The 123,894-nt window shown below is 38.6% G+C and overlaps 5 protein-coding genes and 4 long non-coding RNA genes across 9 annotated transcripts; 5 read left to right on the forward strand and 4 right to left on the reverse strand.

The window, feature by feature from the left end:
* Positions 1-1,294: 1,294 nt before the first annotated feature.
* On the reverse strand, positions 1,295-2,127 carry LOC113467395. Its single transcript, XR_003391484.1, has 2 exons — positions 1,991-2,127; positions 1,295-1,581 (listed from the first exon to the last, which is right to left on the reverse strand). It is a non-coding gene; the product is annotated as an uncharacterized LOC113467395 (long non-coding RNA).
* A 6,651-nt stretch (positions 2,128-8,778) lies between these two features.
* LOC113467397 lies at positions 8,779-10,392 on the reverse strand. Its single transcript, XR_003391486.1, has 2 exons — positions 10,157-10,392; positions 8,779-8,897 (listed from the first exon to the last, which is right to left on the reverse strand). It is a non-coding gene; the product is annotated as an uncharacterized LOC113467397 (long non-coding RNA).
* Positions 10,393-20,939: 10,547 nt separating this feature from the next.
* Positions 20,940-21,949, forward strand: LOC103509142 (arrestin domain-containing protein 17-like). The gene is made up of 2 exons (XM_026823539.1): positions 20,940-21,374; positions 21,407-21,949. Exons 1-2 carry the CDS (start codon positions 21,075-21,077, stop codon positions 21,899-21,901), a joined length of 795 nt encoding a protein of 264 aa, XP_026679340.1. The 5' UTR covers positions 20,940-21,074; the 3' UTR covers positions 21,902-21,949.
* Positions 21,950-52,065: 30,116 nt separating this feature from the next.
* On the forward strand, positions 52,066-52,959 carry LOC113467398. The gene is made up of 2 exons (XR_003391487.1): positions 52,066-52,295; positions 52,492-52,959. It is a non-coding gene; the product is annotated as an uncharacterized LOC113467398 (long non-coding RNA).
* Positions 52,686-53,850, reverse strand: LOC108252393 (galactokinase-like). Its single transcript, XM_017444051.2, has 2 exons — positions 53,702-53,850; positions 52,686-53,072 (listed from the first exon to the last, which is right to left on the reverse strand). Exons 1-2 carry the CDS (start codon positions 53,738-53,740, stop codon positions 52,929-52,931), a joined length of 183 nt encoding a protein of 60 aa, XP_017299540.1. The 5' UTR covers positions 53,741-53,850; the 3' UTR covers positions 52,686-52,928.
* A 1,584-nt stretch (positions 53,851-55,434) lies between these two features.
* On the reverse strand, positions 55,435-62,260 carry LOC103509144 (WD repeat-containing protein 46-like). Its single transcript, XM_026823540.1, has 10 exons — positions 62,208-62,260; positions 61,721-62,020; positions 61,105-61,227; positions 60,694-60,822; positions 60,511-60,514; positions 59,563-59,677; positions 58,361-58,617; positions 57,852-57,969; positions 56,142-56,236; positions 55,435-55,614 (listed from the first exon to the last, which is right to left on the reverse strand). Exons 1-10 carry the CDS (start codon positions 62,258-62,260, stop codon positions 55,435-55,437), a joined length of 1,374 nt encoding a protein of 457 aa, XP_026679341.1.
* A 1,074-nt stretch (positions 62,261-63,334) lies between these two features.
* On the forward strand, positions 63,335-69,161 carry LOC103509145 (EF-hand calcium-binding domain-containing protein 1). Its single transcript, XM_008473736.3, has 4 exons — positions 63,335-63,713; positions 66,701-66,833; positions 67,246-67,499; positions 67,965-69,161. The coding sequence occupies exons 1-4, from the start codon at positions 63,448-63,450 to the stop codon at positions 68,188-68,190; spliced, it is 879 nt and encodes a 292-aa protein (XP_008471958.3). The 5' UTR covers positions 63,335-63,447; the 3' UTR covers positions 68,191-69,161.
* Positions 69,162-92,248: 23,087 nt separating this feature from the next.
* On the forward strand, positions 92,249-92,846 carry LOC113467399. The gene is made up of 2 exons (XR_003391488.1): positions 92,249-92,355; positions 92,721-92,846. It is a non-coding gene; the product is annotated as an uncharacterized LOC113467399 (long non-coding RNA).
* Positions 92,847-97,963: 5,117 nt separating this feature from the next.
* LOC103509147 (epidermal retinol dehydrogenase 2-like) lies at positions 97,964-112,194 on the forward strand. Its single transcript, XM_008473737.2, has 5 exons — positions 97,964-97,987; positions 99,082-99,236; positions 105,320-105,497; positions 108,752-108,774; positions 111,784-112,194. Exons 1-5 carry the CDS (start codon positions 97,964-97,966, stop codon positions 111,851-111,853), a joined length of 450 nt encoding a protein of 149 aa, XP_008471959.1. The 3' UTR covers positions 111,854-112,194.
* The last annotated feature ends 11,700 nt before the right edge of the window (positions 112,195-123,894 follow it).

Below are 123,894 nucleotides of genomic sequence, written 5' to 3' on the forward strand. Positions count from 1 at the left end.
TGTCAGTGAGTTGTATTTGTCATTTTGTGGTTTGCCAGTGAGTGATATTTGTCATTTTGAGGTTTGTCAGTGAGTTGTATTCATCATTTTGAGGTTTGTCTGTCAGTTGCATTTGTCATTTTTAGGTTTGTGAGTTCTATTTGTCATTTTGAGGTTTATCTGTCAGTTGTTTTTGTCATTTTGTCGTCAGTTAGTGATATTTGTGTTTTTGTGGTTTGTCAGTCATTAGTCTTTCTCATTTTGTGGTTTGTCTGTCAGTTGTATTTGTCATTTTGAAGTTTGTCTGTGAGTTGTTTTTGTTATTTTTTGGTGTGTCAGTGAGTTGTATTTGTCATTTTGTGGTTTGCCAGTGAGTGATATTTGTCATTTTGAGGTTTGTCAGTGAGTTGTATTCATCATTTTGAGGTTTGTCTGTCAGTTGCATTTGTCATTTTTAGGTTTGTGAGTTCTATTTGTCATTTTGAGGTTTATCTGTCAGTTGTTTTTGTCATTTTGTCGTCAGTTAGTGATATTTGTGTTTTTGTGGTTTGTCAGTCATTAGTCTTTCTCATTTTGTGGTTTGTCTGTCAGTTGTATTTGTCATTTTGAAGTTTGTCTGTGAGTTGTTTTTGTTATTTTTTGGTGTGTCAGTGAGTTGTATTTGTCATTTTGTGGTTTTTCAGGCGTTGTATTTTTCATTTTGTGGTTTTTCAGTGAGTGATATTTGTCATTTTGAGGTTTGTCAGTGAGTTGTGTATTCATCATTTTTATGTTCGTCTGTCAGTTGTATTTGTTAGTTTGAGGTTTGTCAGAGTTGTATTTGTCATTTTGTTGTCAGTGAGTGATATTTGTCTTTTTGTGGTTTGTGAACATCTTGAACGAACATAAATGAACGTTATCATCTTGATCGTCATGTCGTGGACGGCTCTTCTCTTTCTAACCTTATCAAATCTCTTTTTTTCTGTAAATTGTAATTCTCCTTTACTTTAATTCTATTTTTACCTATGTACTAGTTACTAGTATAAGTAGTGTGTACAGAATGTAAGTAGTGTGTACAGAGTATAAGTAGTGAGACCAAAGTGTAAGTAGTGTGTACAGCTGCACAGAGTATAAGTAGTGAGTACAGAGTGTAAGTAGTATGTACAGATGTAAGTATTAAGTTTAGACTGTCTGTAAATTGTAATTCTCCTTTACTTTAATTCTATTTTCACCTATGTACTAGTGTAAGTAGTGTGTACAGAATGTAAGTAGAGTGTACAGAGTATAAGTAGTGTGTACAGCTGCACAGAGTATAAGTAGTGAGTACAGAGTGTAAGTAGTATGTACAGATGTAAGTATTAAGTTTAGACTGTAAGTATTGCTTAATACTTATTGAGTGGCAATAGAGTGTACAGAGTGTAAGAGACATGTATAGAGATGTATGTACAGATGTAAGTATTAAGTTTAGACTGTATTACTTAATACTTATAGAGTGACAATAGAGTGTACAGAGTGTAAGAGACATGTATAGAGTATAAGCAGTGTGTACAGAGTGTAATCAGTGTGTAATGTGTGTAGTAAGTAGTACATAGGTACACACTACTAACTTATAGGTACACACTACTTTTTTTAATTTAAACAGGTATGGACATACCTGTTGTATGGATATACCAACTTTAATATTGTATGGACATACCAACATAGGACATAAAATGTCCTATGCTGGTAGTATAAACAAGGTATATTCTATTCTATTCTATTCTATTCCATACTTACACTAGTACATAGGTAAAAATAGAATTAAAGTAAAGGAGAATTACAATTTACAGAATAGGTAGGTTCACTGTTGTTCACTGAAGTAATCCCTAGCGATTTCCATGTTTAAATCCGTTGGCTTGGAGGTTAACCTGTGAGCACTAGGTTGCGGGTTCGATTTCCGCCCGGGGCGGATTCTATCCTCAACAGATAAGGTTATTCCGATACGGCCGGCTCTCTCCTATCTTGTTTTTCTTCTGTACTAGCTGAATTCTACTTTTTTTTTTAATTTAAACAGGTCTTGAATATTGTTCCATAAAATGTAATGTTATAAACATTACATTTTATGGACATACCAACATAGGACATAAAATGTCCTATGCTGGTAGTATAAACAAGGTATATTCTATTCTATTCTATTCTATTCCATACTTACACTAGTACATAGGTAAAAATAGAATTAAAGTAAAGGAGAATTACAATTTACAGATAAAAGAGATTTGATAAGGTTAGAATGAGAAGTGTGTAGTAAGTATTAAGTATAGAGTGGCAATAGAGTGTACAAAGTGTAAGAGACATGTATAGAGTATAAGCAGTGTGTACAGAGTGTAACCAGTGTAGGTTCTTCTTGTACTTTTTCTTGTAACTTGTCTGTTCTTTGTCCTTGTTCTGTCCTGTCTGTTATTTGTCCTTGTTCTGTTATGTCTTGTCTGTTATTTGTCTATGTTATGTCACGTCAATAGTTTCTGCCACTGCTCCTGCTCTGTGCTCCCCTTATTGTCGGTTTTTTGTGCACGAGTCAAAGGACCGGCATGACGAGGAGAAGTGAAGGAGCAGGAAGGCGTTTACATTCAGCTCCGAATCATTTGCGTTGCTTTTTCTTGTAACCTGTCTGTTATTTGTCCTTGTTCTGTCCTGTCTGTTATTTGTCCTTGTTCTGTTATGTCTTGTCTGTTATTTGTCTATGTTATGTCACGTCAATAGTTTGTATTAAGTATAGAGTGGCAATAGAGTGTACAGAGTGTAAGAGACATGTATAGAGTATAAGCAGTGTGTACAGAGTGTATCCAGTGTAGGTGGTACTTCTTGTACTTTTTCTTGTAACTTGTGTAAATTTTTTCCTATGCAAGAAAAATAAAACTACAACTCAAGTTGTGAACCTGTTAATAATAATAATTTTGTGGTTTGTCTGTCAGTTGTATTTGTCATTTTTAAGTTTGCCTGTGAGTTGTATTTGTCATTTTGTGGTTTGTCAGTGAGTTGTATTTGTCATTTTGTGGTTCGTGTGTGAGTTGATTCATCATTTTGAGGTTTGTCTGTCAGTTGTATTTGTCGCTTTTAGTTTTGTAAGTGGGTTGTATTTGTCGTTTTGAGGTTTTTCTGTCAGTAGCATTTGTCAATTTTTAGTTTCTCAGTGAGTGATATTTGTCATTTTGTGGTTTGCCTGTCAGTTGTATTTGTCATTTTGAGGTTTGTCAGAGTCGTATTCGTCTTTTTGTGGTTTGTCAGTGAGTTTTATAAATGTTTGAGGTTTGTCTGTCAGTTGTATTTGTCTTTTTGTGGTTTGTTAGTCATTTCTTTGTCATTTTGTGGTTTGTCAGTGAGTGATATTTTAACCAGTGTAGGTACTTCTTGGACTTTTTCTTGTAAATTTTTACCTATGCAAGAAAAATAAAACTACAACTCAAGTTGTGAACCTGTTAATAATAATAATTTTGTGGTTTGTCTGTCAATTGTATTTGTCATTTTTAAGTTTGCCTGTGAGTTGTATTTGTCATTTTGTGGTTTGTCAGTGAGTTGTATTTGTCATTTTGTGGTTCGTGTGTGAGTTGATTCATCATTTTGAGGTTTGTCTGTCAGTTGTATTTGTCGCTTTTAGTTTTGTAAGTGGGTTGTATTTGTCGTTTTGAGGTTTTTCTGTCAGTAGCATTTGTCAATTTTTAGTTTCTCAGTGAGTGATATTTGTCATTTTGTGGTTTGCCTGTCAGTTGTATCATTTTGTGGTTTGTCAGTGAGTGATATTTGTCATTTTGAGGTTTGTCCGTCATTAGTCTTTGTCAGCTTGTGGACGTCTGACAGTTTTATTTGTAGTTTAGCGGTTTGTCTTTTAGTTGTGTTCGTCATTTTGAGGTTTGTCAGTGAGTTTTATTCGTCATTTTGTGTTTGGTCTATTCGTCATTTTTTTGGTTTGTCTGATTGTATTTGTCATTTTGTGATTTGTCTGTCATTTGAATTTGTCGTTTTGAAGTTTGTCAGTGTGTTTGGTCTATTCGTCATTTTGAGGTTTGTCTGTCAGTTAAATTCGTCATTTTTTCGGTTTCTCTGATTGTATTTGTCATTTTGTGATTTGTCTGTCATTTGAATTTGCCGTTTTGAAGTTTGTCAGTGAGTTGTATTTGTCATTTTGAGGTTTTTCTGTGAGTATTAGGTATGTGTCATTTTGTGTTTTGTCTGTCATTTGTATTTTTCATTTTGTGATTTGTCTGTCATTTGTATTTGTCATTTTTAGGTTTGTCATTGAGTTGTATTTGCCATTTTGTGGTTTTTCTGTGAGTTGTATTCGTCATTTTGAGGTTTGTCTGTCAGTTGTATTTGTCATTTTTAGGTTTGGCAGAGTTGTATTCGTCATGATGTGGTTTGTCAGTGAGTTGTATTTGTCATTTTGAAGTTCGTCCGTCATTAGTCTTTGTCATTTTGTGTTTTATCTGTCAGTTGTATTTGTCATTTTGAGGTCTGTCAGAGTTGTATTCGTTATTTTCTGGTTTGTCTGCCAGTTTTATTTGTTTTGAGGTTTGTCAGTAAGTTGTATTTGTCATTTTGTGTTTTGTCAGTGAGTTTTTTTTTTCGTCATTTTGAGGTGTGTTAGTGAGTTGTATTCATCATTTTGGGGTTTGTCAGTGAGTTGTATTTGTCATTTTTAGGTTTGTCGGTCAGTTGTATATGTCATTTTTTGGTTTGTCTGTCAGTTGTATTTGTCATTTTGAGGTTTGTCAGAGTTGTGTATTCGTCATGATGTGGTTTGTCAGTGAGTGATATTTGTTTTTTTTTTGTTTTTTTTTTTTTTGTGGTTTGTCCGTCATTAGTCTTTGTCATTTTGTGTTTTATCTGTCAGTTGTATTTGTCATTTTGAGGTCTGTCAGAGTTGTATTCGTTATTTTCTGGTTTGTCTGCCAGTTTTATTTGTAGTTTACTGGTTTGTCGGTTAGTTGTATTCGTCATTTTGAGGTTTGTCAGTAAGTTGTATTTGTCATTTTGTGTTTTGTCAGTGAGTTTTTTTTTTTTTTTTGTCATTTTGAGGTGTGTTAGTGAGTTGTATTCATCATTTTGGGGTTTGTCAGTGAGTTGTATTTGTCATTTTTAGGTTTGTCGGTCAGTTGTATATGTCATTTTTTGGTTTGTCTGTCAGTTGTATTTGTCATTTTGAGGTTTGTCAGAGTTGTGTATTCGTCATGATGTGGTTTGTCAGTGAGTGATATTTGTTTTTTTTTTTTGTGGTTTGTCCGTCATTAGTCTTTGTCATTTTGTGGTTAGTCAGTCAGTTGTATTTGTGATTTTGTGGTTTGTCTGTCAGTTGTATTTGTCATTTTGAGGTTTGTTTGTGAGTTGTATTTTTCATTTTGAGGGTTGTCTGTCAGTTGTATTTGTCATTTTGAGTTTTGTCTGTGAGTAGTATTTGTCATTTTGGGGTTTGTCTGTGAGTTGTATTTGTCATTTTGGGGTTTGTCAGTGAGTTGTATTCGTCATTTTGTGGTTTGTCAGTGAGTTGCATTTGTCATTTTGAGATTGAATTTTTGACCTTTTAAATTTACTTTTTCGGAATCAATGACCTCAATTTTGGATTTTTCACAACTTTTTACGTAGGAATTGACCTTTTATTCAACCAGACAGAGCCATAACCCACAGAAAAAAGCCCATCATTTTTTAAGTTACCTTCTACCTTCTTGAAGTAGAACCTAAAGACGTACGTATATTCCTCACGAGCATCTGCATCGAGTGCCTCTAGAAGGACTTTCACTTTCAAGTCTCCTTTCACTTTGTACCCATTTCTAATTTCTTTCTTCATCGACAGAACCTGATGGCCTCTTCAGAACCAACGGGTCTGGTTGGGCGGAAGAGTGATTGGGCGCCAATGGCGTTAAGGTGGATTTTCACCAACGCGACCTCTGTCGCGCGACGTGACCAGTTTTCACTTGCAACATTTGTCGCGCGACGTGACCTGTTAAAAATTAAAGCACTCCCCGACAAAATCGCGCGACATATGTCGCGCGAATGTCGCGCGACGTGACCTGTTTTCACTTGCAATTAAAAAATATTTTAATTTATTTTTTTTTTTAAGCTGTGTATTCAACGTGATATAGGGTGATCATTTTGAGGTTTGTCAGTGATTTATATTTGTCATTTTGAGGTTCGTCAGTGATTTGCATTTGTCATTTTGTGGTTTGTCAGTGAGTTGTATTTGTCATTTTGTGGTTTGTCAGTGAGTTGTCTTTGTCATTTTGTGGTTTTCAGTGAGCTATATTTGTCATTTTAAGGTTATCAGTCATTTCTGGATTATCAGTCATTGTTTTTTTTTTTTGTATGTCAGTTCATAGAAAGTCAGTCATTGGTTCTTTTTGTCAGTTCATGGATTGTCAGTCATTGTTTTGTTTATAAGTTCGTGGATGGTTGTCATTGTTTTATTTGTTAGTTCATGGATTGATTGTCAGTCATTGTTTTGTTTATAAGTTCGTGGATGGTCTGTCATTCTTTTATTTGTTAGTTCGTGGATTGTCAGTTATTGGTTTGTTTGTCAGTTCATGGATTGTCAGTCATTGTTTTATTTGTTTGTCAGTTCATAGAAAGTCAGTCATTGTTTTATTTGTTAATTCGTGGATGGTCTCTCATTGTTTTATTTGTTAGTTCGTGGATTGTCAGTCATTGTTTTGTTTATAAGTTCGTGGATGGTCTGTCATTATTTTATTCGTTAGTTCATGGATTATCTATCTATCAGTCATTGTTTTGTTTATATGTTTTGTCTGTTATTTGTCCTTGTACTGTCCTGTCTATTATTTGTCCTTGTTCTTTCATGTCTTGGATTGTCAGTCATTGTTTTGTTTATAAGTTCGTGGATGGTCTGTCATTGTTTTATTCGTTAGTTCATGGATTATCAGTCATTATTTTGTTTATATGTTTTGTCTGTTATTTGTCCTTGTACTGTTCTGTCTATTATTTGTCCTTGTTCTTTCATGTCTTGTCTGTTATTGGTCCTTGTTCTGTCTTGTCTGTCCTTGTTCTGTCATATCTTGTCTGTTATTTTTCTTTATTCTGTTATGTTTTGTCTGTTATTTGTCCTTGTTCTGTCATGTCTTATCTGTTATTTGTCCTTGTTCTGTCATATTTTGTCTGCTTTTGTCCTTGTTCTCTCCTGTTTGTTATTTGTCTTTGTTCTGTCATGTCTTGTTTGTTATTTGTCCGTTTTCTGTCTTGTCTTGTCTTTTATTTGTACTTTTTCTGTCCTGTCTGTTATTTATCCTTGTTCTGTCCTTCTTTTATTTGTACTTTTTCTGTCCTGTCTGTTATTTGTCCTTGTTCTGTCCTGTCTGTTATTTGACCTTGTTATGCCATGTTTTTTTTTGTCCTTGTTCTGTCATGTTTTGTCTGTTATTTGTCCTTGTTCTGCCCTGTCTGTTATTTGTCCTTGTTCTATTATGTCTTGTTGTTATTTGTCTATGTTATGTCACGTCAATAGTTTGTCCTTTTTTTCTGTTATTTGCTTTTGTTCTGTCACGTAATGTTCTGTCATGTTTTGTCTGTTATTTGTCCTTGTTCTGTCCTGTCTGTTATTTGTCCTTGTTCTGTTATGTCTTGTTGTTATTTGTCTATGTTATGTCACGTCAATAGTTTGTCCTTTTTTTCTGTTATTTGCTTTTGTTCTGTCACGTAATGGTTTGTCATGTTTTGTCTGTTATTTGTCTTTGTTATGTAACGTCATAGTTTGTCATAGTTTTTGTTATTTGTCCGTGTTATGTCACTTCATAATTTGTCATATTTTGTCTGTTATTTGTCTTTGTTATGTCACTTCATAGTTTGTCATGTTTTGTCTGTTATTTGTCTTTGTTCTATCATGTCATAGTTTTTCTGTTACCTATTTGTTTGTGTTCTGTCACTTCATAGTCTCTCATGTTTTGTCTGTTAATTGTCTTTGTGGCTGGCCAATAAATATTTTGAAATGTCTTTTTATACGTAAGTAAAAGTAGAAACACGTCATGTGAGCTCTAGAAACACGTCTTGGTGAGTCAGAGAGATGTGGTTTCGAAAGAAGTTCTCCCATAATATAGCAGGTGATTTCGTTCACAATAGCGTGGGCTCACGTCATTTGAGCTCACGTGACGTGAGGGCGGTGTAGCTATCGTTAACGCAACCACCTATACTATATTATGGTAGAACTTTGAACCACTCTCTTTCAGACTCCCCATGAGTTCACGTGACGTATTTCTAACTTTAAAAAAGTTGAAGACCCCTGGTTTAGTCGCCCGCCGCTTGATCTGTCCTTTTAACAGGGAGTAGGTACATCTGGTGATGGTAATAAAAATTCAGTGAGTGTTTGGTATAAAGTAAAAGTCAAAATGTAAAGTTCGTCTTTATTGATTTTGGTTCAAAGTCTTGAAATAAGTTACAGTCGAAAAGTAGTTTTAAAAAAAAATTAAAATTCTATTAAAATTAAAGCACTCCCACTCATAAGGAATAAACTAAAATGAAGAGTCGCGCGACACGTTCCCACTGGCATTGCTACGCGACATTCCTTTGATCCGGACCGACTTTCATCGGATAGAAGTCGCATGGTCGCACGACTTTTTTTCGTGTCGCGCAACAGGTTTCCACTATGCGACTTTTGTCGCGCGGCAAAGGTCGCGTTGGTGAAAACCCACCTTTACACGGGATATATTTAGATACTTACCTTACCAACCAAATACCAAATACGAAGTACTTATCTTATAGTTCTTATCACTTATCAGATAACTGAAGTTGAGTGTTCAATCACTGGATGGGTGACCGTCCGGGCATTGTATTCATTCGTTTATGTTAGCTAGGATGAGAGTGCTGGGTCTTCTTTTGCATGGGGCATTAGAGACGCGTCTTCATTTGGTTTTCGGCTGGTAGGTCCATAACCAAAATCCTTCAATCTTCTTCGTAACTGAAGATACCTGTTTTCCTTTCGAAAACGGAACCAATTTTGATGGCGCGCTTGGGTTTCCTATGGTTTAGTACAGGCGCGCTATCACGCCAAAAGAGTTGAAACAAGCTTGAGAAAAGGAGAAATTCCGAAAAGAAAATACAACTTGGGTAGGTCTAGTAGTTAGAGGTGGTACGTAGAAGGCATTTTGGGTATACCAAAAAAAAAAAAAAAAACTGATTACACAAAAGTCAACTGATTGGCCATAAGGAGTGCGAAAATTAGCTGACTGACCATGCATAAGGTAATATGCAAAACGGCGGTTTACATCGTTTGGCGAAAGAAAATTTCGGAAAAGTCGTACCATTTTCCAGTAGTACAGGAAAAACCACTTTCGGGATCATAAAACTCAACTGATTGGCAATAAGAATACGAAAATTAGCTGACTGATCATAAGGCAATATGCAAAACAGCGGTTTACATCGTTTGGTGAAAGAAATTTTCGGAAAAGTCGTACCATTTTCCAGTAGTACAAGAATCGTACTCCTTATTGCCAATCAGTTGAGTTTTATGATCCCGAAAGTGGTTTTTCCTGTACTACTGGAAAATGGTACGACTTTTCTGAAATTTTCTTTCGCCAAACGATGTAAACCGCCGTTTTGCATATTGCCTTATGGTCAGTCAGCTAATTTTCGCAATCCTTATGGCTTCGCCAAACGATTTAAACCGCCGTTTTGCATATTACCTTATGCATGGTCAGTCAGCTAATTTTCGCACTCCTTATGGCCAATCAGTTGAATTTTGTGTAATCAGTTTTTTAGGTATACCCGGCATTTTTAAGTCAGAGGTAGGTAAGTACCTAAGGCCCAAGTCTACAAGTTCATGTTAAAATAGTTTTTAACCCCTGAGAATGCCCGAAGAATGCTCGAAGAAGTCTCCGAAGTCAACAATCAGTCCAAAATGAACCTGTCACCTGTAGAACTCACTTTTTCATTAGTATTAAAGTTGATAAAAAAAATCATGGATCCATGAATCACCTGTTTTGAATTTTGCCCCAAAATCTCATACCGAAACAAATAGGTAGGTACCTATAGGTATTATCTACCTACTCTTCCTACAATCCTACCATTCTTTGCCTACTAAAAAAATAGAAAGTAATTAAGAAACTTTTATACGATACAAGACCACTAAATATAAAGCCTAGCGTGCCTTCAGTAAAGTGGTGAAGTAGTGATAACGAAAGTCTTATCAGTAGATAGTGAAATTGTACACAGTACATACAAGTCTTACCAGGGCTGATCTTAGAGGACCATCAGGGAGCAAGGGAAAGGGCTGTCAGTATTTTCTGCGTCAGTGAATATTGATAAAACGTCCTTCGCGGACAGGTGGACACGGACATGAAGCACGCTGAATGCATCCGGGCTTCTTTCATGTCCAATATGAATTTAGGATACGGATAATTTCAAATTCATTTTTATGTTTTTGGTGTTTTTTTTTTTGTTTGTTTGTTTTTTTTTTTTTTTTTTTTTTTTTTTTTTTTTTTTTGGGTGTATTTTATTTTATTAGCTGGCTATACAAGTATAAGAAAATGGCGGCTTATGCACAATTGCACATACCTACATGTATGATTTTCTTAGCTGTTTGATCGCTTCAAAGTCTTCGCTCTCTCAAGTATCTGCCCAAACAGCCCCATCTTATAAAATCAGCCCTGATATTCAATAAACAACCAAAGTAGTATAGAAAACATATCCATTCTTTGCCTACTAAAAAAATAGATAGTAATTAAGAAACTTTTACGAGTCAAGACCACTAAATATAAAGCCTAGCGTGCCTTCAGTAAAGTGGTGAAGTAGTGATAACGAAAGTCTTATCAGTAGATAGTGAAATTGTACACAGTACATACAAGTCTTACCAGGGCTGATCTTAGAGGACCATCAGGGAGCAAGGGAAAGGGCTGTCAGTATTTTCTGCGTCAGTGAACATTGATCGTCCTCCTTCGTATTAGACAGGTGGACACGGACATGAAGCACGCTGATCAGAATGCATCAGAGAAAGTCCGGGCTTCTTTCATGTCCAATATGAATTTAGGATACGGATAATTTCAAATTCATTTTTTTTTGTTTTTTTTTTGTTTTTGGTGTTTTTGGTGTTTTTTTTTTTTTTTTTTTTTTTTTTTTTTTTTTTTTTGTGTTAAACGACAATGTACTATCGGGTATTGACTATACATCACTACCAGTACCTAGGTATAGATATGTATGTAATTATGTTATAGCTATAGTAATTAACTTCCTCAGTGCATTTCTCTTTCACTGAGACTATCTCAGATATAATATATGTACATGAAGGTACTATACATAGATCTCGTATAGGTAGATACCTCCATATTAGATATACGGAGGTACATATAGTTTGGTATTAGATGGCTAGATAGCTATACTTGTTATTTCTTTAAATCGGTAGGTAGCCAACTCACACCTCACCTCTTATTTTGAGCTTTTAGTCTCTTTGGCTGAATGGTCAAGAGCACTGACTCAACCTGAAGTTGCTGGGTTGGAATCCCGGCGAGGGCGGACATTTTCTGACCATGTATCTCTCGTTTAATTTTATGAATTTTGTAATTTAAATAGAATTTATTTTATGAACAAAAACTTCGGAAAATCAAAATTCCAAGTCGTTCAAAAGTTTGGTGGCACTTTTGTGTCATGCCGTAAATAAATTGACTTGGACTCCGAACCACCAACCTCCACATCCGCAGTCCGTCATGCCAACCACCACACCACTGAGGTTAATTTACTACAGCTGTTTCATTATGTCTCGTGAGTTTAATGAAAGCGGTAATAACTAATTGATTCGTCTACCGGCACCTGATAATTAATCGATACGCGCCATATCGATAAAATTTAATGATCGATAAGATCCAAGTCGTAAATGCAACCCAGGTTCATCTTGGTAGTGAAAGTTGAATTTAGAAAGGGAAATAAATTTCGTATGCATGATGAACTGTGGATAACGTATGCGAGTACGTAAATAAATACCCTTACCCTTGCTGAGCTAAAGAAATAGCAAAGGTTGAGTGCGAAGGGACCACTCGTAAAAATTTTGTAGCTAAAACCAAATGTAAGCCCAAAGCAATCACCCTAGACTGATTGAGAGACTGACGAAAAACGCCCACCCCGTCTGTACACAGGAAAAGGCGAGGAAGAAGAAGAAGGAGAAGAAGAAGAAGAAGAAGAAGAAGAAGAAGAAGAAGAAGAAGGAGAAGAAGAAGAAGAAGAACTCCCTTATCAAGTTAGTGGAGATGTCAATCTCACCACACGGCAACTCCCTTATGATGGTAGTGGAGATGTCAATCTCACCACACAACAACTCCCTTATGATGGTAGTGGAGATGTTAAATTCACCTAAAGGTTTATAGTGGAGATGTCAAATTTACCAAAAATCAACTACCTTAAGATACCTATTAGTGGAATTAACAAATTCACCTAGGTCCTAGAGATACCTACATATATCCAGATGATATTGGTGGAGATGTCAAAAGCACCTCAAGTATAATCTCCAATAATCTCCATTCTTAACGTTAATTAACACCTACTAATCTCCATGATGTGCTCATGCTCCTTCACTCGAGAAAGGCGTAAAGGGAAACGTTTGGACAAAAATAATTGCATTAATATCCAAATTAATTTCTTACGTCATCGGCAGAGAAATCAATTCAATCAATTTGATTTGATTCTACATTTTGAATGTAACGTAACACCCTTCTAAAAGATCTTAGCAGTTATAGAGTGACGTTTAAGTCTCTATCAAACTAAATCAACGTAGGTACATGAAATAGACGATACGCGAATTGTAGGTAGGTACCTTCTTTTTATGACTATTGTAATAATAAAGGAAGGACGGACTAAAAAGGAGCTTTTCTAAAAGAAAGGAATGTCGCCGATGTCACGAGATAAATGTAAATGTACATAAATGCAATTTCTTTGTGTTATTATGTCACAACTTTGGTGCCCACTGCAGCATTGTAGGATTTTTCCCAATACATATCTCAATAATCCTAACAACCAATGTTTACCTACCATGCTGGCACTGCTATGCGCATTTACATGTCATAGCTACTCATTTTCCTCACGAGGCTGAGTGGGCCCCGCAACAGCCAGTCACGGGATCAGCGCATTTACATGTCATAGCTACTCATTTTCCTCACGAGGCTGAGTGGGCCCCGCAACAGCCAGTCACGGGATCAATCAACATTTACATGTCATAGCTACTCATTTTCCTCACGAGGCTGAGTGGGCCCCGCAACAGCCAGTCACGGAATCAATCATTTGCTTACATGTCATAGCTACTCATTTTCCTCACGAGGCTGAGTGGGCCCCGCAACAGCCAGTCACGGGAGCAATCATTTGCATGTATATCTCAATAATCCTAACAACCAATGTTTACCTACCATGCTGGCACCGGTCGCTATGCGCATTTACATGTCATAGCTGTCCTCACGAGGCTGAGTGGGCCCCGCAACAGCCAGTCACGGGATCAATCATTTGCATGATACAAATTTCTTGACCCCGCAGGGAATCGAACCCGGGTCCGCTGAGTGGGCCCCACAACAGCCAGTCACGGGATCAATCATTTGCATGATACAAATTTCTTGACCCCGCCGGGAATCGAACCCGGGTCTCCCGCGCGTGCAACGCGAGCACAGGTGACCCCTAACCAGGGAGCTGACCCATCGTCATAATCTGCAGAAGACTACTTAAGCTGGCATTGCTGCAAATGCCTTGATATCCTCTATTGTCACGAGATAAATGTTGCAAGTGAAAACAGGTCACGTCGCGCGACAGAGGTCGCGTTGGTGAAAACGCACCTTAAGATTCGCTTTCGATAATCAAACCCCTATACTTTTCAAACGAAAATTTCTATCCTTTTAAACTTCAAAACACCTCAATAGAGCAGTTCAGAGTTCAGCAGTTGCGCTTACTTGGGTGACGTTTCTAAGTCACGACTCTTTGAACTTTTTTCATTAGAACGGCAAATAAATATTGAATTTTTGACCTTTTAAATTTACTTTTTTCGGAGTCAATGACCTCCGTTTTGGATTTTTCACAACTTTTTACACAGGAATCGACTTTTTATTCAACCAGACAGAGCCATAACCCACAGAAAAAAGTCCATCATTTTTTAAGTTACCTTCTACCTTCTTGAAGTAGAACCTAAAGAAGTGCCTATATTCCTCACGAGCATCTGCATCGAGTGCCTCTAGAAGGACTTTCACTTTCAACTCTCCTTTCACTTTGTACCCATTTCTAATTTCTTTCTTCATCGACAGAACCTGATGGCCTCTTCAGAACCAACGGGTCTGGCTGGGCGGAAGAGTGATTGGGCGCCAATGGCGTTAAGGTGGATTTTCACCAACGCGACCTCTGTCGCGCGACGTGACCTGTTTTCACTTGCAACATTTGTCGCGCGACGTGACCTGTTATGGAAAATTTTGTTTAGCCAAAACCAGTTGGCCTCAAAGCGATCACTCTAAACCTGATTGAGAGGCCGACGACAAACGCCGACCCCATCTGAACATGGGAAAAGGCGAAGAAGAAGAAGAAGAAGAAGAAGAAGAAGAAGAAGAAGAAGAAGAAGTTAAAATAGGAAGAATACCTACACGGAGGTATACATATAATATTAAATTGATGCGTATATCTCTATTGAATTGTTGATGGATATTCGGTGTGATTCTAAATTGATTATTTCTTGTCTACCTACCTACTGGACCGACTGACTATTTTCACTACTTATATATACCTAGGTAGATAGATATACATAGATATGTAGATAGATATACATATAGGTAGCGTCTGTAAGAAGAGAGAGTCGAATCAATCGCATCATCTTCGAATAAGAAAGAGAATTTCCCCGATGTTCAGTAGGTACCTATAACTGACTACTTGATGACTTATGGAAGTCGGTAGGTATCAGGGCCGTATACAGGTTGTTATCGAGGAGGGGGGGCAAGCGTCCAAAAACGGTGATGTACCGGGGAGGTCAGGGCCGGATTACCCATAAGGCAGAATGGCAGACTGCCACGGGCCCCACGCTTTGAGAGTATGTGTACCTATATTTATGTACCTACAGTGTCTAGGTACGTAGGTGTATATTTAAATTACGGTGAGGAAATAGAAGTACCTGGAACGTATTCTTCTCTCCCCACGAACGTGACCTGCCATATCTCGTCCTCCTCCCCGGGCGTACGGTTGAATATCGCATCGGCCGTACGGTTGACTATCGTATCGGTCATAGGATTATTGACTATCGTATCGGTCCATTCGTTCTTAGCCTCCCCGAGAAACTCAATCACTAGCGCCTTCACTTTCTTAGGTTTGTCGTGAAGATTCAGGATGACTCTGCCCGATACAATTTGACCGGCGTAGTATGTACTGGAAGGGCTATCAAACTCAATATGGAATTCTTTCATTGTGGTTTAATACCTTGATAATTAACTTTCCTTGGACTAATTACACCTGTCTGTGATCGGACCAGATTAAAATCCAAGGAAGAAATTTGAGCTTTCGTAACACAAAACCAATTTAAAAATGTCGAAATTAGAGTGTTGAACTACAATCTCTGGCTATTCTTCAAAGTTCAATGATGATTATTGGCTATTAATGATGATTATTTGCTAAAGTTGAGTGTTCAATCACTGGATGGGTGACCGTCCGGGCATTGTATTCATTCGTTTATGTTAGCTGGGATGAGAGTGCTGGGTCTTCTTTTGCATAGGGCATTAGAGACGCGTCTTCATTTGGTTTTCGGCTGGTAGGTCCATAACCAAAATCCTTCAATCTTCTTCGTAACTGAAGATACCTGAATTCACCAAGAGTTATGTCAATTTTGAGCTGTTAATGTGTGTCATATCTATTCTGTCTAAATTTCGAGTTTGAATTTTGATTTTTTTCTCATTTTAGAAATGAAATCTTTGCAGGAAAAAAATAATTGAAATTTTGGCCTGGTTGAAATATTTAAAATTTGGATGCATTTTAATAAACCGGCTTCTTTTATTCTGGCATGTTAGCCAAGAGAAAAAATAGCAAGAAAGATTATTTTATATTTTGGCCTGATTGAAATATTTAAAATTTGGATGCATTTTAATAAACCGGCTTCTTTTATTCTGGCATGTTAGCCAAGAGAAAAAATAGCAAGAAAGATCTAACCATATAAAAACTCGCGATTCAATGCCGATACCGGCAAAATTGGTCACCCATCCAGACACACACCACACTCAACAGAGCCGAACTTCAGTGTTTCTATACTTTCTATCCACCCTGACAAAACCGCTGGCTTTTACCTATCCTTCCATACCTCGGAATTCAAGGCAGTCAAATTCTTTTAAATCTCCAGCCTAGTATAAGCGTTAGGTCGCGGGTTTGATTGCCGCGCGGAGCGCATCCTAAAAGGCTTAACTCGGAACGGCTGGCTTTCTCCTATCCTGTCTTCTCTCTTCACTTTACACAACGATCCTTCTATCAAACTTCGTCGAAAAAGAAATATAAGATAAGGAAAGTAAAAAGTGTTACCAAGTTTAGGGAAGGAAGAAGCGAAGGTGTTAATATTCAAGTTAGTAGGTACTTATTAAGTACCTAGGTAGATGTTGATACTTTCACTACGAGAAGCCAATGAACTCCCCGACTTGTCACGAACTTGTAAATACGTCTCCCCGACTTGTCACGAACTTGTAAATACGTCTCCCCGTCTTATCACGAACTTGTAAATACGTCTCCCCGTCTTATCACGAACTTGTAAATACGTCTCCCCGACTTATCACGAACTTGTAAATACGTCTCCCTGACTTATCACGAACTTGTAAATACGTCTCCCTGACTTATCACGAACTTGTAAATACGTCTCCCCGACTTATCACGAACTTGTAAATATCTACGTAGAGTTTAAGTACCTACCTATACATTGGAGGTCGATACGATAAGATAAGATGCTTGGAGATCGAGTGCAACATCTAGTTAATAAAGGAAAAGAAGAGACAACCTAGAACGCACCGCAGCCAAAAGGTGTTTATGGACGGTGTATTTCTCGAATATTTTCTCAAAAATGCTGCAAGTTCAGTGCACTGAGGTATGTAAATCCCAGTCAAATCAGAGAAACTCCCAGTCGTTCACAATTTTTCCCTTTTTTCGAGGGAAATTTCTGAGATGGTCGATAGTATGCCTCGATTTGTGGGATACGAGGGATATTTTGGGGATTTTCTAATTGGAAATTTAAGATCTTATGAACGCACACCAATGTGGGATTTTTCCCTTGATTATGGGATTTATTGTTAGTTTTCATCGAAAATTTTAAATGATTCAACGGATTTTCCCTGTTGTCAATCTACAATTTTTTGCTACAAATTAGTCAATTATTACTAAAATTACTTACAATCGGCTTGATTTTTGCGATGGTTATTGCATTTCACTTGGAGTTTGACTAATAAACTTCACTTTGTATTACACTGAATTGCTGAAAACTTCTTAATTAATTTGATTTGAACAAAAATAACTGAGAATTTGAAACTCTCCTCATGTGAAAAATAGAGGGAGAAACCAGTATAGCCTATAGGTATTCTTTCTTCTTTTTCTTCGCCTTTTCCCGTATACAGACGGGGTCGGCGTTTTTCGTCACTCCTCAATCAACTCTAAGGTGATCGCTTTTGGGCTGACATTTGGTTTTGGCTACAAAATTTTACGAGGCGATGCCCTTCGCACTCAACCTTTGCTATTTGGTATAAGAAAATGGCGGCTTATGCACAATTGCACATACATGTATGATTTTCTTAGCTGTTTGATCGCTTCAATGTCTTCGCGCTCTCTCAAGTATCTGCCCAAACAGCCCCATCTTATAAAATCAGCCCTGATATTCAATAAACAACCAAAGTAGTATAGAAAACATACTCACAAATACAAATTAACATTAACAAAGTTGTAAAAACAACCAACACTTTCATTTCAAATTCGTCTCGAGTTTTCTGCTCCAGAGGTCGCGGGTTCGAGTCTCGAACTGGAGAAAATTTTGATCGGGAAAACTGTCGATTTGAAATTCTGGTTCCAACACAGCTGAAACAGAGAGAAAGAAGAGGGAATTAGTTGGGACCGAAAATAAATTTTGTGAAAACCTTCGGTAAAACAAGAAAACTATTTGAGGTTTGATGGAGGGAACCTTAACTGCTAAGGTCTTGTTGTCCTGAAAGTCAAAAGAGAAGGAAGACGGGATAGGAGAAAGTCAGCCGTTCCGAAAAATACATATTTGTTTGGGATAAAATCCGCGCTGGGCGGGAATCGAACCCGCGACCTAGCGAACCATATTTGGGACGTAGGACGTATGAGTGTGCGCACTGCTAAAACCTCTGTGGTTAGGTTTGTCTTACACTGGAAGCGTAGATACGCGACTTTTCACTTTTAGTAGCTCGTAGTCGCCTGTCGCCTGAAAAACCAAACCTATAGGTACCTACCTATTATGCGACAACCATGTGATTCATACAAAGATCTCACCATTGTTAATTGTCATGTAATCGGGTTGTTTATTCACATGATTGATTAGTCGCCTGTCGCCTGAAAAACCAAACCTATAGGTACCTATTACCTATTATGCGACAACCATGTGATTCATACAAAGATCTCACCATTGTTAATTGTCATGTAATCGGGTTGTTTATTCACATGATTGATGATTGACTTTACCACAGTATTATCTATTATTGAATACTTATAATAGTGTTATCCATTTCTGCTCTCACTAACTCTTTGCTTGTTCTAACTCGAGTTGTTTTGGACATGATTGAATAGGTTTTCACCGGAGATTGACATCCACAGAGTGATGTAAGATACCTACTTAGTGAGATGCAAATTCGCGGTGTTGCACTTAGATGAAATATTATCTATTATTGAATACTTATAGTGTTATCCATTTCTGCTCTCACTAACTCTTTGGTTGTTCTAACTCGAGTTGTTTTGGACATGATTGACTAGGTTTTCACCGGAGATTGACATCCACAGAGTGATGTAAGATACCTACTTAGTGAGATGCAAATTCGCGGTGTTGCACTTAGATGAATTACATAGGTACCTATCTCTCGGTGTAATGTGGCAAAGTATAGCTATAGGTAAAGCCTCTGTGAGGTAGGTATCTCGTATCTGGTGTTGCACTTTAAGGTAGGTATCTCTCAGTGTGGCAAAGAGTACCTAGGTATAGTATGAGGTGGGTACCTACCTGGTGTACACGAGATTTAGGTACCTAGGTAAGTAGATTATGTAAATTGTGCCAATTATCAGTGCAGGAGGGTTACTATACTTTATAATACTAACCGTTACTACTTTTTTTTTTTTTATGAGTGTTCCACCGCCGTTTTTATTTCGTAGCAATGGAACAACTGCTACATTAGACGCTTGTGGCCTGTGTCGTAGCATGCCCATCTTGTATCTCTCGGTGTAATGTGGCAAAGTATAGCTATATAGGTAAAGCCTCTGTAAGGTAGGTATCTCGTATCTGGTGTTGCACTTAGATGAATTAAGGTAGGTATCTCTCAGTGTGGCAAAGAGTACCTAGGTATAGTATATGAGGTGGGTACCTCACGGATATGAGGGCTAATTAGGTACAGGGTATCTCTCGGTGTAATGTGGCAAAGTATAGCTACTTATAGGTAAAGCCTCTGTGAGGTAGGTATCTCGTATCTGGTGTTGCACTTAGAAGAATTAAGGTAGGTATCTCTCAGTGTGGCAAAGAGTACCTAGGTATAGTATGAGGTTGGTACCTATACCTGGTGTACACGAGATTTAGGTAGGTAAGTATAGATTATGTAAATTGTGCCAATTATCAGTGGAGGAGGGTTACTATACTTTATAATACTAACCGTTACTACTAATGCCGTAGGGTGGGGAATCGCGTGCTGCGGGGTTCCCAGCTCCGCTCAGGCTAGGTGAGGTTAAATGGAGGAGACGGGTAGCTTGTCGCCGAATGGTGGGTTAAACCCCGCGTCACGAGAAGACCTGAGTTGTTAAAAGTGACGCTATACCCCTATAGTCCTATACCTTCAAAGTACTCTCAACCTCTCGTAATTTTGTAATATCTCTAGTAGCGCGGTCAAAGTTTCTTGACTTGTCGGGGCGGAGCGCTACCGCGCACCTTAAAATCTGTGGACCGACGTCGTTTGGAAGACTGGAATCCAAAACGTACCCAATAGGTACCTTACACAATCATTAGTAATGTCATTGTTTCCAAGTAATGATGATGAAAAATCAGAAAATCCGGAATTCCAATAATCCGGAATAATGACATTACTAATGATTGTGTAAGGTACCTAATACCTATAATACCTAGGTACGATCAAAAGATTATGGAGAGAGAAAAAAAAAAGTTTAAAGCGTGGACATTTTTCAGGAGATGTCAATCATAGTGGGACGCTCCTTGAGATTCTATCCTTAGAGAACCATGTCACACCTCTGAGGTAAACAATGAGGTAAGAGCTATTCGCGTATTATGTTCTGGTACACTTTTTATGCTAATCTAAAAACCATTACTGTGTAGACATTACCTATAGGTAATACCGTGTTACCTATTATAGATAGGTGTTACCTACACAATAGGTATGGATAAGACGATGATAGATGGCAGACCAATGGACCAAGTTATACTTCCGTGTTTTTTATTACCTAGGTATACCTACCTAATGTACGTAAATTGTGTCCGAAATCTTAAGCATGAAGAGTACCTACTGAGTAGGTAATACAGCTTATTTACATAGGTACTTACCTATGTAGTAGTACTTACTCTCTCTTCATTAGGGTGATAGGTTTTGTACCTATCAAGCCTGTAGGCGAGCGCGAACGTCAAGAGGTAAATGCGAAGTGCCGAGCCATCCGGACACGAAATACAGTTTCATGGTTTTCCGGGATTGAAAATCGATTACCCAAACAAACAAAGACGAACAAAGAGGGAATTGTAACTACTGAGATCTTATCGTACCGAAATCGAAGAGAGAAGAAAGACTGGATAGGAGAAAACCAGCCGTTGCGAGAACGAACCTTATCCGACCGATCCGATAGTCAACCGTACGGCCGATGCGATATTCAACCGTACGCCCGGGGCGGAGGACGAGATATGGCAGGTCACGTTCGTGGGGAGAGAAGAATACTTAAGGTTTAAATATAATTTGTTCGGGGGCGGAGCGGAGATGGAGATCCCCCAGGGTTCTCACGTGTATCCATTCTCCTACACCTTGCCTCCCACCATCCCCTCTTCATTTGACGGAGAACATGGGCGTGTCCGATACAAGGTCACCGCTAGGCTGGATCGCCCGTGGAAGTTCGATAAAACTACCGAGGCCGTGTTCTCTGTGGTCACCCCGTATGATTTGAACACGGATATGAGGGCCAAGGAACCGATCAACCAGAATGTGAGCAAGAACTTCCGCTTTCTGTGGCGTCAATCAGGCCCCCTAACGTTGTCCGTATCTGCACCATTCTCCGGCTTTGTACCTGGTCAAACCATACCCTGTATGATTTGAACACGGATATGAGGGCCAAGGAACCGATCAACCAGAATGTGAGCAAGACCTTCCGCTTTCTGTGGCGTCAATCAGGCCCCCTAACGTTGTCCGTATCTGCACCATTCTCCGGCTTTGTACCTGGTCAAACCATACCCATCAGTATTGATGTTGAGAATGGGAGCAACATTGCTGTGGATGATGTTGTTATAAAACTCACTAAGTACATGACATGGAAAGTGACAGAGCCGGACTCTAGTGAGAAAAATGATAAGTTAGACTTGGTGTCTGAACACTTAGGTGGTGTTGTCATCAACTCAGACGAACATTGGAACCATCAACTCGTGATACCTGTGTTCCCCTATGTCAATCTCAACAACTGTCACATTATCCTACAAGAGTTCAAACTAAGCGTGACTGCTAAGGTGAGCGGTGTTCACAAGGACCTGGTGGTGAAAGTTCCCATCGTCATGGGCTCCGTCCCAATAGCCGAACTGTCCTCGATGAAATTCTAGCCCCCTGCACCTGTGCCTGCGCCATAACCCATGCCCCCTGGACCACAACCCCACAGACTTGGTGTCTGAACAGTTAGGTGGTGTTGTCATCAACTCAGACGAACATTGGAACCATCAACTCGTGGTACCTCTGTTCCCCTATGTCAATCTCAACAACTGCCACATTATCCTACAAGAGTTCAAACTAAGCGTGACTGCTAAGGTGAGCGGTGTTCACAAGGACCTCGTGGTGAAAGTTCCCATCGTCATGGGCTCCATCCCAATAGCCGAACTGTCCTCGATGAAATTCTAGCCCCCTGCACCTGTGCCTGCGCCATAACCCATGCCCCCTGGACCACAACCCCACAACTGACACCATGTAACATCTAGTTAATAAAGAGAAGAAGAAGAAGAAGAAGAAGAAGAAGAAGAAGAAGAAGAAGAAGAAGAAGAAGAGAAGAAGTAGAATTGTAGAAAGGGGAGGAGAAGAAGAAGAAGAAGAAGAAGAAAAATTGTCGCCATTTGGCATTTGGAAAGAGGAAGAGAAAGAAAGGAAGAAAAAGAGAGAGGGATAACTTACCATTTTCCTTCAATGTCAAAAGTCAGCAGATTTCCTAAGATGGTAAAAATCTCAGTCCGTTAGGAAGTTGGGTGTAGAGAAGAAGTAGAATTGTAGAAAGGGGAGGAGAAGAAGAAGAAGAAAAATTGCCATTTGGCATTTGGAAAGAGGAAGAGGAAGAAAAAGAGAGAGAGATAACTTACCATTTTCCTTCAATGTCAAAAGTCAGCAGATTTCCTAAGATGGTAAAAATCTCAGTCCGTTAGGAAGTTGGGTGTAGAATTTTTCTGTCCAAAAAGTCCAAGTTGTGTCCAAAGGTAGGTAGGTATATTTATGTCAAGATGGCTCGGCTGTTAAGCTGTGTGAAACAGCTTTAACAGCCATTAATTATTTGAAGTCAATATTTAAGGGTATTTGAGTGAAATTTCGAGTGTAAGGCCGCCATACACGCCCTACATGGACGCTACGCCACTGGCTGTGTCCACACATAGTCCATCTACATCGATCGACGGCTGTCGACTATATGTGTGGACACAGCTCTAGGCCGATTGGTCAAAATAGGTCTTCTATCCGTCCGTCAGTGGTATGTGGTTGTTCCAAGTGTAGTTTCCAGTAACATATGCAGTTAGGTATTGTCTACAATAAGTAATAAGTAGTTTTTATTTGTACAAACGTTACCACTGCCGTAGGGTGGGGAATCGCGTGCTGCTGGGTTCCGAGCTCCGCTCAGGCTGGGTGAGGTTAAATTGAGGAGACGGGTAGCTAGTCGCCGAATGGTGGGTTGAACCCCCCCGTCACGAGAAGACCTGAGTTGTTAAAAGTGACGCTATATACCCCTATACCTTCAAAGTACTCTCGACCTCTCGTAATTTTGTAATCTGTGGACCGACGTCGATTGGAAAACTGGAATCCAAAACGTACCTAATAGGTACCTTACACAATCATTAGTGATGTCATTATTTCCAAGTAATGATGATGAAAAGTCAGAAAATCCCGAATTCCATCATTAGTAATGACATTACTAATGATCATGTAAGGATTGTAAGGTACCTATTACACAATCATTAGTAATGTCATTATTTCCAACTAATGATGATGAAAAATCAGAAAATCCGGAATTCCATCATTAATAATGGCATTACTAATGATCATGCGTAAGGTACCTTACACAATCATTAGTAATGTCATTATTTCCAAGTAATGATGATGAAAAATCAGAAAATCCGGAATTCCATCATTATTCATTAGTAATGATAATGACATTACTAATGATTGTGTAAGGTACCTAATACCTAGGTACGATCAAAAGATTTTGGAGAGAGAGAGAAAAAAAAAAGTTCAAAGCGTGGACATTTTTCAGGAGGTGTCAATCATAGTGGGACGCTCCTTGAGATTCTATCCTTAGAGAACCATGTCACACCTCTGAGGTAAACAATGAGGTAAGAGCTATTCGCGTATTATGTTCTGGTACACTTTTTATGCTAATCTAAAAACCATTACTGTGTAGACATTACCTATAGGTAATACCGTGTTACCTATTATAGATAGGTGTTACCTACACAATAGGTATGGATAAGACGATGATAGATGGCTGACCAATGGACCAAGCCACTTCCGTGTTTTTTATTACCTAGGTATACCTACCTACCTAATGTACGTAAATTGTGTCCAAAATCTTAAGCATGAAGAGTACTGAGTAGGTAATACAGCTTATTTACATAGGTACCTACCTATGTACTAGTACCTACCTACTCTCTCTTCATTAGGGTGATAGGTTTTGTACCTATCAAACATGTAGGCGAGCGCGGACGTCAAGAGGTAAATGCGAAGTGCCGCGAGCCATCCGGACACGAAATAGAGTTTCATGGTTTTTCGGCATTTAAAATCGATTACCCAAACAAACAAAGAGGGAACTGTATTAACTGCTGAGATCTTAACGAAAACGAAGAGAGAAGGAATACAGGATAGGAGAAAGCCAGCTGTTCCGAGAACGAACATTATGCCATCAGGATAAAATCCGCCCCGGGCGGGAATCGAACCCGCGGCTTAGCGCTTACAAGGCAGACGCGCTACCAACTAAGCTAACTAGGCTGGCTATTTCTTTGTTCGAATTTTACCGAAGAAAAAATTCTGTTTGCCAGTCAATTCTTGACGCTAAAATTTTTCAAAGGAAATTCTGAGGAAAATGAACACCTCTGTTTGACTGTTTGTTACCGCGACAATATAAGGGTTGATTAAGCAGAACATTTGGCAACATCCTAACCAGAAGATTTGGCAACATCCTATATACCGGTGACAAAATCTGGCACAGATTTCCCCCTAGATGTCACCATCAGATTACTTCTGAGGACCTAATTATCCGTGGACCAAATTGAACCAATTATCTCCGTGTTAAGCATTATTATCTATTGAGCATAGGTTAGTGAGCAATGAGCATAGCTATTGAGCATAACGACGGTAAATTACGCTCGGTTTCACAGCTCGATGGTTAAGTTAACCAGGGTGTTTAACTTCTAGATATCTAGGTAGGTAAGTAATCTATAGCAAATTGATGACAAAATATTGAGGATAAAATTCCATACCTCGCCTGGGAGCGAACCCGCGCCCTCCGATTTACCAAGCGAGCGTTTTGACCTCTACACCACCGAGGTAGGTTAAGGTACCTACGTATGTTAGGTATAAGTAGGAAGACATCTGTGTCCAAACATAGTCGACACCGCGTCGATCGATCGATGTTCAATCGACGAGGTGAATCTATGTACATATGTTGTCCAGGCAGTGTACGGTTTCAGTCGACGGTCGATCGACGGCGTCGACTATGTGTGGACACATCAGCTTAATAAATATACTGTGTTAAATTAGGAAGAATCAGTCTGACTGGAGGGACTATATACAGAGAGTAGATCAGCGTCTAGCTAGGGGACTATAAACAGGGAGAAGACTAGCCCAAATTTCCTCACGCTATATCAATAGCGAAGGTTGAGTGCGAAGGGCATCCCGCTTGGAAAATTTTGTTTAGCCAAAACCAGTTGGCCTCAAAGCGATCACTCTAAACCTGATTGAGAGGCCGACGACAAACGCCGACCCCATCTGAACATGGGAAAAGGCGAAGAAGAAGAAGAAGAAGAAGAAGAAGAAGAAGAAGAAGAAGAAGAAGTTAAAATAGGAAGAATACCTACACGGAGGTATACATATAATATTAAATTGATGCGTATATCTCTATTGAATTGTTGATGGATATTCGGTGTGATTCTAAATTGATTATTTCTTGTCTACCTACCTACTGGACCGACTGACTATTTTCACTACTTATATATACCTAGGTAGATAGATATACATAGATATGTAGATAGATATACATATAGGTAGCGTCTGTAAGAAGAGAGAGTCGAATCAATCGCATCATCTTCGAATAAGAAAGAGAATTTCCCCGATGTTCAGTAGGTACCTATAACTGACTACTTGATGACTTATGGAAGTCGGTAGGTATCAGGGCCGTATACAGGTTGTTATCGAGGAGGGGGGGCAAGCGTCCAAAAACGGTGATGTACCGGGGAGGTCAGGGCCGGATTACCCATAAGGCAGAATGGCAGACTGCCACGGGCCCCACGCTTTGAGGACTTACACTAGATATTATGGGTTACAAAAAAAAAAAAAAAAAAAAAAACCAGCGCCGGCGCCCCCTACCCTATTTCAAGGTTAGTTTAGGTAGGCATATAGAAGTGTTTTTCTAGTAGTAGGGAGGGGGTAGGTCCTGGGGCCCCGCGGGGGGCTAATCCGGCCCTGGGGGAGGTAAATTTTCGGGTTCCACCCCGTCTCTCACAAAGTCATGACCTGAACGGATATGGAAATTGAACTTCAGTCAGTTTTTTCCCTCCTGAAAAGTTCTCAAAAAGTTGATAAGAATTTTTTCTTTTCTTAAACGACAATGTACTCTCAGGTATTGACTATACATCACTACCAGTACCTAGGTATAGATATGTAATTATGTTATGGCTATAGTAATTAACTTCCTCAGTGCATTTCTCTTTCACTGAGACTATCTGAGATATAATATATATGTATATGAAGGTACTATACATAGATCTCGTATAGGTAGATACCTCCATATTAGATATACGGAGGTACATAGTTTGGTATTAGATGGTTAGATAGCTATACTTGTTATTTCTTTAAATCGGTAGGTAGTAGGTAGCCAACTCACACCTCACCTCTTATTTTGAGCTTTTAGTCTCTTTGGCTGAATGGTCAAGAGCACTGACTTCGAATCCCGGCCAGGGCGGACATTTTCTGACCATGTATCTCGTTTAATTTTATGAATTTTACAATTAAAATTTAAATAGAATTTATTTTATGAACAAAAACTTCGGAAAATCAAAATTCCAAGTCGTTCAAAAGTTACAACGGGTTTGCCAGGACTTTCGTGTCATGCCGTAAATAAGTTGACTTGGACTCCGAACCACCAACCTCCACATCCGCAGTCCGTCATGCCAACCACTACACCACTGAGGTTAATTTACTACAGTTGTTTCATTATGTCTCGTGAGTTTAATGAAAGCGGTACTAACTAATTGATTCGTCTACGGCACCTGATAATTAATCGATACTCGCCATATCGATAAAATTTAATGATCGATAAGATCCAAGTCGTAAATGCAACCCAGGTTCATCGTGGTAGTGAAAGTTGAATTTAGAAAGGGAAATAAATTTCGTATGTATGATGATGAACTGTGGATAACGTATGCGAGTACCTACGTATAAATAAATACCCTTACCCTTGCTGAGCTAAAGAAATAGCAAAAGTTGAGTGCGAAGGGAATGCCATAGGCATTAACCCCACCCTTGATCAAACTTTATTTTGTACTTATATGTACATTATGTTACCATTTGTAAATATTTATTCTGTAAATAAAGTTTGATCTAATCGTTTAATAAGGGACCACTCGTAAAAATTTTGTAGCTAAAACCAAATGTAAGCCCAAAGCAATCACCCTAGACTGATTGAGATTGAGAGGCTGACGAAAAACGCCCACCCCGTCTGTACACAGGAAAAGGCGAAGAAGAAGAAGAAGAAGAAGAAGAAGAAGAAGAAGAAGAAGAAGAAGAAGAAGAAGAAGAAGAAGAAGAAAAACTCCCTTATCAAATTAGTGGAGATGTCAATCTCACCACACAACTCCCTTATGATGTTAAATATGGAGATGTTAAATTCACCTAAAGGTTTATAAATATAATATAATAATATAATATAACTCTTTATTGTAATAAATAATGACAAAATTACAATAGGGCGTGATTAGGTATTGCCTAAGGCAATCTCTGCCATCAAACCCTTTATAGTGGTTTATAGTGGAGACGACAAGTTCACCTAAAATCAACAACTATCTTATGATACCTGTTAGTGGAGATGACAAATTCACCTAGAGGTAATTCCAGGTGATATTAGTGGAGGTGTCACATTCACCTAAATGCAATCTTCAATCATCTCCATTCTTAACGTTAATTAACACCTACTAATCTACATGATGTGCTAATGCGCCTTCACTCGAGAAAGGCGTAAAAGGAAACGTTTGGACAAAAATAATTGCATTAATATCCAAACTACCTAATTAATTTCTTACGTCATCGGCAGAGAAATCAATTCAATCAATTTGATTTGATTCTACATTTTGAATGTAACGTAACACCCGTTCTAAAAGATCTTAGCATCAGTTATAGAGTGACGTTTAAGTCTCTATCAAACTAAATCAACGTAGGTACATGAAATAGACGATACGCGAATTGTAGGTACCTACATACATACCTACCTTGAATGGCTAGATTATTTAAGAATAGACCTATCAACACAGCAAGTCAGAAAAAGGATCGATTTTTTTTCATTTATATCATCAGATTTATCTGCCAATTTATTTATCGGTCTGTCAATACGCCCATTTTAATCAATCAAAACAAATTGATTGAGCAAACTTCAAGATGAAATCAACCTAATTCTTCATCAAACCATACCTAACAACCTACCAGAAACCTATTTAACCAGAAGCCTATTTGAACCTAATATAAGAAGCCTATTTGAACCTAATGTTAGAAGCCTAGATGTAATCCTATTTCTCAGCTATCATTAAAACATCGCTTGATTAAACAATTACTGCAACGCCTCTGCAGATTCTTAATCAATGGTTAGTGGTTAGGTAAGAAAAACAGGTAGGTAAGTAAATCTAATAGATTGGTAAGCCCTATTTAGGGGGGCCCATTTAGGGACCCCTAAATGTAGTAATATACTACAAATCCTTCCTTCGCCCTTTGCCCGTGTTCAGACGGGGTCGGCGTTTTTCGTCAGCCTCTCAATCAGTCCTGGGGTGATTCCAATGGGCCGACATTCTGTTTTGGTTACAAAAAAATTACGAGTGGATGCCGTTCACACTCAACCTTTGCTACTGCTTTAGCAAAGGAAATTTTCAGGCTAATATCCTAAAGTCCCCCAGCCAAACTATAGTGATACTAATGGCGGATTTCACCAATGACTGAATGAGAGATTTCACTTATGGGAGAATTTTTAATGATCTAAAAAGAAGTTTTTAATGATCTAAAAATGAGTTCCTAGTTACCCAAAAAGGAGGAGTTTTTAAAAACTCCTGATTGGATCTTTAAAAGCTCCTTTTTGGATCATTGAAAATTCTCCCATTAGTGAAATCTCTGATTAAGTCATTGGTGAAACCCTCCATAATACTCGTAAATATCTGCCTAAATTTTGAAGTAGGTATCACCCCAAATAACTCACTGTTTGGATTCTTGACCCCCCCCCCCTCCTAAATCCTAGCTACGAGCCTGATTGGAACCTATAATATAATTTCCCACTGATTGATACTGGGTTAATTCGGTTGAAGAACTAAGAAGTGTTAAGAATAGCAATTACCTAAATAGGTTATGAAGAGTGAAAACCGAAGATTAGTGCAGATCACTATTAGGTAAATGGAGCAAATCGGTTTTGTTTTTCCCCCAAATTAATCATTCGGTATTTAGTCACTGACCATGCGGTTTGTTCGATTTTTGGCGAATTAGGACAATACAACAAACTGATTGAGGCCATACAAAATTAAATGTTATTTTATTTATTTTTGATACAATTTAGCAACAAGGCCATTTGCAGAGAGTCTAAAGAAGTTTGAGGAAATTGTTTCTTTTCAAGAAACGCATGAGGATGTCAATAGAAGAAGGGTCATCTTTGAGGATATCGGACATGGAAAGGTTGGTGAATGAGCTCGGGCGGAATCGCATATTCTGGCAGAACAACAGGATGTGTTCTACTGTAAGGGGAGCGTCGCACTTTTCACAAAATTTAAATGTGATACACCTACCATAATAAGGAACTGTAACAACCTAACAACGAAGGACTCAGGTATAGTCTCGAAAGGGAGGACACGATAGGAGAAAGCCAGCGCCAGCGTTCCGAGAACGAACTTGATCTGTTTCATTAAAATCCAGAAGGAGCCCTTCCGCCCAACCACTCCGCTCAACAAAACATGAAACGTGACCACAGTCACGGCTTCTTGGTTCGAAACTTTCTTTGGGTCACGGGCAGGTTTGTATATCTGTGATAATGATGCAAAATACTGGTTCACCTCTCGGCCAAGTCTTATTTGTTCTGAATTCTTCGTTGGTATCAGTCCGAAATCGATATTTTTTTTTTCTGTTGTTGAAGAAAGGTGTTGTGCCTCTGGCAAAAACCGGACAGAAAACCTCTCTCAACCTAGAAACGTCCAAAGCGTTACAGATGGTATCAAATGCGGGAGCACCTGGTTTATAACAATTGGCACTCTGGTGGTTTAAGTGTTGGGTGTTTGGTATCATTTATTTGAAAGATTCTTTCTTCGTTTATCTGAAAGAGACTTTCTTCATTTACACTAACGAGCCTTTCTCAATTTATTCGAAAGAGTCTTCCTAAAGAGATATAGATATGAGAGATGGAACTGTAGCAAGGGAGGTCTTATCGTCCCCAAATGGAAGAGAGGATTGGATAGGCGGAATCCAGCCTTTTTAGCGGCGAACCTTACTTAGGATAAAGTTCACCCCATGAGGGAATCGGCTGGCAGTGAGAAACTACATTTGTGACAAAACTTACCTATAGCATGGTTTTTTCACAATTTTATTAAAATCACAAGAGTTCAGGTATAACCTCCTTATAGGAAATTAACCACTGGAAAATACACCTTTTCGTGTCCGAGATAATATTATTACTTACATGCCTGACTCTTTCCTATTCAGAGGTAATATCCGTATGATAAGATAGGAAAGGCACCTATCTCACATTGTTGGAAGGATTGGGGAACCTCTATATTAAAGTGAGCTATAGGGAGAATTTGGGATTTTCTGTACTTTTGGGAGGAGGTTATTTATTGATCTTCTCCATCATCTACCTATCTTTTATGAAGAAAGTCAAGATCCAGAAGAAGTCTCAATCACCTAATACCTTAGTAACTGTTGTATACAAAGAAAGTACAGCAGAATAAAGGTCAGATAAACGTACAATGTAGTTCAGCAACTAGCAAGAGATCTGTTTAGGATTAATTTCGGCCCGGGCAGGTGTTCAGCTGACGGGCAAAATATCTTACAGGTTCACACCTCTGAGTAGTTGGGTGGAAGAGCTCCTTCAAGAGAACCCTGCCACTTAAGTACCTAAAAGAAATAAAAAGAAAGACACAAAATGAAGAAGACAGACGGACGGACAAACACAAGGAAAACGAAGAAGACAATCACGAAAGAGAAAAAAAAAAAAAAAAAAAAAAAAAAAAAGAACGAACTTTATCTGTTTTGGATTAATTTTGGCCCGGGCAGGCGTTCAACTGACGGGCAAAATATCTTACAGGTTCACACCTCTGAGTGGTTGGGTGGAAGAGCTCCTTCAGGAGAACTCTGCCACTTAAGTACCTAAAAGAAATAAAAAGAAGACAGACGGACGGACAAACACAAGGAAAACGAAGAATTCAGACGGACGGACAAACACAAGGAAAACGAAGAAGACAGACGAACGGACAAACACAAGGAAAACGAAGAAGACAGACGAACGGACAAACACAAGGAAAACGAAGAAGACAATCACGACAACGCGAAAACAAAGGAGAAGGGAAAAAATCGCGTTCCGTAATTTTTCCTCATCTTCCACCTCAATGCTGTCACAACCGGTTCCTGTATCGGGTGCAAACGTTTTTAACAACCAGTTTCACCGGAGCTAACCAGAGCGTTAAATCGATGTCCTCTCTCACTTTCTACCAATGACGAGATTTTCGCGTGGAGGTAGGTAGGTACCTATACCAATCGAGGTAGTATACCAAGTTAGGAAATAGAAAGTGACGGGCCACTTTTCTGACACCATTCTTATTCTTGGTAATTTTCTTGGTTGGTACCTATTCTTATCGATTGTTCAGCTGATTTCCAGGCGAAGAAAATGACGCATGCAATGTGCAATCGAGCATTACGTGTGATCAGATGATTTATTCTGCCTACAGCTGAAGCTGCTAGAACAACAGCAATATCAGATGATTTATAAATTCCACGGAAATGGAAATGGTCTCATTGTTCTTCTTCTTCTTCCTTCTTTCTTTCTTTCTTTCTTTAATCTTTTCTTTCTTCTTCTGCTTTCTTTCTTTCTTCTCTCTTTAATCTTTTCTTTCTTCTTCTTCTCCATTATCACTTTCCACTGTCTATTAGTAGCTAATCTCTATGTATGCTTCTTTCTTTCTTTAATCTTTTCTTTTTTCTTCTTCTGCTTTCTTTCTTTCTTTCTTCTCTCTTTAATCTTTTCATTCTTCTTCTTCTCCATTATCACTTTCCACTGTCTATTAGTAGCTAATCTCTATATGTATGTGTACCTATATTTATGTACCTACAGTGTCTAGGTACGTAGGTGTATATTTAAATTACGGTGAGGAAATAGAAGTACCTGGCCTACCTACTTTCATACCATACTAATCCATACTATCTACCATAGAAATTAGAAACACGTGAAATACATAATGAAGAGAATGAACTAAGAAGGCCAAGAACCAATCTTTCAAGTCGACCTTGGCACTACTTATAGCAGAAGAAGAAGAAGAAGAAGAAGAAGAAGAAGAAGAAGAAGAAGAAGAAGAAGAAGAAGAAGAAACAGGACCAAGAACAAGAAGTTTAAAAAACGCATGATGAAAGAGAGAGAGAGAGAGAGAGAGATGAAATCTGGTTTTTTGGTCTCCAGCGGAATAATTAGATCGACTCAAATAATAAAAAAAGTGGTTTGGAACTAGAAAACAGAAGAAGAAAAAGAAAAAAAGAAGAAGAAGAATGAGAATTAATTGGAGCGAGACAATGGAGCCATTTTGTATGGTTTGGAAAGATGGAAAGAAATTCGAGGTTGTCGAAATTCACGACATGTTGCTGCTGAAAATGGACGAACAAAATGTGCAAGAACAGGCAGCATTGTACCCACCCAGGTGGGAGTTCAACACTGAGGGACAAAATGAAAAGAAAAAGAAGAAGAAGGCGGAGGAGAAGAAGACAAAATGGATAGCTCATGGCTGAAAGACATAGGTAACAAAATTAAACGAAATCTGGGTTTGATGGGATCAACAAATACCGAAAAGTCAAAAACACATCCTAAACGGGTCGAAGGCGTTAAGCAGAATCTATACTGAATAAACAAAGTGTTACCACTCCAAAGTGTTACCACTCCAAAGTGTTACCCCTCCAAAGTGTTACCACTCCAAAGTGTTACCACTCCAAAGTGTTACCCCTCCAAAGTGTTACCACTCCAATGTGTTACCACTCCAAAGTGTTACCACTCCAAAGTGTTACCACTCCAAACTGTTACCACTCCAAAGTGTTACCACTTTGGAGGGGATTGTCTCAGGATTGAGTTCAATCCGAGATTGATTTGTCTATTAAGTAAGTAGAAGCTCAACCCGTCCTTTGGGGCTGACTAGCCCCTACACCTAAGCCTCAGTTTGGGCTTTTTGTGTGTGGTCTATTAAGTACCTAGGTAGGTAGGCATAGGGAAATCCTAGTTTCATCTCAATCCCGAGTTGGTAAACTCCAGCATAACAATAATATCACAACCCATAACCGGGTAAACCTCAATCACCCGTTCTCTTACAAACCATACCCATCTATTCTTAACTTCAGAGTCTCTACTCACTACAGAACTGTTCTTTCCAAATTACATCCGTTAACCAGAACCCAACGTAGTATGTCCGTCGGTTAGCCAATTTATGAGGTACCAAATCATTACCAGCACATTTTACACAGCCGAAAAATATTTCGGCAGGACCTAGCAATTAGTTACGAACGCATTACTGTGCCAAAAATTGGCACAGATATTCTGATGGAGGTAGAGTGATCGGTGTAGATAGAAACCGCTGACTAATATCACACGGAAAACCTCATCATCATTGTAGAGTAGGCTAAATACAGCTATTACACACTGTTGTAACAATTATCCGACTGGAAAAATTAATATAAACTGATTGAAGCTTTTTTGAAGATGTTTGATAGAGGGAACCGTAACTGCCAAGGTCTTATCGTCCCGAAAGCGAATAGGATGGCAGGATAGGAAACAAGCTGGGTCCGTCCCTCCGGGAATTTTTCAGCCCGTAGTTTATTCGATCGTGATTAGAGAAAATCAGTACCTATGTACCTACCTAATTTGTTTAATATTCAGTTTATTATCATTCTTGATTTGATTTTTTGATTTTACTTTCACGTAATGATTTAAAATCAAGACTAGAGCCCGTTCTCCCTTTATTCCCAATAAAATGTTTAAGTCACCCATCCATTTATTGGCCTTCCTCGGCGTAGCTTAACATAGGTAACGCTAAAACCGGTCTTAAATGATCGACTGAAATGTTATCTAAAACTTTCTCGCTTTGAGTTCATAGGTCATCGCGACAAATTTCGAGATCAGAGCTCATTTGTGTGAAAAAAATGTGGAAAAAATCCCGCAAAAACCAGTTTTTTTGGTTTTTTGGCTTTAGGACAAAATTTGCACCACCATTTTCGTGATCCTCGTAAAAAGGCCTTTAATTTGATATATAGGTCGACTATGTTTGGATAAGTCCTTCTATGGGGACAGACAGACAGACAGACACCGAAGCGAATACAATAGTCCGTCCCTTATACCTTTTTATTACTATTGTAATAATAAAGGAAGGACGGACTAAAAACTACAAGATCGCATTTTAACATTTTATACAGAAGTTCAATTACCACCCGGGGACTACGCATCTCAGGCTCAGGCCAGCGTTCAAATTCACGCTTGACCCATCCTGAGCCATGTGACCCATTCGTGTGACCCACTACTCTGCAATCAGCTGATCTGATCCATGGCGCCTTGCTCCGAACCAAATGGAGGTTACATTATAGTCCTTCTTTCTTCTTCCATTTCTTCTTCATCTTCTCTTCTTAGTCTTCTTCCTCTTCCATTTCTTTTTCTTATTCTTCTTTTTTTTCTTCTCCTTTTGATAAACTACTTTCCCTATCGTCCTCACCAATCTTCTTTCTTCCTTGGTGCTTCCTCTTAGCTGTGAAGCAACGTAAAAAATATCAATCAAAAAGTGTTCCAACTACTCTTGTGCATTTGATCCCTCCACTAAAATCAATAGGAAAGGTCCCATGATCTGAGCGCACGGCAGAGCGCTACGCCAAGTTCCATAGTAAGCACGCCTGTGTATCTTTACGCGAACCGATGCGGTAGGTTTTTCTCACCTTCATAGATCGGATTCCTCTAAAGATAAACTTTTGAAATTCAGAGCACATACATATTTAGGTGAGGTATTAATATTATCCAACAGTATCATGTAATTCAAGGAAGTGTAAAGAAAGGTAATGAATTCCTTGGTTTAGTTTAATCAATATTGATATGATTAATCCAAACCTAAACCGAAGATATAGGTAGGTAGATATATTAATTGCTTGTCAGTGGTTAGGACGCCTCGCCTGGAAGTTAGGAGGGCACGTGTTTAATCCCAGCCACACTCTGGACCTTTATTATAGCAGTTACAGTTCCCTCTGTCAAAACCCCTTAAAAAAAATCTTTCATTTATTGAACAACCCTAGTAGTCAATACATAAGTATGTATAGTTTGGTTAGCACCTTGGATTTTAGAGTGTTATCGTTGTTAGTGAGTTTGCCATCTCCACTAATATTATAAGGAAGTTGTGGGTATTGATTTTTGGTGAACTTGTCACATCCACTAATATCAAATATCATTATCGTTTGGTGAATTTGTCATCTCCACCAATATCAAAAGGGAGTTATTGGTCGGTGAATTTGTCATCTCCACTAGCATGATTCATCGCAAGAGTTCGTAACATCATAAATCTCTGAAATAAATAAACTAACAATAACAGCTAAAGAAAGCAAACAAAGAAAGAAAATGAAGAAAGTCTTACCAGTCCAGAATGACAGGAACAAAAGAGAGAAAAGAAGAAGAAGAGGAAGAAGAAGAAGAAGAAGAAGAAGAAGAAGAAGAAGAAGAAGAAGAAGAAGAAGAAGAAGAAGAAGAAGAAGAAGAGCTCCAGTGAACTAAATGTTTCTCTTTAAAAGAAAGGAAGAAAGAAAGAAAGAAAGAGAGAGAGAGAGAGAGAGAGAGAGAGAGAGAGAGAGAGAGAGAGAGAGAGAGAGGAAAACGTGACCACAGTCAACGGCTTCTTGGTTCGAACTTTCTTGTGGTCACGGGCAGGTTTGTATATCTGTGATAAAGTGATGCAAAATACTGGTTCACCTCTCGGCCAAGTCTTATTTGTTCTGAATTCTTCGTTGGTATCAGTCCGAAATCGATATTTTTTTTTTCTGTTGTTGAAGAAAGGTGTTGTGCCTCTGGCAAAAACCGGACAGAAAACCTCTCTCAACCTAGAAACGTCCAAAGCGTTACAGATGGTATCAAATGCGGGAGCACCTGGTTTATAACAATTGGCACTCTGGTGGTTTAAGTGTTGGGTGTTTGGTATCATTTATTTGAAAGATTCTTTCTTCGTTTATCTGAAAGAGACTTTCTTCATTTACACTAACGAGCCTTTCTCAATTTATTCGAAAGAGTCTTCCTAAAGAGATATAGATATGAGAGATGGAACTGTAGCAAGGGAGGTCTTATCGTCCCCAAATGGAAGAGAGGATTGGATAGGCGGAATCCAGCCTTTTTAGCGGCGAACCTTACTTAGGATAAAGTTCACCCCATGAGGGAATCGGCTGGCAGTGAGAAACTACATTTGTGACAAAACTTACCTATAGCATGGTTTTTTCACAATTTTATTAAAATCACAAGAGTTCAGGTATAACCTCCTTATAGGAAATTAACCACTGGAAAATACACCTTTTCGTGTCCGAGATAATATTATTACTTACATGCCTGACTCTTTCCTATTCAGAGGTAATATCCGTATGATAAGATAGGAAAGGCACCTATCTCACATTGTTGGAAGGATTGGGGAACCTCTATATTAAAGTGAGCTATAGGGAGAATTTGGGATTTTCTGTACTTTTGGGAGGAGGTTATTTATTGATCTTCTCCATCATCTACCTATCTTTTATGAAGAAAGTCAAGATCCAGAAGAAGTCTCAATCACCTAATACCTTAGTAACTGTTGTATACAAAGAAAGTACAGCAGAATAAAGGTCAGATAAACGTACAATGTAGTTCAGCAACTAGCAAGACCTGAGCAATAAGCTGTTAGGGTGCGTCTACAATACACTCCAGAGAGCAATAATTCAGCTATTCTTAATGTTCATACACAGTCTCAACCTTTGCATTCTAGTCTAGGACAAGAAACTTCGATCCAATGGAATGAATTAGCCAATGACCAAGTCTCAGGACGGACAGGAACAAACTTTGGGCGCCTGTTTGAAGAACCAAGAGTCATTTTAAACAGACCTTTTAGATGAATAGCTAGCGTTCACAGATAGTCGACAGCCTCGAGAGTGAACAAAATACAAAAACAGAACATTTTTCCAATCTAGTTTTTTTTTCCAGTGGCTGTTGGTTCACAGCTCTTAGTAATGTGAAAGCAAACACACTTACGAAATTTCGTGTAAAACTTTTATAGTCATTTCAATGTAATTTCGACTTAACCGAATTATTAAACACAACATAGATATGTTGGTACTTACCCATTTTTGAAATCTATGTACATCACTTCCCGCAAATCCCGTACAGGATCCTGGGTCCGCCGTTCGCTACTGCGATCTCTTCCTTTGCAGCTTCTCATTATGCTTCATGGTCGTAATGGCCGACACCGAGCCGAACAGAATCTTCGCCGTCACCTGGACCCGTCTAGGGGGCGTGGTCATGCCAGACGAGCTGTGATTAAGACACAGTGCGAGAGGGAGATAGAGAGAGAGACACAGTGCGAGAGAGAGAGAGTGCGAGAGAGAGAGAGAGGAGAGAGAGAGAGAGAGAGAGAGGTAGAAACCTGAATGACTATAACTTGGTATTGACTATTATAGGGTACCGAAGTACCATTTATATACGTATTTTACGCTGAGGTGACACATGCTCTGTATAGGCATGGCTTAGGCTAAACACAGAGTGAAGTAGGCATCGAGCATCGAACACCGTGGTACTTAGTAGGTACCACGAGGTACTTATAGCTTAGTAGGTACCACGAGGTACTTAGTAGGTACCTATAGTACCTCACTGCTGGAGCATAAACGATCAACCCAAATATCCCAAAATATTTAGGTAGGTATCCATATATAGAGTCAAAATTTTCTAATAGATAATCAATCTAATAGCTATTTTAGACATTATGATTTTTGTATAGGCCATCATAGCATAGGCCTAATTTTGCATAGGCTTTCTATATTTTATATTAGGTATGTATTTTATTCAACTCAAAATCCAAAGAAATAGGTCGTAGAAATCTATAACTTCGATAATTTTTGCTTGTAAAATTGCACGAAAAACGTTGATAATTCCGCATATTGGTCTCGACTTCTCGACATCGACGGTTTAGTCTGGTCACAAGACTGTTTAGTCTCGTCACAAGAGAGTTCTATCTCGACATGGATTGGTGGAAACCACCCGAGACTCCTATGGAATGGGAAGATATTCCAGAACCAATGGACTGGGAGGATATACCCCCCCAACCTCTCACCCCAACGTGGGGAGAGGTTGTCCCTTCGTCCCCGCCTTCAAACTTTTCTAACCAATCAAATCTCGCCATGCAACCGAACGCGTGGAAGGCGGGGCCAATATCTTCCCAGAATGTTCATTGGGGAACTCTACCTTCAGCGAACCAATCAAATGTCTCCAACCAAGGAAACCTCTCTAACCAATCAAATCTCTCCAAACAAACGAATATGTGGTGGGCGGGAACTAATTTCTCCCATCTTGGTCCTTGGGAAAGTCTCCGTTCATCGGCAGAATCAAATCTTCACAACCAAGCGAACGTATCCAACCACTTGAATTTCTTCAACCAATCAAATCTCTCGAATCAAGCGAACAAATGGGCGGGGCCTATTCCCTCCCAGACTGTTCATTGGGAGACACTTCCATCGGTCGTCCAATCAAATCTCTCGCAATCCAACACCTCTCTAGTATCCAACCGATCAGATGGCTTCAGGCGAGGTTTCAAATGAAACTTGAAATAAAAATTAATCGTGGATAATATTTTTAATTCTCTAAAGTGGTTTAACTGCTAATGGCCGGGTCCACAAAATTAGTTTAAAGTCTGTTTAAGTTAAACTCTTGAATTAAGTCATCCGATTGACTGAAATATTTGAATTTGTTTGAAATCAACCATCAATCATATAATGCTCAAGCCAAAAGATAAACGGGGTTTAAACTGACTTTGTGGTCCCGACCCCCAGCCATAAGGTCTCTTCATCCCGAAATCAAACTTAGAAGGAGAGAATGAACCTCATTTGTTTAGGATAAAATTCGACCTGGGCGGAAATCGAACCCGCGTTTTAGCGCTTACAAGGCACCAAGGCAGACGCGCTAGCGCGCTACCTTCCAAGTTAACAATTCTGGTGCTCTTACTCCGAAGAGATTGGACTGTTGAGTACCACAGCATCACCTAAAACGTTTGACCTACTAACTTGGTACCAGAACCCATTTTAAACTCATTGGGTACCTACCATTTTTTTTTTTGTTCAATTCTTTCGCTTTTTTATTCAAGCTATGTACTTATACTTACCTACCTATTGATATCAGGGCCTTGAATAGCGTAGGAGGAAGGGGGCCCCTGGGGCCTATTTCTTAAAAAGATAGAGATATAGGTATGTTTTTTTTTTCTTTTTTCCTTTTGCAGGGATTTGTTAGGGGGAACTGTAACTGCTATGGTCTTATCCTCCCGAAATCGAAGAACGAAGGAAGACAGGATAGGAGAAAGCCAGCCGTTCCGAGAACGAACATTATCACATCAGGATGAAATCCGCACCGGGCGGTAATCGGACCCGCGGCCTAGCGCTTACATAATGCATCAGACTCGCTAACAACCAAGCTTACTAGGTTGACTTTGTGAGCTTTTTTAAAGTCAACTATTTGTCAACCCTGTATATTTGAAGCTCTCATTGTTGACATCCTGTATAAAGCTCGCCAAAGTTGTTCGGGTGATTCACCTGATAGCTTTCGTGATGAACTGATATCAGATATACCAAAGCTGTAGACCTGGTACCTGGACTGATATACAGTAGAACCTCGATTATATCAACTAATTGGGACCGAGAGTAGTTGATATTATCGCGGTTCTGTAGGTATAAAAGTTGATACCTACCTATATAAATACCGTATAAAACAATGAAAATAGGGCCAAATTTTGGTGGTACAAAAGAACAAAATAGGGAAGAAATACCCTTTTATTTTTCAATTGAAATAAAACAAACTAAGAAACAAACAAAACACACATCTTCGATATTGTTTTCTTCGTCATTTTTTTTTTTTTTTTTTTTTTTTTTTTTTTTTTTAAGAACTGATATACCTATTACCAAAGCTGTAGACCTGGAACCTGGACTGATATACAGTAGAACCTCGATTATATCAACTAATTGGGACCGAGGGTAGTTGATATTATCGCGGTTCTGTATAAAAGTTGATAACTATATAAATTCCGTATAAAACAATGAAAATAGGGCCAAATTTTGGTGGTACAAAAGAACAAAATAGGGAAGAAATACCTTTTTATTACTTTCTATTACCTACTACAGTATAGCGAGCTATACTATAGTTTAAAACAAACTAAGAAAAAAACAAACTAAGAAACAAACAAACTAAGAAACAAACAAAAAACACATCTTCGATATTGTTTTCTTCGTCATTAGTCTCATTTTTTGAACACTTTCGATGATCTCTTCCTCTGATAGAGTAGGATTTCCTTGAAAGATAGGAAAAACCCCGATTTTTGGAGTTGAAATAATCGAGGTTCTACTGTACCTACCTATAGCTGTAGACCTGGTACCTGGAGTTGATGCAGTTCACAGTCACGGACCACTATAAGAACTTTCACAAAAGTTTTAAATCTCTTGCGACTTTACTTTCTGTGGTCTCCGCTTTTTAGAAACTAGCGTTTGACCCGTCCGTCCTTTCTTGTAGCGCGGCGTAAGAGGCATGACTTTGAAGCGCCGCCATTTTGAATCAGGATGGAATGATCGATGTGAATAGAAAACAGGAAGAAAAACGCCAGCCTAGTTAGCTTGATGGGTATAGCCTGTCTGCCTTGTAAGTCCTCGCGGTCGATTCCCGCCCGGGGCGGATTTTATCATTGTAATGATTTAAAATCAAGACTAGAGCCCGTTCTCCCTTTATTCCCAATATAAGGTTTAAGTCACCCATCCATTTATTCACAACCCATAACCGGGTAAACCTCAATCACCCGTTCTCTTACAAACCATACCCATCTATTCTTAACTTCAGAGTCTCTACTCACTACAGAACTGTTCTTTCCAAATTACATCCGTTAACCAGAACCCAACGTAGTATGTCCGTCGGTTAGCCAATTTATGAGGTACCAAATCATTACCAGCACATTTTACACAGCCGAAAAATATTTCGGCAGGACCTAGCAATTAGTTACGAACGCATTACTGTGCCAAAAATTGGCACAGATATTCTGATGGAGGTAGACTGAATAAACAAAGTGTTACCACTCCAAAGTGTTACCACTCCAAAGTGTTACCACTCCAAAGTGTTACCACTCGAAAGTCGAAAGTGTTAACACTCCAAAGTTTTACCACTCCAAAGTGTTACCACTCTTAAGTGTTACTACTTTGGAGGGGGATTGTCTCAGGATTGAGTTCAATCCGAGATTGATTTGTCTATTAGATAAGTAGAAGCTCAACCCGTCCTTTGGGGCTGACTAGCCCCTACACCTAAGCCTCAGTTTGGGCTTTTTGTGTGTGGTCTGTTAAATAGGTAGGTCTATATTAAGTAGGTAGGTAGGCATAGGGAAATCCTAGTTTCATCTCAATCCCGAGTTGGTAAACTCCAGCATAACAATAATATCACAACCCAAAACCACACTCCAAAGTGTTACCACTCCAAAGTGTTACCATTTTGGAGGGGGATTGTCTCAGGATTGAGTTCAATCCGAGATTGATTTGTGTATTAAGTAGGTAGGCATAGGGAAATCCTAGTTTCATCTCAATCCCGAGTTGGTAAACTCCAGCATAACAATAATATCACAACCCAAAACCGGGTACACCTCAATCACCCGTTCTCTTACAAACCATACCCATCTATTCTTAACTTCAGAGTCTCTACAGAACTGTTCTTTCCAAATTACATCCGTTAACCAGAACCCAACAACGTGGTATGTCCGTCGGTTAGGCAAATTATGTGGTATCATTACCAGCATATTTTACACTGCCGAAAAATATTTCGGCAGGACCTAGCAATTAGTTACGAACGCATTACTGTGCCAAAAATTGGCACAGATATTCTGATGGAGGTAGAGTGATCGGTGTAGATAGAAACCGCTGACTAATATCACACGGAAAACCTCATCATGTGGTATGTCCGTCGGTTAGCCAATTTATGAGGTACCAAATCATTACCAGCACATTTTACACTGCCGAAAAATATTTCGGCAGGACCTAGCAATTAGTTACGAACGCATTACTGTGTCAAAAATTGGCACAGATATTCTGATGGAGGTAGAGTGATCGGTGTAGATAGAAACCGCTGACTAATATCACACGGAAAACCTCATCATCATTGTAGAGTAGGCTAAATACAGCTATTACACACTGTTGTAACAATTATCCGACTGGAAAAATTAATATAAACTGATTGAAGCTTTTTTGAAGATGTTTGATAGAGGGAACCGTAACTGCCAAGGTCTTATCGTCCCGAAAGCGAATAGGATGGCAGGATAGGAAACAAGCTGGGTCCGTCCCTCCGGGAATTTTTCAGCCCGTAGTTTATTCGATCGTGATTAGAGAAAATCAGTACCTATGTACCTATGGTCGTAATGGCCGACACCGAGCCGAACAGAATCTTCGCCGTCACCTGGACCCGTCTAGGGGGCGTGGTCATGCCAGACGAGCTGTGATTGGTGCTCGCGGTGTTGATGGAGGAGGAGCTAGAGCCGTAGCAGGCCGTGTTGGAGCACTTGGTGGAGCCGCCATTGTTGTTCAGATCCGTCACCGAGGTTGGCGAACCGTCAGGCATTGCAGACGAGACGCGTCGGGTCGACAAGCCGGGAGGGGAGGGCTGTAACCGAAAGAGGGGGTGGGGCTTTAAAACCTGCGAGAGGCGTGGACACAGAGGGGCGAAGGATTTAAGTTACCCAACCAAACAGTAGGCGAACCACCACGGCGTAAGTTGGAGGCGGTCGGAGAAAAGGTCGGTAAACTTTCACAAATGAGCAGTGGCCTGTGTTATTATAGGGTTAGGTTAAACACAAAAAGGAGCTTTCCTTTTCATTGTCGTGGCTTCTGAATAATTAACAAAAGGTCTTCAGCGGCGGACGAAGCCCATTTCGTGGCGGATAGTTCGCTTTCTCGTAGCTCAAGCCTTCAACCAGGAGTTCCCAACATGAGCCGATAAGCTCAAGAACCACTTCAAGAAATTTTCAACTCTAATAGTGGTGTGATATTAGTAACCCTCTAACCCTGTGACCAAAGATATCGGTCATCTAGAAAAACCTGAAGTTAATGTTGTAGTGGATGTTCCTCATACAAAACTCATCCCTACTTAGATATTGTTTGTTCTCGGAACGGCTGGCTTTCTTCTATCCTGTCTACCTTCTCTCTTCGATTTCGGGACGATAAGACCTAAACAGTTACAGTCCCCCCTGTCAAACATCTAAAAATCTAAAAAAAAAAAAAATCTGACCTGTTATTGTACAGGTCAGGTCAGTTGGGGTAAATTTGGCCCTAGAAATAAACCAAACTCACCTTGATTAATCTCCTGTGTATTGGACGAACTTTTCATTCAAAAAGTTGTGAAAATTTACAATCACTGGATTTATTAAACTGATAGCACAATCAAGACAGCACGAAATTGTTAGCACAAGAAAAAACTTTCAGTAAACTTTAATAAAAAAACACGAAGAGACTTTCTATTTTTTTGTGATGTAGTGACTGGCTTGTAAATGATTTTAAATGAAAAATATACACTAATTTAGTATGTAGGTAGATATGTATTATTTGTGAGTATAAAAACGAGAGTTAATTTGATAAAAATTGTAAAATAAATTAAATTGACGTCAAAAAATTAGAATGTAGACAGTAAATTGATTTAAAAAATAAATAAACAAATGATTATAATATATAAATAAATAGTTTAATTAAATAAATATTAAAAATAATAAATAAATATGGGTTAAATAAAGGGTATAAAATACGAAGAAGAAAAAATTTTGGTCAACCTTTGACGGGAAAATGGTCGTCAAGTCCGCAAGTGCAAATAGAGAAAGTATTCCAATTCCATGATTCCGCACGAGAAAACCGTCGAAAAAAATTGAAAATTTCGAAAGTCAAAGAAATCTTCGATGTTGCCTGGTCGACGTCCAAACGGCAAATGCCGGTCTGCTCTGAACTGACTGGGTGAAGAGGTAGAGAAGGAAAGTGGCCTGGAATCACGGAGGTACTTGGTTCGAATTTCAGGAGAAATGTAAAAGTAAATACCATGCGGTGGCTTGGTACGGTCGAACCGGGATGTGAGGGGAACCAGGAGAGAAATCGATTTATTTTTCCCAAAAAATCTCGATAAGAGTATGCACTGTTTTAGGCGAAAGAGAGAGAGAGAGAGAAAGAGAGGGAGAGAGAGAGCAAGAGAGAGGCAGAAACCTGAACTACTAGCGCACTAAAGGCGAAGAGAGACGGAATACAGGATAGGGGAAATCCAGAGAACGAGCCTTATCTGTTTAGGATAAAATTAGCCCCGGGTGGGAATCGAACCCACTACCTAGAGCTTACAAGACAGAAAAATTCGGAAAATGGTAACTTTGGACAAAGAAAAAATCGTGCAGTGTGAGCATGAACAGGCTGTTACTAGACTCTCTTCTCTAATCCACGTTTGACTGTACAACTCGATACCTCGTGTTCTTGTGTCGAGGCAAGATAAAGAAACAACAGTTGACTGATAAGAGATTCTGTGTAAAAGGTGAAGGCTAGACCTGTAGTTCTACTTCATTGATGAAGTATGTCTCAGTATATTAAGAACACAATTCTTACCTCACTCCTCACTGTCTCAGGTGTTGATTTTGCAAGGAACAGGTATTTCAGGTACAAAGCATAATGCTATTAGCTATTTTTTCTTTTTCTTGGAAAGAGCTAGCTTTTAAATTTTTAAAAATCGGAACATTCGGAACTCAAAAAAAGCTTTTTGCAAATTTTCCCCATGTGTTTACTTTTTTGAATATTTCGCGGGATTCACCTTACACAGAGAAAAAATTATGCACATGACCTGTGCACAGAGAAGAAAAATTATGCACATGAACTTTGCACAGAGAAGAAAAGTTATGCACAAGGTCGGGTTTACACGATCTGTGAATCGGCAAGTTTTCCACAAGGCGAGACAAAAATAAATCCATTTCTCGTTTCGTAAACTTTGAAACGCCAAAGTTTCTAGGTAGACGAGACAAGAAATTTGCTTGTCTCGTCGTCCTACTCACCTAAATCACTAGACAAAAACTTTGTAGGTAGGTACTTAAACCTATAAAGTTTTCGGTAGGTAGGTACTTAAAAACCTAAATAATATTTTAGGATCTACCTGTACCTATTCTATACCTACCTACCTCTTCAATCTTATCTACAGAGAGTAGGTACCTAATAATAATAGTGCTTATTTATACTGCTCGCATAGGACTGAAAAGTACCTTTACTCCAGCAGTAGGCTACTATGTACTGTTACTGTGGTCAAATTCTCAAATTATATTGAGGATAAAACAATAAAACTCCATACCTCGGCTGGAATTGAACCCACGCCCTCCTGTTTACCAGGCGAGCACCTTGACCACTACACCACCGAGGAAGAGTAGCTAGGTAGGTTTTTTTTCTAGGTTTGATAGAGGGAACTGTAACTGCCAAGGTCTTATCGGAAAGTGAGGAGAGAAGAAAGACAGGATAGGAAAAAGCCAGCCGCGAGAACGAACCATATCCTCCCAAGAAAAAATCTGCCCTGGGCGGGAATCGAACCCGTGACCTAGCGTTTACAAGGCTGACGCGCTACCCTCCAAACTAACCAGGCTGGCGAGTAGGTACCTACCTACATACCTACCTACATACCTACCTCCATACCTACCTACCTACATACCTACCTATGTAGGTATGTAGGTAGGTAGGTACCTATGTAGGTATGTAGGTAGGTACCTACCTTAGTTTTCCTACCTTCCTAATACCTATCGTACCTACTCATCAACAACTCATCTTCACCTCTCTACAGCCAGCCTAGTTAGCTTAGTTGGTAGTGCGTCTGCCTTGTAAGCGCGGCTTATATACTGGGTGGACACTGACAGAGTTCTGCCTGTATAGGTACAGGATGGTATAGATGTTTCTAAGATCGGAATGGGGTACCCTGTTTTTTGGGATGGTAAAAATGTGTTCAACTTGTCTACCTAGTTGTTTTCAGTGAAAACCGTTTAAAGATTTATGGTCAAGAAAGAAAAAAAAATACAGCTAAACAAAGGAAAACTCATTGGGTTAAAAGTTAGAACTGATTTTGTAGTTTGTTCTTTCATTTAGCCAGCCTAGTTAGCTTAGTTGGTAGTGCGTCTGCCTTGTAAGCGCTAGGCCGCGGGTTCGATTCCCGCCAGGGGCAGATTTTATCCTGATGGGATAATGTTCGTTCTCGGAACGGCTGGCTTTCTCCTATCCTGTCTTCCTTCTCTCTGATCGCATTTTAACATTTTATACAGAAGTTCAATTACCACCCGGGGACTACGCATCTCAGGCTCAGGCCAGCGTTCAAATTCACGCTTGACCCATCCTGAGCCATGTGACCCATTCGTGTGACCCACTACTCTGCAATCAGACCCACTATACTGTGTTTAAAGGTAGAAACACACTACCATCACGGCTCATGTGACGTGAGGTCAGTATGTCTATCATGAACGAAATCACCTACAATATTATGGGAGAACTTTGAACCACATCTTTCTGACTCTCCTTGAGCTCACGTGACGTGATAATAGTGTGTTTCTACCTTAACACCCATATTTATGAACAAAATGCTGGCTCTTAAGTTCGTGCTAAGCATACCTAGTCTCAAGGCATTTGATTGGTCAATTTTGACTTGAGACTGATCTAAGAACGATCATTCTTGTTCATAAATACGAGTGTAAATCTCACTGGTAAGATCGGTCATTAAAATCCAGAAGGAGCCCTTCCGCCCAACCACTCCGCTCAACAAAACATGAAACGTGACCACAGTCACGGCTTCTTGGTTCGAAACTTTCTTTGGGTCACGGGCAGGTTTGTATATCTGTGATAATGATGCAAAATACTGGTTCACCTCTCGGCCAAGTCTTATTTGTTCTGAATTCTTCGTTGGTATCAGTCCGAAATCGATATTTTTTTTTTCTGTTGTTGAAGAAAGGTGTTGTGCCTCTGGCAAAAACCGGACAGAAAACCTCTCTCAACCTAGAAACGTCCAAAGCGTTACAGATGGTATCAAATGCGGGAGCACCTGGTTTATAACAATTGGCACTCTGGTGGTTTAAGTGTTGGGTGTATGGTTTGGAAAGATGGAAAGAAATTCGAGGTTGCCGAAATACAGGACATGTTGCTGCCTGAAAATGGACGAACAAAATGTGCAAGAACATCAGGCAACATTGTACCCACCCAGGTGGGAGTTCAACACTGAGGGGCAAAATGAAAAGAAAAAGAAGAAGGAGGAGAAGAAGACAAAATGGATAGCTCATGGCTGAAAGACATAGGTAACAAAATTAAACGAAATCTGGGTTTGATGTGATCAACCAATACCGAAAAGTCAAAACACACATCCTAAACGAGTCGAAGGCGTTAAGCAGAATCTACTGAATAAACAAAGTGTTACCACTCCAAAGTGTTACCACTCCAAAGTGTTAACACTCCAAAGTGTTACCACTCCAAAGTGTTACCACTCCAAAGTGTTACCACTCCAAAGTGTTACCACTCCAAAGTGTTACCACTCCAAAGTGTTATCACTCCAAAGTGTTACCACTCCAAAGTGTTACCACTCCAAAGTGTTACCACTCCAAAGTGTTACCACTCCAAAGTGTTACCACTCCAAGGCTTACTGACCTAATTGCGGGCGTAGGTACCTGTAATGGTAATGAGTCCAAAAATATTCACTATTTAGGTACATTAGGTATTCACTATTTAGGTAGGTACATTAGGTATTCACTATTATTATTATTCACAATTATTAGATATTCACTATTTAGTTATTACTAGTGGTTGACCCGTCCTTTGTACGGGACCACCACACACACACCACCACCGCCACCACCACCACACCCACACCCACAAACCCATCACACACACCACACATCCATCACACACACACACACACACACACACAAACACACACACAAACACACACACACACACACACACACACACACACACACACACACACACACACACACACCCATATCCACGCACACGCATCACACACCCATCACACCACACACCCATCACACCACACATCCATCACACACCCATCACACCACACTGGTACTGTGATACATAAAACTGCTAAGGTCTTTAGTGACGCGGATTTCACCCTCTTCTTCCTAAACCACGCAGTGATCCAGGGAACAAGCGGCTTGCTTTCCTGTCCTCCTTAGTAGAGTTCCCTCTATGAATCATCTCCCTCCCTCTCTCTCTCTCTTTCTCTCTCTCTCTCTCTCTCTCTTTCTCTCTCTTTCAAATAAAATTAATCTAAATACCTACCTATTCAATTTATTTCTAGACGTATCCGAATTTATTACCCAGTCTGTATGGTATAGTTTAGGAAGGACTAGGTATATAGGTACCTACCCAGGCTCTTTATCTATGCGTCTATCTTGGCCTGATCTAAATAGATCTAAAGAAGGTATACCTATTGAATCTATTCTATAGGTACCTGTAGATATGTACCTACCTATAATCTACATACCTAGTTCTATTGTACATTGCCCAAAATGTAGGTAGGTACCTTCCTTCCTTACCTATTCAGTAAACTCGAACTTAAATATATCCAACTGTGAAGTAAGTACTTAGGTACCTTTCTGTGCTATAGTCTGACTGTTTTAGGTTGAAAATTTTTGAGATTGATGATTCATCAAAAGACAAAGCAGCGTTCTCACAATTACTACGTTATAGATTTTTTTTTTTTGTTTTTTAAGAGATTTGACAGAGGTAACTGTACCAACTATAGATAGGGTAGGAGAAAGGCACCAGTTCCGAGAACGAACCTTACAATACGTATGTATCTGTTCTGGTCGGTTTTAGATAAAGTTCGAACAGAACCCCTGACTTGGAGCTTACAAGCAAAAACTCACGAGGCTGGCTTTGATCAGTTCTCAGTTCAGTACTGTTGGAACCTCGTTTTAACAATAAAGTCCTACCTCTCTTCGTCATTAGTCTGATTATTTGAACACTTTCGATGATCTGTTCCTCTGATAGAGTAGGATTTCCTTGAAAGACAGGGGAAAACCCCGATTTTTGGAGTTGATATAATCGAGGTTGATATAATCGAGGTTCTACTGTATCTACCTATAGCTGTAGACCTGGTACCTGGAGTTGATGCAGTTCACAGTCACGGACCACTATAAGAACTTTCACAAAAGTTTTAAATCTCTTGCGACTTTACTTTCTGTGGTCTCTGCTTTTTAGAAACTAGCGTTTGACCCGTCCGTCCTTTCTTGCAGCGCGGCGTAAGAGGCATGACTTTGAAGCGCCGCCATTTTGAATCAGGATGGAATGATCGCGATGTGAATAGAAAACAGGAAGAAAAACGCCAGCCTAGTTAGCTTGAAGGGTAGCCCGTCTTCCTTGTAAGTCCTCGCGGTCGATTCCCGCCCGGGGCGGATTTTATCCTGAACGGATAAGGTTCGTTCTCTGAACGGCTAGCTTTCTCTTATCCTGTCTTCCTTCTCTCTTCGCTTTCGGGACGATAAGACCTCAGAAGTTACAGTTCCCTCTAGTAAACCTCTTAAAAAAAAAGTCTTTCCTTTAGAGGTTTGAATTGGGGGGACGGTAACTTCTAAGGTCTTATCGTCCCGAAAGCGAAGAGAGGACAGGATAGGAGAAAGCCGGTCGTTCCGAGAACGAACCTTACCTATATTTGTTTAGGATAAAGTTCTCCCCGGGCGGGGATCAAACCTACGACTTACTTACTTACTTACAAGACAGGCGCGCTACCCTCCAAGCTAACTAAATTGGCCGAAAAAATTCGACTCTGCCGCGATTCGTTTAGAAAAGTAGAAGCATAAGTAGTGCTTTGCTTTATTTTTCGCCAGCCTAGTTAGCTTAGTTGGTAGTGCGTCTGCCTTGTAAGCACTAGGCCGCGGGTTCGATTCCCGCCCGGGGCGGATTTTATCCTGATGGGATAATGTTCGTTCTCGGAACGGCTGGCTTTCTCCTATCCTGTCTTCCTTCTCTCTCCGATTTCGGGACGATAAGACCCTAGAGTTACAGTTCCCTCTGTCAAACCTCTTAAAAAAAAAGCCATAGCAGTAATTACAGTTCCCTCTGTCAAACCTCTTAAAAAAAAATCGTTTAGAAAAGTAGAAGCATAAGTAGTGCTTTGCTTTATTTAGACGGTCAGCTTAGAACAGGTACCAGCTTAGAAAAGTACGATGGGTAATGAAAGTCGTGTACTGTACACACCAGATATTTTTTTATTTTGTTGTGATATTTGAAATTCGTAAAACTTTCATTGATCCTTGATATCTTGAACTTGTACAAATCAGTGACGAAGATGCGGAGGACACTGAAACTAAGCAACGGCGAGCAGGGATGGGTGACTTTCCAAGTTCCGTGAAGCTGGCGCAAAATTAGGAAGCTGGTTTGAAACCAGCTCCTCAAATGTCCTCACGAGATCACCTCTTTATTGGTAACTTCTAATACTTATACATACTTAGTTAGGTACATTGAAGTTTCTTCTTTTCCTTCCACTTTGCCAACATCCCAATTTTTAATCTAATCTCACAAGAAGACTTTTGTGGATATCTCAACATTACTAAGTGCCTCTTTTGCAATCAATTTCCACATTTCAATAATCTTTTCACACTGGTAATGTCGCCACTGGTCGCTACTCGATTAAAGTAGCTACTCAACTGTCCTCACGAGGCTGAGTGCACCCCGAACTCCAAGCGCAGAGCCGAAAAAAACCTCGGCTCCGCCGGGAATCGAACCCGGGCCTCCTGCGTGCAAGCCTAGTGTGATACCCACTCGGTCACGGAGGTTGCCTAGTTTTCGTTAATCCACGTCTGTATTGGTGCATTCAGAGGATAGTAAGATTCAGATATCTGCCTATCCAACTAAATAGCTCTACTATACAGGGTGTCCCGCGAACGACTGTACAACGCTTGAGGGTTGATGTAGGACCTAAAGGGCTACCAGAAAAAGCTATCTGGACAGATCCGATTTTCAACAGGGGCGGAGTTATGAAGGATTTTCTGTTTTTCAACATTTTTCATACCTTGTCCCCTTAAAACGCCTTTATCTCTTGAACCAATAAAGATAATAAAAAACTGATTGCACCATTGAAAAGAACACAAAATTTACTAAAAGATAAGATTCCCTGTTTTGGTAAAACCCTCCCTCAAACACAACCAAAAGCTTGAGAAAAAGATTTTTTTGTATCTCTTTAAAAACTACCATTTTTTCAACTCGATTTTTCTTCAAGTTTCCACTGAAACCCATTGAATTTCTCCTGATAGAAAAGTACCCCCTTTTGCCCTCTTTAATTCCATTATCTTGAATTTTCTAAGAAACCATTATTCACGGAGATATTAACGATACAAAGGGAGAATCCGTCAATTTCCTACGTTACTATGAAACCCTGTCCACCTGTTTCTTTCTATCGCCGCGCCGAATTTTCCTCCAAAAACAACACGAACAACAAAACAAACAACAACAACACACCAACAACAAAACAAAACAACAACAACAGCAACGACGACAAAATCTTATCTTTTAGTAAATTTTGTGTTCTTTTCAAAGGTTTTCAAGAGACTTAGATTCTAGCCTAGAAATGAAACAAAAGCATATCTATGATAACTAACTTCAATAAAAAACTAAATCGGTGGCACATTTTATTAACAGTAAATTTTTCAAAGGTTACAAGTAACAACATTAGTACGTAAATAATTAAGACTAACTGAAAGGCAGTTCCCTATTTTGTTCATAATACCTACCTCGGTGGTGTAGTGGTCAACGCGCTCGCCTGGTAAACAGGAGGGCGTGGGTTCAATCCCAGCCGAGGTATGGAATTCCTACCTCGGTGGTGTAGTGGTCAAGGCGCTCGCCTGGTAAACAGGAGGGCGTGGGTTCAATCCCAGCCGAGGTATGGAATACCTACCTCGGTGGTGTAGTGGTCAAGGCGCTACCTACCTCGGTGGTGTAGTGGTCAAGGCGCTACCCTGGTAAACAGGAGGGCGTGGGTTCAATCCCAGCCGAGGTATGGAATTTTATCCTCAATATAATTTGAGAATTTGACCACAATAATAGTAGTAGCCTACTGCTGGAGTAAAGGGACTTTACAGTCCTATGTGAGCAGTATAAATTAGCACTATTATTATTATAATAAATGTAAAAAAGTCAAATTATGAAATAAGTTGTCACACATAATTGTCCTCCCTCGATTAATTACTCTTCGTTAAATTTAATGACTTGAACTGGACTCAAACCAGTAACCTCCAGATCCAACTCCACCACACTAACCAATATAGGATGGTAAAGAAAAGCATGCATCCGCCCAGTCAATTTTTCTTCTTTCAAGCCTTTTCCTATTTAAATAGGGTCGGCGTTCCTCATCAGTCTCTTCCAGGCAGCCCTCAAAATCAAAAACTAAAAAACGGGAACTTATCAGGGCCCCCAGTAAGTGCAGAGGGGGCCTTAATAATGATATTGGGGCCAATCTTCCAAAGATACGTGGGTAGCGCCCTGGTAAGCATCAGATACGAAGAAAGTAGGGGTGGGGTTGCTAACACAATGGGCCTTCACTTTAGCTATGATGTCGTTCACATGATCAGTGTGTACCTGAAACAAATAGAACACCCGGTATGTTAATTGATAGAATATACCTTGTTTATACTACCTGCATAGGAGTAAAAAGTCACTTTACTCTCGCAGTCTGAACAAGGTCTTATACGATATTTCATTGGTTCTTCTTCTTCGCCTTTTCCCGTGTTCAGACGGGGTCGGCGTTTTTCGTCAGCCTCTCAATCAGCCCTGGGGTGATTGCTTTGGGCTGTCATTTGGTTTTGGCTACAAAATGTTTTTGTTTTACGAGTGGATGCCCTTCGCACTCAATGGAAATTTCAGACAGGTATCCTCTATGTAAGTTTAGTCCCCCAGCCAGACTAAGCTGGTCTACTCTCTGCTTTAAGTCTCCAAGTCAGGCTCTTGAGGCTGAGTGGGCCCCGCAACAGCCAGTCACGGATTCAATCATTTACCTACATGATACAAATGTTTGACCCCGCCAGGAATTGAACCCAGCGTCTCCGGCGTGCAAGGCGAGCGCAGTGACCACTACGCCATGGGAGCTGATAATAAGTAATATGTTATTAATCGTAGGCTGAGTTCATGTTCTCTTGGCAAATATGTCCGTGGCTTTAGGCATCCAATGACTTTTTTTTTCTTCCTCTTCTTAAATTTAGTGGACTTACCAGGGCAATCGCACATCCACCAAACCCACCACCAGTCATTCTACATCCCAATACTCCTGGTAGTGATTGAGCACAGTGGGCAATGTCATCTAACTCCTTGCATGATACCTCGTAGTCATCTCTGAAACATTTTAAAATAAGAAGTCTCTTAACATTTTTCAACCGTTTAATAGGGACCAAGATTAAAAAAAAAAAAAAAAAAAAAAAATAAAGTGTTAGCGAGCTATCACCGCAGGCTTTTATAATATTTGACGGGGAATTCAGCTTGTTAATGTGTATTTTCACCATTTTCCTTTCGAAAACGGAAAAGATTCCCCCTCTTCAAGATGGTTTCCAATGGTTTAGTACAGGCGCAATGTTCCTTTGTTGTGTATTCTATGTATATCCTTTGAAAAAATAAAACGTCCATACGATAAATAAATAAAAGTACAGGCGCTACCACGCCAGAAGAGGAGAAATGAGCATACAGACGCTAATACACCAAAAGAGGGGAACTGAACTTCAGAAGAGGGAAAATCGTGTCAGTTTCCAAAGAAGAAAACCACGATTTTTACTTACCATTGAAAATGCTGACCACTCCTTTGACATAGTTGGCCCATTTGGGTGCTCCAGGGGTCAGTTTTTGCACCTTGGGGATGTCGAAACTAATGTCCGTCGGTTTGTCTGCCCTCGCGCTGTCAGAATGAAGGTGAATCTGGTTGGAGTTGTTCCTGCTGCCCAGGAGTACTGTCACCACTGGGAGACACTGGAAGCGAAAGGGGATATGAAGTGAAAGGTCATTTAATAGAACGAAGTGAATTGAAAGTTTTAACCCAACTCGGAGCCCTTATTAGAGAGGACAAGATAGGAGAAAGTCAGCCGTTCCGAGAGAACGTACCTTATCTGTTTAGGATATCGGGCAGGAATCTAAATGCAGACGCGCTGGAAGGTCCAAGCTAACTAGGCTAGCAATGTCCTCTCTAAAATCCGCCCCGGGCGGGAATCGAACCCGCAGCCTAGCACTTACAAGGCAGACGCGCTACCCTCCAAGCTAACTAACTAGCCCTAGCCATCTATAAGGTAAGAAATTTGACGGAAAATTCGAGGACCAAGTTTAAGTCAGAAAATTATCAGTAACCCAGTATGTGGTTTAGGAACGAAATCTTATCAGTGGAAAGCTTATAAATAAGTACCTGTTTATGATATTTTGACCTATTGATAAGAGAGTTATCAATTCACCAAGTACCTAAATAGGGTACTTATATTTATATACTTACCGACCGGTTTTAGCGTCACCTATGTTAAGCTACGCCGAGAAAGGCCAATAAATGGATGGGTGACTTAAACATTATATTGAAATAAAGGGAGAACGCGTCTCTATGTTAAGCTACGCCGAGCAAGGCCAATAAATGGATGGGTGACTTAAACATTATATTGGAAATAAAGGGAGAACGGGCTCTAGTCTGTACGCCGAGCAAGGCCAATAAATGGATGGGTGACTTGAACATTATATTGGGAATAAAGGGAGAACGGGCTCTAGTCGTCCCATCTGTTTGTTTCAGCTACCACAATGAATACCCCAGTCCCCATTCAGCACACTCAGAAACCCCTCAGTTTCAATCCTCGCCTCACGGGTAAGTACATAAATATTGATTTTCCTTAACCAAGATCGAAAAATTCCCGGAGGGACGGGCCCCGCTTGTTTAATAGGTACTGCTCACTAAAATATTTTAATGGTCTCGGACTACTCGGAATCAAAACACTAACCTAAAGATCTGAAGTTCATTGAACCACCAAGGTTTGAAATGAAATTGAAGGGCAAATCCAGGATTACTTACCAGTAATTTGTTCCTAGCCTCTATCTTCTCCTTAAGAGTTGGCACATGTACTTCTGTGATGACTTGAGGATCCAGTGAGATCATTTCCGGTTGAATCTGTGAAGAGAAAATGGCAAAGGAGTAGAATAATCAAAGCTGATTTTACTTCACAACCTGTAAAACTAAGAAGGTTCTTAATATAGGGGGTACAATGAAAATGATCTAAACTGGACGGAATAGAACACAAGCATGTTTGAAATATACTAAAAAAATAACGTGTTTTGGCACAATAGATGTGTTTGGTTAGGTGGAAGAGCTCACTGTGTGAGAATCCTGCCATAAAGCCTTACAAAAGCGTAATAAAATTGTTGTGTACAATAAACTAAAATGTATTGAATAAAGATCATTCTGATAGCAGTACTGCTATTGCATTTACCATTTGTGAAAGGGAAAAAATCAGCCTTTATATATTTTTTTTTTTTTAAGGTTTTAAAAGATGAGTGTTCCACCGCCGTTTTTATTTCGTAGCAATGAAACAACTGCTACATTAGACGCATGTGGCCTGTGTCGTAGCATGCCCATCCCATAGTATGCCTTCCATCAGATGTGAGAAGAAATAAATGGAATCTATTTTTAGATCTTACCTTCTCCAGTAGGGCTTTAACTTCAGCCTCTTTCCTCTGTTTCTTAGTTTGGAACGGATTGGCCTCCAGAGCGTCATAGTTGGGCTCACCAGAACCTGAAAAATATTACCATTTTTAAACCAAGTATATTATCGAAGAATAAGAAGACAGTGAATACGTATACAGGAAAACTATGCCAGTAGTATTTTACTAACATAAGCGGGTAATTATTCAGAAGCCACAAAATTGAAAAGAAAGTAAAGAAGCTCCTTTTTGCTTTAACCTAACCCTTTATGGTCACTGCTCATTTGTGTTTCTCTCTCAAGAGTGAGGATGCCATAGGTGATAATTTTCATGTAGACTATTTACACAACAAAAGAGAATACACCATTCTACATCAATTTCTGCTATGTACCTTTAACCTTTTGCGGACAGATTCATGTGTCACATGAAATCATGGTTCCGCCATTATGGTAGGAGAAATATAACTTAAATCTGGCGCCCTTTAGGGTTCAGCTTTTTTTTTGCAAAATTCCCTATATTTTTATTTTTAAGGTAAAGATAAGAAATCTTAAAAATAATGCTTGAGACCTGAGGCAATTACTCAATTTTAAGTAACTTACTGCATCTTTTCTTGAGACACAGACGATATAGGATTTAGTACATTCCAGACTACGTATTAGGTAGGTACATGCATTTTTTACTGTAGACCTATTTTTTCCATAATTTAAAACTTAACAACCCCAGAAAGCGTCAAAAAAATTGACGCCAACAGTTCTACAGACAACAGGTATAGGTTAAGCTAAAAGTTATGTTATAGGTGCCTTTACGTGTGAGATTGTCACCCTACGTTTTATTTACGAGTAGCTACGTGTTGTCTAGAAAGCTTTAATAGTGTTAGCATGACTTTTTTTTTACTGTCTATTTTCTAACAACATAATATTTTAAAGACTTCATTTTATTTTGTAGATTTTTTTGAACAAGGCTACAATTTTTCTCCTTTTTTTACCTCCCAAAAGACTCATTCCCGCTTTAGACCTGGTGAAGTTACCTTATATTTTTCACACTTTTAAACCTTCTCGACTTTTACTGCTATGATTTACTTGAGGGTTAGTGAGTCCCTTCGGAAGCAGACCCATTTCAGCAGGTAGGGTGTCCATTCTTTAGCCACGTTACCCCATTTCAGCAGGTAGGCTTTCCAGTGTCCATTATTGGTCCACGTTATCTCTAGTTAATTGGACTACGTGGTCCAAGTCAGTCTGAAGAAATAGAGCTCACTACCAAATAGTAGGCAGGACTTGGAAACTTAATATTAGGTTTAACTGTGAATAGTTCACTTCAAGTTGTGTGTAATTTAGCTAAGAGTACCTACTTATCACATTGCTTTCATTTAGTAAAATATTAAAGTTTTTTTTTCATTTTTTTTTTTTTTTTTTTTTTTTTTTATTTTTTTTATCACAACAAAAGAGGGAAAACGAGCTTCAGAAGAAGGGACATGTGGAAAAGAAAATACGGCTTCTGTAGCCATTTTAGTTGGCTCGTCCTGAACCGCAGTCCACCATCACATCATGAGGACTTGTAGTTTTTCTATCGCAGCAGATTGAACCGCGGTCAACCATCGCATCGTGAAGACTTGTGGTTTTTCTATCAAACCAGACTGAACCCTTTGGAAAAATCTCAGCTCGATTTTCAAGATCATTATGTCTCACCTCCTTTATCGTTTGGTTTTACTTCGGAATCTATCCAGGACACTCTTGGGCTTCTCAACATCTACATTCTTATCTGTAGCTCCTGTCAAACTCTTCACTATCTCTTTTACACCGAGAGCTTTGGTAGACTGGATGAAATCCTGGAAAAGAAAAAGGAGATTATGAATTACTAGTGGTTGACCCGTCCTTTGTACGGGACCACCACACACATACAAATACACCCTCCCACACACACCACACCCATCACACACATAAGTCAACTTTTCATTATTATTTAAATCCCACGTGCTACTGGCTATTTCTAAATGAACTTGACCTTGTAAAGGTGTGTCCACACATCGTCGATGGCCGTCGATCGATGTGACTCTATTGTGAATCGACGTAGGCCGGTCGACTATGTTTGGACACACCTTAAGGATATTTCAGGAGTTTGATGACAACATAAAGTCTGATAGGACGTCATTATTTGTCGAAAGAGTTGTCCTGAAAAAAAAAAGAGGAGGAGAAGTAGAAGCAGAAAAATGTTCTCACCTCTACAATGTTGCCTCGCGACGTTGCCAGCAGTCCCCGCTGACTGAACGCCAGATTATTGATAGGGGTTCTAGTACGAAACGTGTTGAGCGGCCCCTCTAGATTCCTAACATCCCATATCCTCAGCTGTGAGTCTCCTGCACTGGTCGCCATGTAGGTACCGGTATGATTAACAGCCACTGATTGGATACCTGCCTTGTGACATAGGAGTGAGGCTAGAGGCTTCTGTACAGTGGGGGACCACATGGTTACTGTGCCTGTAAGGAGGGGAAATAGATAGTTGGGTTCAATAATAAATTTTCATCAAAATCCCTTGTAAAATTAGTAAATCCCTTGTAAAATTAGTAACTTTTCAATGGCTGGAAGTTGTTGAATTGGGACTGTTTCTAAACCTAGGAAAAAACATGTGTTTGAAGGTGTATGAATTAACATTCTGGACCCCTAGATATTGCATTTCTTTAGGATTATTTTAAAAAATATCTAGAGTTCTAGACTCTTTTGTTTATAATTTGAAATGTACCTACGTTCCATTTCGAGAGAAAAAGAAAGGAAGAAGAAGAAGAAGAAGAAGAAAAAAAAAAAAAAAAAAAAAAAAAAAAAACTAATGTAGGTATACATATTTATTAGATAAGGTAAAAATTACTTGAAAATATACTTGTCATGTTCTGTGATCCCAAGGGGGACGTAGGGCCTCAACAAACTCGATTTTGTGCCAATGAAAGGTCAAATAAAATTGTATCTTTTATTCCCGCCACTAGACGGTCTGTCACACAGTTTGAGCGTGAATGGTGGGCATTATAGCGTGGGTTGAGATAATTTTGAGACCATTAAGTTAAAGTTGGTGTCTCAAAGTTACCTAAACGTTTACTTGAAAATATACTTGTCATGTTCTGTGATCCCAAGGGGGACGTAAGGCCTCAACAAAAGCTCGTCAACGAACTCGATTTTGTGACAATGAAAGGTCAAATAAAATGGTATCTTTTATTCCCGCCACTAGACCGTCTGTCACACAGTCTGAGCGTGAATGGTGGGCATTATAGCGTGGGTTGAGATAATTTTGAGACCATTAAGTTAAAGTTGGTGTCTCAAAGTTACCTAAACGTAACCAACCTAATTGGCTGGATTAAGACTCTGTGGTCTGTGTCGTAGCATGCTGTTCCCGTAGTATGTTCCTCATAAAATGAGATATAATATTATATTACTTACTTTCTTAGCTGTCTCTCTGACGATCTTCTTGACTTTAGCTCTCTGTACTGATCCTCCTGCTTTGTTGGCTTTCCTTCTGGGCTCGAAATTAATCTCAGGTGGCTTTAGGAACTGAAACAAAGACGATATGACAAAAGAATCCTTGAAAAAAGACGAAATTTTTCAAAGAGGTTTGATAGAGGGAATTATAACTGCTAAGGAAAACGAAGAGAGAAGGAAAACAGGATAGAAAGACAGCTATTCCGAGAACGAACTTTATCTGTTTCGGATAAAATCCGCCTCGGGCGGGAACCAAACCCGTGACCTAGCGCTTACAAGGCAGACGTGCTACCCTCCAAGGTAACCAGGCTGGATTAAGTGACATTTTAACTGTGTTCTAAAAAGTTCAATTTTCTTCACAAAGATTTTTAGTCCGTCCTTCCTTTACTATTACAATAGTAATAAAAAGGTATAAGGGACGGACTATTGTATTCGCTTCGGTGTCTGTCAGTAGCCTACGGGAGCGTATGCCGTGACATCAAAGTTCACGATTTACCGGCATTTTTTTAATGGATTTATCTCGGGATCTAGAAGTCGTAGAAGAAAAAGAAAAATTCCGTTGGTCCTCATTTTTCCTGCTTATGACTTTGAAACATCAACCAAGTAAGCGCAACTGATCTATTGAAATGGATTTGAAATTTCGAGTGAGTGAGAAATAGAAGAACGTAAAATTGCATCACAGCACCAAATAAAGAGGAAAAAGCTCCACCTATGAGTCCAGAAATGTTCCAACTACAAGATCAGTACCTACAGAGAAGTGGAGGAAAAATAAGGAGTCTTCCAGAATAACTTGAGGGAAAACAAAAGCAATGCAAGTAGTTCAATTCTGTAGTTGTAAGTACATTTTTTTTCACACCCTTGGGATATGGGATAGTCATGGTACTGAAGTATCTTTACTTCTATACCATGCTGTTGGAAGAATTGGGCATCCATATAAACAACAATATCTTAGCTTAGCTCCTTCCATGTTGGTACAGAAACAATATCTGGGATCTTTCTTGTCATAGATATGAATAACAAATACTACAGAACCTACTATTGAACAGAATCTCATTATACCTACCATCACCATCAATAGGTCCACTTACTTGATATCATACACCTCCTCCATGACATTCATTTCACATGCCAGTGTCTTCCGAACCCAATCAAACGCAGCCACATGTCCTCTCTTTCCTCCTAGGAGAAGATGTCGCCCGTTCTTTGTGTAGTTCATCCTGGAAAAATAAATAAAACGAAAATTCAAGTCCCAGTATTGCTAAGGTATTGATTTTGAAACGAAGGAGACTGATTTGAATCTCAGCAACAGTGACAAAAAAAAAAAAAAATGCTTAATAAAAAAGTAAAAAAAATTCTTTGCAATTCGTAAATAAAAAAACATCACAACAAAAGAACATTCTTTCTTGGGTCCATCCAAGTTGGAAAAAAAAGATCATTTCTAGCTGTAGGCCTATGGGCAAACATTAAAGGTACCCTAAATATAGTACCTACAAAATTACCTGTAAATCCCAAACTGAAGATCCAGATCAAACTGTTTGGTCATAGCAGTAATATCTACATTCTTAGCAATGTCATGCTGTGAGTATTGACAAGTCCGCTCATTATCATCGGCCTCAATAAATCTGGAAAACAAAAACACAATTATTATAAGAAGTAGAGCAGCAGAATAGGTAACTTATGAACAAAAAATAAAATAATTATTATTTTTTTTTTTCTCACCAATCATTTTATTTTATATTTACTTAGTTTGGATACTGATATTTTTGCTGGGGAAAAGTCTTTACAACTTGACATGGAAATCCAACTTATATTTGAAATCTCAAGATTCAAGATTGACTCACTTTGAATCAATACATAAATTTAACTTACCCTGCTCTTTCAGTGAGTAAAATTTCTGTTTTTGTCGAGAACTCTGCAGTCCATTGTCTCTTCTGTTCTTTAGCTTCCAATGTGAAATGTGAATGGATCAAGTTCTTATAATATAAGATTTAGTTTGGGTACTGATATTTTTGCTGGGGAAAAGTCTTTACAACATGACATGGAAATTTAACTTATGTTTAAAATCTCAAGATTCAAGATTGACTCACTTTGAATCAATATAAAAATTGAACTTACCCTGCTCTTTCAGTGAGTAAAATTTCTGTTTTTGTCGAGAACTCTGCAGTCCATTGTCTCTTCTGTTCTTTAGCTTCCAATTTCTTCTTATCAATTTTTGATTTGATTTTACTTGGAACAAAGCCCTCACCCCTGTTGTATTTGAGAAACTTTTCCTCGTCAACTGCATCAGCATCAGATTTGCCTCTCTTCGGAGCACGAATGTCAATCTGTTCTGGTCCATCAGCAAATGTTTCAGTTCTCTTTTTCCTTTCAAATTTATCGGGAAATCTAATAACTTTGGCTTCAGTCTTTACAATGCTGGATGTACCTATATGAAGCCCCCTACCTAATACCTACTCCTACTTTGATAGGTAGGTTTATCTGTTTCGTGTGATAACTTTAGTAGGGTAGGGATCTATGTAGGTAGAAGGTAGTAGACCTAGGTTGTCTGATACTACCTACAGCCTACAGTAACGCACCCATTACTACCTACCTACCTACTTACAGGTAGGTACGAGCTATACAGCCTATAACAACGCACTTGCGTGTCTCTAACATCTTGGCCTGGTGCTACCAGGTAAAATATGTAAATCAAAAAAGAAAAAAAAAAAAAAAATATAGGATAAGAAAAGTAAAAAAAAGAGGTTTGCTAGGGAGAATAAAAGTGAAGAGAGAAGGAGGACAGGATAGAAGAAAGCCAGCCGTTCTGAGAGCGAAACTCATCTGTTTAGGATAAAGTCCGCTGAGGGCGGGAGCGGGAATCAAAACCACTACCCACCGCTTACAAGGCAGACGCGCTACCCTCAAAGCTGACAGAACTAGGCTGGCTTTTTTCTCGTTCGTTTCTGTATTTGGGTCCAATCATGTTCCATTTCCCCCTATTATAGACTAATAATAAATTAATATCACCAAGTGTTGTGCCTTTTTCTCGGTTCCCTTATTAATCAGACGGCACAAAAGCGTTGTGCTGTGTATCAGTCAACATAAAATGGTGGGGTGCACATCATTTCAAGATATACACCATGTTTTATACCTTTCTGTTAACAGACACAGCGGCCGAAGTGAGGGGAAGACAAAATCACGAACCAGGAGGAGAGAGGGAAAAAGAGAAACTTCGTCAAAAAAGGAGAAAAGGGGAGAGAGAGGAAAGTAGGATAAAAGGAAAGCGGTGAAGAGGGAGGAAGAAGAAGGATTAGGAGTAGAAGGAAAAGAAAAAGAAGGGGAAGAAGAAGAAGAAGAAGAAGAAGAGGAGGAAGAAAAAGGAGAAGAAGAAGAAGAAGAAGAAGAAGAAGAAGAAGAAGAAGAAGAAGAAGAAGAAGAAGAAGAAGAAGAAAAAAAAAAACTTCATCAAGGAGGAGAGCAGAGGAGAAATCCCAATACAAGGAAAACGCGCGGTAAAGAAAAGAGAGGGGAAGGTAGATCACGATCAAAGGCGGTCGAGGGGAACAAAGGAGAACAGGGGAAAGAGGAAAAAAGGAAAGCGGTGAAGAGGGAGGAGAAAGAGGAAGATTAAGAGGAAGAAGAAGAAAAAGGAAAAGAAGGGGAAGAAGAAGAGGAGGAAGAAAAAGGAGGAGAAAAAAAAACTTCATCAAGGAGGAGAACAGAGGAGAAATCCCAATACAAGGAAAACGCGCGGTAAAGAAAAGAGAGGGGAAGGTAGATCACGATCAAAGGCGGTCGAGGGGAACAACCAGCGGAAGAGGGGGACAACAAGCGACGAAAGGGGAAGGGGAAACGCCATCACCATGGAAAAGCAACCGAGGGGAAGCCAGCATCGGAATGGCACTGCGCTGTTCAAGACCGTCTCCCTGTTTGTGTCGCGAGGGCGCCGCATTTCTGACCGTCGTGAAGCGAGCGATCCGAAGCAGAAGAAGAAGAAAGCTGGCGGTGGTGCCAGTATGGACGGTGAGGGCAGAGTGGCAGTGTCCAGCATGGCAACAGCGCTGGCGAATTCCAACAAGGCCAACGTTAAGATGATCGAATCGTTGAGAAAACAATCGCATTTCAACAGGTGGGTGACGGATTTTAGCTAAATCAGCTTTTTTTTTGCAAAATTCCCTATTATATTTATTTTTAAGGTAAAGATAAGGAATCTTAAAAATAATGCTTGAGACCTGAGGCAATTACTCACTTTTAAGTAACTTACTGCATCTTTTCTTGAGACACAGACGGTATAGGATTTAGTACACTCCTGACTACGTAGGTACATGCATTTTTTTTACTGTGGACCTATTTTTTCAGTAATATAAAACTTAACACCCCCAGAAATTTAAGATTTGCTAGAGGGATCTGTAACTGCCAAGGTCTTATCGTCCCGAGAAGAGAGAAGGAACATGGGATAGGAGAAAGCCAGCCGTTCCTAGAACGAATCTTATCCCTTCAGGATAAAATCCGCCCCGGGCGGAAATCGAACCCTCGACCTATCACTTACAGACGCGCTACCAACCAAGCTAACTAGGCTAGTGCGACCTTGTTTGAGGTGCAGGAATAAACGGTATTCATCTCATTAATCTTTTTTTGTTTTTTTTTTTTTTTTTTTTTTTTTTTTTTTTTTAAAGATGAGTGTTTCCCCCCCGTTTTTTTTTCGTAGCGATGAAACAACTGCTACATTGGACGCTTGTGGCCTGTGTCGTAGCATGCCCATCCCGTAGTATGCCTCTCATCAGATGGGCGAGAAGAGACACAATACTTCCCATTTAGGTGCTGGGTCAACACGAGAACACCAGAAAGTAACCCGTTGACATATTTGCAATCGAAAAACGAGTACAAATTCAAGTTCACTTCAAGTTGTGTGTAATTTAGCTAGAGTATTACTTATCACATTGCTTTCATTTAGTAAAATATTAAAGTTTCTTTTCATTTTATTTTTTTATCATCGTTTGATACACCCATGTCATACACAATTAGGTACATAATTATGTAGCAGTATAGGTGTCAATATCAATTTAATTTTCCATTAGTTTTGACATGATAAAAAATATCAGCTAAAGTTCAATTTTACCTTGAACTTGCCAATTCTCGTTTCGAAATGATTTTCGAAACTAGATATTTTTCTTGCTGTCTTGTCTCACGTGGTTACTACCATTGTAGGTAGGTATTATTAGCGCGGTAAAATATTATGTAGGTAGGTAGTATAGGTATGAAGGACCAAGGTAATAGACTCCTATTACGTTTTAGGCAAAGATTTTTTGATACCTATTTAGTAAATAGGTATTTCGTGATAAAAAAAAAAAAAAAAAAAAAAAAAAAGGGGCGGGGGGGGGGGGGGGGGGGGGGGGGGGGAGGAAAAAAAAAAAAAAAAAAAAAAAATGGCACGTGATCGGTAGGTATTGGGCGGGAGAGCAGGAAGAGAAAAAACATTTTGACACGAAACCAATCAAAATTTGAGCAATTTTCTAACTTTCGGTGCCTTAAATATTATGTAGGCATGACAAAGGTAAATGTTTTGTTACCTATAGTTATCGAGAGTCGTTGTACGTAAACAAGTAATAAAAATACATTAGTTTCCTTCTTATAGGATATAAAAGATAAGGCAAGTAAAAAAGAGGGAAAAAATCTAAACCGAAAAGGTCACATTACAGGAGAACCAAACTTTCGTAGTACCTTAATAGTATCACTATCTACCGTAGTGCATTAAGTATCAAGATATTTAAATTTCGAATTGCATGTAATAAAGCAATAACAATAAAATACGTAAACCTACGATGCAATTTATGCATCTGATATCCTGGCCCACGAAATGAACCTCATTTTGAGTGACATTGAGTGCAGTTTTTAAATTTCAAAGTCCCATTTTCGTGTGCAATTTAGTCTATGAGCAAAGTTTAAACATTAACCAATGCATACTGTCTACCTATACGGTATTAGACTTTCGGAAAGTACCTATCTACCCATAATAAAAAAGTTTCTAATGAATGTCTTTAAAACATGAAAACTTGGGAAACTCATGGAAAAAAAATTTCGTCTCTTTTAAAACCTCGTGCAAGTTTGTCTTCTTCGATGTCCATGTCTTGGGATTATGCCGAAATATATTTAATCGAAATTAATATAGGAGAGAAAATTTCTGTAATGAAACTCTGTAAGAACCTAGTTCTTTATACCCAACGAAAAAGCTACTAAAGCTCGCCCGGATCTTCGAGCTCAGTCAGGAATCTGCTTGACTCCGAATACACAAAAAGCCCACTCTGAGACTTACACTCGTATTTATGAACAAGAATGATCGTTCTTAGATCAGTCTCAAGTCAAAATGAAATATATTTAATCGAAATTAATATACATAGGAGAAAAAATTTCTGTAATGAAACTCTTTAAGTAAGAACCTAGTTCTTTATACCCAACAAAAAAGCTACTAAAGCTCGCCCGGATCTTCGAGCTCAGTCAGGAATCTGCTTGGCTCCGAATACACAAAAAGCCCACTCTGAGACTTACACTCGTATTTATGAACAAGAATGATCGTTCTTAGATCAGTCTCAAGTCAAAATTGACCAATCAAATGCCTTGAGATTATGCTTAGCACGAACTTAAGAGCCAGCATTTTGTTCATAAATAGGGGTGTTAGGTGTAGGGGCAAACATCCTTAAGGTCGGGTTAAGCTAAAACGAATCTAGTATTTCTGTGATTGTCATATAACAGGGATGTTCAACTTTCGCCTAGCTGGGTCGCATGTCGTTCGCGGCCACTGAGAGCGCCCCAGAGTTTCCTGAAAATTTTCTTTTTCAGTAGGTATGTATATATCTACCTAATATGAGTATGAAGAGGCATCTGGTAAAGTAGTATAGAGGTATTTACCCTCATTTTTCTTCCACTAAAAACAAAACAAACTTTTATCATGTCTGCAATTACTGCAGTACAACCTAATTTCTTCCTTTTTTCGCTATTTGCCATAATCTTTATTTTTGTTTAAGTATTATTATGTTTGTCTGGTATAATGCAGATAGGCCCCTATAGATATTTTAACTTCTTCCATTAGATGTTTCAACTTCTTCCACTTTCCTTCAGGCAAGAAGTGGAGACCCTCTGCAAGATATTCAAGAAGCTGCTGAACTCCTCTAGTAATGCTGGAGTTCCCATCAGTACTTCTACTCCAGTAGTTGTACAGGTGTCAGGATTACCTCCCAGTAATGTTACAGAGGTGAGTAATGACTGGTTTACACCGGCCAGTGGGCAGTTTAGCAACTTCCCTTGTATAAAGACCACTGGCGTGGCATCCAGTAACATTCCCGTCGAGTTAGTCGAGCAGAATCGATTGGATTTATAGTTCGACAAAAGTGCCTGAGAGGCTGTGGGCACCCCATATTCCAAGAACAGAACCAGAAAAACTTTGACTCTGCCGAAAATCGAATTCGGGACCTCCGCTCCGGTTTGCTTGAGGTGTGTCTAAGCATAGTCGACCGGCCTTCGATCGACGAGGAGGAACCATGTTATCGACGCAGTGTGGACAGTTCAGTCGACATCGCTCGATGTTGATCGACGGCCGTTCGACTATGTGTTGCCACACTTTTAGAGCGTAGAGATACAAAGGTTTCTCACCGTTCTCATTTCAGGGTCTAGATCGTGTGGTGTTCCGAGAACTCCTCCACAACACCTTCGACTTGGTCACCGAAGAGATCCTCATGGAGCGAATCTTCTGCGCTTTCGACCGCCTCTGCGATGGTGTCATTCATTTGGACGAGTGGGTGCTTGGTCTGTCCTGTTTCCTTAGGGGCACGAATGAAGAGCTCATCAAATTTACGTTCCTTATTTACGATTTGAACAACGACGGGTTCATTACGCGGGAGGAGATGTTTCAACTGCTCAGGTATAGCAGAAATCAGTCTTACAACAGGCTAGATTTGAATGTTGGAACACTGTGTGTAGTGCAGGGACCAGTTTGTTATGACTTGTGACACTCAACAGTAATTTAGTAGAGTCTACCTACAGTGATTTGGTAGAGTTGTTGTTGTTGTTGTTGTTGTAGCAGCAGGGGCCTCCTCAATATGCATCCCCAGTTCCGTCAGTCTCTTCAGTGAGAGACAGATTTTTCAGAGTCTACAGTAATTTGGAAGAATCAACATTCATGGTGACAGTGCAGTATCGGAGCACGGAAGAGTGTCTTCTGACCAACACTCAGAGTCTCAAGACCTGACAACTTACTTACCTTCCTAACTAAAAACTACACTGTATTTTATTCCATCAATTTCATTCAATCATAAAGATCCTTTGCTCCACAGGAATATTCAGCTACATCATCAAATCATCGTCTTTGACATTCCTTGCTCCACAGGAACAGTCTCATCAGTCATCCGCAAGACGAGGACCCAGACGAAGGTGTGCGGGATCTGGTGGAGTTGGCACTCCGCAAAATGGACTACGACAAAGATGGCAAGATTTCCTTCCAGGATTTCCAGCAGTCTGTGACGGACGAGCCTCTCCTTCTGGAAGCGTTTGGTCAGTGTCTTCCTTCGGACGCTGCGAGGCAGAGCTTCCTGTCGACGCTGCAAGCTTGCTAGACACTGGCGTCAAGAACATCCTGTTGCAGCGTCCACACTAAGGTCGAATGTCATCAAATGAAATTGGTCCACACTATAGTCCTTTTTTCCCTTGATTCCACCAAAAACCTGTGATCTTACCTTCTTATGTGGGATTTAGGCGATGTCGATCGACAGTGTGGAACCGGTTTAAACCGCCCGGGTCTTTAGGCCGGTCACATATACGCTCCGACCATTCAGTCTGTCAGACCGCAACAAACGGACGATCTGACGGACATAGACAGGCGGAGCGTAAGTGCCCGGGGTTTTAGCTTTTATGTTTCGTCGTTTCTGATAAGTGATAAGTAAAGGAGTATGGGTTTGGCTTCACAAGGTAGATTCTCCGGTGCATTGTGGTGATGATAGTTTTGTCCTGATAATAGTACATAAATAGATAGATATTTATCTATTATATTTTAGTATCCATCTACTGATCTAGTCTCTAGTCATATCGTCGGCCTGGAAACAAAAGATCTTTTTTTCACAATGTTTTTAGAAGCCACAAAAAGGCTGAATCTTTTACGAATTGCTGACTTAATAGCGAGTTTTTGCAACCAAACGATTTAACGTTATTTGACAAAAACTCGTTTCTGCGCATGTATAAATACAAGTTTTCGTCAAATAACGTTAAAGAGTTCAGTTAACGGGACGCTGATTTTGGTTGCAAAAACTCGCTATTAACTGATTTAACGCCAACGTTATGGAGGAGAAAATCGAGAAATAGGGTCTTTCAACTGTATCAAAACATTCAAGATCCTCAGAAAATCGTAATCAGAATCTTTAGTTCCCGGTCCGACGATATTCATTCTACTGAGTTGATGTTTAGTCTTCCAAAGCATGAACTTTACACTAGATGAATACATTGAGAAATCAGCCTGTGCAGGTTTGTTTACCATTTTGTTATGTTTTTATATCTCGTTATAAAACTTGAGGAGCTTAATGGAGCAGTTGCAGTTGGGTAAAAATTATGAATAAAAGGTCGATTCCTACGTAAAAAGTTGTGAAAAATCCAAATCAAAAGTCAAAACTCCGAAAAAGTGACTTTAAAAGGTCGAAAATTCAATTTTTAATTGCCGTTCTAATTAAAAAGTTCTAACGCCAGCGTTATGGGGGAGAAAATCGAGAAATAGGGTCTTTCAACTGTATCAAAACATTCAAGATCCTCAGAAAATCGTAATCAGAATCTTTAGTTCCCGGTCCGACGATATTCATTCTACTGAGTTGATGTTTAGTCTTCCAAAGCATGAACTTTACACTAGATGAATACATTGAGAAATCAGCCTGTGCAGGTTTGTTTACCATTTTGTTATGTTTTTATATCTCGTTATAAAACTTGAGGAGCTTAATGGAGCAGTTGCAGTTGGGTAAAAATTATGAATAAAAGGTCGATTCCTACGTAAAAAGTTGTGAAAAATCCAAATCAAAAGTCAAAACTCCGAAAAAGTGACTTTAAAAGGTCGAAAATTCAATTTTTAATTGCCGTTCTAATTAAAAAGTTCAAAGAGTTGTGACGTCAGACTTAACGTCAAAATGCGCAGAAACGCTTACGCACAAACAAACGAAGCGGGAGTCGTGAATTATGACGTCATCGCCTACGGGAGCATATGCCGTGACGTCAAACTTTACGATTTACCGGTATTATTTAAATCGATTTATCTCGGTATCTAGAAGTCGTAGAAGAAAAAGAAAAATTCCGTTGGTCCTCATTTTTCCTGCTCTATGACTTTGAAACATCACACAAGTAAGCGCAACTGATCTATTCAGTAATCATACGAAATTTCTCTTTAGACTAGTTTGGACTGGCAGTGTGTGTGGTAGGGGGCCATTGTCCAAACAACTATTGAGAAATTTCGTATGATGACTGAATTGAAAGTCACATATTAATCGAATACAACTATATTCACCCATACGACTTTCATGTTTATTTACAAATACAAAATATGTACCGTATCCGTGTGTATGTCCAATTGTACAGAAAACCTCCCTATGTATATGAAATCACCCTCATTATTCTATTTTTTGAATACATGAATTATATATTCCCAAATCGAATATGAAACATTTGTCTCTATTTATTTCACTTTTAGAGAGATTCGAACCTGTAATTTTTCATGACTATTTGCGTGATGAGTGTGCTGCATTAGCTGGCCTCGCCTATAATGGTGTGACTATTGAACCAGTTGTTCGTGAGGCTGGTCCTAATGGAGGTGCTTTGATAACTGATATCAAAGTCAATGTTATTTGGGAATCTGGAAAGGCTACGTTTTTTGATAATCGCGTAATCAACGCTGACGCTCCTTCCTACGAATCCCAAGAGTGGACAACTACTTCTAAAGCTCATGCCACGGAGAAACATACTAAATATGACAGGGCGGTTGAAGATATTCGGGGCTCTTTTTCTCCACTTATTTGTTCGGTTGATGGTGCGTTACATCTTGAGTTCACATCCTTCCTGAAAAGAATAGCCTCAACACTAAGTGTAAAATGGAATAAGTGCATCAGCCAGTTATCAGGGTGGATAAAAACTAAGGTCCAAATAGCGATTATACGGGCAGTGTCCCTGAGGCTGCGAGGGACCCGGTACAAGGCCAGAAGTTCGAACTTGGAAGATGGAGCAGGGGTTCCCTAGTGTGATGTTTTCTGGAAATGTTTTTTTTTTTTTATGAAAAATAAAATCCCTTTCCTTTTTTACTCTCACAGATAAAAGGACAGACGAGTTGATATATTTCGACCATTACTATGGCCATCATCAGAACAACTAAATAAAAAATTACAAAAATTTGAAAATTCGCGCTAAGACGACACAATCGCGTCTTGGGATTATGCCGAAATATATTTAATCGAAATTAATATAGGAGAGAAAATTTCTGTAATGAAACTCTGTAAGAACCTAGTTCTTTATACCCAACGAAAAAGCTACTAAAGCTCGCCCGGATCTTCGAGCTCAGTCAGGAATCTGCTTGACTCCGAATACACAAAAAGCCCACTCTGAGACTTACACTCGTATTTATGAACAAGAATGATCGTTCTTAGATCAGTCTCAAGTCAAAATTGACCAATCAAATGCCTTGAGATTATGCTTAGCACGAACTTAAGAGCCAGCATTTTGTTCATAAATAGGGGTGTTAGGTGTAGGGGCAAACATCCTTAAGGTCGGGTTAAGCTAAAACGAATCTAGTATTTCTGTGATTGTCATAGAACAGGGATGTTCAACTTTCACCTAGCTGGGTCGCATGTCGTTCGCGGCCACTGAGAGCGCCCCAGAGTTTCCTGAAAATTTTCTTTTTCGGTATGTACCTATATCTGCCTAATATGAGTATGAAGAGGCATCTAGTAAGGTAGTAGAGGTATTTACCCTCATTTTTCTTCCACTAAAAACAAAACAAACTCTTATCATGTCTGCAATTACTGCAGTACAATCTAATTTCTTCCTGTTTTCGCTATTTGCCGTATTATTATGTTTGTCTAGTATAATGTAGATAGGCCCCTATAGATATTCTAACTTCTTCCATTAGATGTTTCAACTTCTTCCACTTTCCTTCAGGCAAGAAGTGGAGACCCTCTGCAAGATATTCAAGAAGCTGCTGATTACTACTTTGAAACTCTTCAGCAAAGTTGTATTTTACTCGATTTTATTTCGTCTTCATGTTCTTGACTCATCTGATCTCCAACAGATCTCGTATTGAGGTAGTTCTTGCACGATACTTGGATAGTATCCACTGGATTCTGGTCCACTTTACCTACTAACCTGTAACCGGGGGCAGTGTGTGTGTCAAATACACGGGTTTACTACGGATGGGCTAGAGTCGCTAGAGATCGTATTGTGAACTGACCATTGCAATATAGACTATCTAAAGAACTAGCAGTATAGACTATCCCCCCAAAAAATACCACTTCGTGGCATAAAAAAGACCCCGCCAAGTCGTTCCTCCCAAAATAAATCAAGTGCCACAAAAAATACATAACCATGTCATTTGAGACCAGTTGCTGGTATGTTAGTGTCTCAAAATTAAACTTGTCTGGCCGGTGCTAGCAGTCTATGCTGGTAGTATAAACTTCTAATCTATGTATTTGTCTTAAAATTACCCCAACCCACCCTATAAAGGTATAGGTACCTGTTTTTGCAAATCCATATAAATATGTATATACACTCGGAAAATGTACCTGATGGGATAAAGAATTCGCCCTCAGAATGTGAATTCTATAATATTTATGTTGTAGCAGTGTAGCATGTAGCTGTAGCTAGATAAATACTAGGTAGTTGGGTAGTGCGTACCAATACTTACCTATTAAGGTCTTATAATTCATAGAGAAGGTACCTGTATTATATCCAGTACCTATCTAAACCTAATGAATGATGACTGGTATTTAGATGTAGATATTATCTTCCAATGCTACATGGAGGTGAAATAGATAATTATGAAACTTGTACATTAAGCTTCAAGTAGGTTGTACAAATGTACAGTAATACAACATACATACCTGATTGAAATTTGAAAAGTATAATTTTCCAAGGATGAGATAATTTTTCTAATCACTATAATAGTCATGTAATGATCGGATGAATAATGCAATAGCTGTAGCCTCTGTACTTCTGTAGAGATACCTATAACTATAAAGTAGTTCGTATAGGTGACGATTTCTTGCGAGAAAAATTGAGTAAGTCAGCCTATTATACTTATGTAGTTATCTTGGATTTCATTCCCGCCTGAACCTTATCCCATCGATTACGAATTTTATCCTGAAGAGAAAAGGTTGTTTCTTGGGGCCATCCTAGTTAGCTCGGACGGTAGTGCGTCTACCGTGTAAGCTCTAGGTCGCGGGTTCGATTCTCATGAAGATATGGCGAACTTTATCTTAAACAAATAAGGTTGTTTCGTCTTATCGTCCTTCCTTGGGGATTTATCTAGAGTTCCCTCTAAAAGTTATTACTTTGCCGAAAAACCTCTACTGTGGCGCTCTTTTCATAAAAACTTTGCTCATTTCTTACAAATCAATATTACTAATTTACGATCCCTGTTTTGTGCCAAGTGTTCCGTGTTACCCTATGTTCCCCCATCAGAATCATTATAATGCCAAACGTACAGAGTGGATAACTGATCGCTGCCATCAATAGAACATAATGTTCTGCATAGATTGTGCATATAAATCAAGATAAAATATTATTAAAAACAAGATAGTATAGGGTGGGTTGGGGTAATTTTGGGACATGTGCAATTTTTGAGACACTAATACATTTATTGGTCTCAAATAACATGCATTGGACTACAAAAGCAGTAGGTACATCTGCAGTCCATACATACCCATGTCATTTGAGACCAGTTGTTGGTATGTTAGTGTCTCAAAATTAAACTTGTCTGGCTGGTTCTAGCAGTCTATGCTGGTAGTATAAACTTCTAATCTATTTGTCTTAAAATTACCCCAACCCACCCTATAAAGGTATACCTATTTTTGCAAATCCATATAAATATGTATATACCTATACACTCGGAAAATGTACCTGATGGGATAAAGAATTCGCCCTCAGAATGTGAATTCTATAATGTTTATGTTGATATGTAGCTAGATAAATACCAGGTAGTTGGGTAGTGCGTACCAATACTTACCTATTAAGTTCTTATAACTCATAGAGAAGGTACCTGTATTATATCCAGTACCTATCTAAACCTAATAAATGATGACTGGTATTTAGATGTAGATATTATCTTCCATACCTAACAGAGGAGGTATAAAACTAGGTAGGTATGTACCTAGATACCTATCTGAACCTATAATAGAGAGGGAACGCCAAGTATTTTTTCTACAGCAAGAATTCACTAGGAAGAGACTTCAGCATAATTATCTTGGCACTCACGATTACTTTATAGTTAGAAACCAAGATATAAGAACAATAAAATTACAAGATAGGTCAGGTATAATATGCAAGAACTTAATAAATTATTTCATTAATTTTCTACTTATTTCTATTACAAATGGTCAATTGGAGTTCCATTCAACGATTTCAACGTGAGTTACATGGGGGTTTATTTTTAAAATCATGCCATTTTGTTTTAAATTGCATAAATGGTGGTATTATTTTTAGATTTTTACAGCCAGGTCTGCGATCTCATATTAAACCATGGTCAAGCGAGCTTAACATCAGTGTTCTTTATGATCACTTGATCATTAACCGGTAAGTAACAGGTGTTATGTAGGTAGTAGGTTTTTTTTAAGAGGTTTGATAGAGGGAACTGTAACTGCTTAAGTCTTATCGTATGCCGTGACGTCAAAGTTCACGATATACCGGTATTTTTTAAATTGATTTATCTCGGGATCTAGAAGTCGTAGAAGAAAAAGAAAAATTCCGTTGGTCCTCATTTTTCCTGCTCTATGACTTTGAAACATCACCCAAGCGCGACTATCTATAACACATGTACCAAGTTTTTGCTGAAAAAATCTTCACTGCATGCTATGTAGGGTTTCCAGACGTCCGGGTTTTCCCGGACATGTCCGGGTTTTTACATGTTTGTCCGGCGTCCGGGGGGATTTTTGAAAATTTTAGGTACTCTAGGTAGGTATGTACCTAGATACCTATCTGAACCTATAATAGAGAGGGAACGCCAAGTATTTTTTCTACAGCAAGAATTATAAGGCAAGAATTCATTCACTAGGAAGAGACATCAGCATAATTATCTTGGCACTCACGATTACTTTATAGTTAGAAACCAAGATATAAGAACAATAAAATTACAAGATAGGTCAGGTAGATCCAGATAACATGACCCTTACAATTCCCTCCTCTGACAACCAACTAACTTACTTGGACAAAACAACCAACATCCGGTACTTAGGAGTATTAAATTTATTGATCACCACCTCAAATGGACAGTACACACTCAAACTTTGACTAAGAAAATGCGCTACCTCATGCATATATTCAACAACCTGAGGAGAGTTTGTAGTAATAAAATTCTTAGAATGATATACCACTCTTTTGCTCAATCTCTCCTACAGTATTGCATAATTATGTGCATGGGGTGGTGCATATGACAATACTTTGAACCCACTAAGACGGACACAGAACATACTACTTAGAATTATTTTAAAGAAAGACAGACTGTTTCATACCAACACACTATAGTCAGCTCCCATGGCGTAGTGGTCACTGCGCTCGCCTTGCACGCGGGAGACCCGGGTTCGATTCCCGGCGGGGTCAAGAAATTGAATATGCAAGAACTTAATTTTTTCATTAATTTTCTACTTATTTCTATTACAAATGGTCAATTGGAGTTCCAGTCAACGTGAGTTACATGGGGGTTTATTTTTAAAATCATGCCATTTTGAATCAAGGATGCAAAATGGTGGTATTATTTTTAGATTTTTACAGCCAGGTCTGCGATCTCATATTAAACCATGGTCAAGCGAGCTTAACATCAGTGTTCTTCCGGGCGGTTTAAACCGGTTCCACACTGTCGATCGACATCGCCTAAATCCCACATAAGAAGGTAAGATCACAGGTTTTTGGTGGAATCAAGGGAAAAAAGGACTATAGTGTGGACCAATTTCATTTGATGACATTCGACCTTAGTGTGGACGATGCAGTAGGATGTTCTTGACGCCAGTGTCTAGCAAGCTTGCAGCGTCGACAGGAAGCTCTGCCTCGCAGCGTCCGAAGGAAGACACTGACCAAACGCTTCCAGAAGGAGAGGCTCGTCCGTCACAGACTGCTGGAAATCCTGGAAGGAAATCTTGCCATCTTTGTCGTAGTCCATTTTGCGGAGTGCCAACTCCACCAGATCCCGCACACCTTCGTCTGGGTCCTCGTCTTGCGGATGACTGATGAGACTGTTCCTGTGGAGCAAGGAATGTCAAAGACGATGATTTGATGATGAAGCTGAATATTCCTGTGGAGCAAAGGATCTTTATGATTGGTTGAAATTGATGGAATAAAAATACACTGTAGTTTTTAGTTAGGAAGGTAAGTAAGTTGTCAGGTCTTAAGACTCTGAGTGTTGGTCAGAAGACACTCTTCCGTGCGTTGAAATTGATGGAATAAAATACACTGTAGTTTTTAGTTAGGAAGGTAAGTAAGTTGTCAGGTCTTAAGACTCTGAGTGTTGGTCAGAAGACACTCTTCCGTGCTTTTACATAGGGATAGTTGTATCGATATCGTTGGAATACATAAATATTTACATAGGGATACATAAATAAATACATAAGGTTAGGTATACGTAGATTTATTACCTTAGCATATAGGTAGGTTCATAGTTCATATAGGTAGCAGATACCTACGTAGATGACCATCTTTATGGAATGAATCATACCTAGATAGGTACCTACCTAATATACATAGATACCTACAATCTGCCTAGGTACCAAATTGTTGTTTTTTATGATTAAGAATTTTATTTTCTGATGATGCCGGAATATTCTAGATTTTTTATGTACATGTACAAGTACATAGGTAACATGTACATGTACATAGGTATTATGTACATGTACATAGGTACCTACCTACCTATTTAAGGCATCGAATGGTAAAATGTAAAAATACAAGAATATATTTTTGATCTCAGAAGAACGTAATACGCTCAGTAATTCCTACCTACCTATTTAGGTATTGAATGGTAAAATGTAAAAATACAAGAATATTTTTGATCTCAGAAGAACGTAGTCCAGCCTAGTTAGCTTAGTCTTAGTTGGTAGTGCGTCTGCCTTGTAAGCGCTAGGCCGCGGGTTCGATTCCCGCCCGGGGCGGATTTTAGGAATGATAGTGTTAGGTAGTACACAACAAGATCATTCATAAATGATCAACTTTTTGTGTGTTATTGGGTTTAGTATAGGGTTAGGAAACATATAAAAAGGACTTCTTAATTATTTGAGCAAAATTAAGAAAACAAGGGAACGTTTCTGTCCCATGTTAAAAAAAAAAAAATCCCTCAACCTTTTGAAAAATAAACAAAAAAGACCCAGTACGCAAATCGGACATCTTTTTTTTCATTTAGTACGCAGTTCGTTCTCGGAACGGCTGGCTTTCCTCCTATCCTATCTTACTTCTCTCTTCGATTTCGGGACGATAAGACCATAGCATCAGTTACAGTTCCCTCTGTCAAATGGTCGAATCTCTTTAAAAAAAAAGAAGAACGTAGTACGCTCAGTAAAATCCTTAGCTCTGACGTCTTTACCAATCTGGTGGGAAAACGAATGAGAATTAGAGTTATGTAGGTACCTATTAGGTATATCTTAGCATATTATACCCACAGTAGATACCTAGGTACCTATACCTATGTACCTACCTACCCAGGTACATAAGGGAACGTTTCTGTCCCATGTTAAAAAAAAAAAATCCCTCAACCTTTTGAAAAATAAACAAAAAAGACCCAGTACGCAAATCGGACATCTTTTTTTTCATTTTAGTACGCAACTAGAAGGTTAAAATTGAAATAGTACGCAAGTAACCTACAGCTTTCATAATCATTCAGGGGTATATAACTACATATTTACAGCCATATTTATGCATATATTTACACAACTGTGGTTTTTAGTTGCAGCTTTTACAATGGCAGGCTTGGACGAGTCATGTCTACCTTTTGAAAAATGTACAAAACATTTCGTTTTTTAACAGATTTATTTAGAGTTCCCTCTGTTCCCTCTAAAAGTTGTTACTTTGCCGAAAAACCTCTACTGTGGCGTGGCGCTCTTTTCATAAAAACTTTGTTCATTTCTTACAAATCAATATTACTAATTTACGATCTTTAATTCTGTGCCAAGTGTTCCGTGTTGCCCTATGTTCCCTCATCAAGATCATTATAATTCCAAACAGCCAGAGTGGATAGCAGCTGATCGCTGCCAGCAATAGAACATAATGTTCTGCATTGATTGTGCATATAAATCAAGATAAAATATTATTAAAAACAAGATAGTATAGGGTCGGTTGGGGTAATTTTGGGACATGTGCAATTTTTGAGACACTAATACATTTATTGGTCTCAAATAACATGCATTGGACTACAGAAGCAGTTGATTTGGATTTTTCACAACTTTTTACGTAGGAATCGACCTTTTATTCATAATTTTTACCCAACTGCAACTGCTCCATTCATAATTCCCTTCATGGATTGTTCTTTTCTGCTTATTGCTGCCCAAATGTCAATGGGCCTCGAATCTACATCTCACCTTTCTTAAACAATGGCTTGGAGAGTTTACTCCGCAGGTCGAAATCCCTAGGTACATAAATAAATATAATGAAATTCTGAAAATTCCATTTACCTACTTTAGAATTTCAAGGTTCAATGGTTGAGATTGCCTTTGGCATTGACTTCGCGCTCTGATTGGTATTATTGTCAGAAATAAAGAGTCTTATTATTATTGGTATTGTTATCAATATATATCAGTTCGGATGCTATTTCCTGGAATTGCTATTTATATCCTAGAAAAGGAAACTTTTCTAGGATTTTCCTTATTTTCGCATTTGAATGACCTTGAACTTTTATTTAAAATTTTCTGGTTCCGGACTGCAAGGTAAGAATAAGAAGGGAACAAATGATCAAAATACAGTCAAACCTGTCCAACTCTGAATCCAAAAGACCGGCGAATTTTTCCCGCTTACAATTACAAATGAAGGGGCCAGGATTCCCCGCTCCCCCCGTTTATGCAGGTTTCTCAACTAGACAGCAGGTTCGGCTGTATAATACCCAAAATTCAAAGTTCAAAAAAAAAAAAAAAAAAAAAAAAAAAAAAAAAAACTAATTGCTCACCAATTTTATTAGGACCTACCCGATGTTATTATTATTTTTTTTTTTCGACTCCGGTGGACAATGGTCGACCTCTACTACCTACAACATCTGCATGCACCTTAAACCACCACTCCATACCATCAATGTTGTAGCTACACCAGCTAGAAGAAAGTCTGCTCAGTCCACTGTAGGTGTAGGTTTGTCGCTCAGATCCATTCGAGTATTCAGATCGACTAGGTAGTATTCAGTCTTCATATTCAGATCGATCCAAGTATTCTTGCCCGACAGTTCAGGAGAGATCTCTTCTCGCGAGTTATACCGATCGCGGTTCCTACCTTGCCATTCACCTGAGCGTAAAATAAGGCTTGAAGTGAAGTGTTTTTTAGTCTGCGTTGATCTTTCTCCGTTTCTAGACGCGATTCGAAAAAGTTTCTCTCTCTAAAAAAAAAAAAAAAAAAAAAAATTTCACTTGTTGATAGAGGAAACTGTAACTGCTTAAGTCTTATCGTATGCCGTGACGTCAAAGTTCACGATATACCGGTATTTTTTAAATCGATTTATCTCGGTATCTAGAAGTCGTATAGAAGAAAAAGAAAAATTCCGTTGGTCCTCATTTTTCCTGCAATGAAATTGATGGAATAAAATACAGTGTAGTTTTTAGTTAGGAAGGTAAGTAAGTTGTCAGGTCTTGAGACTCTGAGTGTTGGTCAGAAGACACTCTTCCGTGCTCCGATACTGCACTGTCACCATGAATGTTGATTCTTCCAAATTACTGTAGACTCTGAAAAATCCGTCTCTCACTGAAGAGACTGACGGAACTGGGGATGCATATTGAGGAGGCCCCTGCTGCTACAACAACAACAACAACTCTACCAAATCACTGTAGGTAGACTCTACTAAATTACTGTTGAGTGTCACAAGTCATAACAAACTGGTCCCGCATCACCCAAGTAAGCGCAACTGATCTATAACACATGTACCGAGTTTTTGCTAAAAAATCTTCACTGCATGCTATGGTTTCATAATTTTCTACTAGAAGTTATCTGTCTATCTGAATACTCGTACCTATCAATGTAAATGTAGGTATCTATTTGAGTGTATACTTCTACCTACTTATTACCTTCCTATTTATGTTCAAGTTCTTCTAAGTACCTGCTTATTACCTACATGGTACAATATTTGACAACAAGAAGTCTAGGTACCGAGGTACCTACAACGTAAACCGTAGGTAGATAATATGCAGTTGAGATCTCGGATTTACAAGTTGAACTCTTCATCCAAGCAAAACTTTCACAAAACCATTAGATATTCAAAATCTCTAATCCTCAACGTACTGCGAGATACAAGACTATCTTACTGTGATGGGTATACAAATACAATACTAATACATTGGTGTCTAGAGAGGAATGTCCCGAAACAATCAATAGAATTTATTGACGGACTGCCCAAAGTTTGGGTTGCCAAAGCGACACGGCATACTTTTCAGACGTGAAGAGAGCTAGCTCTCAACCCGTAAGTACTGAGTGCGAATCCCAGCCGGGGTGGAAATTTTCTGATCAAACTTTTCTGTTCCCGGATTGAAATAAGAATACCTTGAAGTACAAAATGCGAAAGCGATTCCAAGCAAAAACCTTTTTAACTTTTTTTTTTCCCATGAAAAATGTAATAGGTAATCCAGAGGGGGATTGGTTAATTACGAGGAAAAAGAGGAAAGTAAGAATGGACTTTAAACTCGAAACTTGATCAGATAAAGCAAAATTTTAGGTACTTACCTTGAAGTACAAAATGCGAAAGCGATTCCAAGCAAAAACCTTTTTAACTTATTTTTTTCCATTAAAAAATAAATGTAATAGGTAATTCAGAGGGGGATTGGTTAATTACGAGGAAAAAGAGGAAAGTAAGAATGGACTTGAAACTCGAAACTCGATCAGATAATGCAAAATTTTAAGGGTACAAGTAGGTACAACCATGTTCAATGTTGAAAAAACAACTTTCGACTTACACAGTTCACAGAACTTACCTTGGAAACTACGACAAAAGTTTGATTATCCAATGTTCTTTTACAGAGAAATGAGCACAAACTGATCCCAAAGGAAACACAGGTAAATATTCACTCTGTTATCAAAAGGTCTACAGGAAAGCCGTAAAGTAGGGAAGCGCTTTTTTCGTATTAAGAATTGCTAGTTTTTTTTTCCAAGTGAAACTTTTTTTTGTTTTTTTTTTTTTTTTTTTTTTTTAAGAAAAATTTTTTCGAATCGCGTCTAAAAACGGTGAATTTCCTCTATCAAACCTCTTAAAAAAAACCTACTACCTACATAACACCTGTTACTTACCGGTTAATGATCAAGTGATCATAAAGAACACTGATGTTAAGCTCGCTTGACCATGGTTTAATATGAGATCGCAGACCTGGCTGTAAAAATCTAAAAATAATACCACCATTTTGCATCCTTGATTCAAAATGGCATGATTTTAAAAATAAACCCCCATGTAACTCACGTTGACTGGAACTCCAATTGACCATTTGTAATAGAAATAAGTAGAAAATTAATGAAAAAATTAAGTTCTTGCATATTCTACCTGACCTATCTTGTAATTTTATTGTTCTTATATCTTGGTTTCTAACTATAAAGTAATCGTGAGTGCCAAGATAATTATGCTGAAGTCTCTTCCTAGTGAATTCTTGCTGTAGAAAAAATACTTGGCGTTCCCTCTCTATTATAGGTTCAGATAGGTATCTAGGTACATACCTACCTAGAGTACCTATAGTTTTATACCTCCTCTGTTAGGTATGGAAGATAATATCTACATCTAAATACCAGTCATCATTCATTAGGTTTAGATAGGTACTGGATATAATACAGGTACCTTCTCTATGAAGTATAAGAACTTAATAGGTAAGTATTGGTACGCACTACCCAACTACCTAGTATTTATCTAGCTACATAATTATCAACATAAATATTATAGAATTCACATTCTGAGGGCGAATTCTTTATCACATCAGGTACATTTTCCGAGTGTCTATACATATTTATATGGATTTGCAAAAATAGGTATACCTTTATAGGGTGGGTTTGGGGTAATTTTAAGACAAATAGATTAGAAGTTTATACTACCAGCATAGACTGCTAGAACCAGCCAGACAAGTTCAATTTTGAGACACCAACATACCAGCAACTGGTCTCAAATGACATGGTTATTTATGGACTGCGGATGTACCTACTGCTTCTGTAGTCCAATGCATGTTATTTGAGACCAATAAATGTATTAGTGTCTCAAAAATTGCACAAAAGTTTTTATATCTCGTTATAAAACTTGAGGAGCTTAATTGAGACGCTCTTGAAGGCAAACCACTCTAGCCACGTGAGCTAAATCTCAATATCATTGGAACACATAAATTATATTGGAACGCTCTTGAAGGCAAACCACTCTAGCCACGTGAGCTAAATCTCAATATCATTGGAACACATAAATTATATTGGAATACATAATTATTTACATAGGGATAGTTGTATCAATATCGTTGGAATACATAATTATTTACATAGGGATAGTTGTATCAATATCGTTGGAATACATAAATATTTACATAGGGATACATAAATAAATACATAGGGTTAGGTATACATAGATGTATTACCTTAGCATATAGATAGGTTCATAGTTCATATAGGTAGCAGATACCTACATAGATGACCATCCTTATGGAATGAATCATACCTAGATACCTACCTAATATACATAGATACATACAATCTACCTAGGTACCAAATTGTTGTTTTTTTTTATGATCAAATATATACATAGGGTTAGGTATACATAGATTTATTACCTTAGCATATAGGTAAGTTCATAGTTCATATAGGTAGCAGATACCTACGTAGATGACCATCTTTATGGAATGAATCATACATAGATACCTACAATCTACCTAGGTACCAAAATGTTGTTTTTTATGATTAAGAATTTTATTTTCTGATGATGCCGGAATATTCTAGATTTTTTATTTTACCTACCTATGTACATGTACATATTAGGTACCTACCTATTTAAGGCATCGAATGGTAAAATGTAAAAATACACGAATATTTTTGATCTCAGAAGAACGTAATACGCTCAGTAATTCTTACCTACCTATGTACAAGTAGGTACATAACTACCTAATTAGGTATTGAATGGTAAAATGTAAAAATATAAGAATATTTTTGATTAAGAACGTAGTCCAGCCTAGTTAGCTTAGTTGGTAGTGCGTCTGCCCTGTAAGCGCTAGGCCGCGAGTTCGATTCCCGCCCGGGGCGGATTTTATCCTGTAGGTAGTAAATATTTCGTGATTTAAAAAAAAAATGGCACGTGATCGGTAGGTATATTGGACGGGAGAGCAGGAAGAGAAAAAACATTTTGACACGAAACCAATCAAAATTTGAGCAATTTTCTAACTTTTGGTGCCTTAAATATTATGTATAGGCATGACAAAGGTAAATATTTTGTTATAGTTATCGAGAGTCGTTGTACGTAAACAAGTAATAAAAATACATTATAGTTTCCTTCTTATAGGATATAGGATGATATAAAAGCTAGATAAGGCAAGTAAAAAAGAGGGAAAAAAATCTAAACCGAAAAGGTCACATTACAGGAGAACCAAACTTTCGTAGTACCTTAATAGTATCACTATCTACCGTAGTGCATTAAGTATCAAGATATTTAAATTTCGAATTGCATGTAATAAAGCAATAACAATAAAATACGTAAACTTACGATGCACTGTAACTGCCAGGGTCTTATCGTCCCGAAAGTGAAAAGAGAAGAAAGACAGGACAGGAAAAAGCCAGCCGCGAGAACGAACCATATCCTTCCAAGAAAAAATCCACCCTGGGCGGGAATCGAACCCGTGACCTAGCGTTTACAAGGCTGACGCGCTACCCTCCAAACTATCCAGGCTGGCGAGTACCTACCTACATACCTACCTACCTACCTACGTACCTACATACCTACCTACATACCTATTCACAAGTTTAGTTTTCCTACCTTCCTAATATCGTACCTACTCATCAACAACTCATCTTCACCTCTCTACAGCCAGCCTAGTTAGCTTAGTTGGTAGTGCGTCTGCCTTGTAAGCGCGTACCTATAATGTTCGTTCTCGGAACGGCTGGCTTTCTCCTATCCTGTCTTCCTTCTCTCTTCGATTTCGGGACGATAAGACCCCACAGTTCCCTATGTCAAATCTCTTAAAAAAGAAGAAGAACGTAGTACGCTCAGTAAAATCCTTAGCTCTGACGTCTTTACCAATCTGGTGGGAAAACGAATGAGAATTAGAGTTATGTATTACGATGCAATGTATGCATCTGATATTCTGGCCCACGAAATGAACCTCATTTTGAGTGACATTGAATGCAGTTTTAAAATTTCAAAGTCCCATTTTCGTGTGCAATTTAGTCTATGAGCAAAGTTTAAACATTAACCAATGCATACTGTCTACCTATACGGTATCAGGTACATAAACATAAATAAATATAATGAAATTCTGAAAATTCCATTTACTTTAGAATTTCAAGGTTCAATGGTTGAGATTGCCTTTGGCATTGACTTCGCGCTTTGATTGTAATTATTGTCAGAAATAAAGAGTCTTATTATTTTTTTATTTTTATTTATTTATTTTCTTGTACACAGAACAAAATAATGCATAGTACAACGTTCTAGAATATAAAATATAAAATTATTATTGGTATTGTTATCAATATATATCAGTTCGGATGCTATTTCCTAGAATTGCCATTTATATCCTAGAAAAGGAAACTTTTCTAGGATTTTCCTCATTTTCGCATTTGAATGACCTTGAACTTTTATTTAAAATTTTCTGGTTCCGGACTGCAAGGTAAGAATAAGAAGGGAACAAATGATCAGTTGGAAAATCTGCTGGTACCTATATGTATACCTACGTTTATCTCGTTACCTGTGTCATCTTGTTGTTGTAGCGGCTTTAGCTATTCGATCGCTTTTTTTGGTTTGTTGGAAAATCTGCTGGTACGTTTATCTCGTTACCTGTGTCATCTTGTTGTTGTAGCGGCTTTAGCTATTTCTGAAAGGTGATGACAAAATAGAGGAATTATCTCTTTTTTATCCCGTGTCATAGCTGCTTACATCAGCTGTATCTATCTATCATAGTCAGAGATGTGCAAAATGCTTTTGAAAACCAATTTGAAATGCAAAATGTAAAATGCCTCTAGAAAACCAATTTGAAATGTAAAAGCAAGAAATCGTCACCTATACGAACTACTTTATAGTTATAGTTATCTCTACAGAAGTGCAGAGGCTACCAGCTATTGCATTATTCATCCGATCATTACATGACTATTATAGTGATTAGAAAAATTATTTCATCCTTGGAAAATTATACTTTTCAATTAGGTATGTATGTTGTATTACTGTACATTTGTACAACCTACTACTTGAAGCTTAATGTACAAGTTACATAAGTAATTATCTATTTCACCTCCATGTAGCATTTATTTATGGTCATTTGTAGATTACTATGAGTACTATTGCTCATCTATGTGATACTACTATACAGAGGCTACAGCTATTGCATTATTCATCCGATCATTACATGACTATTATAGTGATTAGAAAAATTATTTCATCCTTGGAAAATTAGACTTTTCAATCAGGTATGTATGTTGTATTACTGTACATTTGTACAACCTACTTGAAGCTTAATGTACAAGTTACATAATTATCTATTTCACCTCCATGTAGCATTTATTTATGGTCATTTGTAGATTACTATGAGTACTATTGCTCATCTATGTGATACTACTGCGCATATATAGGTACATATTACTGTGCGTATGATTGCCCATCTAATGAGGTAGGTACACTCCTGCCCATTTTAATATGTATTGGTAGGTCTTACAACTGGTCATCTTTGATAGGTCTAGGTAAAGAAAAATAGACGGTCGATTTCGACCGCTTTTTTGGTTTGTTGGAAAATCTGCTGGTACGTTTATCTCGTTACCTGTGTCATCTTGTTGTTGTAGCGGCTTTAGCTATTTCTGAAATGTTATTTACTGAAATTAAGTGAGAAAAATATAGAAAAATTAAGCAGCAAGTCCAGGAAGTCAATGAAATTGGGCCCAATAAGACCAATTACAGCCAGCCTAGTTAGCTTAGTTGGTAGTGCGTCCGCCTTGTAAGCGCTAGGCCGCGGGTTCGATTCCCGCCCGGGGCGGATTTTATCCTGATGGGATAATGTTCGTTCTCGGAACGGCTGGCTTTCTCCTATCCTGTCTTCCTTCTCTCTTCGATTTCGGGACGATAAGACTATAGTAGTTACAGTTCCCTCTGTCAAACCTACGGCTGGCTTTCTCCTATCCTGTCTTCCTTCTCTCTTCGATTTCGGGACGATAAGACCATAGCAGTTACAGTTCCCCCTGGCTTTCTCCTATCCTGTCTTCCTTCTCTCTTCGATTTCGGGACGATAAGACCATAGCAGTTACAGTTCCCTCTGTGTTCCTATCCTGTCTTCCTTCTCTCTTCGATTTCGGGACGATAAGACCATAGCAGTTACAGTTCCCTCTGTCGGCAGGCTTTCTCCTATCCTGTCTTCCTTCTCTCTTCGATTTCGGGACGATAATCGCTTTCTCCTATCCTGTCTTCCTTCTCTCTTCGATTTCGGGACGATAAGACCATAGCAGTTACAGTTCCCTCTGTCAACTTTCTTCCACCTGGCTTCCTTCTCTCTTCGATTTCGGGACGATAAGACCATAGCAGTTACAGTTCCCTCTGTCAAACCTCTTTAACCTGGCTTCCTTCTCTCTTCGATTTCGGGACGATAAGACCATAGCAGTTACAGTTCCCTCTGTCAAACCTCTTTAAAATGGTTCGATTCCCGCCCGGGGCGGATTTTATCCTGATGGGATAATGTTCGTTCTCGGAACGGCTGGCTTTCTCCTATCCCTCTCTTCCTTCTCTCTTCGATTTCGGGACGATAAGACCATAGCAGTTACAGTTCCCTCTGTTAAACCTCTTTAAAAAAATTCCTTCTCTCTTGATTTTGGGACGATAAGACCATAGCAGTTACAGTTCCCTCTGTCAAACCTCTTAACAAAAAAATACATGTGTTTTTTTTTTTTATCCTGATGGGATAATGTTCGTTCTCGGAACGGCTGGCTTTCTCCTATCCTGTCTTCCTTCTCTCTTCGATTTCAGTAGCAGTTACATTTCCCTCTGTCAAATCTTTTTTTTTATTTAAAAAAAAAGACCAATTACATAACCTTAGGCTAAAATTCTTCTACTGACCACTGAGAAAACTATAGCCAGAAAACTGACAAGTGATTTTTCACTAAATTTAGTGAATTTTGGCAAATCTAGTGATTTGAGGTCAAAATCTAGTGTTTTTTGAAAGAAATGTAATTTCATTGCAAAATTGCTCTTAAAGCTGAAAAAATAGACTATTTTTTTTTCTTCCAGAAATTCTAGTGATTTTTGAAAGAAATGTAATTTCATTGCAAACTTGCTCTTAAAGCTGAAAAAATAGACTATTTTTTTTTTTCCAGAAACCTACAATTTGCCCCTTCAAATTAGTCGCGTATGCAATATGCACTGCTTAAAATTTAGTGAAAGCTATTAGTTGCCTTCACACATTTTTGAAAGAAATGTAATTTCATTGCAAAATTGCTCTTAAAGCTGAAAAAATAGACTTTTTTTAGAAACCTACAATTTGCCCCTTCTGCCTTCACACATTTTTTTTCCCAAAACCAGCGGCGATAGCACCTTTAGGTCGTGGTTATGTACCGGGTTGAGATAGGTAAACAAACTGTAGAAACAATATCTTCTCTCACCTAGTACTGTCTCAGCTCAACCCGGCAACCCGGCACATAACCACAACCTGAAAGCACCATGACATTATTATTGAAAAATATGACATTATTATTGAAACATTATTATAATAAAGGAAGGACGTACTAAAAATTAAGCAGCAAGTCCAGGAAGTCAATGAAACTGGGCCCAATAAGACCAATTACATAACTTTAGGCTAAAATTCTTCTACTGACCACTGAGAAAACTATAGCCAAAATGTACTGACAAGTGATTTTTCACTAAATTTAGTGATTGTTGGCAAATCTAGTGATTTGAGGTCAAAATCTAGTGATTTTTGAAAGAAATGTAATTTCATTGCAAAATTACTCCTAAAGCTGAAAAAATAGACTTTTTTTTCAGAAACCTACAATTTGCCCCTTCAAATTAGTCGCATATGCAATATGCACTGCTTAAAATTTAGTGAAAGCGCTATAGTTGCCTTCACTCTGTCAAGTATGACCTAAACCATGTCAGTGCAGTACGTTCTAGTCCTATGTTACCTAGTTCAGTCAAAAGTAAGTTGTGGTCTACGGATTCATACGCTTTACGTATATCTAAAAATGCTGAAATTATTTTCTTATTTTTATCTAAATTTTCATGCAAAAAAGATGTTAATTCGATTAGGGCATCTTCAGTCCCAATTCCTTTAGTAAACCCAAATTGTTGTTTACTTATAATGTTATTGTCCGAAAGAAATTTATCCAGTCTATTATGAACAACCTTTTCTAATATTTTACCAACATTTGATAGTATAGCTATTGGTCTGTAATTTTGCATATTTGTTTTGCTTCATTTTTTAAACACAGGAACAACAATAGCTATTTTGAAAATATCTGGGAAAATACCACTTATCAAGCTTAGGTTAAAGATATGCGTTAAAGGGTTTATGATATAGTGAGATATCTTTTTTAAGGTTTGTACTTCTATTTCATCATGTCCTGCTGAACAATCGTTTCTTAGTTTCATGATGATTTTATTTACATAGTAGACTGCGCGAAACAGTATTCCTCCTGAAAACGAACCTTTGGGAGTATCAATCTATCAAATTGTGACTTTCCATCACGACTGATAACAAGAATATTATTTTATGTAAACTTTTCAGATATCAGACATCTTATACAAACAGTTCTGATAAATAACAAATAATGTTTTAGTGATAACCTAATTTCCTATTAAGTCCGAGGTCAGGAGGAAATAAATAAGTATTACCTATGTAGGTAGGCACTTAGGTATTAGCCTAATAACAGAAATAACTAATAACTAACCTACCTAACAACTCTAGGTAAAAACCCTACATCGCGGTGGTGCTTCATCATTTTATTGATATTATCATAAAAAAAAGAAACATCTCCAGAAAACATCACACTAGGGAACCCCTGCTCCATCTTCCAAGTTCAAACTTCTGGCCTTGTACCGGGTCCCTCGCAGCTTCATTACACCTTGTTTTTGAGATGTTAAGCTGTGTTGACCAAGTCTGTGTGCACAGCTTTAAACTCTGGATATAAAGTTGATTTAGATATTTCAGGACCGCAAAACAGTTTTGTTACAAAGTCAACCAGTAAATCAACTGCAAAACAGGTACCTCTAATCTCTAATCCTTGATAAATAAGTAAATTTGTTAATTCATTTGTCAAGCTGTAGTGTGATCCCGGACTTTCTGTTCTCATTTTTGCCATTATTAATTGTTAATCAGGCGAGGCAGCATTAAAGTTAAAGTTCATGTGACTTACCTTACCCAAATACCCATCTCCTAAAAAATTCTTCAAACTTCTTGTATGGAGGATTCGATTCCCGGATCAAATCACAGCAAGAGGTCTGATCTTTACATAATCTTCTCTCTGAAGTGAATCAGTGAAATGTTGTCATCTGCAAACCTCGATGGCCTAGACCAGCCATTCTTAACCTATGGTCCGCGGACCATTAGTGGTCCGCGAGAAGGTTTCAGGTGGTCCGCGAGAGATGGGTAAAAGGAGTGGTCGTATATCTTTTTTAAAATATAGAAGATGCCCCTAAAAAGAAAAAAAAATTATCTCATTCCGTAAAAATAAAAATACGAACGCTTTTATTAACTGCATAGTTATCAAACTAAAAACATAAACGAAACTCAAACTGTTGGTCGAGAGCGGAACATTTCTCTCCGCAGTCTCTTCTTCCTGTGTATTTCTTATGGAACTCATCCATTTAGTGGTCTTGCTCGGACATTTTTATATATTAGACTATACATACCTATACATACATTATCTCAAGTGGTCCGCGAGATTTTTGGTTTTTCAATAGTGGTCCGCCATTTGTAAAAGGTTAAGAACCCCTGGCCTAGACCTTCTTTACTGAATCTCTAGATTCTCTACAGAGTCTACATCTCCTGCTAGTTCTTGAGATAGTCTATACTGCTAGTTCTTAGATAGTCTATGTCTATATTGCAATGGTCAGTTCACAATACGATCTCCAGCCCATCAGTAGTAAACCCGTGTATTTGACACAAACACTGCCCCCGGTTACAGGTTAGTAGGTAAAGTGGACCAGAATCCAGTGGATACTATCCAAGTATCCACTATCGTGCAAGAACTACCTCAATACGAGATCTGTTGGAGATCAGATGAGTCAAGAACGTGAAGACGAAATAAAATCGAGTAAAATACAACTTTGCTGAAGATTTTTAAAATAGTATATTCTAATAGTGAATCCTCAATGAATGAAATGCCGCTGTTATCTAGCAGACCAGCAGACTACGGAAAATTGATTTTGCCTGATTTTACTTTCTTTTGAAGAGGTTTGATAGAGGGAACTGTAACTGCTAAAGTCTTATCGTCCTGTTGTGTCCACACATAGTCGACCGACATCGATCGATGTCGACTGAACCGTCCACACTGACTCGACAACCGACAACATAGATTCACCTCGTTGATCGATGCGATGGCCGGTTGACTATGAGTGGACACAGCTTGTCCTTGTATCACTAACGTCAAAAGGCCTTTGGGAAACTCATCTAATATCTATTCGCCACAAAATAATTGTTACCAGGTAGGTAACAATTAGTAACAGTGTTACCTATCATTGTGGCCGGTTTTTCTCTGGGTACTCTCGTTACTGTCATTAATACTACAGAGAAACCTGCCTGTGGATTTATGGTTCCTACTGCCTGTGGATTTATGGTTCCTACTGCCTAGAGCCCCAGGTATAACTTTATAGTTTTATAGAAAGAGGTGTTGTTGTTGTTACTTCCAGTGACGAAATTCCAAGTCAGGCACTTTTCTTTCAAGAAAATACTTTTTATTCTGTTTCGGTCAGAGAGAACTTTTCTTGCCATCTGCCTACTTTTGGCCTTCGCAGGTATATCTGTGCAAGTATCTCCTGTAAATCATGGATAATTCGGTAGCTTATCTAAGTGGGCCGAGGTCCGTGTACGACCTAATCCCGTAACTACCTACACCACTGCATTCCTCAATGGTTATGATTTCATTCCAACAAATTGAAGACGATTAAAATCAAATTATTCAAACGATGCGCGATGAGTTATAATAATAATCAATCTTCCTATAAATACATACTCGTAGCTAACTAACTAAACCGGAAAAATGTGTACCTACTGATGAATTTAATCACTTTATGGGTTTGTTGGTACCTATATCGGTGTGTAAATTAATGACAAAGCAATATTATATTATTGTCTACAACTTTGAGAAGCACCTTAGTCGTAATAGGTAGCTATTATAGATAAGAGAAAACAATGGTCGGCCTCTACTACCTACTACATCTATGTACATGCACCTTAAACCACCACTCCATACCATCAATGTTGTAGCTACACCAGCTAGAAGAAAGTCTGCTGTCTGCTCAGTCCACTGTAGGTTTGTCGCTCAGATCCATTCGAGTATTCAGATCGACTAGGTAGTATTCAGTCTTCTATATTCAGATCGATCCAAGTATTCTTGCCCGACGGTTCAGGAGAGATCTCTTCTCGCGAGTTATACTGATCGCGGTTCCTACCTTGCCATTCACCTGAGCGTAAAATAAGGCTTGAAGCTTGAAGTGAAGAGTGAAGTGTTTTTTAGTCTGCGTTGATCTTTCACCGTTTCTAGACGCGATTCGAAAAAGTTTCTCTTCTATCTATCATAGTAGACTGCGCGAATCAGTATTCCTCCTGGAAACGAACCTTTGGGAGTATCAATCTATCAACGTGTGACTTTCCATCACGACTGATAACAAGAATATTAAATAAAAAAATTTTTTTATGTAAACTTTTCAGACATCAGACATCTTATACAAACAGTTCTGATAAATAACATATAATATTTTAGTGATAACCTAATTTCCTATTGAGTCCGAGGTCAAGAGGAAACAAATAAGTATTACCTATGTAGGTAGGCACTTAGGTAGCCTAATAACAGAAATAACTAATAACTAACCTACCTAACAACTCTAGGTAAAAACCCTACATCGCGGTGGTGCTTCATCATTTTATTGTGTGTGTATATGGGGGGAGGGGGGGCATTATTTCGCCTGACCTAGCGCAACGCGAAATATGTTAGTATCGATTTGCGTCCCCTACAGACTTGGCAAACAAAGTAACGTGAGTTTTTCAGGATTTTTACGCATTTTTTGCTTTCTATTTTTTGACGAATTTTCACAATTAACCCGGAATAGTGTGATTTGTGGCTTTCTCTTGTAGTTTTTCTGTTAATAGTTGTTTTGTAGTTTTTCGGTGTTATGTGTGAGTCTTTCCATTCAGCCTGGTTTTTAGTTTGCTCTCGGGTCAGTCCGTTTTCAGACAGATTTTATTTAGGTTTTTTTGCTGCAGCTGCAGCATCTTTAGAAAAAAAATAGTTCTATTCCTCTCATATAGTCCTTCATACTGCACTCCGCACACAGGAATTTCGTCAGAAAAACCCCCATTTCAATGTAATGGCCTCTAATGCCTTTGTTTTTTCATTGCAGATTTGAATGCTGACAGCCACTTATCAGAGGGGGATCGACAGCCATGGCACCCAGCGCAGAACACGTCACAGCAACTCAAGTCCTGAACAATAATAACAACAATCATGACAAGCAAGAGAAACAGCACAACCGAAACAGGAGTCGAGCAGTTGTGTTCAGGTGAGAATTATTACGTAGCGATGAAACGTCTCACATGGGACTTCAAGGGTCTGTGTCGTAGCATTCCTCATCCCGTAGTATGTCTCTCTTCAGATGGGCGATAAGACAGACCATATTACCGATTAGGCTGCTGGGTCAAGACGAGAACACCAGAAAGTGAAGGCAGAAACTAGAAACACACTGATAGTATATAGTTCATCCAGATCAATGTGACAGCAATGAGTCATCAACCCAAAATGAAGGAACCAATCAGATTGCAGGAAATCCTTACATTAGCTGCTGGGTCAAGACGAGAACACCGAATACCAGAAAGTAAAGTTAGAAACTAGAAACACACTGATAGTACCTATAATTTATTGTGTTTCTTCACGTGAGTAGTGTGTTTCTACCTTTAGCCCTTGAAATATTTACAATCTAAATCTATAAATAGGTGCAAAATTTACCCCAAGACTAACGAACAATATTATTTAGGACAAATATAAGTACGAGAACATGTTAATGCAAATTGGGTACATAAGGCCAGAAACACATGTACAAATGTCAAGTTAACCTTGCAAGTACATGTGTCCAGAACAGGTACCTAAGGTGGATATCGCCTTACCTGACTTTGTTTCACTGTCGGAGGAAGCACTGTGCAATATAGCTTCCCCTCTTAGAGATTCTCTATTATTGCACATGTGACATGTTTGGCAACAATGCCTATTTTTTGCTGTCACATTGATTTGGACACACTATAGTGTGTTTCTTCACGTGAGTAGTGTGTTTCTACCTTTAGCCCTTGAAATATTTACAATCTAAATCTATAAATAGGTGCAAAATTTACCCATGATTCTTTGGCCTGACATTTGGTTTTGGCTATAAACAATTACGAGTGGAACTCAACCATTGCTTTTTCTTTAGCAAGGGGAATTTCAGGCTCCTAACTGTTTTAAGTGCCCCAGCCAGACTAAGCTGGTCTACTCCCTGTTTCAATTAAAGTTCTCCAGCTAGACTACGTACTTTTACATAGAGATGACATATTATGTATAGGTACTTAATGGAAATCCAATCAATCAAAAAGAGAGATATAACTAATAAATTGATTATGTTTTTAAAAATGCAATGTCTAGTAGGTATAGGTATAGGCACTATAAATAAAATATTTTCTTGTCAAAAATTAATGATAGCAAATTTGTTAAATTGAATAATGATGATAATGCAACTACCGGGTCCTCAGTTCCTGGCTGCCAAAATAAATTAATCAACTGCATGTAAGATATTACCTATGGGTCCTTGGAATCGCAGCAAATATTTACGATCGTCATTAATTAGATGGTGTTATTATCAAGGTACTAGGTAGGTATGTACTCGTGGAACTATAGGACCTGGGGCTGTCTGGTAAGTCTGGTTACACTTTCAGTCGACAGCCGACATCGACGGACGGCCAGTTTCATTGATACATTAGAACTTTTAAGCAAAGAGAGAAGGAATACATACAGGATCGAATAAAGCCAGCCTTTCCGAGAACGAATCTTTTCTATTAAGGATTAGGATGAAATCCAATCCCCTCTTCAAATAATTTGTAATAATTATTTGAGAATGGTAAAGATTTGACCACTTAATAATATGTAGATCTCTCAGTGTTAGTTGGTGGTACTTTTCATAATTGCCTCGGTGCCGAAGTGGTCAGCACATTTCTACGTCATTGCCCGGGCTCATTTCTCGGTTAGTCACCTCCCAGACATTCTTTAGGTAAATGAACGCATCTTATAGGTACCTAAATAAACCCACCTTTAACCACAACCGCAATGACTGTCACTCTGTCTGAGACTGAGAAAACGAGACAAAAATTACCCTAAGAAAGTTCCAAGCTTAGAGAGTAAATTTATTATTTGAGGAAGCAATCAGTACCTACGATATACGAGTAGGTATTGAGATGCACCTATTAGGTAGGTAGATAAATTACCTACATATTTAGGTAGATAGATACCTAGGTAGAGATATCTAACGAGAAATACACCTAGGTAGATAGGTTACACCTAAATCTAAAGTGAATAGAATCAAAAGCAGACGAAGGGGCTTGGTTCATGATTGGTTTACCATTAGGCCTAATATACTTTGTACAGTTTCATGGTAATATTATGCTTATCCAGCTTATCCATTTTTGGACATTTTTTATATACATTTTTTGGACATTTTTCATATACATTTTTTAAACATTTTTCATATACCTACATTTTTTGGACATTTTTCGTATAGGTAGGGTACCTACGTTTTTTGACATTTTTCATGCACATTTTTTTTGACGATCTTCTGGGCTTACACAGCCCAAAGTGCCTTGCATCGTGATACTTTAATAACTTTAAGTTTAGGTGATGGACTACTTTATTAATCAGGGAATTACCTATTTACTATAAGTATTTGTCTTTGTGAATTTGATTGGCTCTGTTATATCAACGGTACAATCATTTGTATTTCAAGTACACCTTATCACACCACACTGGTCCATTTCTTATCTTTGATTATTACCTTTCTCCTTTGAAATTCACATACCTACTCCCTACTCCCAACTTACACAACATTAATATAAAACATCTAGTAACCCCGCGAAGCCCCCGGGAGCGCGCAGCGCGACCGTAAACAAGGGAGCGCGAAGCGCGACGAAGTGGTCAAAAAGCTCGTTTTTTAGTCGAATAGAAATATGAGATGCTAAGAAGTCGGTAGGTGCTTAACGAGAATTCATTGAAGATGATATTGGGCAATGCAGTTCTCCATGTAAAGAACTTCATCTCTTCTGCTAAGGTCTTATCGTCCCGCAGCTGAAAACTGGTTTTGATCCAAGTCTAGATTATAAATAAATAAATAGAGGTTTTATTTATAAATAAATATCTATCTACTGATAACTTTGTTCTAGAATCTTGTGGTCACCAGAATGATCAATATCGGCAGGTTATAGGTACATTGTATGTACCTATGTCTTTCACAATCACAATTTTTTCAATGATTTATTTATCACCTTTTTTACCGATAATTTTTTGTACTCAATCATTGGGACGGTCGAACATCATGAAGTACTCTTTGCCAAATGGGCTTTAAAAGCTCATTTCATGGGACATCATATTGAAAAGTATGCTGTAGAAAAAGACTGCCTAAAGACACCCTAAACCTGAGCGCAAGCGCCCTTTAGGTAGTGTCAATGGTTTCATTTTTAATTTTAATTTATTTATTTGACGGGTCACAAAACCCAGTAATACAAAATTACATCAACAAGAACACAAAAAGAACAAGTAACAAAAATTCATAAAGTATCAACTTTTACTTTGTATGACTTACCCTCGAAGGCATCAGGTCTTCAAGTCCATAGTGAAGTGTTTGTTGACCTTTGAGCATGCTCGAAGAAAATGCCCGAACAGTCTTCGAGAATCCTCAGACATTAACAAACATTTCAACACGGACCTGTGGATCACGGTTTCAGGCCTTGTTGGCATTCATCGGGTCCGATATTGCTTGCACTTCCGATAATTTAATTTAACTGGAGCCGGAGGTAATAAAACAATCCGTCCCAGGTCCCAGGTTCGAGTCGTCTTCTATTTTGTGCTTTGGGCCATCGAACCCTGAGCCCCGTTGCGCATTGAAAGTGTACTCGTATTAAACGACTTTTAGTCGCTCGTATTCACTTGACTAAACCTATTAAACGACTTTTAGTCGCTCGTAGTCACTTGACTAACCCAATTAAACGACTTTTAGTCGCTCGTAGTCACTTGACTAAACCTATCTCTATTAAACGACTTTTAGTCGCTCGTAGTCACTTGACTAAACCTATCTCTATCATATAGGTTTGGAGAATCTCTATCATATAGGTTTGGATTTGGACTTTCAGGTTTTCGTCGCACATTGAGTCTATAGAAAGTCTCTCATCATTTTCAAAGGTTTTTGATTTTTCAGGCGACAACGCACTGCTAAAAGCCGTGCGACCACGTTTCTAATATGCGTCGGGCCTGAATCCTCAGAGCACAAACTCGTCAGTTCATCATACTGGACAGAGACTTCCGTCATCATGCCAGGTATCGGCATTCAGCACAATCAGAACTTAATGTCATTATCACCAAAACGAGAATATTAAGGTGCAATTTAACACAAGTCATGTGCGACCCATATTTCATATCTCCGATTCGTTGTGTTCCTATTGTTGTTGTTGTTGTTGTTGTTGTTGTTGTTACTGTTTTTGTTGTTGTTGTTCCTATTGTTGTGGTCTTCAAGATCATTACCGAATCGTTAGTTTGGCCTGGCTCTATGCGTACTCGGTTGAATATGGAATCACTCAATCACCGTCTTCGAAGCCCGGTACAGACGACAAGTCTCCCAAATTTTCGTCTTCAAATGTGGTAGTTTCAACAGATGGTTTTCCAACCTAGTCTTTCGACGGCTAGTCGGGTATGTACGCTGTATTTGGACAAGTTTTAGTTCTAAACGAGTGAAATTTGTGCAAATATCGCGTACACATGCTCTGTCGGAAGACCAAAGCCCTATTTTTCTTTCCCAAATTATTTTCCTCTTTGGATATGGTGTGAATTTTTCCACTTTGGGTTAATTGCGCGATCACATTGGCCTGCCACGGGACGCTTATGTATTTCAAATGGTTATCTGAGAGATTGGCCTCCGATTGAAATTTTGCCGTTTGTTTGATGAAAAAATTTCAAGAATTAAAGCGTTAGTCTCTCATTGAAGGGAGAAGTTTTCATACTGTGGATAAACACCATAGAATATGCTTTGGCAGCCAAGGTGTTGAAGTTGTTTCGTTTTTGAAAGGAAAATACAGCTCAAGTTGGGACACATGAAGGCTTGTGTACCGGGTTTTAAAGTCGTAAGATTTCAATTTCTCATCCATCTCCCAAGGGGTTATGGAATGTGCTACCTGTCATATTCCCCAAGCATGGTGTTTTGTAACGTGGATATTGTCATCGGATTCACGTAATCTTTAATCTATGTATTAGTACCTACACCTTCCTTCAGGTGTAGGAATTCCAGTCATTTCTCACTTTTGAAACAGTAGTCAAACGTTTTACTTGAAAGTGTTCCTTTAGGTTTAGGAGTTAGGATTGAGCATGAATATCGAGTGGGCCAAAGAGGTTCATTTGGATTTAGACTTGTTGATGTTTTTGGAGTAAATCCGAAATAGCTTCAACTTACAACTTCAGCACCACTTTCATTACTTCAAGGTACAATTGCTTCAACTTGGGAGCAAGTTTTATACTTTTTATTCTGTTTCGGTCAGAGAGAACTTTTCTTGCCATCTGCCTACTTTTGGCCTTCGCAGGTATATCTGTGCAAGTATCTCCTGTAAATCATGGATAATTCGGTAGCTTATCTAAGTGGGCCGAGGTCCGTGTACGACCTAATCCCGTAACTACCTACACCACTGCATTCCTCAATGGTTATGATTTCATTCCAACAAATTGAAGACGATTAAAATCAAATTATTCAAACGATGCGCGATGAGATGATCATAAAAAATATCTAATTATTTATAATAATAATCAATCTTCCTATAAATACATACTCGTAGCTAACTAACTAAACCGGAAAAATGTGTACCTACTGATGAATTTAATCACTTTATGGGTTTGTTGGTACCTATATTGGTGTGTAAATTAATGACAAAGCAATATTATATTATTGTCTACAACTTTGAGAAGCACCTTAGTCGTAATAGGTAGCTATTATAGATAAGAGAAAAATAGAAAGTAAACATATGATAATAAAAATACCTAGCCAGCCTAGTTAGCTTAGTTGGTAGTGCGTCTGCCTTGTAAGCGGTAGGCCACGGGTTCGATTCCCGCCCGGGGCGGATTTTATCCTGATGGGATAATGTTCGTTCTCGGAACAGCTGGCTTTCTCCTATACTGTCTTCCTTCTCTCTTCGATTTCGGGACGATAAGACCATAGCAGTTACAGTTCCCTCTGTCAAACCTCTATAACCCGTTGAAATATTCTAATCTAACTTGAGTAAACCATCATATAGGTTAATGATTTTGTCTTGGAACACCGATGGATCACTAAAGCAACGTTGCGAGTTTTTGGTATCTGTATGGGTGACCTTCTGGGCAATCGTCGAGACCATTTTGAAAATATCAGTTCTGTTACTAAATTCCCTCTATCCCTTCTGTTTTTCATTGCTGATCCAATCTGATCATTCTAGACATTAACTAACAATCCATTTCAGTTGACAGGGGCCGGCAACGGGATTGGCAGAGAGTTGGCCAAGCAGTTTGTTCAACATAAAGTCACTCTGGTGTGTTGGGACATTGATGAGAAGGGAAACAATGAGACCAAGCAGATGCTCGAGGAGCAAGGATACAAGAACATTCACACCTACAAGTAAGTCACTTTAAGATGGTTTCTATTTGAATGGCTAAAGTAGACTACACATCAGACGGACCGCGTCCGTCGGACCAAATATGAAACACCTATCTCTAGAGACGAATCAGAACAGACTGATGGTAGTGATGGTCCGGCGGACGGGGTCCGTGTAATGTGTAGTCCTTCCAAATTTTGTTTTGGTCCGCTGGACCACGGCGGACCAGACCAATTTGGTCCGGTCCGTCTTGAACCCACGCCCTCCTGTTTGCCAGGTGAGTGCTTTGACCACAATGCTACCAACGACCGGGATGATTATTTGCTATAATACCTAATACTTTGTACTCATATGTACCCAATGGCATCCACTAGGTATGCCAGGCTATGTACCTCATACTCTGCTGCGATCTTCAGAATGTACCTATGGGTGACTGCGAGATTGACCTAGAAATGAGACCGAGGTACGTAAACTACAAGAGAAACAGACGAAGTATAGTAAGCGTGGACCTCGCGGTCTTTTCGCCCTCTTTCCAACGATATAGATAACTCAGAAAGTCAATTTTTGGACTTAGTCCGCTCTGCCTTTTACCCATTCATTTTGTATTCTCAGCTTGTATTCTCAGCTAAATTTGATCCCGCGCCCTCCTGTTTGCCAGGTGAGTGCTTTGACCACCATGCTACCGAAGCTCGGGACAAGGATGATTATTATCTATAATACAACCCAATACTTTGTACTCATTATGTACCCAATGGCATCCACTAGGTATGCCAGGCTATGTACCTCATACTCTGCGATCTTCAGAATACCTAGGTGACTGCGAGATTGACCTAGAAATGAGACCGAGGTACGTAAACTACAAGAGAAACAGACGAAGTATAGTAAGCGTGGACCTCGCGGTGATATGAGAGGGAGAAATCTTTCTCTTCTTCTTCTTCTTCTTCTTCTTCTCCTTTTCCCATGTTCAGATGGGGTCGGCGTTTGTCGTCGGCCTCTCAACCAGCTTTAGAGTGATCGCTTTGAGGCCAACTGGTTTTGGCTAAAACAAAATTTTCCGAGTGGGATGCCCTTCGCCGCATTATCTCGCCTGACCTAGCGCAACGCGAAATATGTTAGTATCGATTTGCGTCCCCTACAGACTTGGCAAACAAAGTAACGTGACTTTTTCAGGATTTTTACGCATTTTTTGCTTTCTATTTTTGACGAATTTTCACAATTGACCCGGAATAGTGTGATTTGTGGCTTTCTTTTGTAGTTTTTCTGTTATGGTTGTTTTGTAGTTTACGTGTGAGTCTTTCCATTCAGCTCGGTTTTGAGTTTGCTGTCGGGTCAGTCCCTTTCCACGCAGATTTTGTTTAGGTATTTTGTTGCGGCTGCAACATCTTAAGAAAATAGTTCCGTTATTCAGAGCTCTTGCTCCATTAGGAGTTCCGATGGGCTACACTGAGAAAAAAACTAGGGTGCCGGAAGCCCAATCGGGTGACTGGGTTCCGGCACTCTAATATTGAACTCTATATCGGGAAACTCGACACTATAATATAGCATTCCAAAAACCTAAATATCAGATGGGGTCGGCGTTTGTTGTCGGCCTCTCAACCAGCTTTAGAGTGATCGCTTTGAGGCCAACTGGTTTTGGCTAAAACAAAATTTTCCGAGTGGGAAGCATTCCAAAAACCTAAATCAGGGGAAGTAACCCAATAATAGAGTTATACCACCCTAAAGTTCACCATTTTTTTCCTCAATGTATCATTGTCATTATCAGTTCCATTATTCCTCTAATCCCCTTGTTATTTCATTGTAGATTTGAATGCTGACAGCCACTTATCAGAGGGGGATCGACAGCCATGGCACCCAGCGCAGAACACGTCACAGCAACTCAAGTCCTGAACTGATCTACTCTCTGTTTATAGTCCCTCAGCCAGACAACAGACTAATCCCTCAGCCAGACTCGAGGGAGAAGAGGAAGAAATCTTTCTAATGTACAAAAAAAAAACATCTTATTTAAGTAGGTAGGTAGGTACCTACTTAGCTAGAGGTAGGGAAAGGTACGTAGGTAGGTATAATAGGTACATAGCTAGAATCTGCATTTCTTTATACAGTCCCTCAGCCAGACTCGAGGAAGAAATCTTTCTAATGTACACACAAAAAAAAACATCTTATTTAAGTAGGTAGGTACCTACTTAGCTAGAGGTAGGGAAAGGTACGTAGGTAGGTATAATAGGTACATAGCTAGAATCTGCATTTCTTTATACCATAGAAACGACATTCTTCTTTTTCTTCTTCCTCGCCTTTTCCCGTGTTCAAACAGGGTCAGCATTTTTCGTCGGGCTCTCAATCAGCCCAAGGGTGATTCTTTGGCCTGACATTTGGTTTTGGCTATAAAAAATTACGAGTGGAACCCAACCATTGCTTTTTCTTTGCAAGGGAAATTTCAGGCTCCTAACTGTTTCAAGTGCCCCAGCCAGACCAAGTTGGTCTACTCCCTGTTTCAATTAAAGTTCTCCAGCCAGACTACGTACTTTTACATAGAGATAACATTATTATGTATAGGTACTTAATGGAAATCCAATCAATCAAAAAGAGAGAACTAATAAATTAATTACCTATGTTTTTAAAAATGCAATGTCTAGGTAGGTATAGGTATAGGCACTATAAATAAAATATATTTTCGTGTCAAAAATTAATGATAGCAAATTTGTTAAATTGAAATCACTCTAATCAGTTTGTCAGTATTCTGATCCGCTGGTTATCTTAAGCTTTTGTAAAGAGGTTCGATAGAGGGAACTGTAACTGCTAAGGTCTTATCGTCCCGAAATCGAAGAGAGAAGGAAGACAGAAAAGAGGTCCCAGAACGAACCTTATCCGTTCAGGATGAAATCCACCCAGGGCGGGAATCGAACCGCGGCCTAGCGCTTACAAGGCAGACGTGCTACCAACCAAGCTAACTAGTCTGGCAAAGAATCCGTGTTTTGGAGAAAAAAATTTCCGTAGAGAGGAAGGTAACCAGTGCTTTCCTAGTTTGCATGAAGAACATACACCACTGGTTTCATGGGTTATTTTGATATTTGTTAGCCCTGTACCTACGTCACTGATGTGTATTACCCTCGTATACTTACCATGTACAATTTTATGTTCATCTGGAGGACGTGCATGGTGGATAATTAGATTTTTGTGTTAAAACTTTGACCAATTAATTTGTCATGTCAATGCGTAGGTATTGTAAATTTTTGTAGCAGGTAACACCTAACCTACTAACTGATATCTCGTCTTCGTGATGAGAGATGGTCCAAATTTCAGCAATAAAAGACGGTAAGATAAATTAAAGCTAAAGCTAGCCAGCCTAGTTAGCTTAGTTGGTAGCGCGTCTGCCTTGTAAGCGCTAGGCCGCGGGTTCGATTCCCGCCCGGGGCGGATTTTATCCTGATGGGATAATGTTCGTTCTCGGAACGGCTGGCTTTCTCCTATCCTGTCTTCCTTCTCTCTCCGATTTCGGGACGATAAGACCCTAGAGTTACAGTTCCCTCTGTCAAACCTCTTAAAAAAAAAAAAAAAAAAAAAAAAAAAAAAGAATCTTGTCCGTATTTAGGAAACCATATAGGTGGGCATGTGGGTTAAGGTTTCGTTAGTGCCGTGGGATGAGGTTTTCAAAAGGGGAAGTTGTAAAATAAACCTGATCAGCTGATCACTCTTAGCAGTTTGTCAGTATTCTGATCCGCTGGTTATCTTAAGCTTTTGTGAAGAGGTTCGATAGAGGGAACTGTAACTGCTAAAGTCTTATCGTCCCGAAATCGAAGAGAGAAGGAAGACAGGAAAGAGGTCCCAGAACGAACCTTATCCGTTCAGGATGAAATCCACCCAGGGCGGGAATCGAAACCGCGGCCTAGCGCTTACAAGGCAGACGTGCTACCAACCAAGCTAACTAGGCTGGCAAAGAATCCGTGTTTTGGAGAAGAAAATCTCCGTATCTCCGGATTACCTACATATTTTTTACATAATTTTTACACGAATGAACAATATAGTAATTTTTTGGTAGGTGTACCTCTAGTAGGTATTTGAAGCATGGGTCATTTCATTTGTTGCAATAGAGTACCTAGTTACCTACCTACCTAATGAAATCCGAGTAGGTACCTATAGTGTACTCTAATGTATGAATTTATCTAATAAATGATTAATTAAATAAAAACGAAGGTTAAATTCAGGTTTTTATTTTGATTAATTCAGAATTTACTGTGTTCGTAAATACCACAAAAAATCTCAAGGCTAAATCCTGTCAAATTTTGTCAATGAACTTTCGTTGCAGATACCTCTCTAAAATTTGCAATAAATTTCAGAAGTTATAATGTCATTTTTTTGCTGCAATTTTTTTAAGGTATCGGAGAATCAATTTGGTAAAAAAAAAAAATGTTTTGAATGTTTTGATACTAAAACTAAAAATCTGGTGTGAACATCACACGACTTTCTATTACACTTGCGGAATACGTATTTGAAAAAATAAATAAAATGAAAATTTTTCTAAGTCCCGAGCCTGAGCCGCCTACGGCGGCCGATTTTTGGTCGAAAATATCCTATCTTAAAATACTCCTCGTGTAATGAGGGATCATTAAAAAGTGTCCAAAAATTGAACTTTTTTTTGAAAATTTTTCCAAGTCCAAAATCGACCGCCTACGGCGGTGCTGCAATTTTTTTAAGGTATCGGAGAATCAATTTGGTAAAAAAAAATGTTTTGATACTAAAACTAAAAATGATTTTGGGTTACGTAAATATATGTTTTACATAAATATACAATATACGTAAAACATAACACGTAAACGTACTCACCCAAAATCATTTTTAGTGTTTTAATTGTTTTACCAAGTGTGTGTACCAACAAATAAGTTAATACAAACTTATTCCTTTGATTGTTTTGATCTTTTTTTTTACCTCAATGTTTACTTTCACATTTTCCTTTTACATAATATTATCCTTGCAGGTCTTGATGGCCAACTACTTTTTTGCGTTTCTCAATGTTTACTTTCACATTTTCCTTTTACATAATATTATCCTTGCAGGTCTTGATGGCCAACTACTTTTTTGCGTTTTTTTCTTCTTCTTTATTATTATTTTTGTTATGGCTAGTTATGGATAGGTGTTCTTTATTACAAAATACGTAGGTTGAGTGTATTTACTTTATTGTTGAGACTTTTTTCTCCAAGTGGTCGTATTTTAGGTACATGCTTATTTTTACGTCCTATCAAAGAATTTTGGTGGATAGGTACCTATATAGGTATTAATCCATTGTTTTCTGTTTACCATCCACCTCATTGGTGTAGTCATTAGTGGTTAGCTCGGAGGATTTGGGATCTGGAGGTTATTGGTTCGAGACCAAGACAGTCAAGTTATTCAGCTAAATGTAAAGGAACAACATTTCGTAGATTCGTTTAAGCTACCCATCTTTGGGACTGTTTGCCCACAGCTTCTGTGGGCAAATTCAGGGTGACTTTTTACTTTCCTTATCCTACAGGAAGGAAAGTATTGTTGTATTTGTGTATAGAGTCAAGCGAACTAGGTTAACATGTAGGTACATACCAAAAAAAAAAAAAAAAAAAAAAAAAAAATTGGGGGTATCACAGTATCCATCTTTGGGACTGTTTGCCCACAGCTTCTGTGGGCAAATTCAGGGTGGACTTTTTACTTTCCTTATCCTACAGGAAGGAAAGTATTGTTGTATTTGTGTATAGAGTCAAGCGAACTAGGTAATCGTTCATTCATGCTTAACACAGTTAACATGTAGGTACATATCAAAATAAAATTAAAAAAAAAATATTTATTATCGCTCGTCTCTTCGACTTGTAATGCCGCCACTGGTCGCTCTCGATTGTCCTCATGAGGCTGAGTGCACCCCGAATTCCAAGCATAGAGCCGAAAAAAACCTCGGTCCCGCCGGGAATCGAACCCGGACCTCCTGCGTGCAAGCCTAGTGTGATACCCACTCGGCCACGGAGGTTGCTTGTAGGTACATATTTTCGTTATCTTTCTATGTATGTAAAAGCTTGTATAAGTGCATGAGCAATGCCTTCAGGTTTATTGAAAAAAAAACAAAACAAACATAAAACATTTCCATTTCCAGGCTGGATGTCAGTAATCGAGAAGAGGTCCTACGAGTGGCTGACAAAGTGAGGAAAGAAGTAGGAGAAGTTACCATCCTAGTAAACAACGCTGGTATCATGCCATGCAAACCACTCAATGAGCAAAAACCAGATGTCATCCGCAAGACTTTTGATGTCAATGTACTGGCTCATTTCTGGGTAAGTTACCATAGTGGTTAGCGTGGTGGACTTTGGATCCGGAGGTTGGTGGTTCGGATCCCGACCAAGTCGAAATTTCGCACAGTGTATTTCGAAGTAATCTTCTTCTTCTCCGCCTTTTCCCGTGTACAGACGGGGTCGGCGTTTTTCGTCAGCCTCTCAATCAGCCCTATCAGGGTGATTGCTTTGAGCTGACATTTGGTTTTGATTTCTGAGTAAGTAACCTCAGTGGTTAACGTGGTGGAGTTTGGATCCGAAAGTTAGTGGTTTGCATCCAGACCAAGTCAGAATTTAGTACATTTTGACGTCAATGTATAGGTACTGGCTCATTTCTGGGTAAGTAACCTGAGTGGTTAGCGTGGTGGGCTTTGGATCTGGAGGTTAGTGGTTCGAATCCAGACCAAGTCAAAATTTATAACATTTCTACGTTATTGCCCTGGCTCATTTCTCGGTTAGTCACCTCCCAGACATTCTTTAGGTAAATGAACCCACCTTAACCACAACTACATCGACTGTCACTCGGTCTGACAGAAAACGAGACAAAATTTTAATTACCTACCCTACGAATGTTCCAAGCTTAGAAAGTAAATTCATTATTTGAGGAAGCAATCAGTACCTACAATATATACGAGTGTATTGAGATACACCTATTAGGTAGGTAGATAAAATACCTACATATTTAGGTAGATAGATAGGTAGATAGAGATATCTAAGAGAAATACACCTAGGTAGATAGGTTACACTTAAATCCAAAGTGAATAGAATCAAAAGCAGACGATGGGGCTTGGTTCATGATTGGTTTACCATTGGGCCTAATACACTTTGTACAGTTCAATCGTAATATTATGCTCATCCATTTTTGGACATTTTTCATATACATTTTTTGGACATTTTTCGTATATGTAGGTAGGTACCTACGTTTTTTGAGTTTTTTGACATTTTTCATGCACATATTTTGACGATCTTCTGGGCTTACACAGCCCAAAGTGCCTTGCATCGTGATGCTTTAATAACTTTAAGTTTAGGTGATGGACTACTTTATTAATCAGGGAATTACCTATTTTTCTATTTACTATTTGTCTTTGTGAATTTGATTGGCTCTGTTATATCAACGGTACAATCATTTGCATTTCAAGTACACCTTATCACCGCACCGGTCCATTTCTTCTCTTATCTTTGATTAATCCCTTTCTCCTTTGAAATTCACATATTACCTATACTCCCAACTTACACAACATTAACCCATATAAAACATCTACTTAACCTTGTTATCGTCACCAAAATTATCAATACCGGCAGGTTATACATTGTATGTCTTTCACAATCACAATTTTTTCAATGATTTATTTATCACCTTTTTTACCGATAATTTTTTGTACTCAATCATTGGGACGGTCGTGGTAAGTAGTGACCATTGACCAGCAGGTTAGGTTGACCTTAACATGAAAGTTGACTGACCCATGAGGGAATCAAGGCGGTTGACCTTATCATTATTCTTATGGATATCATGTCGTAATCCATACTGTAACCTGGTAAAGGTACGTGATGATTGAACCAAGTAAGGTTTGAGTTTGAGTTTTTTTTTCACGATTTTTTTTTTTTTTTTTTTTTTTTTTTCCAAAAATTTTTTTTTTTCTTTTTTTTTTTTCCTCCCCAGTTTTTTTTTTTTTTTTTTTTTTTTTTTTTTCACGAAAAATTTGCATTTGCATTTATTTTTTTACCTACACAGTTTTTTTGTTTATTTTTTGGGCGATAACTCTCGAATGATTGATGGTCTGATTTTGATGAAATTTGAAACCTATGTGAGTTTGAATTTGAAAAATTTTCATTGAAGAGTTAACGCAACTTTCGACAGGCCATGAATCGTTCTCCAGGGAACCAATATAATTATTATGTTTTCGATCATGTTCTTCAATTGAAGACATTATGACACAATATGTACTACTCAGTACTACCGTGGGATTAAATTGCTTTCAACTCAATGCCCAATATGCAGGAATGCAGGTGGAACTACCTTATTCATGAACTCATAACTACTCATAAAAACATAAGAAACATGCAAAATATGTACGATTACACACAATTATGACTGATGGTAAACAGGTACCTATACAATTTCCCCTCAGCTCAGTCCAACTTATTGGGAGACAATATACCTACGTATAGCTATGTGAATTTCAACAATTTCATCAATATATTACATGACTGGTTTGGATTTTACATGAATTCTGAATGGCCTGGGAAGATCGGTCTTACACAATTGCTGACATGCAAGCTCTTGTATTATCGACGTTATTGTAATAAATGCAATTGACCGACTTGGGAAATAACTAAGATTATCTGCAGTACTCTCAAGGGAGTAATTCATGGGGTAATCCAACTCATAAACCTGGATAAAAACATTAATCAAAAGAAAATGGAATACCTAATGTTAATGCAGATGTAACATGAATTTACTATGTAGGTACATATTAAGTTATGTATGTCCATTTTGATGATTGTTTTAAATTCATCACATACCTACCTACATAATATGGGCGTAATAATCGTAAACCCAGATAAAATATTAGGATTACCTAATCCAACTCATAAACCTGGATTAAAAAAAAAAAAAATAATAATAAAAATAAAATGGAATCTAAAATATATACAGCCCCTTGTGTAACTGACTCACTGACTGACTGACTCACTCACTCATACTAATTCTAACCCACTTCTAGATGATCCCAAGCAAGCCATGGGATTATCCTCAAATAATCGTTCTCGGAACGGCTGGATTTCTCCTATCCTGTCTTCCTTCTTTCTTCCCTTTCGGGACGAGGAGACCTCAGCGGTTACAGTTCAATCTATCAAACATAAAAAAAAACCCCTAGGGTGAACTGGGTTGCGGAAATTATTATGCATGATGTAATAAAAATAATTGATGATGAAATGAATTGATGGTCATTGCTCATTAGTGCAACGAAGTACGTAAGGAATGCTAAATATGACAAAATGCATGTGAAAATTGATAAGCTCTCTGAATAGGCTTGCCAAACGTCCCGAATTAACAATTCTCATGATTTTCAATTTTTTATTTTACACAAAGATAATAAAATATAAAAAAATATAGCGAAATTATTTTTTAATTTTGACAAGTAGTTTTCGATTTTTTGAGCCCTGAAAAAACCAATCTATTTTTTAATTCTTCGTTTTCTTTTAATCTGTTCTTTCAATAAAAGTTTAAATTAAGTTTGTGTACATTTTCTTTCAAGGAGAAAGAATTCATTTTATTTGGGTAAGTTGTATGGAATGCGCAAAGTGCAGTAAACCAACATTCCTTTTACATTAGAGTGAACCAACTCAGAAATACATTCACAACCTTGACTTAGAGACCTATGTAATGATCTTACTTAAATCCTAATAGATCTTATAATAGGTACATAAATCTAGTTACCTACACCTACATTCTCTCATTCCTTTTATATTAGAGTGAACCCACTCAGAAATACATTCACAACCTTGACTTAGAGACCTAGGTATGTAATGATCTTACTTAAATCCTAATAGATCTTATAATAGGTACATAAATCTAGTTACCTACACCTACATTCTCTCTGTTCCATGAAACAGTAGGTATCTCTCTATTGAGTTCATTACAACTCCGGTTATACCTACTTAGATCTACAAATAGGCAATTATTTACACAGAGTACCTATAGATACTTCACCACTTACTCGGGTGTTGAGAACTGATGGCATGAGATAATCAATCGCAACCTTTCATCGTCTTGCTAAAATGCAGTCTTGCAGAAATCTCGTAGAGTTACTCTGACGGTTGGTTGCGGTTTCTGATGAAAATATACATATTTGGATTCAAAATATAGGTAATTGGAAAATATAATTTGATTCAAAAGGTTGGAAGTTATGACCAAAATTGCAATAAAGATCCCCTAATTGGTAAAATTCCCTCAATCTGTGTGGTTTGGGGAATCTCAGATTCAAAAGGTATTAAAATAGGGCCGAAACTCCAAATTTGGGCTGACATTTGGTTTTGGCTACAAAATTTTTACGAGTGGATTTAAAGGGAAATTTCAGGCTGGTATTCTCCCTGTTTCAAGTCCCCCAGCCAGACTAAGCTGGTCTATTCCTTGTTTAACGCGTTATGGATGTTATTATCATTAGATTCATTAGTATACCCTTAGATCCATAGAGATAGCGCTTATTGGCATTAACATAGCGCTATGTCTTGCATAGATCAGCATCTACGTTCGTGTCTTTGTCATGTCCTTGTTTCAACCATTTGGTACAGAGCTCACTGACGCATGTCATTTACCAGATTACCAAATATTCACCTATACTTAAAACTTACCAAACACCAACGCTTAACAATAAATCGTAGTCACTGGGTCTGTGGTGCAGCAGTAGAAATTATTATTATGTTAAGGCTGTCGTTTCCTAATCCCTTTTATGACGCGTCCGTTTTAGTTTAGGACTATTGCACTGCAGCGGGAGGTAGATAGAATCTTGGAATCATTATTTATTAGTGAGTCAGGTGCCTTTTTAGACTGGAGCGACCGAAAGTTTGCATTGAATAACAAACTGTCCTTTGCCAGCGGCCTCGGCACATTGGCCGCACCAAATCCCGGATCACTGAAGTCAAGCAACGCTGCGCGTGGTTGATATCCGGATGGGTGGCTTCCTGGGCACCGGTTACATGCTACTGAAGTCCAAACTCAGGATTTGTGAGGTTAATTTGAGGCTGTTAGTTTGTTTTCCAAATGGAGAGTTCAAATTCCCGTCACTAAAGACAAAAGACAAAGTATCTTCTAAAATTACGTGACGTAAAACACCTATCAAACCTGTCAGGCGTAAAATACCTACATGGACAGCATTGAGCAGAAAAGAACCATCCATGAGGCAGTTCTCTTTATGGAAGGTTCTTTTCTGCTGAATGCTGTCCACATATCAAACAAGCAAAACATATTTTAAGTAAGTTTAGTATGAATGCATCCGTACTCGTATACCTAGGTATTATAGGTACCTAAGTGCTTACTCGTATTACCTAAATTAGGCACCTAGGTACTCTAGAACTCTAGATTGGTAGGTAGGTGTATTAAAATCAGTGAATTGTGTCAAATCTATTTTAGAATATACCTACCGAGTACTTACGCAGGTCTAACGCAGGATATGTTGATTGACTGAAGATATGGCTTGGTATTATTATCTCGGGCAAGATTTCGGCTATGAAGTAAGAGAGGTAATTTGTTTGGTTTGGTAATTATGTCAAAAAACTGACAGAGGTACTTACCGAACAACATAATTAGTCACCAGCATACCAAATACACGATTTGTAACTAGGTTTAGGTACAAACCAATAAGGGAAAGTGTTTCCCTCTCCTAAAGATCCTAGGACTAGAACCTTAATGAAACCTTCCCTATGTAAATATCTTGTAAGCTGATAAATGGCTATCATTATCTCCTACTCAGCCTCTACTTACTTACAAAATAGACAGATGAGATCATTTGAGAAGAGATTAGTTCATGTTGACAGACTTAGAATATTGTGGATGGTAGCTATTAAATAATAATGGTAGCTATCAACTTACTAGCTGGAGATCTAAATTGGTTGAAGAATGAACACTATTTATCTTTTAAATTTTCTCTGAGATCTTATAGATCTCTAACTGTTGAGTAACTCACCAGGTAAAAGGGATTCATTTTTTTTTTTTCAGCACGTGACCTGAAAAAGGCCGCAGGGAATTTTTGCATGTACCTCAAGCTTGTCAAGAATTAATGTTTGAGCTACCTAATTCTTAGATCCTCTTCTACACATTTCTTTTTCTCCACATTGAAGCGCTGCTGAGCAATAAAAGGAGCGAAATAAAGTAGAGCGCCGCAGGCGAAATTTTCGAAAAAAATTGATCTACAACCTTTCAAAATAATAATAAAAATCCTCTTAACACATTTTTTCCTTGACTTTTTCTTAAAAATCGAAATGAGCTTGCGGGCCGCACGAAAGGAGCTGGCGGGCCGCAGTTTGTGCACAGCTGTTCTACAATGTACATTAGTTGTTACCACGGAAACTAGATGCTAGTTACCTTGGAGATAGCGCGTGGTGCTTCTGCTTTGTAGGCACTAGGTGACTAGATGGATTCTCACGTCGATTGACCATCGATCGACGAGGTGAAGGGGTGCTTTTATGTTGTCAAGGGAGTGTACGGTTTCAGTCAATGTCGATCGACTAGGTCGATTATAACACACCTTTAGGCCGCCGTATAATGACATCTATTTTCTCTTCATTTCAGACTTCTCCCCTACAAGTTCATTCAGCAAGTCAAAGATTTCATCGACACTGGTCTAGACCCTGATGATTAATTTAACGCGACGCGTCAACGCACTGATACGTCATTCCGCCAACGCAATGAGTCATTGCGTCAGTCAGGTGCGTCTATGCGTCATATCGAGCAGAATCAAAGCAAAGCACGTGACATGAGTAGCTTTGTCGCAACAGATTGTACCTGAAAGCAAGATGAACTTTGTGATCTGGATTGGTATTGTTATCCCTAAAATGAAGAGGTGTAGGTATATGCAAAATAAAACAACCCGTTTAAATTTGACTTTTGGATTAAACAATCTGATAAAGGAGACTCACTTTGTGGACACGGCCATAAAAGAACCTTCTCAGAACCTTACAAAACATTTTAATGTAGACGAGGAAATGATGTGCCTCAGAAGTCATAAAAATTTTAGGGTTGGGCTTATTACCATTATGTGTTTGGAAAATGCTTGAACAAAAATCGAACAAGAGCAAGTAATACTTACACCCCTGTGCTGTCTCCTAGAGAACGTTGCCATATAAAACTCATTTCTACATTAGGACGCCTTTATTCCAGTAGATTCCGTGGTGAGAGTGACTAGTGAGATCGTCTAGGCGTCTAGTGAACTTTAGGGGCAACAAAGTGTTGTTATAAAAGAAGAAACGGATTTTCCTAGTCTTTATTGCCTTGTCGCATCTCCTTAGAGCGGGGTTTACCAGAATTGAAATCAATAATAGGATTGAGCTGAACCTAATACCCAGTTCAATCCAGAATTGAAGCCAAGTCAGACTTCGTAAAACGCGGTCTTAGTGCCTTGTGTTTTACCAAAATCGTGTTTTACCAAAGTGGTTTGTCATAGTGCTATCCAATGCTGTTCCTCAATTGCTGCGTGATCTGTGTGTTGTGCCTGGTGCTATCCAGCGTCCTCGGTGCTCGCTTCAAGGATGACAAATACAAATACAAGAACTTCTACTACCGCAAAGGCTCGGTCAACAAGATCAATCTCCTCTTGGACAACATACTCGACGGTCATCCAACCCAAAAGGAGGTTATCCAGAAGGCTCGCTCTATTGAGAAGTTCCTGTTTGAGATGCCAGATCCTTCCGTGAACGGAGGATACAAGCAGATGCTGCGAGAACAGAGAAAACAACGGGAAGAGATGGATATCCAGATGAGGAAGACACGGAATGAAATGAGGGAGAGGGCGCTGAACAAGATACTCGATAGGAATGCGCAGATCCCTGATGAGGAGGGGAAGCTGTTTAAGCAGATCCTGGAGAATAGGGCGGCGGTGAATAGGAAATGTCTGCCGGCTGATGTCGCGGGGGGTGATTTCAGCTCTGGGATGAGTTTGAGTGATCGGCGTTCCGGCTTTATCCTGGACCATAGTCATAGTTGTACAGGTTTTAAGGAAGTAGATTTTTAACCGAGGGGACTCCAGTTCGAATCTCGACAGCGTCTTAAAAATATAATGGAATCAGGGAAATCCCATTTGAAAGATCTAATTGCACACAGATCAATTTTTTGCAAAACTTCAGCCTGAAAATCGCTTGAAGGGTTGAATTTGCTGGTACCTATTTTCTCGCCACAACCCGGCCTGTTTTCCAAGATGGCGACTGTGATAAGCCAACTTCACATGTTAGACCATGCTGGAAATTTCTCCACATACTATAATAGTAATAATAATAATAAACCGTTTCGTACAGTAATTGCACTTCTTCTGATGCGTTACTCTAGAATTCCTGACCTGATGGGAATGCTGATCAGATAACACTCACAACAAAAACACAACCGAATAATTGGCTCTTCAACCTTTTGGCTTGGGTTGAATCTCGGGGCGTCTGACAACCGAGTAGAAGGGCAACTGCCCGCGAAAGATTTTTTTTTTTTTTTTTTTTTTTTTTTTTTTTTTGCGGCTTTAAACCAAAAAAAACGTCTTTTTCCTTTGTACAGTCGAACCTGGAAATAAGAGAATCCTGGAAATAAGAGAATCCTGGATATAAGAGAAAAATTTCTGGGCCCTTCATTTTTGAGCCAAAACTTGGATAATATAAGAGAAGAAATATAAGAGAAACCTGGATATAAGAGAATTTTTTTCTGACCCGAGGTAACGATTTACCTCTAAGTATACATATAAGAGAATTCTTGCACCTTGGACCTCTATATAAGAGAATTCGTAATGAGAATTCGTAATGCTTAAATCGTACCTTTATATAAGAGAATTTGTCTAAAAGTCAACATTATGAACTGCAATTCCTGTCTCTACAAGAAACTGGATTTAGTGGAAACCTGGATATAAGAAAAAAAAAAAGTCAGCTCCCATGGCGTAGTGGTCACTGCACTCGCCTTGCACGCGGGAGACCCGGGTTCGATTCCCGGCGGGGTCAAGAAATTTGTATCATGCAAATGATTGATCCCGTGACTGGCTGTTGCGGGGCCCACTCAGCCTCGTGAGGAAAATGAGTAGCTATGACATGTAAATGCGCATAGCGACCGGTGCCAGCATGGTAGGTAAACATTGGTTGTTAGGATTATTGAGATACTTATTGGGAAAAATCCTACAATGCTGCAGGGAGCACCAAAGTTGTGACATAATTACATAATAACACAAAGAAATTGCATTTACATAGTAGAATTTTAGCGGTATTATGCCAAGTGGGTTGAAATCGATAAATTAATCCAACACACTCCCATGTAACTTACCACTGTTGTCATATCTTCCAAACTTCCTGATCTTGTTCCGAATCTTTCGCAACTTATGAAATCTTTTCTTCGGCGCCGCCGCCAATTTTGACGGCTCCTCCGTCCCACTTTCACCTCGATTCACCCCCACGCCACCAATGGCCCGGGGGATTTTCGACGGAGCCTTTCCATTGGCAGCATTTTTCAGTTTATAAGGCGGCCCGGAAGCTTTGTTCCCATTGGTGGAGGAAGAATATTGGAAGATTTTCATCATCAAACACATGAAAGTCATTATCATGTCTTTCGGGTCACAATGGGTTGAGTGTGTTCTTCATTTGACAAAATGGGTCTTTCATGGGTTAATGTTTAAATGTTTAATTTCAGAAAATGTATCTTTACACCGGTATTAGATATCTAATCACGGCTTTTTTAGAGCTTTAAAAACGTTTAGAAATAATTTACCCGGATACCTACATATGTATGTGTCTATAGGTACCCATTGGTGGTTTATTTAGGTAATTAATTTAGTAAACATAGAATGTTTTACATTTTACATTATTGTTCTATGAACATCACTATTAGTTATTAGATTATTCATATTTGCACCTTGCAAGGGTAAACTTGCCCTCAGGCTATCATGAACATCATTGGCTATCTGAATTATAAATACCTATTTAAAAAACATAAGTTTCTAAATTATAATTTATAATATTATTCGTAGATCTGAATGATAATTATTAAACAAAATAATTCACACCTTCAGAGTGCACATTGATGCACCATGCACCTTGCACTTTACCTGTTAGAGTAGCATAAAGTTTTGGGGCACTGAACTATACGTAAAGCGCTGTGTAGACGAACATTAACGAACTAATAGAACGAATAAATCGAAAGTTTAAAAAAGAAGAAGAAAGAAACGATCTACTCTACAGACTACCTGACTCTGGGGCACTGAACTATACGTAAAGCGCTGTGTGAACGAACATTAACGAACTAATAGAACGAATAAATCGAAAGTTTAAAAAAGAAGAAGAAAGAAACGATCTACTCTACAGACTACCTGACTACCGCAATGGCTTGTAATCCCTCACAGGAATGAGTGCTGGTATTTGAAATAGAAATAGCAAAATAACTACCTACTTGTAAAAAAAAATCTTTCGCGGGCAGTTGCCCTTCTACTCGTTTGTCAGACGCCCCGAGATTCAACCCAAGCCAAAAGGTTGAAGAGCCAATTATTCGGTTGTGTTTTTGTTGTGGGCGTTATCTGATCAGCATTCCCATCAGGTCAGGAATTCTAGAGTAACGCATCAGAAGAAGTGCATTCCTTAACAATTACTGTACGAAACGGTTTATTATTATTACTATTATAGTATGTGGAGAAATTTCCAGCATGGTCTAACATGTGAAGTTGGCTTATCACAGTCGCCATCTTGGAAATCTTAACAGTTACTGTACGAAACGGTTTATTATAATTATTATTATTATTATTACTATTATAGTATGTGGAGAAATTTCCAGCATGGTCTAACATGTGAAGTTGGCTTATCACAGTCGCCATCTTGGAAAACAGGCCGGGTTGTGGCGAGAAAATAGGTACCAGCAAATTCAAGACTTCAAGCGATTTTCAGGCTGAAGTTTTGCAAAAAAAAAATTGATCTGTGTGCAATTAGATCTTTCAAATGGGATTTCCCTGATTCCATTATTTTATGACTCTGTCGAGATTCGAACTGGAGTCCCCTCGGTTAAAAATCTACTTCCAGTCCTCCTCAGTCTCCCTCTTGTTTCTTTACCAACTTGTTTCTTTACCAACTATGACTATGGTCAAGGAGTCCAGGATAAAGCCGGAAATTAGCTATACCCCGATTATCCCTAGGCCAGCCACTCACTATCGGGTAAACCTGAGAGGTACCTACACCTGATAGAGAGTGGCTGGCCTTAGTAGCATAAATTGGATGTTTCTGCAGCTGCAATGGATGTAAGGTAAATATTAGTAGTGTTGACAGTCCATTCTAGAACCCCTGACGGTTTGCAGTTTTGGAATCTGCAGGTCCTCGACCTCACCTTCTCTCGTCCCTGTCCCTGTACTGTCTCCTAGAGAACGTTGCCATATAAAACTCATTTCTACATTAGGACGCCTTTATTCCAGTAGATTCCGTGGTGAGAGTGACTAGTGAGAACGTCTAGTGAACTTTAGGGGCAACAAAGTGTTATAAAAAACGGATTTTCCTAGTCTTTATTGCCTTGTCGCATCTCCTTAGAGCGGGGTTTACCAGAATTGAAATCAATAATAGGATTTAGCTGAATCTAATTGACATTTCCAATTATAGATCATAAGAATTTAATGACATGTGGTAGTGCTATAAACACTACAAAACACTACACTAAACTTGTGTTAGTGTTTACCTTAAAAACATTGATCTGAAATTGGCACCATACCTACAGTAAGCTCAATAAAGGAACTTATTTAAAATGATAATAAATTTATGTCTGCTCAATAGACTCAATTCTTCCTTCATGTAGACTCATTATGAAATTAATCTCCCAACCCATTTACAGATACACGATGAGAGTATAGGTTTGAGCAAATAGTGATGTTTTGTTTAGTAGTCAATGAACTATTGAAGAGACAGGAATTTCAGCAAAGCATTATAAATAAGTCTAGGATTTATATTACTTTCAGCGGTATATCGTACCCCTCTAGATAATCATGGAGGTATCTACATATTTGTGTAATTTGGAAGTAAGTATACCTAAGAATAGACTAGCCCAGGTTGTGAAAAACCGTATAAGCTAAACTATGAACGAGCATGGTCGTTTGAATTAAAGTCAAGAAATGCCCAGCTAGGAGCACTCAACATATTTAGATCACTAACCATGGTGCATATGACTCCACCACGACTACACCATATGACTACGAGCACCACTTGAATATAATAGATGATAGATAGATCACTAACCAGATGCTGTACCTACCCATTAAAATAATCTTTTAATTAACAAGTTTGTTTGACTTCTCTTTAAACTGTGCCAATATCAGGACCTATGTATAGAGCCAAGCCAAGAATAACGCGGCGGCAACCAAAACAGAAGGATCAAGAAGAGCCAATGACCATATTCATATGATTCACAATATCATACTCATAATCTTCTTAACCCATATATGAGCCGAACTTTTTTCTTCTTCGTTGGATCTTGCTGAAATTTAACCGCTTCTAACTCCGGACCGGTACAGAGTAAATATATCAAATAATATTGAAAATAGTAGGAAATTTTGTTACCTAACTAATAGACAAATCCCCGATACACTCTGACGTGGAGCGACTGAGATATCAGCGGAAAAGAGTGAATGTTTGGTCAAGTTTGGTGTGACTTTAATGTAGGCTTCGGCTCTCATGGGCTAATGAACGAGACCATTTCTTCAGGACAACAAACGATATTTATCCAAGCTGGTGTACCCACACAGATTAACATATATTTATCTATATGGCCGGTTTTACCGCTATACGAGTCTCTGGCAACGTTGCAATCTATTTATGTGTTGGACTCGCGAGTTTTTCTCTAAATGTCAAGCTCAGATTACGGAAGTAATGTTAATGGTGCAGGCGAGCAATGAGAGGATGGAGTTATTACAATGTACATACCCCACCTGGCTACCTGTCTTAATCCAAGTTTGATTGATGACATGAATTAAAATACCAATGTGTCCCGACAACCCCCATTTAACCTTGAACAGAGTTTCCTCTGGGTTTCCCATGCATATGAGTGCATATCTTGCAACTGTATTCGGTACCATATCAAAGTCTCGGAAAGACATATTAGGCTCTCATACAACCTTATGTCACACTATAGAAATAGACAGAGCCATCATTTTCATGCAGTATTGCAAACGCTCAACGCATAGCCCATTTGTTTCGAACCAAGATTTGCATAAAGTTCCGCAAAGAAATCTCGCGTCAGTACGGCGAAAACAGAGATTTATCATCATTTCGTGATGGATGGACTATACACGACACGATGTTGAATTAATCTTCAATCAATCAAAAATCATCCTGCAAGGAATCCATTACTTGAACTTAATGTCAAAGGCCTTGGGGACTCTCTTGGAGATGCCGGTATTGTGAAGGTGTATATGTGAATAGAGTATCCAATGCATTGTTTGCTTAAACTAGATCTAAAATTGCCAACGTAATTTCACTGGGACAAAGAACAACATAATATGCCTTCCGTCTTACTCTTGAAATAATATTGACACCTTGTTAGCTTGTGAAGAAAACTACAAAACTAGGAATAAGAATTAATTTTTGAATTGGATTTCTTATAGGTACATATGTAGGTACTATCAGTAATTCAGTAGAATTCACTAGCATATAGCTACGTCAATTGAATATCATTATTGAGGCTCATAAAAATAGCACGTCGGAATCGCCTACTACTTCGATTCGTATAACTATAAAAGGTGCTAGGGATCAAATAACAACAAGAAGTGGTAATAAACACAATAGTAAATAAAATTAAAAAATAGGAGAGCAAGAGAAAGGATGATATATTTATTTGATGAAAATATAGAAAACGTTAAGGCAAGTAGGTACTTAAGGAAAGTATTTAATGCATAGAATAATTATTTATTATTTATCTCTCTAATTGACATTTCCAATAATAGATCATAAGAATTTAATGACATGTGGTAGTGCTATAAACACTACAAAACACTACACTAAACTTGTGTTAGTGTTTACCTTAAAAACATTGATCTGAAATTGGCACCATACCTACAGTAAGCTCAATAAAGGAACTTATTTAAAATGATAATAAATTTATGTCTGCTCAATAGACTCAATTCTTCCTTCATGTAGACTCATTATGAAATTAATCTCCCAACCCATTTACAGATACACGATGAGAGTATAGGTTTGAGCAAATAGTGATGTTTTGTTTAGTAGTCAATGAACTATTGAAGAGACAGGAATTTCAGCAAAGCATTATAAATAAGTCTAGGATTTATATTACTTTCAGCGGTATATCGTACCCCTCTCATGCTTCCATCATTATGACTAAACACCCCGTATTCTCCCACTATGAACCCGTCTGATGTCTCCTCCTCCACCCTGTATTTCTTGTAGTTTCTACCTTCCACTACATAACTGGACTTTCTTCTATCCGCCTCCGCCTTGGCTTCATCTGAAATCTCAAAAGTCTTCTCAGTTGAGGTTGTTGTTTGAACGCCATGTATTCTGCCGTTACTCCTTACACTATCTTCTTCACTAACCTCATAGTTCTGTTCTGGTGTAGGCAGATACTCTGCTAGTATCCGCGTTGTCACGGCTTTTGATTCTGATGGTTGCTCGTCCGATTTGGTTTGAAAATCGACAGACGGTTTCTCTGTTGGAACATGATTTTCAACTTCTTGGTATGAATAGTAATCCATACTTCTTGACTTAGTGAGATCATTAGGATTGACTAATGTGGCGGAGGTAGTGGTCACAAGCTGTGTTGTATCGCTACTGCTGTCCATGTTGTAGAAAGCGATGATGCCAAGTGTTCTCGGAGTGACTGGTGATGTTTCAACGTTGTATCTCTGAGTGGTCTGTGTGTCCAGGACTGTATTATGATTCTGAACATAGTCATCAGGTTTCAGTGTGGAAGGCACTGTTGCCTCATGATACAATTCAGTCGTGGACTCGCGGACCTGAGGTTTCTCAGGATAGTTTGTGTGAAGCTCATGTTCTCCTTGCCGGTGACTGTTTGTCACTGAGGTGGATACTCTCATGGACAGGATTTCTCCAAACTGTGGCGTGGTAGGTAAGGTGGTTGTAGGAAAGTTCTGGGTAGTGGAGTATGTTGAATCTACTCGGAGTGAAGTAGCTTCTACATTTGGTAACAGGTTTGCTGGGTTTGTATGAGGAAGGAAACCATAAGGAATCAAACTCAGTGGTGTGGTTGATGGTAGTGTTGGTAGTCTACTTCGGGGGAATTGGAATGTGGGTCGGGACCTAACATCGTAGACAGGGTAAGAGGCAAACGTCTTGTATCTCGGAAAGTATCGCTTCGATTCAAACCGGACATTGCTGTTCTGATTGACTAAACTGTTGGTGTTGCTGTTATGTTGGAGGAAATCAGCTAAAGCATGGTTGACTGGAAGCCCCTTAGCTGTGTTCGTCCACAGCCACAAGTTTACCTGGAATCAAAACAAAAATTTCCAGTGAGAATTGAGAAAACATTTGCAATATTGTAAACATTACTGACATACCTTATTTAAAAGTTCATCTAATAGGAGAAGAGTAATAAAAAGATTGGACAAGTATTCGGAACATTTTAATACGAAGTAATCTGTTTATAAGTACAATGTTTTCATAGAACAAGACATTCTTGCTGAAACACATTCATAAATATTTCCAGTGAGAATTAAGAAAACATTTGCAATATTGTAAACATTACTGACATACCTTATTTAAAAGTTCATCTAATAGGAGAAGAGCAATAAAGATTGGACAGGTATTCGGAACATTTTTAATACGAAGTAATCTGTTTATAAGTACAATGTTTTCATAGAACAAGACATTCTTGCTGAAACACATTCATAAAGCGAAGCGACAACAATGTTCCTTCTCAAGCTAAAGTGTTAGTACAAGATTCTAACAAGATAATCAGACACCCTCATCTGATACATGATGTAAGATATTATACTGTATCCACCAGGCATCAGGGTCAAAGTTAAAGTTCCATAAATAAAAAATATAGAAGAAGTCAATGAACTTTCCAGCAAAAATGCAGAAATCATACCGGACGCGCAGAAAGTTTCCAAGTGACTGTCACTCATTAATCAAAAGATTCTACAGATACCGAAGCTCATGGCAAAACTAGAAGTACACAACATACTAGAAGTTAGTGCAACATAGCGATTATAATAACAGGACCGCACTGTGTGGTAGGTAACAATGGCTATAAGGAACTCACAAGTGTGAAATCACTTTACACGAGCTATTTGAAGATCAAAAGATAACGAGAAAAACACTTCAGCTTGGATTTCAATAAGGTCAAAATCCGAATAGCTGGCGGCTAGAAATATAGGAGATCCATTGAAGAAATGAGAAACACATAGTTTTTAGCACGATACTTAATACCTGGGTGGGATAAACGGTTAGAAATGGACTAACGACACACTATCTTGACACTCAATAAAACCAGAAAAGGCCAAGACCACCTTTGAGATGAAGAGATGACGTTAGGAAGTTTGTTCGACCTGAGAACATAACATTAGCAAATGGAATGGAAGATACTTTCGTCTTAAAAAGAAGTAGCTAGATAGGTGGACGGCACAGTAAGTACAAAATTCTTTGGCAAGTCAGTAGGAACCTATTAGGTAAAACAAATAAACATGATAAAGACCTTTCAGTAAAGATGAAAAATGTCAGAATGTTAAATAACGATCAAGTAATTTCTATTTTCTCTAGAAATGCAGAAATGCAACAGACAGTCGGTACAAGATCAATCAATGTCAAGATCAATCATTTTACTCTACTTATTGCAAAATAAGTTAAGAACTTGATTAATGGATAAAAATCAAATCCAAAAATGGTATACATTTTACATACCTAGGTACTCATTTACTCATTTTAATTGACATTGCTCTAAAAAATGCTGTCCTAGTAATTGGGCAATGCAACGCAATGGCAACTTTTGAAAAAAAAAAAAGACCTTTCAGTAAAGATGAAAAATGTCAGAATGTTAAATAACGATGAAGTAATTTCTATTTTCTTTAGAAATGCAACAGACAGTCGGTACAAGATCAATCAATGTCAAGATCAATCATTTTACTCTACTTATTGCAAACTAAGTTAAGAACTTGATAAATGGATCAAAATCAAATCCAAAAATGGCATACATTACGTACTCAATTACTCATTTTAATTGACATTGCTCTAAAAAATGCTGTCCTAGTAATTGGGCAATGCAACGCGATGGCAACTTAAAAAAAAAAAAATAATAAAAAAAAAAAAAAAAAACCAAATATCGGAAATTTTTCCTCCTTCGTAGAAGAATCGACTGGCAGTACATATTCGCTTCTAAAAACCGGTACTGTACCCGATTCTTGATAACCTAATGGTCCTAATGAAATGAATGTGGGTAATTACATGCCTCCTACACAAGTTCAGGTAACTCCGCGGTATAACACACCCAAATTATGTCATCCGATTTTATTGGGTGCAGAAAGACCTCTCCGGTGAATCGGTCGATTTGGAAATTATTAACGGTAATGGATTTGAGAGAACACTAACCCCAGGTCTACAACCTTGCGTTGAAATGCATTTTGATCTTCTGCTCATGCGCAGATGCATGAAAACATCCAAATATGGACCAATATTAGGTCATTATGAGACTGTAGACCTAGCCCTAGGAAACCCAACTTGTTCCCACGGAGCTACATAGGTTAGATGAGTTAATTGGCTGCCAAATGACCGTCTGTGGAAATGACCTCACCGAGTCGTCACAGCCGCTAGACGTCACACCTGTGGTAAGACCTTTCAGTAAAGATGAAAAATGTCAGAATGTTAAATAACGATGAAGTAATTTCCATTTTCTCTAGAAATGCAACAGACAGTCGGTACAAGATCAATCAATGTCAAGATCAATCATTTTACTCTACTTATTGCAAAATAAGTTGAGAACTTGATAAATGGATCAAAATCAAATCCAAAAATGGTATACATTACGTAGGTACTCAATTACTCATTTTAATTGACATTGCTCTAAAAAATGCTGTCCTAGTAATTGGGCAATGCAACGCAATGGCAACTTTTGAAAAAAAAAAAAAAATGCAAAATGAACCCAATTGTAACTCTTGAACCAAAAAATTGCAAGGCAAAATATCGGAAATTTTTCCTCGTTTGAGAATCGACTGGCAGTAGGTATTCGCTTCTAAAAACCGGTACTGTACCCGATTCTTGATAACCTAATGGTCCTAATGAAATGAATGTGGGTAATTGTGGGTAATGCCTCCTACACACAAGTTCAGGTAACTCCGCGGTATAACACACCCAAATTATGTCATCCGATTTTATTGGATGCAGAAAGACCTCTCCGGTGAATCGGTCGATTTGGAAATTATTAACGGTAATGGATTTGAGAAAACACTAACCCCAGGTCTACAACCTTGCGTTGAAATGCATTTTGATCTTCTGCTCATGCGCAGATGCATGAAAAACATCCAAATATGGACCAATATTAGGTCATTATGAGACTGTAGACCTAGCCCTAGGAAACCCAACTTGTTCCCATGGAGCTACATAGGTTTGATAAGTTATTTGGCTGCCAAATGACCGTCTGTGGAAATGATCTCAACGAGTCGTCACAGCCGCTAGACGTCACACCTGTGGTCGTGACCAATATGACGTCATCATTTGCGGTCACGCTTTTTCC

Source organism: Diaphorina citri, unplaced genomic scaffold (genome assembly GCF_000475195.1).
Source record: "Diaphorina citri unplaced genomic scaffold, Diaci psyllid genome assembly version 1.1 scaffold470, whole genome shotgun sequence".
Taxonomy (NCBI): Eukaryota; Metazoa; Arthropoda; class Insecta; order Hemiptera; family Psyllidae; genus Diaphorina; species Diaphorina citri.

Coding starts and splice junctions, on each gene's coding strand:
- LOC103509145 (XM_008473736.3), top strand. CDS start 63,448: ATGGAAAAGCAACCGAGGGGAAGCCAGCATCGGAATGGCACTGCGCTG. Junction 66,834..67,245: donor CTCCCAGTAATGTTACAGAG/GTGAGTAATGAC, acceptor TTCTCATTTCAG/GGTCTAGATCGTGTGGTGTT. Junction 67,500..67,964: donor GAGATGTTTCAACTGCTCAG/GTATAGCAGAAA, acceptor CTTGCTCCACAG/GAACAGTCTCATCAGTCATC.
- LOC108252393 (XM_017444051.2), bottom strand. CDS start 53,740: ATGACTGGTGGTGGGTTTGGTGGATGTGCGATTGCCCTG. Junction 53,073..53,701: donor GTGGATGTGCGATTGCCCTG/GTAAGTCCACTA, acceptor TATTTGTTTCAG/GTACACACTGATCATGTGAA.
- LOC103509142 (XM_026823539.1), top strand. CDS start 21,075: ATGGAGATCCCCCAGGGTTCTCACGTGTATCCATTCTCCTACACCTTG. Junction 21,375..21,406: donor CTGCACCATTCTCCGGCTTT/GTACCTGGTCAA, acceptor CTGTATGATTTG/AACACGGATATGAGGGCCAA.
- LOC103509144 (XM_026823540.1), bottom strand. CDS start 62,260: ATGTTAGAGACACGCAAGTGCGTTGTTATAGGCTGTATAGCTCGTACC. Junction 61,228..61,720: donor TTACTCACTGAAAGAGCAGG/GTAAGTTCAATT, acceptor TTTGTTTTCCAG/ATTTATTGAGGCCGATGATA. Junction 57,970..58,360: donor CGCGAGGCAACATTGTAGAG/GTGAGAACATTT, acceptor TTTCTTTTCCAG/GATTTCATCCAGTCTACCAA.
- LOC103509147 (XM_008473737.2), top strand. CDS start 97,964: ATGAATATCGAGTGGGCCAAAGAG. Junction 99,237..105,319: donor AAGAACATTCACACCTACAA/GTAAGTCACTTT, acceptor TTCCATTTCCAG/GCTGGATGTCAGTAATCGAG. Junction 108,775..111,783: donor AAAGAATTCATTTTATTTGG/GTAAGTTGTATG, acceptor TCTTCATTTCAG/ACTTCTCCCCTACAAGTTCA.